This window comes from Nyctibius grandis, chromosome 9, assembly GCF_013368605.1.
Source record: "Nyctibius grandis isolate bNycGra1 chromosome 9, bNycGra1.pri, whole genome shotgun sequence".
NCBI lineage: Eukaryota > Metazoa > Chordata > Aves > Nyctibiiformes > Nyctibiidae > Nyctibius > Nyctibius grandis.
In genome coordinates this window covers 43284929-43415362 of record NC_090666.1, presented here as the reverse complement: position 1 = coordinate 43415362, position 130434 = coordinate 43284929, and the positions used below count along the sequence as shown (strand labels likewise).

General features: G+C 49.6%; 4 protein-coding genes across 4 annotated transcripts in view; all 4 read left to right on the top strand.

Moving 5' to 3' along the window:
- Positions 1 to 11695: 11695 nt before the first annotated feature.
- ACVR1 (activin A receptor type 1) lies at positions 11696 to 69083 on the top strand. Its single transcript, XM_068407419.1, has 10 exons — positions 11696 to 11757; positions 41268 to 41341; positions 48072 to 48338; positions 48549 to 48766; positions 53638 to 53737; positions 55559 to 55705; positions 58213 to 58488; positions 61863 to 62060; positions 66671 to 66801; positions 67833 to 69083. The coding sequence occupies exons 1-10, from the start codon at positions 11750 to 11752 to the stop codon at positions 67965 to 67967; spliced, it is 1554 nt and encodes a 517-aa protein (XP_068263520.1). The 5' UTR covers positions 11696 to 11749; the 3' UTR covers positions 67968 to 69083.
- Positions 69084 to 73418: 4335 nt separating this feature from the next.
- On the top strand, positions 73419 to 102504 carry ACVR1C (activin A receptor type 1C). The gene is made up of 12 exons (XM_068408292.1): positions 73419 to 73791; positions 74101 to 74223; positions 74581 to 74701; positions 78510 to 78568; positions 89831 to 90061; positions 97357 to 97596; positions 99047 to 99277; positions 99903 to 100070; positions 100237 to 100393; positions 100868 to 100992; positions 101662 to 101792; positions 101922 to 102504. Coding segments are annotated over exons 3-12 (1470 nt in total). The 5' UTR covers positions 73419 to 73791; positions 74101 to 74223; positions 74581 to 74699; the 3' UTR covers positions 102048 to 102504.
- A 9334-nt stretch (positions 102505 to 111838) lies between these two features.
- On the top strand, positions 111839 to 120049 carry CYTIP (cytohesin 1 interacting protein). Its single transcript, XM_068408291.1, has 8 exons — positions 111839 to 111970; positions 114351 to 114400; positions 114609 to 114663; positions 117175 to 117277; positions 117400 to 117493; positions 117793 to 117862; positions 118880 to 118946; positions 119441 to 120049. The coding sequence occupies exons 1-8, from the start codon at positions 111839 to 111841 to the stop codon at positions 119917 to 119919; spliced, it is 1050 nt and encodes a 349-aa protein (XP_068264392.1). The 3' UTR covers positions 119920 to 120049.
- Positions 120050 to 127565: 7516 nt separating this feature from the next.
- ERMN (ermin) overlaps positions 127566 to 130434 on the top strand; it is a 2904-nt gene continuing 35 nt past the window's right edge. The window contains exons 1-3 of the mRNA XM_068408234.1: positions 127566 to 127812; positions 128136 to 128222; positions 130021 to 130434. The exon at positions 130021 to 130434 is cut by the window's right edge and continues 35 nt beyond it. Coding sequence (XP_068264335.1) covers positions 127566 to 127812; positions 128136 to 128222; positions 130021 to 130434 — 748 coding nt within the window. The remainder of the gene's footprint in view (positions 127813 to 128135; positions 128223 to 130020) is intronic.

Here is a 130434-nt window from a genome sequence, read left to right as displayed (position 1 = left end):
CCGCTCCCCGCTGCCCCAGCAGGTGCCGGGGTCCCGGGGCGGTTCCCCCCAGGTTGGCTGTTTTGGCAGGTCTGTCCCTCAACCTCGACTCACCTTCCACCGCCGCCCAGGGCCAGGGCCACCGACCCGCTCGCCCCGTGGCCGGGGCTTCGTGCCAAGGGCTTGTCGGAGGGGGCTCCGCGGCGATCCTGCCCCGGGCTGTGCGTCCCTGGGGATGGAAGCGGCGTCCCGCCCCCCACACCGGCTTCAGGCCGTGCCTTTCTCTGGCCCCGCTCGGTGCCGGTCTGGAACCACCCTGTGCTCGTTCCCGGCGCACAGGAGGAGTTGAGGCCGTAGCGGAGCTCCCCGGCGCAGCAGCCCGGCAGCGACGAGGTTCTGTTTCGCTAACGGGGCGGGGGGGTAATTGCTGTGACTGAGGCAGCCTTTTGCTGGGCAAATACGCGGCCAAACCCTTGAAATTGCAGAACAGGGTATAGAAGCAAATAAGTGTTACAAGCCAGTGGTACAGAAAGGCGTCAGCTGGATATCCTGCGAGCCGTGGGCTGGGTGGCGTTTGCCCCTGCTGTGTTCGAGGTAAAAGGAACAGGAGGGCTCGTTTTAATAAACACGATGGCACTGAGGGAAACAGTTGGCTTGTGCTTGTGGCTTCCCAGAGCTGATGTTGAAGGGAAGGGACGGTGGCCACTGCAGCCGCGCAGGTTTCAGCACCTGCCTCCGCGCAGGTCAGCTCGCTGCCTGGCCCCTACAGAAAGTCCCTCGCGTTTGGCTTCCTCCTTTGGGGTTATTTTTCCTGTGGTTGTTCTCTAGGGTGGCCTTGAATATATCCTGCACCCAAGCGTGGCTGTTCTGCTCTCACCCACCGACTGTGGGGCGACTCGTGTGTTGCAGGTACGGTTTGCCCTCCTGCTTGCCATGGCAGAGGCTGCAGGAAAAGAAAAGAAAAGAAAAAAGATTTCCAGTTGAAAGGGAGCGACAATGCTCACCTCGTCCCACTGCCTCCCTGTTTCCTTCCTTTGCGAGGCAGGGCCGGGCGGTGAGGATGGTGAGAAGCAGAGATCATCGCCCCGAGCGAGTGTGTGTTTGTGAGTGATTCAGAGCTAAATTCAGCCTTGCTGAGCGGCAGGCAGCAGAGCTGGGAGCATATGTGCTGAGGGATGACAAATAAAGCACGACGAAGTGTGTGGCAGAGCAACATATGGTAACCTAGACAGGCTCTGGGCGAGAGGAGAGCTCGGGAGAGCCAGCGCCCCTGCACCCATCCAGCACCTCCAGCCCTGTTAAATGCTATTTTAAAACCAGACAAACGCCGTCAGCCTTTGCAGGGCAGAGACACAAGTGCCTCGGTGTCACTGGTACCTCGGCGGCTCTGGGCTGGGAGCAGAGCGCTCCCGCACGTTCACAGTCTGAGCGATGTCTGGCGTGTTCCTCTAGTGCCGATTCCTGGCAACGGGCGTGAAGGAGCAGGAAAAGCACCGGGGAGAGATTTCACCTGACAGAAACAAGGCTACGTGCCAACCCTCTGCCCTTCCCCAGCCCCTGCCCCTGCCCTTCCCCGTGCTGCGGAGCCAGAGCAGCAGACAGGGAGGGAAAATGTCGGTGTTTATCAACTGCTTGCTCTGGTTCTTGTTTTGCTTTGTTTGTTGTTGGCATTAATCTCTTCCTGGCTTTGGGAGGAGCCAGTAAAGCACTCTCTGAAGAAACCAGCCACCACAAGTCCTCGGGGCTCGCGAGTAACTACAGCTTGTCAGGACATGTTTTCCCCTGAGGTGAAGCATTGTCATAAACCCATTTATTTCAGACAGAAATCAGCTGCCTGATGTCTGTAGCTATTCTGAACCGCAGTTCTTGCTGTCTTGCAGCGAGGTCCCTGTTGCTGTGCCGGAGGGGCTGAGCACTGAGCACACTCATTGCAGGAATGTTTCGTGGAGTCGTGGACAAGGTGGAGTCGCTTTTCCCTGCGTACCCACGCTGCAGCCTTGAACAGACGAGGGATTTCTGGGCTGAGGGCATCTCTGGTGCTGTGGGAGGGGTGGGGTGGAGGGCGAGTGGCTTTAGTCATTCAAGAAGAGCGATAACCCAGCCCGTGTCACCCGGTCCCGCTGGCTGGCGTGCGGAGTGGCCGTGGCACAGCGTGCGGGGTCCCTGGGTGCAGGATGACATGCTGCCACAGCCGTGGCTGTAATGACAGGAATGAGAGGCCTTTGCAGAGCGCTGCCGGGAGCAGCACAGGGCAGGGGGATCCCCCGGCCGGGAGACCCCTCGTGAGCCCATCGGCTGGCGGCTGCGGAGGAGAAGAGGTTTGTATCCCCACCTCCGAGGAGGGCAGGGGAGGTTGTCGCAGTGATTTCACTGGCGGGGCTGTGGGAGGGTGCTGGGGATGAATTTGTCATCAGAGGACCTGGGCGCTGGAGCACCTCGGTGGGGCAGCTCCTGGAGAGCGCTGAGCTGTCGGATGGCCGGGCTGGAGGGGACCGAGGAGGTCACCCAGGCCAGCCCCCGTCCGAGTCAGGGCTATCGTGGGAGGTCAGACCTCAGCTGCAGCCTTGGACAAACCAACCCGTGTGTGTGTCTGTATTCCAATATCTCAGCAATTCACTCTCGTGCCACCAGCCCAGCTGTGCAGAACACACACGTTAGTTAAACACGCATAAGCCACCCCAGGAACTCGGTATCGGCTGCCGTGTGCTGGGAAAAAAGACAGTTTTAGCTGCAGAAAGAGCACTCTCTTGTGAATTTCTTCATCCTGTGTCCAAATCCATTTGCAGCGCAAGAATTCTGCTTCCTGCAACTCAGGAACGTGAAAATTCCCTTCACAGCAGCAGCAGCATTTGGTAAGTATTGGTGAGATTTTTGTGATGATTTTGAAAGAGACATTTAGCTACATTTCACGAGGCAGGAATTTAGATAAATTACTTCTCAGACCCAGAACCAGCCCTCACTTACATGGGTTTAAATCTGAACCGATTCAGCTGAAGGAAGTGCGATTCCCAAGCAGCAACACCCTGCCAGTGTTCATGAGATCCAAAATTCACCTTGCACTGCTTTGTGTGCTGAAATGGTGAGTCAGAAATAACGCCGTCTGTCCTGGCTTCAGTGGGATGAAATGATAGAATCACTTTTCTGTCACATTGTGCTTTAGCTGGTGGCACGGTGATTGAGGGCACCAGCAGTTCAGAGTCAGCCAGGTGCTGACGCTCTGAGGAGACAGATCCAGGGCAGCTGCCCCGGCTGCCCCACAGGTGTGTTCACACCCAAACGGCACCTCCCCTATAAATGGGAGTTTGCTGGGGAGGGGCTGGGCTGGTTCCTCTGGGCTCCCCTCCTCCCTCCCCTCAATGGTCACCATCCCTGGAGAGCTTCACCACTGCTGTGTGGGCTAAGTATAACTTTGTGTGTTTTGTGTTAACATTACTATTGATGTCGGTTCTCTTTATTTTATTAACTCTGTTTAAATTTCAGCCCACGAGTCTCCCTCCTTTTCCCAGTTCCCTTTCTCAGCTGGGGAGGGGTCTTGGGTGCCAGAACAACTGGTTATTGTTTAGCCCTGGGTGGGGACTGAATGGAGACGCTGTCCCTGAAAGCTGGGGGGTGCGAGCAGGGGAGCGCGGGGCGCTTGCAGCGGCGCTGCCGTCTGCCCCAGCCTGAGCCTGGTCCTGTCTGCGGGCCCTGAACGCGCAGGAGCCAACCCTGGGCCACAGACCAGGCACGGGACAACCGCGCTGAACCGAGCCAGTGCCCTGGGCCGGGACGTGCCCGTCTGGCAGCACGACAGACACCAGGTTTCTGGCTGCAGTGCATCAGGGCAGCGTGCAGCAGACATCACTCTGAGTTAAGGGGTGACTTCCAAAGCGATCGGTGCTGATACCCGCGCGGTGCCGAGGGGTTGGGGGCTGGCCCGGGGCCGAGGGACTCGCGCTGGCCCGGGGCGAGGAGCAGCGGGTGTGTGCCAGGGGGAAGAAGGGCCTCGGCAGCACCCTTTGGCCAGGGCTGTCGGCAATTTTTGCACAGGCCGTTTTCCCCTTGTAAAAGGCCAATTCATCAAAAGCAAGTACATTTTGGTGAAGACAGTCCATTTTGATGAATTTCCACGTCAGCAAACCAGCCAAACAAAGAATGATTCATTAACGTCGTCCCAAGCTGACACTTGCAGAACCTGATGTCTAGATTGCCAGGTACGAGCTTCCTTACTTTGAAATATGTTTCTTTTTGTGTTAGAAAGGGCCGTTTTCGGAAAGTTGAAATGGAAGCACAGTGCTTTGATACACTAAAAAGGCTGCCCCTGCCCCAGCCCAGCTCTGATCTCAGGAGAAATCCTGAAACTTCAACTTCCACTGAGTACCAGGACAGGCAATCACTGGCGCTGCTGGCAAGGACGGTGTTTGTGCTCTGTCATTCCTTTATAACTCTGCTGCTCTCTGAAGTCTGCTCACCTAGACAGAGCCTGCAGGGAGTTAACTCCCTGCGTTCGCCAGCCATGGGGTTTGCCAGCACCAGGACAGCTCTGGGCTGGAGCGGGGACGAGCGTGGGCACATCGGGCTGCCGGACTTGGGCCATCCCGCTGGCGCAGGCGGTGGGCACCTCACCTGGCACAGCCCGGGCACCTCAGCCAGGCCACAGCGGTGTTACTGTCGCTCTACTTGACGCAAGAGGCTATTTCTAGCTATGCTGTGTTTGTAATATGTCACAATATTTTGCGTTTTCTTTGTGTGGAAAGGTCAGGACCAAAAGCAGCAGCCCCCAGGGGAGGGCAGGCCTCTGCAGCACCCTGCATTGGAGTGCAAGAGCACGTCATATGCCAGCAGAGCTATACCTGGCCAGCACCATGCATGGAAAAATATTCTAAAATACCTTAATTGTGGTTTAAAATTAAAGGCACAAAACATGAAGCTCCATCAGATAAAGTGCAGGGCAGATCTGGGAGGACATGAGCCTCTTTGCCCACGTGCAGCAGGACACGAAGTGCCCAACGCGGGGCCGGGGGTGTCCCAGGCCGGCGGGGGCAGCGGGGGTGGCTGGGCAGGGCAGGGCCCCCCGTGGGCTCCCAAGCTGGGTGCTCAGGAGCCAACTGGGCTTGTGCCGGCTCACTGGCCCTGCCTGCTGCTTGCTGCTGGACACCAGCGCTGACCGCGGCAAGATCTGCTTCTGTTCCTGATCGTTAGTGCCTGGGGAAGAGAAGATGGCTAATGAGTGAGTTAATGACGGATTATGCATCCTGTTTGCTAGGAGTTAATTCTCAGAGTGTTTTCGGGTGCCTTTTAGCTTCTCCGGAGCGAGGCCGAAGGGAAGGAGACAGGTGCCACCTTGTGTGGAAGCGGCTCGGCAGGCGCTGGCGCGGAGGCGATCCTGCCTGGCCTGGGTTTGTCGTGTCGCTTTGAGCTCGTCCAGGAGAGAAGGACCTAAGTCAGGCCGTAGCCTCATCCCTGCCAGTCACAGAAGGGCTGAAGAAATCTGGGACCTTCCAAAGGGCTTTATTTAAAATATAACAGCGCCTCACAGCACACGCTGCCCTCAGCCGCGCTAGGCTGGCTGCCCTCTGATGTGCTGCCGGGTTATTTCTGCCACCTCCAATAGTAACATTCTCCCTCTTTCCCTTTCCAGCTGGTCAGAAGCATCACAGCGAGCAGACTTCAGTTCCTCATCCCGAGTCAGACGATGAATTACACGTCTTCCCTTCACCAGCTACTTAATCAGCTGTTGGAGAGGAAAATAAAAACGATGCCCGGCTTTATGAGACTTGATTTATGAGGACTGTCTTCGCACTGAGGCTGCCACCCCTTTCAGCCCACACTTCAGAGGAGCTGCTGAGGACCATCTTGTGCTGCTCTGAGCTCCCCTGTGCTTTGGAGGCATTTGAATCGCGGCCTCTGCTTGGCAGGTGTTGTAAAAGGGAGGGCCAAGCCCTCACATCCAATACCTCCTCTCACTCCTAGGTCCAGATTTGGTGACTACAGTCCACTGCTCTTCCCTGTGTCTGCTCCTCGAACAGAAGAACTTGGGTCAAGAGCTGCTCCGAAAGACTCGGCGTGGTTTTCCAGCACAGAGCCTGGCCACGACCTCCAAGCAGAAGGCTGAAGAAATCCGTCCCAGAGTGGATCTTTTAGGGGTGGTGCAGGCGACGAGACGACTCAGCGCACGGTGAGGTGGGAAGCCCAGGCTGGCCGCCTGCTTTGGGGCGAGGGCTCCCTCGATTTGACCCCGGAGCTTCGGACCGCAAGGAGACAGATCTGGAGACTGGCTCAAAAACCTGGCGGCTTAAAAATCTTTTTTTTTTTTTTTTTCTGTATTGTCTGACTGAGCCTTTGGAGTTTCCATGTCAAGCTCCTTGGTGTGACCGTAAGGATCAGAAGCCTCTTTTATTCCTCATAACCCCCAGGGTGTCCAGGGTGTCCAGGACCTGTGACTTTGGGATGACCCAAAGCGTAACACAGGAGCAGGAAGAATAGACTCTCTGGTGACTTTTGACGTTGCTTCAGGCTTTTCCAACCGCCAGGAACATCGTCATCGCCACCACCCCCCGCCCAGCCAGGGGCACCGTCCGTTTGCTGGCACGGACCTGGAGCAAGCGCAGAGGAGGCTTTGGGGAGCCTTCAGCTGGGCTTGGCAACAGGACGTTAATAACATCTGCCACAAGCCCTGGAACTTAAATATTTTGCTGCTATAAATGTTAGCAACGAGAGATCTCGTTACATTTAAATGCCAGATGACAGAAGCAGAGGCCAAAAAAAGCACTCTGCAAAGCCAAGCGGGCGGAGAAGGGGGCGACTGTGCCCGTGGGGACGTTGGGGCACAGGGCTGGCACCGGGCACGCTGGGGACGCCCACAGCAGGCAGGAGCGGGCAGGGGGCATGGCCTGGCCATGGTGCCTCGGCTGTGGGGACGAAGGGGCTGGTGCATCGCTCAGGAGAACCCCGCCGAGTGTGGCACCGAGCGTGGCACCGAGCGTGGCACCGCTGTCGGCCGCAGGGGAGAGCTCGCAGGTTACGGTCTTGGTGTTTGACATGGGAAAGCGCTTGCTGGCTTCTCCACCCCGACGTGCCACGCTCAGCCACGTGCCCCGTGACCCCCCTGCAAGAGTTCTCATGGGCTGAAAGTTGGCACACCAGGTCTCCACCTGGCTGGGGAGCGATTTTAATTGCTTATTTCTTGACATAGTTTCAATAAATTCCTGTCGGATGTTCCTAAACACCCAGAGCAGAGAGAAGCGGCGCAGCCGTGTGAAGTGCATCGTTGCAATTGGAGAACCCGAACACTTTTTGGTGGGTGGTTTGGTAAAAACAAAACGTTGCATGTGATGGGTTTGGAAGGCAAAGGGGACTAATTACCGGCGCTCTTTTAAAAACTGGAACGAAAATGAGTTGCGCTGCTACTGCTCAGATGCAAGGACTGGTTTGCTTAATTTAATAATGCTGCGTAATTTGTGTAAAACTGAATTAGTAGCAATTATATGTTATTGTTAATTACTTGGAGTTGGGTTCTCCTCTCCGTGCTCATCGCACCCGCCGCCCTGATGCCACCAAAGTCCGTGGGGTTTAGATGTGAAGGTGTGTGTGATGTGAGAACTTGAACAAGGAGGATCAAGGAAGGTGCTGGGGGTCAGGCCCTTTGCGGAGCAGCTGGGGCAGCACACGTCCTCCGTCCCGTCCTCACACTAATTAAATCTCAGAGGAGTTAATGGGAGTTGTGCACGCACTGGAGCTGTCGGGACAGGCCTCGCCGGCTGTCTCCAGCAGCCCGAGCGCGGCTCCTTGTGTGACTCGCGCCTGACTCACAGAGGCCTGATGAAATACGTGGACGCTCAGCCAGATTTGTCACCGCTGAATATTAAAACAAGCTCTTTAATTTCAAACCCAAGCGCTTCCCGGGGTTTTCTCAGCAGCTGTGCTCAGAACGGCGCTGTGCTGTGCGCTTGGGAAGGGGCAGTGATGTCACCGTCCCTACGTTACAACTGGAAGATTTGCTTATTTGCATGTATATATGTATATATATATTTAGAAATTGCCCCAAGGCAAAATAAAATAATTAATGACAAGCAGCAGCTTGGAAGGTCACCTGGATTATTATTTCTGTACCACAGCTCACCTCTGACACATAAGCAAAGTCTTTATGTACTGATTTGAATAATGCTAAAAGAGTTTAACACCTTGGCAATACTCCAGGTCATTATTTTCATGTACAGCCTCATTTCACGTACTTTAACAAAAATATCTTTCACTGTGTATTTCAGAAGGAAAAATAGTGGTTTGTGGGGTTTTTTGCTGAACAGGCCCCCTGGTTGGGCTCGGTACGGACCCTGAGCCATCCCCCCGTGCCCCTCGGGGCAGCCCGGCCGGGGCAGGTCCCCCCAGCCCTGCCCCACGAAGCCTCCCGTGCCTCGACCGAGGGGCCACGCGGAGCTGCGCCGGCGCGGGGAACTTCCCACAAACTTTCCTGAAGCAGAAACGCCCGGGGAGGGCCGAGCAGTGTCTGGCTGCGGCGTGTGCCAAGTCGGGGCCGTGTCGTGGGAATGGCAGATCTCCCGTTCAGCTGAAAAGACAGATGAGTCCAAAGGGAGATCATTTTACTGAGGGAGGTGACTGGCCCGGGGTCCAACAACTCCTCAGGGCTCCAGAAATTTCCTCTATGTCATCGTGGAACTGTGCGAGCTGTTCCTATGCTCGCAGAGCACTGTGGAGTGCTCGCTTGAGCTCTCCCCTGCTCCAGAGGCAGGAGTCATGAAGCACAGCGCAGGTTGCCATGGCAATCACTGCAAACCCAAGCCTGCTTTTGCTGCGCTCGCTGTCTGGGTGGGAGAGTTTTCTCCGTGGAAGGACGACGGGGTGAACCTGCTCCACAGCACAAGGCGTGCTCTGCTTGCAGGTGTTTTCTGGGGCCCACATACTTCTAAAGAACGTGGTATTTGCATTAACATTAATGGGTCTATTCTAATGTCTGTGTGGACAGGCCATTATTACACCTTGAGTCACACAAACATCACCCAGGAAAAAGTTACAGACCGTACACTGGCATGGGAAGAGTAGCTACAAGAGGTACTCTGCCGTGAGCTGGAAGACCCCAAATGTAACCATGCTCTGCTCCTTGTACACCTGTGCAGTCAGCTGGGCTGGGATTACTTCACTACCCTAATTCTTCCCTCATCTCCACTATTAATTAAAAATCAGCTGCATGTAAACTGTACGTGATCCAGTCACGTGAGGCTGTGGGCAGGAGCTGCTGAGTCCCAACACCAGTTTCTCGCGCTGGTTCCTTCTGTGGCTTTGAAGGAGCACGGAGCAGCAGCTGTCCCTTCGCAAGCCCTGGGTGGGTTACTCAGAAAACGACAGTTTCCAAAGCTCATGTTGTTCTCCAGTAGAAACTTTTTCATGCAAAGTGTTTCTAGCCCGTGCAGTTTGTCATGTCGCCTGGAAATCCTGCACCCTGTCATTAGCTGGAGATGGCTTTTAATCCAACAATGTCACCCTTTGTTATGAGCTCTGTTAACCACATGGGCTTCTATTTTCAAAAGTGCTTTAGGCTGCAAAGAAGCAGCTACATTTTCAGAAGTGTTGGCTGTCAGCACCACCTGTGGAGCCTCAAGGGAAGCTTGGCATTGCTGGAAATCTAGCTGTTTGCTTAGATTCTGTGAAGTTGTACGCAGATACCCAACCTTTAGTCTTCTCTTCTGGAAAATGGCCCTTGTTAGAGCTGTATTTTCTCCTGAGGAACACCTACACATGAGCTACTTGAATGTCACATTCAGTTATTTGGCAGTACACTGTGGAAAATTACTGGTCTTGTACTGTTGAGCCAAATGTAGACCTATCTGTATTTTTAAGGGAATTAGTATTATTTTCTGTTTAAAACATTCCTATTACTCATAATGAGTCAAATCCTGGCCCCATTTGGAGAGTGGCTGTACGCACAAAGCAGCTTCTGAGGGAGCATGTCCCAAACCCTCTGTGCACCTGCCGTTTCCCCAGGGAACCAGCACTCGCTTCCCACCCCGACACCACCGCCGTGCTTACTGCCCACATTGACCCAGCCTGACTCATGCCACGTCTCCATGTCTTCTGTTCTCATGCCTCTTAGGCCCTCACTGCCTGTCTCACTGATGCTCATGTCACTGCTTGGGAAGTGCAGTGTTGAGAGAAAGAACAAAGTATGTCCTTCGTCATGTAGGAGAACTGACACAGGGCGCAGCGTGCCTCTCCTCTGGCCTGAACCCCTTCCCTGCTGCCTCCACAGCTGCAGTCCCGTTCAGGCAGCCTCGGGGGTCTCGTTGCCGTCACAAGAACATGGTTTGCCATTGTCCTTGCGCAGACCTTTGGGGTCTGCCTCCCCTGGACTGGGAAGGAAAGCTCTGCGGTTCGCCCGGGGTGTGTGCTGTGGGCTGTTGAAGGCCACTGGGCTGCCGTCTGTCAGCAGCAGAGCTGTGCATGGCGGCGTTGCCTGTGAAAACAAACACGGTCTGGCTGAGCTGTAAGCACAGAACGATGCTCCTGGGCGGGAGCGTGCCTGGGGTGATGATGGCAGCCCTGTGCTGATCGCAGAGGGACACCTAACAGCTCAGAAAGCCCCAAGTCTTTGGGAACAAAGTTAATGTTTCAGACAGGGTTTGACAAACGAGACCTGACAGAACGGTTTCACACCGGCTGAGCTGCTGGTGCCGTGGGACTCGCCTTCCCCGCTGCCTGCCGAGCGCTCTGCCGTCGGGTCACTGCCGGAGGGAACACGGCGCGGCGCAGGGACGGCCTGTGTCAGGGGACTGAAGCCAGGCAGGTGTGCGGAGCACCAGGCCAATGTTATTTGTGAGTTTCTGGTGTAGTCAGTCTGCTCAGAATCGTTCAGCCTTGTTTAATATGTAGGTTTGCATGTCCTTAATCCATCATACGATAATTTAAGTGTTCCATTGACAGTAATTAGAGGCAACTCTTCTGGAAATCTGCTTCATTATCCCCCTTAGACAGCCAGCCGTGCCTTTCCAGGAACTTCCAGTGACGTTTACTTGGTGCAACTGGCACAGTGACCACGGGTCAACCCGAAACAATCAAAATAAGGGTGTTTATATCACGGTAGCCTTAATGCACCCTGAAGTGGAGCCCAGTCCTTGCTGTCCGTGCTTTCCTCTTCCCTCAGGTTTCACGTCCCTGTGCCTCCCCCACCTCAGGCCCTGCCGCCCCTGGGGTGCAGACACGCTCCCCTTGCCCCGACAGCGGCACGTCTGTCCCCCAGCACCGGGGACGTCCCTCCTGACAGCGGGGGCCTCCCGGGTGGGCCCCGGGCGGCTGCGGGCGCCCTTCCCCGAGGCCTGGCACGAGGTGCGGAGGTCCCGTCCCCCAGGGCCGGCTCGGGGTGATCTGTCACTTCGGGAGGAACCCGCTGAATCCCCGCTCCAAGTGAACGCTGTGGGGTGCTCCCCGTTCGGGGGCTGGGTCACACGGTAACGGCGCCGAAACGGCACCGGGCACGACCCCCGGCCCCGCCGCCCCCGCACACGCTCATGCCGGCGCCGCACGGTCACGCCGCCAGGGGGCGCAGCGCCGCGCGGCGGGCGGAAGTGACGCGCCGGGCCGGGAGTGACGGCGGCCATTGGCGGGGCGGGGCTCCGCCGCCCCCACCGCCCCGCCCGCCGCGCCGTCCCCTTTGTCAGCGCCGCCGCCGCGGGCATGCGGGCGGGCCGCGGGCAGGGCGAGCGCCGGGCCTAGAGCGCGGCGGCCGCGCCGCCCCCGCCGCCCATGGCCGGCCCGCCGCGGCCCTAGCGCGACCGCCGCCATGAGGAGGTGAGTGCAGCCGGCGGGGGCTGGGGGCTGCGGGAGGAGCCGCCTTGGGCCGCCGCCGGTGCCCGGCCGCGGGGAGCCGCAGCGCGGGAGCGGCCGGCGGAGCCGGGTGCCCGCGGCGCGGCGGGAGGGGCCCTACCCGCCCCCTCCCCGCGGCAGGCCCGGCCCGGGCTCCGGCGGCTGCCGGCCCCGCCGTCCCTGCCCGGCGCGGAGGAGGGAGCGTCGTAAAACCCCGGGGGGAGCATTCCTGCGGGCGGCCTCGGCCCGGCGCTGGAGGGACTCGCCTCGCCGGCGGCCGCGGTGGCGGCGGGGGGTGCCGCTCCGCTCCGCGCCCGGGCTCTGGCCTCACCGCGCCCGGGGAGCTGGCTCTGCGCTGCGGGAGCAGACACAAAGGGCTGCGGTTCCCTGCGGCCGCCGCAGAATACGCGCACGGTGGCTCACGTCTGGCTCCGTTCTCCGGTAGCCCGAGCTGCCGCGCCCGCGGAGAGCCACTGCCATTTGGGTATTTCTTTTTTTTTTCTTTTTAACTGCATAAACTTACCCAAATTGGAGGTGCGGAGCTGTGCTGCATCAGGACGCGTGTCTGCAGGCGCTGCGGTGTCGGTGTGCTGGTGGCCAGCGGTTTGGTAGGAGAAAGTTAGAGGCCGGAGTCCCCTGAGCGTGTTGATCTGCTAAAGGCCCTTCTCCCCCTGCCCATCCACTGAGCTTGGCACGGTGATCAGGAGGGCTCTGAGCCGGCCTGCTTGTTTACAGCCACACAGCTTTGAGTTTCGGGGGGAGACAAAGGGGACGGCAGGACTGTTGCCTGACCTCCTGTCAAGACAGTCGCTGGAAGCAGGCAGTCGTTCTTTAGCCCGCTCGGGCCTGCATGTTAACCTCGAGGCTTTTGAAACCTCATGCTGGTCTGTGAAATCTGGGGCATGAGTAGGGGAAGCTGCCTGGGCAGTCGTTCCAACTCTTAGTCTATGAAAATGTGTTGGAATAACTTGTTTCCAGCAGTACTTTTGCACTAAACTGGGGCTGAACCACTCTTCTTTCCCAAAATTGAGAGAGAAACTCCTCATCATCAGGTTTTGAAGGAGTAGGCATTTGTGTGGGCGTGCTGAAGGGACTAAATCATCGAGACAGTGGTGTCAATGGTGGCATCATGAAGTGGAAGCTTTAAAATTCTGGACTGAGCTGCAGAACTGGCACTTTTGTATAAAAACACGGTTTAGAAATGGCGCATTGAGCTTTCAGAAGGGAACAGGTTCTTTTCCCCAATCTCTCTCACGTGTTTTCATGCTATGCCTTGAAGCTCATCTGTCACGGATCTCAGCCTTTCATTTAAGAGAAATCCTGTGGCTGTAGCAGTTTGCTGTGGGCAATGACGAGTCTATTTTTAAATCTTCAGTTTTCTTTTGTTTCCTGTAATAGGATCTTTACTATGATCCTTATACTTCATCTTCAGAGAAACGGTAGTGACCTGGAATGCAGCAGACACTTTAAAAGCTCTCCGAGTTCTGTCTGTGAAGGTCTGGTGCTCTTTGAAGAGTACTGGGTTGCCTTGAGATTGAAATGGGCGAAAGCTGAAATCCTGGATGTGGAAAGCTCTCAAGTGCACGTCTGGTTCCTTTGATGAGCGTAACTCTTTTTTGGAGGAGGTGTTACGGATCTATTTTAGGGGAACAAAAAGTTCCTGTATGCACTGAGCTCTCCCTGGGAGGTGTTAAGTGTGTGCAACGTTTTGAGAGGTTTGCCTTCCCTCTCGGTATTTTGTTTGCTGGGATAAGGGCTGCATTCCTCTGCTTGGGAGGCGGGGGTGCTGCTCCTTGCCCAGTGGCACAGGACTTGGAGCAGTTACTGATTGTAAATCTCTGCTTTGTCTTCTTACCCTCTAATGACAGGGGTGTTCCAGTTTGTCTGCTCCTGTCTCCATTTCAGGACAAACTTTAAGCTCTGTTGCTGTGACTTGGATCATCCCTCAACCATTTCAGTTTGTAAATAATCAGCTTTTACAGGCCTAAATTGTGGTTAGGCCAAAACTATAGAAGGTGAAGCTGTTATTTAAACGAGAGTCTGAGGGATGAAAACTGTGTTATATATTTTTAGTTTTAAGTCTTAAAACATGTTTCAAAGTTACAGGCTGAGAGAGGGAAATCCTCCTGACCTGGTGCTGATGTTTCCAGAGACATCATTGACCGCCTCTGCCCAAGTTCCACTGCACAGTAACTGTTGCTAACTCACTTTCTCATGACTTATTTTTATATGCACATTAGGAAACTGGAAATATTTTGGTTGTGTAGCTGTTGAGGTTGTTACTTAATGTTTATACTCTCTGTAGAGAATACTGTGGCTGCATTAGTTACTCACAAAAGTATTTGTGAAGACCTGGATGGTGCATGCAGAACTTCAGCCTCACCCTCCATGGACTTAACTCTTAAAGTAACTTTGGCCATATTGTGTTCTTGGAGCTAACAACTTAACACACTTTGAGACATGAGAATTTTTTTTTTATGCCTTAGTAGCTGGGTATTTGATATTCTGATGGTTATTTACACTCTCCTGTATTAACGTGTGTTAAGTTGGTTGCATTTTTTTCTTCTGAGGTGACCTCTGACACCATTTAGAAAGATTCTTCAGTGGGAGAGTGCAAATGTGTTGAGGAGCTGAGGTGAAAGGGGAGGGCTAAATATAGCCATTTCCTGCAGAGCTTATCTATCCTTGGGGCTAGCTCTCCAGATGAAATGTTCTGTCTCTCCAAGCCTAGGGAGGGGGTTTCTTCTTTACTCTTAACGGATCACGCCGTAGTTGTCAGCAGCCTGACCGCGGTCTGTAGGTCCCAGTGCAGGTGTAAGGGAAGACAAAGGGACTGGTGGCCAGGGCTGGGGGAGGTGGGAAGGCGTGGGGCAAGGTAACTTGACATGGTGTCATCCTCCTGTCTGTGTCCAGCAGGGAAGGGACAGAGGCTTGAGTCACACCAAAGCTGCCGGACGCAGCAACGGTGGAGGCATCAAATAGCGTGTTTGGGGGGGATGCACAGGAGTCTGGAGAGGGGTAAAAACCGTTTAAAACACCTTCTCCCAACCCCTGCTCTGTCCTTGCTTTGCTCTTTCAGAAGCTGCGTGCTTCTTGGGAAGGGAGAAGGCAGTGGGCTCTTCAGCAGAGAAGAAGCTCTTGGGGTGGGAAGAGAACATAGGCGGGGGAAAACAACACCAGTGGGGTGTTGTGGGTGGGTTGTGTTTTTTGTTGATTTTTGGGTGTTTTTTTGGCCAGCTGGTACTCTGAAGTCATGCTTAAATTTAATGAAAGCCTGATGCTAAAATAGGATCTAGGGACAGCTGTTGTAAAATAATTAGGCACCCTTTTAGACCCCTTGTCCCTGCCAAAAAAATAAAAGCTGTTTGAATTCACTTGCGTTCTTATGTATTTGAACTTTTAAATGGGCATCTTGATGTCTGCTCTTGTATCTCTTTTCTACTGTGTATAAACGGGTTACAAACTTAGCCCACTCACCTGTGCAGCTCCACAGAGCTACAGAAGATGACAGTGGTGGTGTTGAATGTGGTGGATTTCTGAGTGGTAATTGCTCTCTTCCAGCCTCTCTGTGTATGAGAGTCCATGGAGACCCACTGGGGTGGGTTGCAGGTTGGCCTTGGTGAGGGTGTGCACGTGCATTGGGGGATAGTCTATTTGGTTTGAGACCTGAAGGTGGTCAAGACTGAGACAGATTAAGAGCATGTTAATTACAAAGGTATCCAACACTGTCTAAAAATGCACCTTTTAAATCCTGCTGTAGGCAAGTTCAGTGACTACACGTTAAGGACATAAGTTCATTTACATCTTTTACATATCTCTGTGTATCTGTAAAATAAGGGATGATAGTATTTCTTAGTAGCGTTGGAAAGGTGAATTCACATGAGTTTACAAAGTGTTTTGGGATCATGAATTTAGAAGATGCTGTTGGCTATGAAGTTGATGGAATTCCATGGAAATGCTTTCAGGAAATTCCTTTTTTCTTCCCCATGTTTGCAGCCAGAACACAGTTTTAGACTAATGCTTTCAAGAGCATAAAAGTGTAGGTAAATAGCAATGAGTACTTGTAACGAAACAGGCTTTTGTTACATTGGACCAAGAGTATGTGTGTGACCCAGTTTCAGCTGGTGGGTAATCCCTTCCCCAAAATGTGGTCTTGTGCAATTACATGTATATGGTTCAGTGTTCGCAGGTTCCTATTGCAAAGTGATTTGCATTTTGAAGTCTTACTGGTATTCAGTACGTGCTCTCAAAATTTCACTCTCCCAACAAGATCTACAGCGAACTATGATGATAAGGTAGCACTGAATCTAGCCTTGGAGGAGAGTTCCCTGGGATGCTAGCCGTTTTCTAGGGGGAACATCAAGAGTGTACCGATATTCCTAGTGAAATAAGGACATTGCCACTTCTTTATGTGAAAGAAAGCAGTAACGTGTTTCAGGAATGATGGTGTTCTTTGCTTGCAGTTCAGGTGGTTGCTTTCCTCTGGAAGGCCAGAACTGACCTTATGATTCATCTGCCGGTGCATAGTGAACGTCAGGTGCTGCATCACGGTCTTCGCCGGTTATTATATGATCCCATCTTTGACCGGGGTTCTTTTGATCTGCTCTTTCATTTCATCCTGGCTGTCGGGGCTCCACCTTGTTTGCTGAACCAGTCCTGGCCGTGAGCGTTGCTCTGTGGCGTGGTGGCTGTGCCTGGCAGGGCAGGCAGCGTGCTGGGTCCCGCGCCTGTCGGACGGAGGGTTCTGCCCAGCTCTGCTTAGAACACGTTTTGTGTTGTTTGTGCCTGCAAATTAGCGTGCCACTAGCTCTTAAACACCTCTAAACCCCCCGAGATCAACGTCCCTCATCTCAAGTGGTCGTGCTCTGTTCTTTTTGAGTACAAAGGCAGCATAAGCCTCTAAGCAACTAGGATAACTCATTGTCCTTCAGATCGGCAGCTTGTCTGTGCTTGGGACCTGTTTTAGTTTTACATGAGGTTGGCTCAGTCTTGTTCTGCAAAGCTTTGTGAGACGGTGTGGGTACAGCGTGTCTAAATTAACTGACTCTTGCTGAGAAGTGTTTGAAAGGACATATAGAAGTCTTAAAGTCACGATTGAAATTCCAGTAAATGGGAAGTGATGGTTTTACATGATTTCTTATGATGTAAGAAATGGGGAATACCGTGTGTAGTCAGTAGTCAGCAGGTTTAAAATTAAAAAAATGTAGGTTTTGCGTGGTGCCTGTTGAAGCTATAGAGTGATTGCAGTGGGACATCCAAGAGAGATTTATCTATTTTTTTTTAAAGAGAGGAATTGGATATGTTTGTAGGTCTGTGGGTGGACCATTAAACACAGCTGTCCAGATGTAGTTTTGGGCTTGGGAATGTACCTCTGAATGGGCAGCATGGAGTTGAGGGGCAGAGGAGGGTGGAAGAATGACCTTTGCGTCAAGTCTGTTTTAGGAAAGGGAAGACTACAGCTTGATCAGGAAAAGCTTGTCAAAACAGAAGACCTCCAGTGTGATGATGGTCCAAGGCAGGCTTTAGACCCTTCATTTGCCTTGTCTGAAATGAACAAAGATGGAGGTGGTGGAGGGGGACGCCAACAGCTGTTATCTAGGCCTTTTTATGGAGGAGGAGATGGTGCTGCAACTCTTAACCTTCTGTCCTAAGCACCTGGAACATTTCTTCTCAGCATGCTGAAGCCACAGATTGTCCTCAGTTGAATAGAAACTGGTAGGAGAACCTGTTCCTCGTCTTACAGAGCAGTTGTGACTAGTTGGGCTCACTGGAGGTCAGGCATTTCTTGTTCTGACTGCAAACCTTACCTCTCTGCTAATAAGCTGCAGAAGAGAGGCCAACACACACCTCTTCTAATTGCAGGTCTGCTGTTTGTCTGGCAGGTATCCTGTAACAATAGGAGCAGGTTGGCAGCTTTTCGGCAGCCGCTTTGGCTGGGCGGATAGCTTGGAGGCTAGAAGTGGCTTCCTTTTGAAGTCCTGCAAGCTGCTGATCTCTGCTTTCATGAGCTGGTGTGCCTCGGCAGGCCCTCCAGCCTCCTCGGAACGGCCTGGGGTTCCTGGCTGAGCAGTGCTGTGGTTGCGCAAGCCTTTTCCCTGGCTACTAATGCCAGGGAGGTGAGTGGTGGCGCTTGTCCCTTGCCATGTGCTGTTCTTTCTCCTGGTCTGGCATCTCTGCAGCCATGTGTTGGACTGGGTAAGGCATCAATTTGGGTAAAACTTAGAACTAAGCGGGCAAGACAGACTAACCCAGGTTAATTCCAGGTTGGTTTGTTTTTGCTGCTGCTGCTGAGGAGGGATCTCTGAGGGCGTGAGTGGCTGGGCAGATGGGAGGGCTGTGTGTGCTCCCTCTGGGTTTGTGAGAACTGTTGCCTTGCTGGAGCGCGTCGTGGGTGCGTTGGGTTTGGCTGTGAGCGGGGCTGTCTGCAGCGTGCCTTCGCCCGGTTTGTCGGTGCCAGAGTGGACCTGGTGTGGAAGAGCTCCTGCAGGTTTCTTTCCCTGCTTGCTCTTGGCCCAGGTTGTTACACCGGGGCGTGCTCAGACACATGTTGGGAGTTCTGCGTGCCACGGCTCTACCGCCTGCCCGTCCTGCCTTCTTGTGAGGACGGTGGCTAGCACTGGCCTCCGTGAGCTGGCCGATCTGCCTGCGTTACTCATCCCTTTGGGGCGGATCATTCCCTGCGATGTCAGTAGTGAGTTGGAGGCAGAAGAGATGGGATCTAAATCTCCCTAGGAACAAATGTAAAATTAAACAAAATGCGTGTTTGTATTAGTCAGCCTAAAACAGGCTGCGCTATTTAGGGCTCTCCGCTGCAGTGAAGTTGTCTCTGTGTTTGTGTGGGTGGACTGCAACAATTAAGTCATTTTAAGGCTGAATCTTAAGAGAAAATAAAATGAAAAGATAATGGCTTCGTTTAAGAGAATAAATTAATTGTATTGTGCTACGTTAGAGGAAAGATAGATGGTACCTTGCAGTTGTTCGTTATTGGTAAAAATCATGTCCCTGTCGCACGTTGAAACTGTTCCTGACTTCATAAGGAGTAATATTTTTTGTTTGTTTTTTTTTTTTAATCCGTTAAATCACTCTCTTCGCTGGTGCCCGAGTGTAACTGCCTGTTGAGGCTGCAGCTCTGTGGAGCAGCCTGCTAAAACACTGATTTTGATTGCATGGGCTGGACAAATCCCAGGCTGTAGGATGGTTTGGCAATGGATTTTATGTGGCAGTCAGTCTTGTAGTAGTATGATGTGTGCGACTCCTTATTTTCAGTTGTCAGAATGAAAAGATATGCGGCTTGTAGTGCACTAGTCTGGGTGTTAGATCAGCTAATTCATAGCTTAGGAGTAGAATTAAAATAAGTTATGTATTTTTTTAAAAAAGCTGTTTTCAATGTGACTTAAATACTGGCTCAAGTTAAATGATAATAAAAAGTATTTTTGATCTATTCTTGGCTAGTGAAAAAAGTGCTGACGCTCGTGACAAAAAAAAACCCAAACGGGTGGGAGTGTGCTTTTGGTGACTGTGATTACGTTGGAAAAATAACGTCAATATTTGGAAAACTTAAGCTGAAATTCTTTTTCTGGACATTCATTCTTACTGATTGGGCATTGATCTCAGTAATTGTTATTCCACTTGACCTGTACTTTTGGACTGAGCTGTAAAACCTGTGTGCATCCTGAGCCTAAATGAAGGGCTGATGGTACAAAGAATGTTTGCATGGCAATTTTCATTCTGCCCGCGTTTCATCTGGAGGGTAACTAGGCGTGAATGTGGTGTGGAACCACCTCGCTGAAGAGGTGGCGAAGGGTCTGCCTTTGATGTAGCTCTCCTGTCTCTCGGGCAGAATCCTTTGGTGCAGCTCAGGAGCCCGTTCTGTCCAGACTGGCTAACCAAAGAGCGAGTCTATGTAAGAGCGGAGGTGCGCCTGCACTCTGCGGTTATGCTGAGGGTTAAATCATTGCAGTATTGGCTAGCCTCCAACATCTCTGCATAGTTTGAACCCTTCTCTGTCCAGAAAGAAACATGCAAGTTATTTCAAGTCGCTGGGATAGAAGAAAGAGCTCCACCTACAAGGTTCTGAAGAAACCTGGGATGTGTTGCCCCTACCTGCCGGTTCCCGCATCGTGCACGTGCGGCACCGGTCCGGGCGCCCCTCGGGGTACGGCTGGGGGCTGCCTGGTTTTCCAGTGTGTCACAGATCGCTCTTTCCTCCATGTCTGTTCTCATGGGTCCTGCCCCTTGGCTTTTGTTGCTGGGACTGTGCACTTAAAAATCCCTAAACAGCTCCTTGGCTTTGCTTTCGCTCCCTCTCTTAACCTCTCATTAGTTGGTTGTCAATTCGGCTTTTACGAATGTTCCAGAAATGCCACGTAGACACTTCTCCGTGTGTTTGTGGACCCAGCACGTTTGCATCAGCCTTTAGCAGAGAATAATCTAAATGAGTAACGTGTTCCAGCTTGCCTGAACAATAGGGTGTTTTCTGTCTTCGTGTGGGCATTTTACACGTTTGTAAGACTCATGTCCATACCTCTGAAGCAAACTTGGGTATGATTGTTCTGCAAAACCTGTTCTAAAATCAAGCTATTTAGACCCTTCCCTCCGTACACGTTCCTTTCGACACAAATAATACTTTGAAGAATGAGGGCAACAATATGACTGTTCCTAAATTATGGAAATAAAGACCTAAGCACCATTAAAATACAGTTTGACAGAAATACAGTATTTCCATGCCGTTTGCAAAAGTGGCATTTTTTTTAACGAGTGGAAAAGTCTTTGACTTCATCTTTTTAGTTGGGATTTGATCCTGAATGTTGGTTAGACATTCAAATAAAACATTTATTGGACTCTAACGTATAACAACGTCCAGGATTTTGAGGGATCTTCATCTTGTTTCTCCATTAGGGAGGCCAAAATGGCATGCAGTTGGGAGCCAGAAGACCAGACTCACCTTTAGAAGCTGTCAGTTTTCTTCTGCAGGTGTTGGAACCTCTGGTGAGAAATGGGTGTTTGAGTCTGCAGTGCAGTTTTATGCCTTCCCCGACAAAGGGTCGGCGAGGAGCAGAACTTGCTTTATTCCCAGTCTGGGGATCTGTAGGACTTTGACTTGTAGAGCAATTATAATTATGTTGGTTTAGTTCCCAAAGTGAATGCTCTTTCTTCTACAAGAGGCCCTGCTGCATGCAAACAGGAGTGTGGAAGGCCCTGAAACGTTAGCATTTGAATGGCTTGGCTTAGCTTTAGAGTGAATATCTACTGGATGGGGAGCTCTGGGGAGGGGGCTAAAGCCAATGGAAAAGGTGGATTAACTGGAAGCTGTTCTGCAAGGCTGGGTTAATGGAGCCACAGCCCATCAACACGGTGGCAGATGAAGACAAAAGAAAGGGATTTTGAGAGCTTGTTTATATTTTGAGGCTATTCAGAAGTGCAGTAGATGCAATTCAGAGGCTACTGTTCCCCTGCACAGGGTCCTCTTGCCGTCATTCTTGCTCTGCAGCATCAGCCCTTGTATGGCCTAAGCGAGGTTCCTGCGAGCGCCTGCGCTGTTCCCGCAAGGAATAGTGAGAAACATCCCTGGCTGTTGTCTGGTGTAGGGAAGCCTTTAACTTGCAGCTTTTGGAAGGCTGTGGTGTTTGTCTCATGGTACTTGATGGTTCTTTTGAGACCTGGTTGAAGAAATCAACAGCTTCCCTCTTTGAAGAGGGAGACTTAGTCAGGAAAGACTGTGATGGAAAATCTGGAGAGAGAAGCAAGTGCGCTTCCTCAGGCACGTGTGCGCCACAAGGTGACTGAAAGCAAGACAAATTGGCAAACCCCCCTTTTTCTGGGGAGGGAAGAGGCCTAACTTGTAGCTTCTGACTGCCTTCTGGTAGGAATGCTGGGGTTGGATAGTTCAGGGTGAGTGGAGAAGGCTCTTTTTTTCTTGATGGTGCCTAGTTGAGAGTAGCACATGGTCCTCTCGCTAAGGAGTACTTTCTGTGTTCTTTTTTGCTGCTGAAAGAATCATAACAGGATGGACTTCTTTGTAAGGTTATGTGATTGTGGGCCTTCACAGCGGTTGGGGGAATTGGAGGACTTTGTGGAGAATCTGAGAAAGCAAAGGAGCCTTTTTCAACAAGCTTTGGAGGAGACCTGAGGGAGTATTAGGCAAAGAGGGCCGCAGAACGTGGCTGTAGGTCACTGCCTGTAGGACTGAGACTGGAACCTGCCTGGAACTTGGAGAACCAACACGAACTGATTTGTGGAGGGTCTTCAGCTTGGAATTCAAACGCCTGTGAACTGGAAGTGGCCCTGGCACTGGGGTCACGAGGTTTACAGGGTGAAGAACCCGTGTGCTGGGAGTGAAGGTTGGCTCTTCTGTCAGGCCTCTTAAAGCAGAGTTCTGGAGAACTGAGATAGACTTTGGCTCTCTTTACAGATACAAGTAATCGCTGGGGTAGAGGTGGAAGAGGGACACTCAGGCAGGCTTCGTGGGACTCTGATGTGTCACCGTGAGAGGGGTCAATGGCAAAAGGCCAGGCGTGTGGCTGAGTGTCCATAACAAAATAAGTTATTGCTTATCAGCTGTTAATTGGCGCTGTTCAGCTCTGTGTGTACACTGAGCGTTTCGTGAATGTGGGTGAAAGAGTTGAAAGAGAAGTTTACCCAAATTGTTCTTAGGATCGCAGCCGATACGCAGTCATCTTTGGTTCTAATGACTGAAAAAAAAGTGTGCTTAGTGTGTTATCTCCTTTTTGGGTAATAATTATTGGTCAAGGAGGCTACAGTAGCTACTGGGTCAAGAAGCAAGCCAACACCAGAGGAAAGAAATTGGGCTTGTATGGCTAACGGAGCTATAGCTTAGTGTTAAAGGGGGTTTTCTCACACAGCAATGAAAAAGTAGAGTGGGTTTTCTGACGTAGTATTTGATCAGTTTCTTGAGACACTGAGGAAGTATCCAAATGTAAAAGGAGGTTCTGTTGGTTCTCTGATCTTGAAAGGCCACTTTTACAAAATAAACAAACCACCCCTGCAAAAACATGTCCTCTCAGTTGCAAGTAATTTAAAACGTTTACATAAAACAAACAAACATAGTAAAGATTTTCCATGTAAAACATGCAAAAAAAAAAAAAGCATTTGATTTTACTCTGAATTGAATTAAAAACTAGAAAGCTAAAACTTAGACATCTGTGGAAGGATTTGAGGGAATAATGAGATTTTAATCCCCAAGCTGACCGGCCCTGAAGCAGTACTGGGGCTGAGGTCCTGCAGAAATAGACCTCACCTTTGCTGTTGTGCGTTTAAAGTATAAAAGTTAAAATTAACCTAAATGGTTGAACTGTTTTGGGTTTAATTTAATTTGTATTTTTGTTTGCTTTTTGTTTTTTTCATAAAAGAACACAGTAAATGCTAAATGGACTTTATTAAATGCTCGCCCCAGCTGCGTAATGAAGGTGATTTAAAGGTGATTAAACACTCCCTCCCAGCCTGAGACATTTCAGAGATTCCTAAAAAGTCCTTCACATATTTCTCTTCGGGATGGTGCGGGCTGGTGGGTGCTTGGTGCTGGAGGGGATCGGGGTGGGCACCCACCGCCGGGTATGGGGCAGGTGGCTGTGGGTGCTGGTCCTGCCGTGACTTACACTGCCCTTCGTGTGAGCTGCCCCTGTGCCCCCCTCCTGCCCGTGCTTCCCTCCCACCCTGCTCGCTCTGGTTCTCTCTCTCGCTGTTACTCCACACACTTGTTGCATCTCTTGTGCCTGAACTCTGGGTTGGGGTAAGCAAAGATTGCAGCAGTAGCTTTGGGGGCTGTCCCTCCCGTTACGGCAAGCCAGCGCAGCGTGCTCTCAGTAACAGTCCAAAGCCATCTTCTTCCCTTCCATCCCCCGCTATTCTTAACAAGACCGCCTTTGTCCCTGGGAAATGGTCTTCAGAGTCCATATTTAGTTAGTCTTACAATTTGTTCATTCGTGTTGCACAGTAATTAACCTTTCTTTAGAAAAGAACAAAAAAAATAATTGCAAAATCAGACGTAAAATTGGTTGTTTAAATGGTGACTCTACTTGGTAATTTAAACCACCTTGATCAACTTGGAACTACTTAAATACATACTGAAACCTGAAATGAATGTGCCACCTGTGCAGACGTGAAATGCTGTTTTGAAAATTTCAGAAAACCAGGTAAAATTCCAAATGGTGTGGGGTTTTTTTCGTTAACCTGGAATTTTGCTTAGCTTGTCTTTGAATCACTATGCTCCCACGATTGCTCAGTAGGGTTTATTTTGCATTTCTGTAGCTATTTTTTTTCCTGGTAGTAGTCCAAAGAAACTCCCGTCCCGTGCATCCACCCTGAGTACAGAATTCCCTGTTAGGTGGCTGCAGCAAAAGGGGAGCGTGGCTGTACTCAGGGGTGTGGGGTGTTCATTCTGTGAGCTGGGGAGGGCTGGGAGTGTGAAGTGCTTTGAAAAAATGTCACTGTCTTTTTATGCCTTTCTAAGAATAAGATTTTGAATTTGAGGGAGGAGACGGAAGGAAGGGGATGAAGATGGAGTGAAGTCTTAAAGCGGTGTGGAATGTCCTAAGAAACCTTTACCCTTCTGTAAGAAAACTTCTCTAGTGCCAGCGTGGCATAACACAGCCCCTGGAGCTGTGGTGCAGAGAGCTGGCACAGTCTAGGAAGGATGGAAATACGCTGTATGGTGCTAAAATCATTCTGTGCAGGGTTGCTTGCCTGGAGCAGCCTGTGCTGGATTTTCAGGTGGCCAGGGATCGTTTTCTCCTGGGGAGTAGTGCAGACCTGCAAAGATCCCTGGCTCGCACAGCCCTCCCCAGAACTGCTAGTTTGGCAGCTCTGCCCCTAGGAAGTCTACCACAAAATTATTTGAAGCTGTTTGATTTCTTTGCAGTCCTGCTTGTGGGAACCTCAGTGTTGCTGGGCTTTGTCCCACGGCTCAGCCTGCCTGCCCCGAGCTGGCGCGCTGCTGCTGGTGCCTGTGTCGTGGTGCCATGGCAGCACGGGCGATGGCAGAGCTGCTCAGACGTCTCTTACCCTCTCCTCCCCGGCTGGTGACAGGTTAGCTAAGGCTGCGTTCGTGTGGTCAAACACAGACCACGGAGGAGAGCCTTTGCTTGGAATTCATGTTCCCAGCAGTTTGCAGACAAGAGCTGCCTTACGCTCTCTGGCTTGCGTGTGGTGCTACCACGAGATTGTCTGCCTCTGGCCATACAGAGGTGTAACAGTTGCAGAGCTTTAAAGAAAGAAAGTAGACTGAGCGCAGCAGTGAGATGTATAGTTTAGTCGCTGCTGGAGGAGAACTGGAAGGTAATGTGCAGTTGCAGGTCCAGAAATACATGGCGCTCTGACCAGCTGCAGGTAAGAAGTCATCCCTTACAAGGGCTGGTATTTAAAGATCTGTTGTTAGTAGTGGTGTTTCTTGCAGCAGTGTTTTTGTATCTGTGGATCGGTGTTAACTTGTGTCTAGCAACACTTGTCTTCACCAAAACCCAGATGCTGTGGTGTTGAATGTTTGGTGTCACTGCTACAGGTCACAGCTGACCGTGCCCATCAGAACCTGGTAGGAAAAGAGGGAACAAAAAAGGTGTTGATCCCAGCTAGAAAAAAATAGTTGGAGAGCATGCTCTGCATTCAGTTATAAAAGCTACTTTTTAAAAAAATAAATGTGAGGGTGGAAGAGGCAGTTGGTCGCTTCTGTCTTCTTAGCCTTCTGCTGCTGAGGTGCCCTCCATGAGATCCACCCCAGGCTCCCCATTCCTGTCAGCCCCACGGCTGAAGGAGGAAATATTTGGGGTGCTGTTCATTATTGCCTCCCTTAACGTCTGTCTTTGGCATTAGCACAAGTTCAGCCTAATCCTTTTGTAAGCAGGGTGACAATGTTTGAAAACCATCTGCTATGTAGTACACCTGAAGTTGTTAAGTGCAGAAGCTAGCTGGAAGAGAAGGTGGCCAAAAGGAGAGCGCGTGGACTGGAAGGCAGAGGGGAAGGTGGAGGGTAGGGGAGGCTCCAGAAAGTGGAGTGAAAATGACTGCTTGGAGTGAATGAGGTTGATCATGGTGTTGGTAAGGGAGCAGTGAAAGAGAAATCAAAGGGCTTTTCTTAATCAGATGATGTATGCCCTGTAACTTCTGTTGGTAGCCAAACTTCAGTTTAATGTGTTCTCATGAACTAGGTATTAAGAAAATGCTGCATTGCTCTTCTGACTCAGGGAAATTCTAGGCAGGGAGAAGATTTTGTTTGTATAAATGGCACTTCATGAAAAACAAACCTGACCAACAAACAGCTTCATGCAGTAGCGGTTCACTGGCTTGTTCCTTTCAAACTCTGCTAGCCCTGGTTTGGTTATCTTTGCTCTGGGAATCCGTGGGGAATATTAGGTGATCTTTTTATGAGAACTGCGAGCAGGACAAGCAGAAAGTCCCTCCCATCAGACCACAGTAAGACAGCTCAAGCCCAGAGCTCTAGTGCAAGCGAATGCATGTCCATGGTGGATGTTACACAAACAACAGGCACAAATCGGTAGGGATGACACTTATTTTTATTAGCTCAAATTGTCAGGTAAGTTCATATTATTCAGTCAATTCTGGGAGTTTTGGAGATGTTTTAGTAATTTCTGTGTTTATTCAGCCAACTGACATAGAAAAATAATGTATTAAAAGCATTGATAAAGAATTCATTTATTCAGTTCTTATCTGGTTGTTGGCTCGCCGGCGCTCAGCCTCGCTTGCCATGCCAGGCTGCCTGTGGGTGGATGGGGACCTGCCGTGGCAGGGGCTCTGGGCGATGGCACGGTCCTCTGTGAGCAGAGCGCGGTGTGTGGGGAAGCTGGTGCCATGTCAGTGCTGCTGAGTACTGTTGCTTTTAGTTAAATCTCCTTGCTGGAAAGGAAACGGCTAGTAAGTGAGATGCCCTGGGAACAGGCACCAGCTGGGTGCAGAGCAAAACTCTGCTCAAACAGTAGTAATTTCTGAATGTCGCATCGAGGGTTTTTGTATGTGTTCAGTAGCAAATTGCCATTTAAGTGTGTGCTGTTGTTGCTGCCCTGAAGTTGGCATGAGGCGTCTATCTGAAGCAGACGTCATTGCTGTGAGACTTAGTTAAGAGTTGTGCAGTGCAGGGGTTGGCACTCTGTCCTTCCCCTCGCACACAATGGGCTCTGTCCAACAGGAGCTGTTTTAATTGGCTTCCCCTCTGTGTTATGTTAAACGCTGCTGCTAGATGTAGAAACCTGTGACACGTTTTGTTTGTTCCTGAAAACATACACTTTATTCTGCTTGGGTCATTCAGATTTGTTTTACGTGATTGTCAGCTGAAAAAGTTCTGCCTTTGGCAGCCCTTCAGCAGCAAGGCAGCTCCTGCGGCCCGGACTGTGAGCTGTGTAGCTCGTCCAGGGGGGCTGTGTGCTACAGAAATTAAAATTCCTTCTCTGACGGCATCCGTTGCTCAGCACGGAGCATCAGGGCTGTCGGGAGCTGCTGGCACCGTCGGGAGGGCCGGGGGGCAGCCCGGGCTCCACGCACCCACGCTGCTGGGACCGAGGATGGGTTTCGCAGCCGGTGCCCAGCGGCGGGCAGCACCGTGCTCCCGGAGCCCCGGCACCGGGTGGAAAACATCTCTGCCAGGATCGCCTGGCTCCGCTCTCCCAGGGCACCCCATCGTGCCACGTGTGGGGCTGGAGCCAGGGCTGGGTGCCCCGTCTGTCGGGGAGAGGGCAGGCAGCGCGGGGGGAGCTGCTTTGGTGGTTAGCCTTAAGGTCCTGATCCTCTTCAGTGGGATAGCTGGTTAGAAAATAACCAGTCGTCATGGCTTCTGTTAATTAACTACCAAAGTTAAATACGTGTTGTTGGAAAAACTAGGCTGTGTTTATTTGGCATGTCTTGCTCCAGGAGAGGCTGGTGCTCGTTGGTACATGCTCGATTTCTGTGCGTGTCTACAGCGTGGTTTGTGTGTTTTTTCTCTGTATTGATTTTCATGATTCACTGCACATGATCTAAGCCAAAAGCGTACTTAAATGACACTGGAGACAGCTGTCTGTTAAAGTGGGGCATCTACGTGTGCTGCAATGGCGCCAGGTCACTCTATCGAGTAACACACACCAGGACTATGTCTTTGTTTAATTTCCTTTTCTAGGTCACTGGTGTGTCACCTTTCTTTTGTTTGAGCTATGGTAAATTCTTACTATAAACTTTGGTATCAGTTTTGTTCCTGTTATTTTTCAGATAATCCTTTTTGAGGTTGTTTTGAAGTGGAAAGGGCTTTACGTTGTGTTTGGGAGGCTGAGGGACTTGTCTTTTCTCCCAGTAGAGCTGTTTTGGAAGGTGCCTGTGGGAAACTTGGATAAAAGCAGAAGCGTATAAAGCTCTGGAAGCCGACGTGTAGCTTTTTCCAGTTTTAATCTGTCTCTCTTCTTTGTATGGCAAGCTGAAGTTCCAGATGTTGCTTTGGCTTGGAGATAGTGAATAGGGGAAAAATAAGCATTCTTAATGTTAAGAGAGTCAGGCTGGCTGGGTCTGCACTGACAGGAAAATGCAGAGATAAAACCTCCGTTAATGGTGCACGCGCTGCCTCGGTAGCCAGTACAACAATGCTGTCTTCACTGGAAATAAGCCCCAGATTGGCAATGATCGGTGCCAACTGCGAGAGGAGACAGCTGCGGAGTTGGGAAGTAGTAAAGTACAACTAAACATTAACTTACTTGGGTAGCAGCGGGGTTGTGTTCGGGTGTGCAAATCCCTCCCCCGGCTTTTTTCAGTTAAAAGTTAATTCTTAGCCCCATTTCTCCCCAACATGCACCTTGGAGCCCCTCTTGCTTACCTTCTGTTGGGTGGGGGTGCAGGCTGGGTGACGGGCTGGCAGTGACACGTGCGTTCAGGGGCAGGTGGCTTTATGGCTCTGCACTACGTCAGAGTCTGGCCTTGGAGCACCAGCGTGGTTTCTGAAGCTCGTCCCCCCGATGAGCTCTCTTTTATGGCGAGTTGTGGAGCGGTTTGGGCATGCATGGGCTGGATTCCTCTGGAGAGACTGAGCTGCAGGCTCTTTCTGCTGTGTCCCAAAACGTGGGCGTAAAGGTCTCAGCCTCTTCTGGGCAGCTTGGAGCCACGTGTGGTAGCAGCCACTTGCAGTAAAGGGACCAGGCTAAATCCACTCTGAAGTAAACCTGCTGAAATGCTCGTTAGGAGCATGGTGGCCAGGAATGTAATTTCCTGTGCTAGCCTATAGGTTATATGTATTATAGTCTATTTTCCATGTTATTTTATATTAAATATGAAAATATGCTGTGTCCCGTGTCTCTTCCTGACCTGTTTCTCCTGTTGTGCATATTTCTAAAATGTATAAGCAGTTTATTTTTAGATGAGTGCTACAGTTCTGTTTATTTCCTCTTTAAATATAACTTTTTTTGCCATTGTTGAGGCTAGGAAATAGCAGTGTCTGCTCAGCAGCCTGCTTCCCCCATCGCCTGTCCCTTCCCTGTGAGCATTGCCCGATGCCCCAGAAACACCATCCTTAGAGATCCTACAGGACTGGGCTGTAGGAGAAGCTTCAGAATAAACGGGCTGTTGCACATGTGTGCTGGAGGAAGACACAGAAAGAAGATCTGGGTGTAGGAGACTCCCGCTGCCTACCTTTGTGCTGCTCGGCATTCCTTCGCTCGGCTGCCCGGAGGCAGCAGTGGGGTGTCTTGCTCATGTGGTTCATGATTCAAGCCAAGCCCAGATGTTTTCATGCCTGGTCTGGCCTATTTTCTGAGTATAGTTTTGGATGCCTCAGTCCATTTTATTGTGGTTTCCTTAGCAGCTAGTCCAGCTGAAGTTAAGATGATTCCTGGCCTAATTGAATGCTCACAGGCAGACATGGCAGCTACTGCTTTATCTCTGCAACCGTGTTCCTGCTAACTTCAGGGCACTCAGGATGAGGTCCACGCTGGTGAGAACCTGAGGCTGGTTTTTGTTGCTGTTTGTCTTTGAGTGGAAAGTTCTGAGTTTCATGCTGCAAAAGAGTCTGTCTTGTGGCCAGGAGGTAGGTGAAACTCGACAGATTCCTGCGGAGGGAGATCCGGCCTTGCTGACTGATCTGGCTTTCCATTCCTGCTGAGCAGCAATAAGGACATGGAAGCCTGTTCATACTGAAGGCTGGACCTCTTCTGCAGTATTATCGTCTGCACTGACATGCTGGTGACAATAACTATCCAGGGCATCCAAAATTTAGTAGATCATGGCTGGATCCTCTCTGTGGACATGCTGAACCTCAGGAATCGCCAGTGGCTGTGTGTCAGAAGCTCACTTTAATCAAGGCTTAGTTTCCATGTGGTCAGAGATGAGCTGCTCTTAGGCAGGCCTTCGTTCAGAGACCCAAAGCTAGACTTGTCCATAAAGAGAATTTTAGCTTGCGTTTTACTTCAGATTTGCAGTTTGCAGCTAGGAGTATGTGTGAGGTCAGCGATGGTAATTTAGCTGTTAAATAGTAATTTGATTGCTTTGGGTATGTGTAGCAGCAATTAAAACAAAAGTCTGGGTAAATGTATGGAGTGGTTGTCTGAAGGTACACAAGTACGGTCAGGTTGGGCCATGTGAGACATGTGAATTTGAAAGCTTACAGGTAAGTAGGTGGAAAGGGAACACTTGTAACAGCTCTGGAAAGAAGTGCCAGAATTGTATATATCTGGAGTGAATTTGACATAGGGAGAGGTGAAGATGCCCAGTTTTTAGTCTGGGGGTTGTGTGGTGTGGCAATGATGAAGGCCAGTTGTGACTATGACAGGGTGGTTCCATTTCCAGGAGGGACACAGATGTTTGCCTGTGAGATCAAGGTAAACACAGTAAAACAGCAACTGAGGAATGTCAGGACGGAGTGATTTGGAAAGAAAGATCTGGAGGTGAAGCTCTTTTAGAGTACAGGTTTGAATGTTAGCTGGTGAGGCTGCCACGGGTGAGACGTGAGAGGAGCAGAGACCTGTGGTGGAGGTTGCAGAGCCTTATGAAGCCTCAGGTGGGAAAGGAGGACGGGTTGGAGGGCACATTGAGGGAGTGGGAGCAGAGCAGGGCGAGAGGAGCAAGCAAGAGCGTCATGGTGGAAGGTGAGAGCAGAGGGTAAGGCTGTGGTGGGAACAGCAGCACGAGTAACTTTGAGGTTAATGTCGCTGGTGTGGGAGGGACAGAAATCTCATCGGAGAGCTCTGGGATGGAGAAGAACCCCAACTGTTCTTTACCTTGCTGGCTCCTTCAGCTCAGCTTTCACTTACATTCACCTTGAAGCGATGACTGACCTTCCAGCGTTGTGTTTCTAGATTTAACGAGGGTCTGTACGCCTATGCGCAGCAGTGTCCAATTTGCATAACGTCAGCAGAGGAAGGGCTGCAGACCACTGTGCCTGAAACCTAACTTGGTTTTGTCTATACTCTGTATTTAAGAACAGAATAATAAGGCTCTGGCCTGTCCAAACAGGCAACGACCAGACTGTAGAACAATATTGCTAAAATTTGGTGGTGGTGTAATATAATCTCTGAAGAATTTTACTTTCTCGTGCAGCAGGGTGTCCCCTTCTTTTCTGGATTGCTAATTGCGTTCAGCTTTTTGGACTCCAAAGTAATAGTTAACAAAAGAATCTGATGAGATGAAAGGCTGTTCAGCGACACGTGCCTGTGGGGTGTTAGAAACTCCTGTTCTCAGTCTGATTTGTTCTAAAAATATTTTGTTAATTCGTATTTGGCTCCCTTGGGCGCGCTGGCGTGGGGGAGCAGTTAACTTTAAGGGGCGCGCGAAATGAACACCTGACTTTGTCGTGTCCCTTAACCTTTCCTACTTCGTAGCAGCCCATCACTCCTGAGGAACGCGGCGCTAATCCCTGCGTAACCCGTGAGCCCGGCTCTCGCAGGGCCCCCCTCTCCTCCGTGCCCCCGTGGTGTGGGGTGCCCCCGCGCCCCGCTGCTCTCCTGGCCCCGCAGCTGCTGCGCCTGGTCCCTCTGCGCGTCTCGCTCTCCTGTCCTGCTCTGTTTTATAGATTTGGTGGCTTTATTTTAACAGCTGTGCGTTTGCTGTGTCATGCTGCAGTTCTATTGTCCTGCTAATGCAATGAAATGGATTAAAAGCATTTTTTTAGCTTAATTTTTATCAAAGTAGCACGAGTTGCATTCTGGTTAGGGTACTTGGGCTAAGGGATGTGAGTATTCCTGTGGTAATGACCCTGTGAAAGTAACTGTAGAGGTTCAGAGGTACCCAGGGAGGCAAAATCCCGCTGGGATTATTGATGTGGAAATGAGGGTCCTGGTGGTGGTGAGATACGGGGAAGGGGTGGTGAGATAAGGGGTGGCCCTCCCGGAGCGTCCTGGGGCAGGGAGGGAGCTGCCAGCAGCTCCTCCAGCTCACTTGCCCAGTTTGGCTTGGAATGATCTGGCCTGATAACATCAGCGGCTGAAAATAAAAAGCATTTGCACCTCTTAAGGGCCCCACATATGTGAAAACACAGAAGGAGGCTGTAGTGAGACACGGCTTAATACATTTGTAGGGACTAGACTTCATTTTTACCTTTGAGCAGGGCTTGCCAGAGTGAGAGATGGCCTTTAAATGCTGTTCACATCATATAGTCAGACCGTAGCTTCTCTACTAAAAGAAAAAAACCCAAAACCCACAAAAACAACCCAAGGCAAAGAAATGAGTATTAAAAATTTTGTGTAAAGAAAAGAGGGGAAAACCAGAAAAAATTGAACAACTTGTTTGAGGAAAAATTAGGGCTTCTTGACAAGACTGAAGCTAGAGCTTGGTTTTCAGAAATTTTTGGTTTGTGTTGGCTGAAGTGTTCCGTGAGAAACTTTTAAAGGCAATCTGTGTAATATTTAAATAGTTAATAAAAAGCATTTAAAAAATCCTGATCTTAGATTAATAGTCGTTGATCTCATTTAGAGCATAACTTTGACCATATTGGTTTTTTGTGGCGATCATAACGCCGTTCTCTGGCAGAGTTAAACTGTAGGATGGGGCCGTGTGGGGACATTCGGTGTCTCGGTAGCGTGCACAAACGGTGACACAACCTTGGACTCTGCAGGGCTCGACGCGGGCGCAGCGGTTCTGGCAGCTGGCCTCGGTCCAAGGGATGGGGCAACCTCTGTGACCGTCTGGTGAGGCTGCGGCGCGGGGAGATCTCTGCCAGCCTGTCCTGCAGGCCGCCTTTGAAACGTGCCCGGGGCTGAGCGGGGTGCTCAGGTTTTCAAGAGCAAGATATTACGTGGGGACATACTAGCCCTGTCTCTTAAGTGGTCTCGGGAAATGGCAAGGACCAGCGTGGCAGGAGGGCGCCCCGCTGAGCCCAGCCTGTATTGGGAGGGGGGGCTGGCAAGCGCTTCACAAAGGGAGAGTGAAAGTGAGGAATAAAAATGGGAGCTTTGTTTTAGACCAAAAACAAACCAAAAAACGTAGAGGAATGTTCTGATGAAAATATTTCTTCACTTGGCAACTTGTTAGGATCCCTCCCTCCCAGGGAGGTGGTGGAGTCACCATCTCTGGAGGGGTTGAAGAAAAGCCTGGACATGGCACTTAGTGCCCTGGTCTAGTTGCCATGGTGGTGTCAGGGCAATGGTTGGACTCGATGATCCCAGAGGGCTCTTCCAACCTGGTTGATTCTGGGATTTTGCTTTGAAAAGTATGTTTTATTTGGACAGCTGGGGGGGCGATTGTTAAGACCCTGCTGTCATTCTAATTCTCTTGCAGGGACCGAGGGTGTGTTTTCACTGTGATTGGTTGGTTTGTTTGGGGTTTTGTGTTGTGTTTGATTATTTTTTTTTTTTTCCAAACAACCTAAGATTTTGCTGCTGCTGAAGGGATGCCCGTCTCTGAGGTCAGCTGGGTTCCCACCACCTCTCCTGTGCTGGCGCTGGCAACGCTGCACCGCTGGGCTGAGCCCTGCGTGTTTGGTCACAGCGAAGGCTCAGCGGTGGTGGTCTGATCAGTGACCCGACCCGGCGTACCCCGGGGGCTGGCGATCACTGAGGACAGGGCTGGACAGCCGGTTTGGGCACTGCTGTGTCTTAGATTGTTCCAAACTGGTTGTGAAACTATACCCTAATAAAACTTGACTCTGATCCTGCGTCGGACTGTGCCCTTTCTGTGCAGATATGACTTAAGCTCGGTGTTTCTGCCCATACTTCTTGTTTCCTTCACCTGTCAAGACAGACGTGCCTGGGGTGTGATCTAAGCAGTGTTTGATAGGCAGGTTTGAAACGCCTGCAAGCTGCGAAAGCGTGTTCCTCCCTGAACTCCTTCGTCACGTACTGCACAGATAAAATCTTTAATAAATAAAGTATTGCTGGCTGGATGAAAGCAGGCCAGGTCTCAAAGAGGTAAGCTCTGAGTAAGTTAAAAATAAGTAGCTGTTACTGCGTGCATGTTGGGTTTGCTTTTACAGACAATTTCTCATAATTTGTCAGTTGACAATAATTGTGTTTGGGTCTTATTCACAGCTGGCAGATAAATCCAGGTTTTCTGTTTAGATTAGAGGGAGTTTATGTCTTCATTGGCAGTTCTGTGCTGAGATCTGACAGCAGATACCGGCTTCTGAGAGAGAGCAATTCAAGGGGAAAAAGCACCGTGTCTTGCAGCAGGGTTTGAAAGGGTGTTTTGCTTGCCTCTCACGCCCAGGGCCCCAGCACAAATTAAGTTGCCAGATGTTAATGGAAATCGTCTCCACTTTGGTGGGCACTTGGAATGGCCTTAGCAAAGCGAGAGGTACCCAAGGTTGTCTACAACTCGCAATTGTTTCTAGTAGGGAAAATGTCCAAGAAACTTTCTGTTGCAGCTGTGCCATGGAGCCTTTTTCATGGCAATCACAGAATGCAGCGTTCCCCTCTGGTAGGAACTGTCTGTGCGCCGTGTAATAATAACTGCTGAGCAATAAAATGTACGTAGTATAATAAAATAACATCTTTGTTTATATGTGAAATATGTGAGAAGCCACAATAATCCATGTGTATCCAAGTGTCTCAAACTGATAGCTACTTGATGCCTCAGGCACAGATATTGGAAGATGAAGCTGTGCTTGGCTGTTTGCTTGACTGTCTCGTGAAACTGCTTGCAAGTTCATATCTATTAATTTGCCCCTATGAATGAAACCATGTGTAGTTGGTTCTGTGCACATGTGGAATTGCATACCTAGCTTTCAAGATGCTCCCAGGGATGACGTGATCAGTGAACCATATGCAGTGACTTAGTGAGTGAGCGTTTTTAAGGGACGTTGCTGTGTGCAGGCTCTGCAGAGGAAGGCTGTGCCGTGGTGCGATGTTAATCCCTGAGAGCTGCCTCCTGGTGAACGTATTTACCCTGCAAGGCAATAAATGGTATGGGAAGATACGCATGTGGCTTCAAAGGCACTAGGAAGTTGCAATATATATTGGGGTTTTCAGATCAATTTAAAAATGTCTGTGCTTGCTTCATCATTTGAGGAAGCCATCCACTGTGGGGTTGCCCAGGACACCCGTGTTGATGCAACACCTGCACACAACCCGAACTTTCACACTTGGGCTTTCTAACAGCAAGCTGCTTCTCTCTCCTTCAGCCACACAGAAGTTCTGCTGCGTGCGTACAAGCTCATGAGTCCCCCTGCTCACCAGCTGGCCTGCGTGGGGAAGCAGGCATTTTCTGCCTCATATAGGAGGTTGTGTGGTCCATCCGTGTCGTCAGGTGTCTGTCCCCCCACCCCGACACTGTGAATGTCACTTTGTTGTTGTCCCTTGCTGGGCCATTTCTGCAGCCGGTGTCAGCCGGAGCCTTCGGGTGACAGCGTGGGCAATAAATGGGTGCCTGCTTGCATGTGCCAGGAGGGAGACCCAGCAGGATTTTTCTATAAGAGACGCTCACATTTTGTTACCTCTTCCTTTAAGAACCTGGAGAGTGGCTCTCTGAGCATATTCAGAGCTATTAACCTCATAAGGAGTAACCCTGACATTGTACAGGTTGTTTTCCTCCTGGTGGTTTTATTCTTACTCAGCAGTGTCGTGATTTTGCTTTGTATACGAGGAGTACAGGAGAACCAGTGTCCTGCACACTTCACTCTCTCTGTGGTCATTTGAATCGCAGACGTTCAGCCTGTCAAGGTGGCAATCTCTTGCAGATTTTCACGCGCTGGAGTGTATTGATGTGCCTTGTGCGCTTGTGGGTGCCAAGTGGAGCCTGTGGCTGGCTTCCATCGCGCTGAATTCTGCCCACAATTTGGCCTTTAAGAAAGGAATACCCGAGGCTGCCGCTCTCTGACGTCAGGAGTGCCTTTGTGTGTGCTCTTCTGAGGTTGGTAGTTCGTTTCTGTGAGTTTCAATTAAAAAAAAAAAAGGCAAGCTGTGAATTATTGCTTTTAAATGCACATCTTTCCTTCTGAAGGCACAGCTGTTGGTGAATTTAGCTTGTGTGTTGCTACTGTGGATGGTAGAGTTACAATCCAGCATTATGGATGTTTTCTTTTGATACAGATCAGGTGAGGTACATGCAAAATATGTGCAGCCCTTGGGCTCTTGGCGGGCTGCCACCAGGGCTGTCAGGGATAGCGTGGGTGCTTCTGAGCTCATCAAAAGTCTGAACTCCTCTAATGGTTCGTGTTCCCATGTCTGTGTCATACCGAGATGAAATGTCATCTTAAATTTCTTCACTAATTGGACTTGCTCTTTTGTCTGGCGTGGTCTTTGCTCGGTATCAAGGCGGTGGCATTAGGGACTAAACGCAGTTTCCCAACAGCTTGTGCTGGTGTCTGTGGTGGTTCGTGTCGTCCCAGCTCCTGGGTCCCCTCTCCCCTGTGGCTTGTTGCAGCGGCGACCTCGACAGTCCCAGCTACGGATCCGAGATCACCCTCACCCCTGTGTCACTGTCAGGCCATTAAGGAATGATTTGGCAGGAGACAATTTTCTTAGGAAGAGAAGAGAAAGCAATTTATATTTACTGTGAAAGTGGAAAAGGTGGTGGGGTTTTCAGGACAGATCTTCAAAGTGTTGGGACTTCATGAATACAAACCCTAAGAATTCTGTCAGTTCTTTTATCTAAAACAATTAATTGTGCATCTGCGTGCTAAGGTGGGTATCCCAACCAGGTATTGCATCTGCCATACGATGTGCTTATTATTGTTCATTTGGGCTTCTGAAAACAGTTTAATTGATCCCTCCTTTGGAATCCCAAGCTGGCTTCAGAGCGGGTACTGGCCTGCTCTGGCGCTGGGGTCACTTTGTCATGTCACAGCAGAGTTGTCTGGGAATCGTTAGCTGCGCCTTTAAAAGAGACTTTTCCATCGTGACCCATAGCAAGCTTCAGGTTTTCTAATGATACACTGTTGTAGGAAAAAGTTAAACCCAAACGCTCCTCTCTTCCCTGTACGTGGATGGAGTTCATGGACAGCATGTCCTGTCTCCAGCACGGGTGTGCATGAGGCAGGGCGGTGGGTCCCGGGTGTCCGTGCCCTCCGGCGGGGCTGGGGCTGCCCTGGCCTCTCCAGGCCACGCTCAAGGGTTGCACCCAAATTATGGTAAAGATGGATTTGTCTAGAAAGGAAAATAAACTCAGTGTGGTGTTTGCTGGCTGCTTTCTAGTTCCTCTCTCTTTATCTGGATTAAATCCCAGTCCTTCCCTTTGGAAAAAGTTCTTGTGAATTCAGTCACCAGATGGTAACTGGATTAGCTGATGGATCTCTAGATCCATAGCGACTTGCTGGGGAGTTTTATTAAAGAATGTTGTTTTTCTTTACATTGAAACTTATTTTCTTTCTCTCTAAACAAGCAGTAAGTGGAAGAGTTGTGCTTGCTGGTGTCACTAGAACCAGATTTTTGTTCTTACACATGTGTATTAATTACTTTAAAAAAAAATTATTATTATTTTTTTTTTTAGCAATGGAAAAAGGACTTTTAAACTCTTCCCCTGCTGCGTCTGCAGTTTGCAGCTGGGATAACCTGAAAGGGGAATAGAGCAAAAGCCTGGCTGCAGCGTTGCGTGTGGTTTTGTGCCTTCACTTACAAGGACACTGTGGGAATGCAGGTGACTGTAAAAGCCAGAGCACCTTTTGGAGCTGCAGGACACCACGGCTCCATCCCTGCCCCAGTGGGGGGCCGGTGGCTCTGAGTGGGGCCGGTGGCTGGTGGCACCCCTGGAGAGGGGCTTCCCAGCCCCACGTCCCTCAGCTGCCTTGCGAGCGCCGTGCTCTCCAGGCTTATTTTTAGCTGCTGATGTAAGAGGCACACGGCAGATACGCCGTACCCCGAGCAAAATGGCAACTGCCAAGGGATCGTGACAGCTCTGCTGGGCCCTGGCAGGATTCCAGCTGTCTGGTGATGGGTAGCGGCGTGGGCTGGGAGCACACCTCGCTGATCCCACCTGAAACGTTCGCTTGTCTTGGAGCAGGGATGAAGGACTTGACATGGTTTTAATATAGTGAAGAGTTTTATTTGTCATTTTTAATTTTTAGAGTGGATGCACTTGCTCTCAGGTAATTTTTGAAGGAAAATCAGTGTTTTGCAGAGGTCAGAGGCTCCCTCCCAGCTCCTTCCCCAGTCTCCCAGCCCCAGCAGGCCCAGCTGAGGTGGTGTAACTGGGCTGTGCTGTGCAGAGGGCTGTGCCGGCAGCTCGCCAAAAGCCCAAGAGCTGTACTGAGTCTGCACATACACGGCGCAGGATTTTAACTGGTGATAAGTACAGGCAGGGTGGGTGTTTTTATAGGCTGTTGTAGGTGTGCACAGCCCTTCTCAGCGAATGCAGACAAAATACTCTTTGAGGCTTTTGGGAAAATGTCTGCAGGAGCAAACTCTCATAGAAGCAGGGCTTAAATTCTTAGTATTTGGCTTCCCTGTTTGAGAGGACCATGCATGCTGTGAAATAGTGAAGTCTGTTAATAGTCTGATTTTGTTATTGTTTGCATTTATAATAGGAAAAGTCTATTCATAAACATAACCCTACCAAAGAGGCCTGTGCAGACAGCTGCTTGCCAGCGCAGGGCTGGATGGGGACGTTCAGCAGCCCCTTCTGTGGGCACTGGGCAGGCTGGCCGTGTCCTGCGGGACCGGGAGCCAGGCTGGAGCAGCCACTGACCTGGCGCTCGCCCCTGGGGCCACTGTGGGCGGCTTCACTTGGGTGCTCCTGCCTCTCCTGCAGCTGTGCAGCAGGGCGAGGGTGCCAGCCTTTCTTGTGTTAGGCACTTAAATGCATTTAACAAAAAAATCTGGTGTAATTTCAGGTGTGTTACTCAATGAATCATCCTTGGGCTTTGCTGAAGAGGAGCTCTGAGCAGTTTTGGATGGGGGCTCAAGAATGACTGTGGTTGTGGTTCCGTGGCTTTTTTCCTTATTTGATCCCTTTGGTGGACTGGTAAAAATGCTCATACTTGTTGATGAACTGCTCTCTGTCTCAACCCGTGCTGGCTTGGACCTGAAGCGCAGACGTGGGCTGGGGACGTGGGGGCATGTGGGATTGGAGGGCAGGGAGCTGATTTTAGCACCCTGAGTGTGTTATAATTCCCCTTCTTGAGATGGGAAATAGTCACTGCGGACCAGCTCCCGTGGGGGGTTGTTTGCCTCTTCAGGGGGCTGCACTTTGGGTTTCCTTCCTCCTCCTCCCCCTGACAAATACAGGGCAGGGGCTTATGTGTGTGTATTTATTTCCCCTCTGCCCGCAGCCTCCAGGGCAGCTGCCTTGCCCAGCTCCGCCACGGCTGCGGGCCGGCATCATTAAAATCAAAGTTTTCTGCCTCTGCTCTTTGAACCATTGCTGTGTTGAAAGAAAGAGGGCACGTCTCATGAGCCATTGCTGTCTAGACTTGCAGAGAGTCATCCGGGTGTGATGCCGAGGAAAACGCTGGTGTCAGCGGTTCGGCCGAGGCAGCGCGGGGTGCTGAGGAGGACGGTGTGGCTCTCGTGTCCCCTCCGTGGGAGCAGCGGACCCCCGGGAGCTGACCCAGAGCACTAAGCACTGAGCGTTCCCTGGGGTAGCTTGCTGCTGCTTTAAACCTGTGTTGGATTGCTCAGGGATCATGCTGTGTATAGCTCCGTCGTGTTTCCAGCGTAACTGTTGAAGGTTAAGTGTTGGCACGTGTTAAGAATGCGTTGATGCGTCTGAAGAACGAGGAGGGCTGAGTTACTTGGTGAATGGATGTTTGAAAGGGAGGGTTTTGTCCTGGAGGTTGTGGTGAGCGCTGCCTGATCCTTCCTGTAAGGACGAAAACTCTGAATGCTTGGGGTCAGAAACTTATGATCATTTTAGCTGATGATGAAGCACTTACTGAAATGTTTCTCATTCTGCAAAACAAATCCATGTCAGGAAATAAATACAGAGGTAAATGGCTTGGCCTTCATCACCAAGCACTTACGCAGCCAGCTAATGATTGGAAAAGGCACCAACAGAAGATATCTGAAAGAAAAACGGCAATATCGGATTTGTTTTCAAGTTTCATCAGCTTCACTAGAATGAAATCTGAAAAATGAAGACAAATACTGACACGTAAGAAGAGTGGTAATGACTCAGTGCCTTGGTCAAGGAGAGGGACTTGTTTTGCACGCACCGCTTGCCGCTGCTTTTGAGTGAAACTTTATGGCATGTGATCAGGCCAGAGAGTTTCTGTAGGAACCAGGTAGCGCAGGACAGACGAGCCCTTCCGAGCCATCCAGCCCTGCTTGTTGGGTGAAATCCCAGGGAAGATTGGTTGGAGTTAATTCCTTGGTAATAGTGGTCATTTAAATGCAGAGTTTAAGGAATCCAGAAAAGTTTCTTTTCAGAAGCCTGTTAAATAATTCTTATTTCACAGTGAAAAGTGGAGCTTTTATTTTCTCTGGGAGAAGACTTGGAATACACAAGAGAACTCACTCCTTTATTTACTGTTCTAGAAGGGAGCGTGTGCCTCTGCTGATCCCCTGGAAACAGCCCGAGTTTTCACACAAGATGTACCTACCTGTCTTCAAGAGCAGGGAAGTGAAGCTGGGCTGTGGAAAGCAAAACCCTTGGAAAAGCAGCTTAAACTGGGAAATTACTCTTCTGGGAGTGGTGTCTCCCTTAAATACATCTTGCTCTTCTTCTTGCTGTCTAGCAGTGGTTCCTGCTGGTTAAAGAAAGTGATTCAGAGTTTTCTGACCGAGATCTTTTCTGTTTCCCCTCAAAGCCCAAATAATAGAGTTTTACAGACCTTCCTTTCAGTTCACAGTAATTTAACTTCTTAATACCTGGTTTAAAGGACATATCTTCTGTTTTGTATTCCTGCTTGGTACTGAAAGGGTTCATGGTTTCCTATCAGCATGCTTCTATATATGCACTGTAGTTGCGCGTGATGTTTCTATGACTAAAAAAAAAATCAAATTTAAGACATTGCAGTAAATTATGAATGTTATAAATGAAGGAAATGACTCTAGGAAACAAGACACAGTAAATAGGAGACCAGTCAGCCCTAATTGTTCAGTATTTTGTATAAGGAATTGATGAAAGACACTGCTGAACACTGATTTTTGGGGTGGCTACACTTTAAGGCGACAGTGCAAGTGTAAACAGCTCCCATGTCTCTTCTCTTTCTGCAGCTCTGCAATGGTGGATGGAGTTATGATTCTTCCTGTGCTGATCATGATGGCACTTCCCTCCCCGAGCTGGCAAGGTGAGTGCCGTGCGTGGGGGTGCAGGGTAGTGACTTCTGCATAACTTGTTTACATGGTTGTGCATAAAGACTTTATGACACGCAGTGCCTTTAAGATTTGCCTCTGCAAAAGGGGAGAAGGGTATTTCCCCTGCTGGGGAGAGGCAGGAGTGGTTTGTTTGAAGGTCTCTGGATGTTTTAGGAGATGACCTCCTGAAAGATGCACACTTGCTACTTCACAAAGAGCCTTTTAAAAATACTGAATAAAGGTGTCCTGCGAATAACTTGGATTTCTCAATTTTAATTTTTAAGTGACTTGAGAGATGTATCTAGCGCTTGTTATGGCATCTCTGTGCTCTTTTCTTTTTACCTTGTGAAATCTCTCTCTGTACTACTCTGCTGAAATGCATTTATTGTTCAAATGTTGATGCAAATAAAAGGCAGAGTGTATGAAGTGGGATGTTAGAATGGATGGTGAAAGGTAAAGATTAAAAATGCACGGAGGTGTAGTGGTTGACTTTAGTCATGCCTATGAATAGGAAATTGAGACAAAAAAAGGGAGGAACGTTGGATGAGTGTTTGGAAATGAATTAAACTGCTGATGTTGTTGATACAGTATTATCTTGAAATAAGGTTTGGTAGCAGTTATCACACTACCTTCCTGCCACTCATGAAGTGCAGCTATCTGCTTCTAGAAAACTTCTTTTTTCAGCTTTCAGAGCTGCTTATATTAAAAATCTTAAACCACCTGCCTTTCACATCCTTGGCATGAAGAGCAGCAGATGGAGAAGATAAACACGTGGGAAAGGTGCGTGTTGAGGTCTGAAGTTCTGGTTCATTTGTCTCGTACAATGTGTGAATTGGACACTTGCGCTGCGTGCGTAGGGCAACGTCCCGGGCAGCGTTACCGACCCTCCCTGCCCTTCCAGGGGTGCCTGTGGGTGTTCAGATCTCCGTTATTTGACCTGACTTTGCTTAAAGAAAGGAAAGTAAACTCTGTCTGGGCCTGCATTTCTCTGCCGTGGTGATAGAGCTCCTGTGGAAGACTCTGTAGAAGAGACGTGACAATCTTGCTTTGCTTCTCTTGCTTTATTCATTCCCTCTCTTCCCCTTGTACTTCCTGTGGTGAGTTGTCTTCTTCTGTGAGCAACTACTTGTTTAACACATGTAAACAATATGCTCTTCCCCTCGTTCGTGTTTGCTAGCAGTGATGCTCTTCTGTTTCCTTTGGAAAGAATTTCCTGCTTCCAAGCTGGCTGTAGAGGAGTCTTTGGGGAGGCAGAAATACCTAGCAGACCCCTCAGCAAACTTTCATTTATGTCTCTTGGTCCAGGTGTTGGCTTCCTCGCCCACCAGACACGCAGTGGCGATGGGAGAACTCACCCCTTTGTTTCCTGAGTGCCTAAGTCTTGCGAGCCAGCAGCCTGTGCTAGGGCTGAGCGGTGAGCCCAGCAGCACAGACCTGTTGGGAGTGTTTTTCAGGGGGGAGTGTGCCTTTGGAGATCCTTTGAGGGAATGGAAGCTGGTCCTCTGCTGCTGGGCCACGGAGGTGGGGCAGGTGCACCCTGACCAGCATGCTTTCCCGTGAGAATTTTAAAATTTTTAAAAAATTTTTTAAAAAGTTGATGTTTTGGGGGAGAACACTTATTTTGTGTTCCCTTTGCACAAAATAACAACAACAAAAAAGCGCAAAGCCTTCAGGTTTTTTTCCCCTGTGTATTTTATCACAGATCAATTTCCTTTCTCTGGGATTTGGACCAGGTTTGGTTTGGTTTTTTGCATTTTTGAGTGAGAAATGTCTGGGCTTATCTTTGGGTGGCGTTCAGGGGCAGACTGACGATTTCTGCGTTGCCACTATGCTTCAGGAGATGAAATTAAACATGATTTAAACAAAAAAGCAACCCCACAACCCAACCCCAAAAATGAAAGTCTAGAATTCCAAGTACAGAAATGTCTCTTCCCTGCTTGAGTGTCCAGAAAATCCTTTAGAATAAAAGGTTTATTGCAGCGCTTACTCCTGTGTTACGTCTTTATTAGCCCTGTTTTAATGAACTATAACAATGAAAAAGTATAATAATAATAATAATAATGGTTTTGTAATGTGAAGAACAATGATAAGGCTAAACAGCTGTTTCTTAATGCTGGAAAATTCAAAGGCTTTTGTTAAATTAATAAATACTGTGTAAAATAAATTATTATAGGCTGCCCAGGGCAGTGGTGGAGTCACCACCCCTGGAGGTATTTAAAAGCCGTGTAGATGTGGTGCTGAGGGACATGGGTTAGTGGTGGCCTTGGCAGTGCTGGGTTAACGGTTGGAATCGATGGTGTTAAGGGTCTTTTCCAACCTGAATGATTCTGTGGTTATTATTGTGGCTGTTGTATAACGCACGTTACTGTATGCACGGAGAAAGAAGAAATAAAACTCTGACTGCAGTAGGCATCTCTGCTGTTTCCCCGAAGTGGCTGAGAATCATGAAGGGAAGCCAACCACCAAACAAGAGCTGTCTAACGTACAATAAATGGGCTCTGCTGTCCTTCATCTTCAGTTCATTATGGTATGAAGCCCTAGCAGGTCCCACCTCCTCCCCCAATCCCACCCATTTAGAAAGAATAATATTGCTGCTGTTAAATACCTTGGCCTTCGAGCGTGAAGTCCCTTTCCTCCTACCAGAGATTGCAGCAGCTCCCCGAAATCAGCTTCGCCTGTCACTTGTAACCTTTCTGGTGTGGTTTCGAGGTGTTCCCTTTGCCCAGGGTGGTCCCAGCCCAGCAGCCAGCCTGCGCAGGGCTGACCGCTGCAGCCCGGGGTGCGTGGGGCCGATGACCGCAGTGTCTGTGCACGTCGAGCATGCGGCCGGCGCCTGGCTGCCGCGCAGCTGCGGGCTGGGCTGGGGCAGAGCTCGGGGGGCCCCTCTGCCCGCTCCTGGGGCTGCAGGCGTTCGGGAGGGAGGGATTGCTTCTGTGGAGCTGCTCCTCTATAAACCCGTGCCGTTGACGTCCCGTCCTGGTGAGCGAAGGAGCGGGTTGTTTAAGGCTGTGTACCTCTGTCCGTCCCTGGCTTTCTTTAACAGCCACGTGCTGAGAGGTGGCCTGGTGTCGTGTAGGTTATCCCTCTGCGTGCGCTAAATGTCCCTCACATCTGTGTAGGAAGGTGTGCTAGTCTTTATCTGCGAGGTGAGATTTAGTCCTGCAGGGAGCTGGACTTGATGATCATTCCAACTCGAGATATTCTACAACATTTTGAAAGGGAGGGCATGCAGTGGTGGTGCGTTGCTGGAAGGAAATGATTTGATCTTGTTAAAGCCCTTCTTTAAAAGGTACATCTAATATAACTAGAGACTGTATTTAGAAAGAAAATTGACACTTATGGTCTATATTTTTACTTTTTTATGCTTTTTAAAATTACTTCAGTATTTGCTGACCGCATCACACAGCTGACAGGCGTTTTTTCAAGTCAAAGGTAGCTGAAGAAACTGTGTTGCTGTAGTGCCAACAAGAAGAGGTGGCCAAGTGCCTGTTGGCTGGTTCGATAGAGAATGAATCTCTATTCTAAATGTGGAGAGTTCACCTCAAAATGAAGATGTGCTACCAGAAACACCTGTAGTGTATTTCTCCTTGGAGAGAGGTAGTTTGGTATTTTCCTAAACAGTTAACAGTGTCTACAGTCTAGGAACTGGATATAAAATATGAAATAAAACTGTCTGTAACTGGTTGTGTGAAATAAACGTCACATACAAGTAAATACCTTGTCTGTTTCCTGCCATCTGTGTGTTTCCTTCGCTAACCCGTGCTCTGAGCCTGGTGTGCGGTGGGTTTGGGGTGCTGGGGCTGTGTGCCTGTCTCCTGCCACCGAGAGGGCTCAACGCTGCACCTTCCAGTGTGCTGACTGAAATGTGGAGTGTCTTGGTTCTAGTTCTGTTGAAATACCCAGGTAATTAGAGTCAGCACTCTTAATTGTTGACTTTCACAAAGTGAATAAGCAAACAAAGTAAAGGAGCTTCAATTTTAACACTGACATAATAATGAACTAATGAACTACTTAATGAGAAGTTAATGCAAATCTCTATTTTTGTGTGGCAAGTCAGATTTTTGTGTGTGTGTGCACAATATATACGGGCCAGAAGCGCAGCAGAGAGTCTGTATTACGAAACAAATATATGTGCAGTGAGCGTGTTTAGGTCGTGGAAGTATTTTTAAGCTTGGCTTCTTGCCTGCCTGCTCCGTACGTAGCTGGGCTGACAGCCTCCACGCCGGGGGCTGTTGTTGCCTCTGGGCATGTGTGTCTGGGGAGCTGATCTGCTTCAGCCGTCACCTCTCGATGGCAGCTGGCCCGTGGCGTTTGCTGGTTGCATCTGTCCCCTCCACATGAGGGCTGTGGAGAAGCGTCACCCAGTCCGGCTCTGTCTGCTGTGGGGTCACCGTAAGCCAACAAAACTGCTTTGCAAGTGCAGCTGGTTTCACCGGGGGGAAATGCAGTGGGAATATCCCCCTCTGCCGCAGCTGGTCCCTGCAGAGGCAGGAGCGGGGCACGCGGTCAGCGCGTTGGCTGGTCCCCAGGCGGAACAAGCCCTCCCCTTTGGGTAAAGCTCAGCTCATTTTTAAACTGATTGCGGCACTGCAGGAGCGTTAACGAGGGAAGGGCTGGCTGGTACGTGAGGAAGGGGCAGTGGGTGTAAGGAATAGTGACAGTCATGAAGGGGAGTGTTTTCGTTTCCAACCCAGGAGTTCTTCACCAGAAGCATTTTATTTTTACTTCAGGTAACTGGTCTGTATTGGCCCGTGGACACGTGGGGGTCTGCAGCAGTTCATGTGCATGGAGGCAGCGTTACTCTGTCAAATGGCTCCCCAGCCCGCGTGGCGCGTTGGATCGCTCGCCCTGCCTTCAGACTAGAGCAGTCTTGTCAAAAGACAGCGTGTTAGGAGCTGCAGTGCCGCAGTTCATTGCTCGTAGGGGATGTTGGGTTTGCTCTGCACGGGCTGATGAGCTGCCCTGTGCCTGCGCAGTCTCCTCCTGACCCGTTCTGGGATTGCCGGGCTCCTCCGGAGGTGGCACACGAGGGGAGGTGGCTTTCTGCCAGCACCGCTCCTCTGCTTGCGGGAGGTCTGCTCGCTCTTGAAGGGTCCTTGGGTCAAGAGAGGAGGGAAGCGTGAGGCTGGAGCAGGCTGTGGGCCAGATGGGTTCTCCTTGTATGGCCCTCAGATGGTAGGTTAGTTGTCCTGCTCCGTACAGCAGCTCCTTCTGCAGTTGCTTAATAGCAAGTTGCTTAAAGGCTGCACTAACAGCCACAAAGGAATGAACTTTGATTAGAGGAATGTTTGGCATAATTGTTTTTTCTTTTTTAAAAGAAGTTCCACAAAATTAGCAAAGTTATGACTTGGTCCCTGTATGACTGGGATTGTGGATACCAGTACTGGAAATCAGTGTGACAGACACTGTCTGATTGCAGGATTCTTTCCCTAGTTTAGTTTTTGTTAGTGGTTCAAAAATGGAAAATTGTATTTGTGTATTTGTTCATTTGGGGAGGAGAGGAGGGAAACAAAGTGGAAAACAAACCGAGTTGTATTCCCGGTGGGCAGGCCCTAATGGTAGGCTTGAGAAAGTCCAACACAGGGTATGCTCAGCTGCTATTTTAGGAGCATCTGCTGTATTTGTGGCTGGAAGTTATTCCTGTGTGTTAGAACTGAAAAAGAGAATGTAAATATGAGTTGAGTTGCCATCAGTGTGTATGCGTGTGTGTACGCACGGGATGTGCTAACAGAGCAGTGACTTGCTCTGTCCTGCACGGCTGTGCCTCCTCTCTCAGCCCTCTGTGGGTGCATGTGGCTGTTCACCGCCACGGGCACCTGTATTTTCCAGGGAACTGAAGAGTTTCCAGTGTCCTCCATTAGCTAGTTGGGAGTGGTGTGGAGACCAGCCCGACCCCATGCTGTGTGTTTGAGGCCACGTGCCGTTCCTGAGCGCAGCAGCGTGTGCAGGTCTGCGCAGAGGGAGCGGGGGTTCCCCACCTGGGCATCTCCAACGCTTGGCTGAGGATGCTCAGAAGTTCAGTTTCCTCCTCTATATGTTCTCTTAAAAGCTCTGCCTTCTACTCAGCCGAAGCATCTGGAGTTGGAAGGAAGGTGTTGTACCTGCTGACGGTGTGTGCTGCTTCTCGCTTTACGTTCTCTCTCTGGTTACTCAGTCTCACAAGGTACTCCTCAAAGGCTTGTCTTCCTGGGAAAGATGGTCCAGGTTTATTTTTCGAGCAAGCCAGTTAAACCTGCTAAATCCCATGTAGCTGTGTCCGCTGCGAACTTAAATGGCCTTAATTTGATTTAAAGTCATTTCCGGAATGCTTGAGAATATATTTCTATATGGAAGTCAGTTAATGTGGTTTAGCAAATCTGTTTTAAATTTACACTGTTGATTAGTTTTTTTTCCCCTGCCGAGTGTCCCTGTGTGGATGACCCTCCCATGCTGCGTACCCACAGTCGTATGTGTGCGAGAGGTGATGGAAAATGTCACTGAACTCTCCAAAGTCGAGTACTTGGAGCGGGCAGATATGACTGGTATTTCTTTGATGGTGCAAGCTCGTATCTTTGGCTAAATTAGTATCGTTAGCTCCTCCTTGGTGGTTCTTCAGCACTAGCTTCGAGTAGTATTTCTTCCCTTAAACAGAAGGTTTTATTGCCTGATGATTTCATTATCTCGGTCTAACTGAAACTATTGAGAATGTGATGGCGTTTTTTCCTCAACTCTCCCCGTTTACAGATGATGAACTGAAGCTAAATATGGTCCACTATGAATGTGTGTGTGAAGGCATGTCCTGTGGGAACGGAGACCGATGCCAAGGCCAGCAGTGTTTTGCTTCCCTGAGCATCAATGACGGTGCTAAGGTTTACCAGAAGGGCTGCTTCCAAGTCTACGAACAAGGGAAAATGACGTGCAAAACACCTCCGTCTCCTGACCAAGCTGTTGAGTGCTGCCAAGGGTACCTGTGCAACATGAACATCACTGCGCAGTTGCCTTCTTCTAAAGGTGAGAGGTTAATTAATAAATGGTGAATTTTGAGAAAGGAAAAAAGGTACAGCTTCCATCTGATGTGGTGGGAGTGAGGTGGCTTCAGTGCTAGCGAGGTAAATGTTGGTGTTGGTGCTACTGGCTTTAAAGACCTTCTCTGGGAATTGCAAATTTATTTTTCTCTCTCTCTCTTTTTTTCCCCCTCTTCCTCCCCTCTCCTTTTCCAAGGGCAAACCTTTCAAGGAGAAGCAGCAGGTTACAGCATGGAAACACTAATCATTGTTATCCTGGCTCCTGTGGTAGTGCTGATAGTTTTTTCTGCAGTAGCTGTGCTCGTCATCCGGAGAATACAGAAAAACCACATGGAGAGGCTCAACTCTAGAGATGCAGAATACGGCACGATCGAGGGGCTCATCGCATCGAATGTTGGAGACAGCACGTTGGCAGTGAGTAACCTGTGTGCACGGTGAAGATCTGCGTGAGCTTTCTTCTCCTCTGAACTCCCCTCTCATACCCCCAGACATGGCCACATCAGTAACAGGACCTGCTGCTGCCGGGGGATGCCACTTAGTGTCAGGACTTCTGGGGTGACATTCCTGTGCTCGCAAAGCCGTCGTTTAAATAAGATTTAACCAAAAGAGAGCTTTTGCAAGGGTAGCTCCTGTGACCTGGAGAACTGCTGTAACCTGTAGTCAGGCTGTTTATGTTCCTAGAAGCAGTGTCTAAACAGCAAAACGGAGTGTGCCTGATTGTTGGGTAGCCTGAGGTGATCTGAAAGGTGTAACAAAGTACACAACACAGGCGGAAGGGTTGGAAGAGATGTGATGCTAGGGGAAGAAGAAAATACAGGAATTTTTACCTTTTAAAAACTTCAAACCTGACTCCCTTGATCTTAGCAGGAGGGCTCTTGGATGACTAGGAAATTAGTGAGGTTTTGTTGGCAGAGGAGCAGTAGGAATGTTAAGAAATGAGAACTGCTTACTCAAAGTTCAGTTTTAAAAATACGTTCTTGTTCACGCAGTCTCTGGAAAATAAAATAAAATGGGGAAGTGTTTCCTTAATGTATCTCACACTTTCACTTGAGGTCAGGAAAGAAGTGTTCCCAGCAGCTCTATCGAAACTGAGCAAGTAAGGCTTCAGAGGCAGCTCGAGTGTTTGTTTCTGAAAGCAATGCAAAGAGAAGTTTTCTCCTCCTCGCATTTCTAAGATAAAATCTCCTCAAGATTAAGAGGTTGGAAAATATTTTCCATTTTGGTGCTTTCCGCCATAATGTGCCTTCACTGCAGGGTTGAAAAGTGGCTAAAGAAAAATGGTACAAAACACAAATATTTTTAATAATATGCTACTAAATACATTGACTGGGGTATTTTCTTTCTGTGTTTTGGACTGTGTTTCTCTCTGTAGGAGAGAGAAACTGAAATGGGTGTTTAAGCGAGGAATAACCTTTGATATCTTCCTTAGAAAGTGTTGGTTACCACCAACTAGGGAAGCAGTTTTGACTGTGTCCAAAAAAAATACCCCAGAAAATGGTTGCACCTCCTCACCTGAAAGCTGACAGCTATTTGCAGGCCTAGCTATGGGAATTTATGAAAAGAAGGATCTGTGGGACTGCTCAAAAATGGAACTATTTTGGGGAGCTGGAAACTATTTCTTGCATCTCTCTATTTTGAGGCAGAGATGTTTCTGTAAAATACTGCTGTGAGTAAGTGCTGGAAGAGTCACATGGAAAACCCTTTCATTCACAAGACAGTATGTCCTGACAAGTAAGTTTTCAGGGTCTGAGATGGCCAGTAAGGGGTACCCTTGGAGCAAGGAAGATTCTTCTTTAAGGAAGAATAGGTTAAAACTGAGTAATTGGGCTCCTGGTCATCTGGATGCCCAAATATGCAGTTTTGAAGCAGCCTGTGTGGGGAACAAGTAAGTAAAGCAGTGCTTCAGCCAGAAGAGTCTGGTTCTCTTAAGGGGGTGGGGGGTATGGTGGAGACACACAACATGGCAGGGGTTAAGGAGAGGATGGAGAGGAATTAGGTGTTCGCCTTCTGCAGGACAATAACAGGGGGAGGCACCAAAATTAGCAAGTATGAGCCAGGATAAAAATAAAGGTGTTTCTTAACACAGTGGTAATTGAAGCAGTGGAACTCCTTGCCCGCTGTTTTTCTAGATGCTACAGGTTTGTACACATTCAAAGAGCAATGGGATGAGAAGGCTGTATGTTGTTGAGCACTTTAAATACTTCCATGTGTCTAATACTCCTGTATGTCTGCTGCCCCAATTCACTCCACTTGTAGTACCCTAATGAAGGGCATCGCTTTTGGGTACGGTCAGAGACAACATACCGATCTAGAGGGACCTTAGGTGGCCACTCTGGGACCAGAGTTTTGGCTGTTAAATGCCAGCTTCCTGGGTAAGATGGAGCGCTGGAAATTGCCTCCCTCTCAGACCTGGAAATGTCTGGGCACTTCGTGTCACTGCAGGACCAAGCGTGGTGCAAACTGCAGCAGCTCGCTGCCGCTGCCCTGCTGTTTTGCTTCAGCTTGGCCCTATATAAGCTATACTTGGTAATCTTTTTTTTTTTTAAAATGCCTTTGGCTCTCTAATTAGCCCACAAGGCTTGATTCTGTGTTACTGTTTTAAACCAGCCAGTTTTGATACGTTCGCCATGAACTAGGCGTGTGTGCAACTGGTTACCTGTCCTTAAGTACTGACTTCCAGCTTTTACCAGCTCTTACCCCTTATCAGTGCAAGACCATTTCCATTCCATTTGCAAACCTTTTGCACTTCAAGTTGTTTAATGTTACTTGGAAACGGTGATAAAACCTGAGAAGAATAAATCAAAATTCTGTTGAGAAGAAATTGGGGAAGTTACGAGCTGTAAAGGCTTGGTCTGGTGGAGCTGTTTTGTTCTGAGCTGCCAGACCCTCTCAGCTTTGATTGCAGTGCCTCTGGTGGGCCTCTGGAGTGTGGGTGATATCAAAGAATTGTTAGTTCCTTGTTCCTAAATGTTCATCTAAACAGTAAGTCTTCCTTAAAATTCCAGATTTTTCTTCTCCATTGTGTGTTTTAAATCGCTGGGTTTGTTACACATTAGATTAGCTTACATTTAGGATTAGTCTCTGTAGTGCAGCAAATGCTTAAAGCTCTGAGCTCCAAATGGGGAATGGAAAGAGCTGTAGCCTCTTCAAATCTTGTTTTTACAGTCGCTGCAGATAAGTGTGGGGGTTTTTTGCCTCTGATACAAGCAGGAAGGTAAATGAGCTCTCAGTTTGTATTGAAAAGCAAAGTAGCAGTTTCCTGTCATTCTTAGACTGTCTTTTTCTTTAGCAGTCATTAAAAAATTGTTAGGAGCAATGAGATTTCATCGGATCTGGTTAAAGCCCAGTAGTGCAGTTTGCTGGAATTATTAGAAAGTCGATTAAGCTTATGCTTTTTTTATCCTATTTTCCCTTGTAAAGGAAAAAAGTCCAGTAATACAGTTGTTAATGCTGTGAACTAGTACGGAAGTCCTAGCCCTAGAAGTAGCTGGGTATTAGCATTTTAAAAGGCTAATAGGATCTTAACATTCAATTAGAATCTCACTCATGTTTTTTTATAAGCTTACAGATTAAAGTCTGGTTTCCATGCACTAAAAATACCAGAAACTGATAAAAACTTTTAAGAAACACTTGTTATGGAAAATTTTCTGGAGTATTGATGACCTATCTAGTGTAGGTGATACAGGTAATACTCCTCTCACCTTGTTTGTTTTAAAACTGTTTTCAGGTATAAATAACTGTACCAAACTTGAACAGTTCGAGCCAAAACTTCCCCTGACTGTTATCTACCACATGGTAACTTTTTTTTCTTTGAGGGAGTGTTCATCTAGCATGTTTCAGCCGTGTTAGGGAAGGAGACTTACAGTGAGTTACTTGGGTGTTGTCTTTTAAAGAAGTTCTGATTTGGGGCAGGGACTTGAAACATATCTGCCCAACTCAGTTTTCTGTGTAATGCACGTGAAATAAACTCTGGGTGCGGTGAGCCAGCAGTTCGCCAGTGGTGCCCACGGTGTCAAAAGCAGAGTGGGGCATACAGGAGCAAGGCAGTGGAGACTGGGGTGCCTCTCTGGTCCGGGTGGCCCCGGGCATCCCTGGCTGTGAGGTGTGGGCTGTAGCCTCGCCACCTGGCTCACATGGACCCAAAAGACACCCATTTTGTGAGGAAAAATGACACCCATGCCCATGTTACTTCAGACAGAATGGTTAGCTGAGCACACGTGGTGTGCAGGCCACTGATCAAAAAGGTGTTGAAAAAGCAGGTTGTATCACAGGAATGTGTTGGTTTTATCTGTCTTATTTCAATTAGAAACTCTCAGCTGTAGCTGTTTCTAGAGCCTGCTTATATTAATAAAAAAAGGTTCAAAGTTCTGAACGTCTCTTTCTAATGCACGTTCATTCATAGGGGATTCATAGATTTTGAGTACCTGATACCACAGATCGGTGGGGCTGGGACATGACCTTAGCTTAATTACTGAAAACACATCTGTGTTGCTGTGCCCTTCTAGACATCTTTACTAGCAAGAAACTACAGGTAGCTGGAAAAATGGGAAAAGTCTGTGTGAACGTTCAAAAGTAAATGCTGTTTTTGCCAACTGTGTAGGGATGAAGGCCTTGGGTATAAGAGAAATCAGAGAAAGTAAGTTTATTTCTTATTGAGGTGGCTAAAATTATTGCAAGACAGATTTTTTTTTTTGGGGAAAAAAGTTGATATTAACCTTTTTCAAGTAGGTGACATAGAGAATTGAGAGAGCATAAGCTAAGTAAGAGAACAACAAAGTGCTGGAAAAGGGTGGAATGTCTTTACAGAGTGCAGCTCGTAGGATACAAGTGAGCTTCCAGGCAGTACACTCATTGTCACTTATGTATTACAAAAAGTGATTTATGTATTAAACAAAATTATACTGTATTGCCAAATAAAAGATAGAGACAGAATAAGAAATATGAGAATGAAATGGTGCTTGATCTGTTTGGCTGTTGTTGCGTTGTGTGTAAAATTTCCAACAGAAAGTGACTACACGTAAGTTGTGTCTCCCCTGCCAGGCTCTTCTGTGCGTGGGATGTTCTTTGCAGTGGTGAAATCTTGTGAAGAGCCTCCTCTGTCCATCTGTACCGTGATGGCAACAGTGTGTCTTGGTCCCAAGTGATCAAATGGCATCACCAGAGCCACTGAGATATCAATGAGCTTTAACTTAACCTATCCCGTGGGGTGTACCTTTGTGTATTTAAATGGGGAAAGAAATGTAGTTTCTCATAAGTTATAATCATTTGCTTTTGCTTTTGAACAGGATTTATTGGATCATTCCTGCACATCTGGAAGTGGTTCTGGACTTCCTTTCTTGGTGCAAAGAACGGTGGCTCGCCAGATCACGCTTGTAGAGTGTGTAGGTTAGTATAAACCTTGTTCACATCTAGTGCCAAGTCTTGGTAACAAATGCAGAGAGAAGGCTTTACCTCCCATCCTAATTACCTGTTTATTCTCAGTGACTTATATAGTATATGAAACTTTTCAGGCTTCAGCTTACAGAACACATTTGGCTTTGGAAAGCAAGGTGAAAAATTCTTTTCAGATCTACGCAGAAGAAAGGGGCAAATATCTGTGCTTTGCGATTGAAAAAAAGTTAAGCTGTGTTCAGTAAGACGATGTTAGAAAATACAAACTAGGCTTGTTTGGGTACTTTGTAAGCGAAATAAACTGTGTTTTTAGAAGAGCAAGTGCTATTTGAAGTTTGAAACTGTCAAACTATGAAACAAACTTTTGTTCTTTAAATGGTGTTATAGAATCACAGAACGGTTTGGGTTGGCAGGGACCTTAAAGCCCATCCAGTTCCAACCCTCTGCCACAGGCAGGGACACCTTCCACCAGACCAGGTTGCTCCCAGCCCCATCCAACCTGGCCTTGAACACTGCCAGGGAGGGGGCAGCCACAGCTTCTCTGGGCAACCTGGGCCAGGGTCTCACCACCCTCACAGTAAAAAATTTCTTCCTGAGATCTCATCTAAACCTCCCCTCTTTCAGTTTAAAACAATTCCCTCTTGTCCTGTCACTACTTGCCCTTGTAAAAAGCCCCTCTCCCGCTTTCCTGTAGCCCCTTCAGGCACTGGAAGGTGCTAGAAGGTCTCCCCGGAGCCTTCTCTTCTCCAGGCTGAACAGCCCCAGCTCTCCCAGCCTGTCTCCATAGGAGAAGTGTTCAATTAGAAATCTTCAGAATTAGAGAAGGATCATCTGGATTTGAGATCTGGAGTTGAAGCATCAAGCAAAGTGGCTAAAGGGGCATTTAGGAAAAAAAAAAGTGATTCTGTGCCATCAGCATGGTAACATGACTGTTCTGTAGTTTACTTGCTCTGCACTGTTGCTTTGGGGCCGTGCAGGCAATGATGTGCTGTTACTGCTCTTTTTCCCCCTGAAAGAGAGAATCTCTCTAGTAATTCTTCCCTAAAATGCCTCTGGGTCTTTAGTTTTTTTTCAAGACTTCAGTGTTAATTTTAAGGATCCATTAAATTTTTCTTCAGCGTACATCTATTATTAATTGAATAATATTAAATATGAATTCAGTAATTTTAGGAAGCATTTGGGTCAAAGTTAATCTGAGGCAGAGACATTGAGCCAAGATGGAATGCTGGCACTAAAGAGGTGAGGAAGGCATGATAATGATTGATTCTCTTAGTAAGAGACTGTTTTAAATATGGTTTATGCTGCCTCTTCAGTGATTTGAACTCAGAACGGGTTAACACCTTCCTGTAAGTTACTGGAATTTTTAACGCATCAGCGTTGGGTATCTCTCTTCATTTGGATGTACCTGCTGCTGATTCACACGTGCCTCTAACTTCAGAATTCATAGACTGGTTTGTGTTGTGTACACTGACCTGGCAGTATGTTGCCTAAGTTGCTTGAGCTGCCAAAGCGCTTTCGTTGCCAGTGGTTGAATAATTACACCTGCCCAGCACAAACACTCTGTTCTGTACCGACGTGCAAGGAGGAGAGATCCATACTCTGAGCTTGCAGTTGAAACAAACAGGAACAATTAAGGGATAGCGGAGCACAGCGTGACTGCAGGAGTGGTAAAAAGTGTTTGCAGGTGTGGTCAGACTGCATCAGTGTGATATTTGGGCCATAACTGTTGAGTTTCCATCCTGTTAGCTGATCCTGTCCTTCTGCCCTGTGGAGATGGTTAGTTGACAGCTTTTACTGTGTGTGTTCCCCCACCAGGAAAGGGCCGTTACGGAGAAGTTTGGAGGGGTCAGTGGCAAGGAGAAAACGTTGCTGTGAAGATCTTCTCTTCTAGGGATGAAAAATCCTGGTTCAGGGAAACGGAATTGTACAACACTGTATTGCTGCGGCATGAAAATATTTTAGGTAAGTAGAGAAACTATACTCATGTTTCCTAGTGTAGCTGGCATAAAGGTGAGTTACCTGGACAGTTCACTTGCAAAGCACTGCAGATCTGCTGGTATCTTGCAGTCTGAGATTAGGCTCTTGTGTTTGTGATAAATAGTCGAAGGGAAATTTTGAGGGGGAGACTTGCAGGAGGGTGCTGAACTCTGAGTCTCGACTGGACAAAGTGTCGTAGCAACCATGAATCATTGTCCTCCTGCAGAAATATTCTAGCAAGAAGCAGTCGACCACATTAATCAGTTGTTGGCAGCACAGTGTGTGCAGCAGAATGGAGGTACCACAGACCCGCGTGCTAAGAACTCAGCCTTGCAGCTCACCTTGCAGCGCGTTAGGTGGAGAAGTTCTAGTGGGTCTAGGGTTTTTTATAACTTCAGTTTACCTGGGAGAAATAAAGGGAGAAAAAGGGGGGAGGAGTTGATAATGAGATTTGAATATTTGAATACTTTTCCTTGTGCCTGAATAAACTGCGGTATGAATCCATTCTTTTCTTCTGTTTAACTGTTCTGCTCAGGGTCAAACTAAGCTCCTTTGGTGTTTAAACTTCAACTATAGCTGCCCCTTGATGACATATCTCATTTCCCTGTAAATATGAAAGTAGGATGATTTTGAGTCTTCTGCATCCCTTGTACCTTGTATGCTCAGTTCTGAGAGCTTAGAAAATGCCTTTTCTGTGGCTGAAGTTTAAGCAGCCCTTTTGATTCCAAGGAGACATGACCTTCTTTCACTGGTGTGCCACCTTCCCAAATAAAAGCAGCAGCATGTTTTCTGTGTGCTGACTTTACCTCACCCACAATCTGTCTGTCTTCAGTTTTACTTGGGCTCCTTATTCTTGTTTCCTGTCAGAGAATATTCCTTGGCTCTATAGTTCACCCTGCTAGACATTTGTCTAATGTTTCCTGAAGCAGTTCCTTTGTTACTACAAAAAAGAGTTTGGTGGCCTCCTGAAATGTGAATTATTGAACTTTCCTTCCCAAGAGAGCAAGTAACTTGGCTGAAATTACATTACACATTTCCCATATTCCTCTGTCTGGGTTTAGTCTTTCTTGATAACTGTCAAATTTGTTGGCTATTTTATAGAATTTTGTTTAGATGTGGTATTAAACAATATCACAGATTACAAAAATGTCACATTGTGCAGAAATCTGACTTTGGGAGAGAAAGTCGTGGGTGTTCTTTCTGGCAAATGTCATATGTGGGCTTTTAGTAAACATAATTTGTTCCTCTAACTTGGGAATAAAACTTTTAGCTGCTTCCCAGCTAAAGCTGTTGAGGTCAACAGTGTGCTGATAAACAGTAAACTCAGCGGTAACAGGAAGGGAGCTGCTCCTGAATTTTTTTAAGACACCACATTTTTGAAACCAGTTCTTGAGGTTCATGAGTTCCAAAGAGAAATTTTTCTCTGTTCTTTTGTAGAAAATCATTGCAAAATACAGCTGTGATGCATAAAGGTGCTCTGCCTTACTTCACCGTGGAAGTAAGTTGCACACCAGTTGAACTGTCTAGTATTTAAAGTAGAATTACTGTCCTTAGGTTTTTGGTATGCTGATCTTCTGGTGCTGCCACACTCTCCTTAGCCAGCTGCCACTTGTGATATCCCGTGGCTCCGTTGCGAGCTGGTGTACAGCAAGGTCAGGCATTGGAGCCTGCAGCAGTTCAGAGCAGTCCCGTAGGTGTGATGGTTTATCAGGCTGCAGCAATCCCTGTGCAGCCTTTTAAACAACAGGAGATCACTGGAGAGCAAGTTGGTGCTGTAGTGAGATGTGCTTTTTTTTCAACCTGTATTTAGTCAGAAGGGTGTGATGTTTCTTGTGGGGACAGCAAGCTTTTGGTACGTCAGGGTTAATTGTTGAAGTGCTCCAAGTAGACTTACCTTGGGTGTAAATGTGAAGCTGGCACAACATAGTGTCCGTTATCGGGATGTGATATGTATGTGAAACCCATTTAACGCTTCTCAGCAGCCTGCACTGGCTGCTTGTTGTCCTTAAAAATGGAAATGGTCACTCATGACTTGCCCCTTTGAGGTATTGCTGCTCTCCAGTGTAATCCTGGTGAGTGGACAGCGGCAGGTATGCTGCAACCTGCTGGTTGTACCTTGTTTAACTACACAACAACCTGTTAACCGGAAACTTCCCCACCCCAAGTCCTTCAAAAAGAAGGAAAAAACCCTAAAATAACTTGTTTTTTAAAGTTTGTGGCCCTAACAAGTAGTTGTATGTGGTGTGACCGACAAAATACATAAATATATTCTTGTGTGTAGACTTGAGTTAGAGTTCCACGTGTGTCAGCTCTTTTTTCATCACGGTAGTACCTGCAGTCTGTTTTTAGTGCAGTACAATCGTGGAAAAGTTTTAATTACGCAGTTTTAAATTGCAAGAGGGGCCTAGCAGTACTGATTCTTTGCTTTGGGGAGCCTTGAAGGAGCTCTGTCATTTTATTTTGTTCTCCTTTTTTTTCCTCCCTCTTTCTAGGTTTTATTGCCTCTGACATGACTTCCAGAAACTCCAGCACGCAGCTGTGGCTGATCACGCACTACCACGAGATGGGCTCCCTGTACGACTACCTGCAGCTCACCACGCTGGACACCGTCAGCTGCCTGCGCATCGTGCTCTCGGTGGCCAGCGGCCTGGCGCACCTGCACATCGAGATCTTCGGCACGCAGGGCAAGCCGGCCATTTCCCACCGGGACTTGAAGAGCAAGAACATCCTCGTGAAGAAGAACGGGCAGTGCTGCATCGCGGATTTAGGTGAGCTCGGCCCGCACGCCCGGTGCGTGCCCGCGGGGCTCGAACCCGCGCCGCGGAGGCCGAGGGTCCTGCACGGCGCGGCGGGGGCCGCTAGGGGGCGCTCGGGGCCGCCAGCGCCGCCCGCCTGCGGGGGGAGCGCGGGCCCGGCCATCGCGGCCCGGGCCGCGGGGGGGGAGCAGGCCCCGCCATCGCCGCCCGGCTGCGGGGGGAGCGCGGGCCCGGCCGCGGGGGGCCTCGTCGCCGCCCCGCCGGGAGCGGACCGGCCTTCGGGGCTGTGTGGCGGGTTCCGGTGCCGCAGCCCGCCCGTGCCCCCGTCGTTAGGCTTCAGTTCACTTGGGCGCTCGGCTGTGCCCTCCGCTCGCTGTGCCGGGCTGCGTAGGCCCGTCCGGGGAGCCCAGAGCAGGGCCCTCCATGCTCAGCTGGTTGTAGCCTTTACACCCGCAGGGTGCTGAGGAGCAGCTGCAGCAGTGTGGGAGAAAATCGTGGTAGAATAGTGTTGGGGAGACGTTGGCTGGGCAAAAAGTGTGCTGGGAGATGGGATTTTCAATGATAATTCCACTGCACAGTTCCTATCGCTTTCACCTGAGGGATGCGAGATACACACAGGGAAAACATGAAAGCCACACGTCGAGGCCTGTCTAAATTTGCAGAGGGAATAGTGAGTAAAAAATGGAGCAGTAAGTTGAAAATACAAAACTTTAGAGACTAGCTTTTAAATAAATTTGTAGTTCGCCCTGAGGAGGGGGCAGCACATACTAGCATTGATTGACATCGCACTAATAAAGTGAAATTACTACGTTATTTACCTACAGGCTTCAGATGTTTGAGAGATTTTCTGAGAGCACAGCAATAAACATTTCCCAGTTAGTTTTTTAAACATAAAGTCCTCAGGTGTGAATCTCACGTGTGCTTTGTTTGTTCCTTATCCATAAAGGAGAGTTACCAAAGAGTTGGTTGCTCCTGCCATATATTCATGCCCTTTTTCCTGTATAGCTTTGTCTCTCTTTCCTCCTCTGGTCTCCTCTGTTTACACACATACACCATACAAGAAAAATAGCACTTAGAGACTGGTGAGTATGAGCAGATGGAAAGATTCACTACAGCTGCCCACGGCTAAGCCGGGCTTGGGTTCTGTCGGTCCCACCAGGTTCTGGACTTGCACTGGACCTGTTAAGAATAGGTGTCAGCCCTAAAAACAAAGAGGAATAAAATTGCTTTTGTGCATATCTAGTACCTGTCTGTTTTGCCCACAGCCTGGGTGCCACACGCCCCAACTGCAGTGCAGGCTGGCGTGTGTCACCATGCAGTCCTGGTCATCCTGGCTGGCATGAGTGCAAGAGCTTTGTGAATTGGCTGCTTGTCCTTCCGCAGGCGTGCTGGAGACTAGTATTTGGGGCAGCAACCCCAGCATCCAGAGCTGCGGTTACAAAACGGGCTGTTTCCAGGATGTTCTAGCTAAGCAGAAACTGTGTGATAAAGTCCAAGGATGGATGTCAGCCTCCCTTCAGTCTGTCAGCATTGTGGAGAAGTTCTGCCCTTCTACTTCTAAAGCAATTCACGTGCATGGTGATAGGTCTCAGTTGAGCAACTTTATAGAAGAGCAGAAAAAGAAGAAAAAGCCCAACCCTCCTCTGACTCCCTCCTTCCCCTTGCCTGTCCATACAGAGTACTGAATGTATGTTGGAAACAAACCCTGGTGTTTGTAAGGAAGATGCAAACAAAACATACTTGCTCAATTTTTGTTTCTAGCAGATACTCCAGTATACTAAAGGGGATTTTTGGTGTCTTGAAAACCACTGTGTTTCATCAATTTGTAGTCCAGTCAAGCTGTTTTTTTTTTTTAAAAAAGAATTAGTATCTTACAGGAAGAGCTTCTCTGACAAGCACGTGAGTTAAATGTGCCTTGAGATCTGCTGAGGTGAAAAGAAACTGAAGCAGTGCAATATGTGCTTCCTAACTCATAAACAGCGCAGATGCCACCGTGATGAGAGCCTGATTGCAACAGGGCTGTCCCCTGACCTTGTTGCAACACTTCCTCAGTGTGTAGTGTGTGGGATGCTGACTTGCATCCCTCAGCCTTAAACCTTTGACCTGTCAATCTATTGAATCTGTTTTGCCCAGTTTGGGTGGAATATTATGATTTCTATCAAAGCATTCTGCAAAGTCTTGACATCTTCAGAGTTTGCCAGGAAATTTGTTTTCTAACCTTTGTTTTCAGTGTTCAAGTGTGGGTTTTTTTAATGTTATAATCCATAAATACTGTATAATTTAATATACATTTATGTATTTGTTTATAAGTGTGTGTGTAAATACATGTCATCTGTGTGTGTATATATATATGACAGAGAATATTTTTATCTGGAGAGCAGGCTTTGCAAATTACCTTCTCAGCAGTCACGGGGTTAGTAGATGGTATCTTTCTAGAGGTGCAATAAGCATTTTCTTAGCAGCCTGAAATTATTTGAAGTGCATTTAAATTGCAGGAAAACGTTTTCCAAGTTTTTGCAATGAAGTACAGACTGTTTTTTTGGAAAGAAAAAAAAATTGTGGTCTGGTGGTAGGTCAGTTTTTTGTGGGACTGAGTAAGTTTCATCTAAAATAAACTCATGTTAAATGTAAATAGTATATGTTATTTTTACAAGAGTTGTTGAGGAAATTAGGGAGAGTTTGTGTCGTCTTTTCTATTGCTTAGTTATGTCATGCACCTGTTGCTGTTCAATTTGCGGTGCTCTCTGTTTACCATGGCAAAAGGAGTACTCTGTGTGTTTCCAAATTTACAATAATTTAGTCCCTCACATAATGTTCTTTGCTTAAATGTTTAGTAATTAGTAGAAACCAGGTGGAGTGGTTTTGACTGACTCATTTTAGATCAGTTTATTTTTCAAGCTACGGCAAACACGGTGTTTTTTATTTTCCAGCTTTATTTTCTGACTTGCTTGTATCCATCCTGCAGTGTTTTTCTTCTCTCTTCCCCGCAGTTCGGATATATCCACCTACCCAAAAGTTCTATAAATACATTTGAATGCTGCGTAGAATTGTTTTCTTCTAAGTAACAGATGCTTGGCCTTCTGTGTACGTGCCTGGAGCGCTGCTGACATCCAGTGGCTGCAAAACACTTAATGACGACGTTTTGCAACAGTGCAATAACACGCATAATGCTAATCCCTGAGGAGATAATTGCTCTAAGGCTACGGACACAGTGGCTGTTTTTCAGAGCTCATTTGGAGCTGACCCAGTTGGTCTTTGGACAGTTGGACTCAGCCCCTTCTCCTTAAGGAACTGTCTGATGGGTGTCACTGCTCACGTGTGATTTTCAGTATATGCTGCTACATTTTTAAAGGGGACTTAACAGTGATTTTTTTTTCTGTCCTCAGGCCTTGCAGTAATGCACTCCCAAAGCACGAATCAGTTGGATGTGGGGAACAATCCCCGCGTGGGTACCAAACGCTACATGGCTCCAGAAGTCTTGGACGAAACTATCCAGGCAGACTGCTTCGATTCGTACAAACGGGTCGACATCTGGGCTTTTGGGCTGGTCCTCTGGGAGGTAGCTAGGCGCATGGTTAGCAACGGTAAGTGGTTGGGGCTCCTGTGCTCGTCTTTAGAAGGGGTTAAGCAGATGATACTCACAGCAAAGCACCTGCCACCAAAATGCAAAATACTGGACCTCCCAAGTACTTTGATTCCTGACACTTTGCTGCCTGTGTTGAAGTTGCTGGTATGTTGGGTACAGTGGCTGAGTATTGTTGTCATTTCTGTTAAAGGTAGAGAAGGAAGAGGGTCCCCTGCTGCATCCTAAATTGTGATGAGAAATAATTCATGCGAAATAGTTAAAATTTTAGATCATAAAGTCTCTAAAACTTTTTCCATGTGTCATTACATCATAGTCAATACTTCCAGGCGGCTGTTTCTTGTGACAAAACCTAAGGAACAGAGGGAAAATACGTAGGAAGTGAAGAAGTGGTAGCTAGCAGAGAGTAACAAAGCCTGGCTCAGATTCTAGTGGAAGTTAAGGTGCTTGCCTTGGATTGTTTCTTATGCCTTATCTCCTCTCTGTTGCCTGACCCCAGTGGAAATCCTGTCCAACTGGTGTTACACTGGACCATGGGGAGTGGGGGGAGAGGATGGGTGAGTGTGCAGCAGCGCTAGAACCAGACAAATATTCTGTTAAAGTACAGGACCGCTTCTAAATATGAACCTTTTAACTCATCTGTTTGGGGGCCAAAATAATTTAACTGAGGGGGGGGAAACAAAAGGTCTTGCTCCCTTGTTCAGGGTCATTCTCGGCACAGCAGCCACAGGCAGCTAGTTGTCTCCAGAAACACTGCTGTGAGGCTTGTCATGAGAAGGCTGCTGGAAGGTGGCACTTCTGAGAAGACTTGCAGACCTTCCAAGCTTGCTCTGGGACTCCCTGGGGCCTGAAGCACTGCCCAAAGCCCCTGCCTTCTCAAGGATACTTACGGGGTGCTTAAACAAAGCTGACTTGGAGGTAGCAAAATGCATCAGGTAGGCTCAGGTTGCTAACTTGAGTCTCCTTGTAAGCCCGAGAGCTTGGTTTGATAGCTCTGAAGAGAACCAGAATAGGCATTTCAGAAGGAAACTTCCATAGGCTTTCTGTGGGGTGGCCAGAGCTGAGCTCATGACCTCACCTTCCTTCTCCCTTCACTGTCGGAGGAGTTACTTGAAGGGGTGTGCAGCAAAAGGAACGGGTATTGTTCTGATAGAAGAACATGTGCCAGCTGAATCACGAAGCGTGAGGATGATCTCATGTGAAGGTGTGTGTGGTTAATTTGAGAAAGGAGGGAAGTCTCGTGAATGCACAGTGTTCTGTTACGATGTACTCTGTTTATTGGCAAATGTATGTCGTAGGCAGTTGTGAAGGCTTGCTCACTGCATTTCCCAATAGCTGGAGACCTCTGGGTTGCAGTTCACGTCAGTGTGAGTGCCTTGAGAATTTAAGCTGTAACTTCGTTGTTCTCAGTGCAGTTTTATGTTCTGCACTTTGTCGGTCTCAGCAGTCTGTGAGCACTGTAGTTCACCCCATATATGATGGGCTTGCTGGGCAGGGGTTGGTTAATTCACTGTGCAATAGGTGACGCTCGCTGCGGTGGGAAGGGAAGCCAGCACCTAGGAGGAGGCAGTAGGTAGGGAGGCGGTGGAGTCACCATCTCTGGATGTAACACATATACATATACACATGTGCTGAAGTTTTGGACATATGTATTGCTGCAGTAACTGCAGTTCACAGGCAACTTACCTGGGCTACTTGTAAACTAGTGAGCCTAGACTGTGCTGGCAGCGTCACCAAGGTGGGATGAAACTCAGCACGGGCTGCAGACCTGCCGAAGACGATGGGTAAATGCTTCAGTCACTTGGTTCAGGTTGAGCTCAGTGCCACCGTGGAAGCACTTCTAACAGTAACACATACACATCATGACACTGGTTTAAGACGACGGTGATACTAATTCCACAGTAACACAGATACATCATGACATTGATCATGTCAATAAAGTCTTAAGTTTAAGATGATGGTGATACTATTTCCACAGTACTTATTTCCAGTTGCTCAGTGTTTCTGGCTGTTGCCATAAGTAATTACATTTCCTTCCACTGGTTTGAAAGGAGTAAACGTTTTCTCTGAAATCCAAGTGTTTGGCTGTGTGGAAATCATTACTTGGTCAGGTGGTCACTCAGATAACCCTGTTTGGTTTGTGGTAAGACTGGCACTGGGACTGAGCGTGCTGAGGTCAAGGTAGCATGCTGGTGGGAGCTGGGTGGTGGTGCATCTTAGCTGGGCTAGAGGCACTTGTCAGGTATACGTGCTAGAAATTTTTGCTGCTATCCCATGGTGATGGAGACGTGTCATCTCATTTACTGGGTGGAAACGCAGAGCCTGTTCCAGAGAGTCAGCCTGGTTTAGTACTTCAGTTCGTGGAGCCTCTGAAGTGGTTGTAATCTGACTAATAAGTCTGATCTTTTAAAAAAATGTTATTTTTAAATTTTTAATGTGTATTTTTACATTTTTAATTTTTTTTAACTTATCTAATGGTCCTCAAGATGACACAGTGATTCTCAGTACTCTTCTGTTGTGGCTTAGTGGAGGAACATGGGGTAGGAAACTCCTTCGCCACAACCAAGAGTACTTGTGTATCATCTTTGTGCTGTAGCAGGAGCCACTCAGCACTTCTCTCTGTAGTTTAAAAACACAATTTAAGCTCCCAAATCAGTATTTCACTCTCTTTAAATAGACCAGTGCTTGTTCCTTGCAGAGTGGTTGCTCACAGCTTTTGAATGTGCTCCCTTCCTAGAGTACAGTGCCTTGCATCTTTCCTTGCCTGGTACCTGGCACTCGCAGTGCTGCTCCGTGCGAATCTTCCCTGTCATTCCCAGCACTGTGATCTTGTTTAATTTTAATAGTAGCACCAGAGGGTGAAAGATGGCTACTGCTCAGAGCCACCCGTGGGGTGCGATCATCGTGTCCGTGGGGCTGTGCCCGTTGCTTAGGTGTTTGTGTAGCTCTTGCGTTGCTCCAACAGTTGGCTTCGTGCACGTGTAGGACAAGCCGACAAAGTAACGAGGAATAAAGGTGAAGAAAATGCTACTGTGCGTGTGAGTTGTAGTTGATTTGAGTAGCAAAAAGCCAGCAACCCCAACGGGAAAAAAATACAATATGTTGTAAATTACAGAAGTCACCTTAAATCTGTCCGGAAAGCAGCGAGCTGTGGGTCGCGCCGAGCGGCTCTCGGGTCTCCCCGCTGTCCCGGGACAGGGCCAAGGGAAGCGTGTCACGGGTCAGGGGCAGCGTTGCGAGCAGAGCAGGCTGGGCTAGAGGTTGCAGTGGCTCGCTGGCTGCCATGGGTCGGAATCACTCTGTTGGAGTAAAGGCTGCACCCGGGTCCTCTCATGGTTGTTTCTGTATGTCTTGTTTGAAATGGCCAGTTATATACCCTGGGCTTTGGAAAGACCCTGTGGAAATAGCAGACCCTAGGGCTAAACCCTGCGCCTGCTGGGCACTGTGTGGTGACTGCATTGGGCAGCCGCACCTCTGAACTGTCCTGCTGTTCTCTAAGGGAGCTGTAGTTCCCTGAAGACCATTTCTCTCTTCAGCTGGCCCTCACAGACAGGGATTTACAGATTTTTACACAGGATCTATGGGATTTTGGTCTTCGTCTCCAATAGAACAAGAAAACTAAATCCCAACTGCTGCAGCAAAGTTTGAGAACCTCTTTTCAGCTTCAGTATAGCCAAAGCAACAGAAGTTCTCCTGGATTTCACGTACATCTGACTGTGGAACAGCTGCCAGTCTGCCAAAAAGCAGTTTTCAGGTTGGCCTGCCCGTGTTTCTGCTGTACAGAGAGCGCCTCACTTGCTCGGTATTCTTTCCAAGCTGCTGACCCAAATGCCTGTCTCTGAACAACAGTTTTTAAATTGGCTTCCTAAGAAAGCTGAGCTCCCTGTGGATCATTTGTGAGCGTAATCCACTGATGAAACAGAGTGCTGCATGCGTGCCTTGGAGAGTAGGCAAAAGGCTTTTCAGCCTGCCAGTTTGATGTGAGCTGGGTGACGAGTTGTGAGAGCACACACAACCTCACTTTTCAGTGGAGAATCCTAGAAAATGTACTCACACACTGGGTGCCCCAGGCTCCTGGGTGTTTGGCTCTGTGGTGGCACGTGGTGCCAGTTACCCTGGGTACTTTACCGTTTTAATAACAAGAAATACAATTATTTGAAGCACCAGCGTGAGGGTCTGCAGATGCTGACAGGCTTATTGGGCTCTTTCAGGGATCATGAAACCATGCAAAGTGTGTGGTAAGCCTATTAAAAACCACAGTGCAGACCTTAAATTTTCTACATTTGCTGGTAGAAATCCCAGTTCTGTGGCAGTCAGTAAACCTCCATGCACTGTAGAAGGTGGCCTTTTGGCAGGTGAATTTATTTCTTGTCATTTCAGCTCAAGCACCTGCAGAGTGGGATATAGTTCTTACTTTGTGGAATTGTAATATCAGCCAATTAATTAACATTTTGGGTAGAAAAAGCTGTTCCTATGGTAGTAAGGGAACGGCTTGACACTGGTGCTGACTTCTAAAAGATTTTTGTGCTCCTGGCTCGTCTGTTCTGTGCAGAAATGCTGTTCCACTGGCACGGTCATTAAATAACGTCTCCCTTGTTTGTGTCTCGCCAGGTATCGTGGAGGACTATAAACCACCCTTTTATGACTTGGTTCCAAACGATCCCAGCTTTGAAGACATGCGAAAAGTGGTCTGTGTAGATCAGCAAAGGCCGAACATTCCCAACAGATGGTTCTCAGACCCCGTGAGTGGGTGGGCCTTGGGGGTGGTTTGCAGAAGATACGAGCTGACCTTTCTTTTGAAATAGTCATAGGAGTTATTTTCAGTTATCACTTGAAATGATCTCAGTGCTACTTGTCGGGAGTGTTACCTGCACAGATTTCAGAAGCATGCTGGTGTGGACCTTCATCTTGGAGCAGGAGGAGAACACAATGAGCAAACGTGTGATGGTTAAGTCTGAGCTGCTCACAGATTAGCCTTTTAGCAGCGTGGTTAACAACAACTGTTCTAAAGCTGCTCTTCCCATGTTGTTATTCTCTCCCCAAGGGGAAGTTTCTTTAAGGGCAGGGTAGCCTGTGCAGGCCTTTCTGTGGCTTATAAGCGTGCAGATTGAGAACAGAATTTTGGTCTCTCTCCTGCCTACAGGATGAGGGGCTGTTGTTCTTTTTGAAAGGCTGGTGCTGGAGCTTATTTTTCTTCATCAGGATCAGTCTGGACTCTCCAGGTTGACCTTCCTGTTTTGTTCCTTATTACTGAAGCTACAGAGGTCAGTTTGAATCTGTGCAGCTGGCCAGGGCCAGCGAGGACGAGGGGTCCCATCCCTCAGGTTTGGGTTGTGGAGCAGGCAGTGGTGAATCCCAGCCACTTAAAACTGTGCTGGGCACGGTGAAATCACAGACAGCAACATCTGCACCTTCTCTGGCTTCCTGCATTGCAAGAAGTCAGTTTCATTGAAAAGAGGTTCTGTAAAGTGTTCTCTTAATTAGGAAAAACCCCCAAACTCCATTTTTTTTTTTAATTACACTGGCTTGTCACTCCAGTCACCCCATTATCTAGTTATTCTCTTGGTTTAACCAGCTTATCCAACTTGGGGGTTTTTCCAACACGTGAAAGCTGTCTGTTTGATAGACAGCAGTAAACTCTCTGTAGACTCTGAGAACTGAGTATTAATAAGGCAATAAAACCTTATTGTGTTAGTGCTTAACCCAATCTAGCGCTTTCTTGGCTTGGGATTTGTGTACTTACGTGCGTGTTTTGTGTTTTATTCTTTCCCAGACGTTAACATCTCTTGCCAAGCTGATGAAAGAGTGCTGGTATCAGAACCCGTCAGCGAGACTAACAGCCCTGCGAATCAAAAAGACTTTGACCAAAATTGATAATTCCTTAGATAAACTGAAAGCTGACTGTTGACCTTCTCCCCGTGGTGCTCTCCTGACAGGAAGGCATTTGTCTGGCTCAGAAGCAGTCTGGCCGGGCGGTTTGTACGGTTGGTCCCCACGTGGCTACTTGTGGAGGCAGAAGCTCTTACCAAGCCGTCTGTTGGGGACAGCGGAGCCGTGCGGGCTTTGCTCAGTGACTACGACGGGCATTTCACACATGGTCAAGCTGTAAGGACTCACGCTGGATGTACTGTTGCAAAGGTAGTGGCCTGAAGGAAGACAGAGAAATCCTAAGACAAGATCAGGGCATTAAATAATGGCTTTGAACAGCTTTTTCTTTTTTTTTTCTTTTTTTTTTTTTTAATTTTCCTAATCACTCCCAGGGTGAACACGTGGAAGTGGTAAATTTTAATCAGCAATATTGCCTGTGCTTCTCTTCTTTATTGCACTAGGAATTCTTTGCATTCCTTACTTGCACTGTCACTGTTAATTTTAATGACATGACTTGCCAAAAATATGATTGGCTGTACACTACATTGATCTATGCCTGAGTAATAGGAAATGAATTTGGTAAACTGAAAATGTAACTGTCAGATTTTAGCTGCATTTTACATGTGTACTGATGTTTACAATAATGCTGAACATTAGGAATTTCTCGTTTATACAAAACTTGCAAATTATTTATTACTAGTGCACTTGCCAGTTTTTTAAAACTGTAAAATAAGTGCATAAAGTTAAAGCTTATTTTTATGTGGCCTCTTTCATGATTTCTTACACAGATGTTTTTGTAACACAATATAACCTGAAACATGAATTGTTTTCTGTATTACCATATTACAACTCGATAGTCACCTTTTAAGTGCTTCACATTTGTAGGTGTGTGGTCTGTAACATATTTTCAGTTCAAATATGGAGCATACATATAGCCATTACCCACACGACGTTGTGTCTAGTATCTTACTGATCTAGAAGAGGAACGCAGTGGAGGGATTAACTAGAAATTTAGGTCACGAATGCTGTGGGGAAAATGCATTTTATTTCTTCTAAGCTATATAATATGCATTTAAACTCTGCCAGAAAAATAACTATTTTGTTTTAATCTACTTTTTCTATTTAGTAGTTATTTGTATAAATTAAATAGAATGTTTTCAAGTCAAACAAAAGAGTGTTTTAGTTCTCTTCCTGCCCGTTAGTAACGGAGGAGTACTAACGCGGCAGCGGGTACCTCCAGGCACGTGCTCGCAGGTGAGCGGAGCCCGGCCGGGTCGATACTGGGTGGAACACTGAGGTGCTGAGGCTGTTAAGTTGTTTGTCTGGGCGTGATTTTCCTGTCCTGAGCTGGATCCCAGAATAGTGCAGCAGGAACTGGTGTGCTGTCTTTGGCCGTGACATCAGCTGCGTCCTAGAGCGTGCCTTGCCGGAGGTGTGTTATCCCCCAGCCCCGTGGGGAACTGTTTTCTCTGTCTGTACCTCTTGATACTCTCATCTTTCTCGTTACGCCAAGTGGAAGCGTGACTAGGAAGTGACAGTGCCCTTCATCCTTGGGAAGGAACTCCTTTACCCATGGGCTTAAAATCCTCCAGGTAGTCTCAGGACCTGGATAGTCATTAGCCCCTCGGACATGTTTCCTCTCTGGGTTAAAAAATCTCTCTGAGGTTCCCCTCTCTGCTTTGAGTCCTCCAGATTCTGCTGTCCTGTTTCTCTGTAGTTTTTCCTTCTCAGGCCCAGTCTCCCGTGCCCTCCTCCAGCCGAGTGGCTGCCTTTCTTTTGCTCTGTTTCTAGCACAGAAATACCAGCCGTGTTCGTGGGGTAGGTGCTGCGTGGGGCTGAAGCACAGCGTGGTGCAGCAGCTCTGCAGAGCAGGCCGAGCTGATGCCAGTTGCTCGGTCTCTTAACTCTACCTGCTGAGAACCTGAGCAGAGCCAGTGCTGCAAAAACACGGGAAAAGCAGGGTCTGATTAGGGTTTATTGTTAGTTTGTGATAGGAAGTCAAAGGCTCCGCTGCCTGAGTGCGTTCCGGTTTGCTTTGAACTGGTTTGTGTGTGTGGTGCGTGCTGGGCTGACTGTGGAAGAGCTGCAGCCCCGCGGGGACAGGATCTCTGCGGTGACTCGGTCTGCTGGGCTGGAGATGCTGCACGAAGGGACGTGAGTAGTGACAGGTACAACTGCAGAATGAGTCCCTGTGTCAGCGATCACTTGCTGATGGAGTGTTGCTGAAGCTCTCTAGTTCTGGCTGCCTGGTGCACACACACACACGTTTCTCTCACGTGTAGTTACGTGATGGAGCAGGCACGGGTGTTTGAAGCAAAGGGGAGGTGAGGCGGCTGCTTGGGGGGTCCCAGGCTGCTGCAGTGCTCAGAGGTGCAGACAGCCAGGGATGGCTGGAGGGCGAGAGGGGAGGTGGCTCTGCGGAGGGACAGAGGTGAAGGCTCAGTGTGCCATGTCCGCTCAAAGTGGACGGTTGGGTTTTTTAATTTGAGCTTTCACTTCTCCAGCACTTCCAGTGCAGGTGTTGGAGGAGAGAGCCGGTCTGTTGTGCTGATGATTAACAACAGCTCTGGCCATTGGCTGAATTTATGGTGCCTTTCTCCAATGCTGACACGCTGAGTCACAGCACCTTAGTAGATACTAGGGGAGCTGGTCGTGTTAAATACTTGATCCATCTCTGTGCTGTAGCATCTTCTGGAAAGCACTGTCTGTGCAGAACGACATGAGCTCTGTTGGAAGCAGCTCTGTATGCTCGGTAGTGGTTTGCTCTGCTGGCTCTGAGGATGTGGGTTGTCTCGGGGCAGCGCTGGGTACCAGCCCGCCGGCTGTGCTAGGACTAGTTGGGCCAGCGGGATGCGGGGCCAGCGGAAGGGAGCGCGTGGTTCTCCAGGGCTGGGCTCTGGGAGCCACTGGCCTCTTCCCAGTTTGGATACAGGCTTGAGTGAGGAACTTCAGCATGAATTAAAACTGGAGTCCTGGCTCTCCCTGTGTGTAAAGCAGGGTAACCAACTAAAAGATAAAAGCACAAACCATAAAAACACGCCAGTGATATCCCGTTTATCCCGTGTTAGGTAAAGAAGATTACCCAAGCGAGCTGCTGGCGGGGTAAGAAAGCCTGTCCCGTGCTAGGGCTCCTGGGCGCTCATCGACGTGCTGGGCAAGGTCATTTGCTTTGGTGCTGCTGCTCGTAGCTTCCTCTTGCGTATCGAAACATTCAGGGATTATTTTATAATAAATTCACATCCATGCCCTGCTAACTGAAGTATTTTGGGTCCAGACTTTGACTGAACTGTTTGAAATGTTAACTAATTTTTTTTTTTAATCAGGTGACTATTTGGCAAACTTGAATCCAAAAAACTGAGTAGAAAATAATCATAAGTAGTAGTTTCTCAGCAATTTCTTATCCCTTGGTTTAGGGATAAGTCACTCAGCACTGTGCTTTCCTAATGTATAGTCACTGCTGAGGATAGCCAGGGTCGGTGCTCTCAAACCCCTGCAGAGATAGCGACGTTCTGAACAGTCCTGGGGGAACTAGAGGGTGCTGAACCTGGGAGCAGAGAAGGAGGAACTCGGTGACAGCCAGTGCGGGATTATCAGTGGTGTCTGTGGTGTTTAACCGCATTTTCAAGTGTCTGGACAGTCACAGGAGAAAACCTGTTGCTGCTTTTCCCCTCCAGGTGCCAAGGCTTGGGCTGCAGGGGAGAGTTTCCAAGCGATGTGCGTGAAGATCACACCCCCACCTCCCACGCTGTTTTTTCAGCATCTTTATTAATCGATGTTCCCCTGGTACCCCCATAAAATCTAATCTTCTAAAGAGATTTGGAATGCTTATATATAATCTGCCGCATTAAGGACGTTGTTGCATTTATCACTACGCAGATGGCACCAGCAGTGCCATAGCTGCAGCTGAATTATTCATGTGTCTGGCGGATTTGCGCTGTACATGGCAGTGTGGATCTGGGGTGCTGTCGTCCAAATGTGCCTGGCCGTGCCTGAGCCCTGCGTGTAAAATAGAAATACAATGGCACGAGTAGCACCGTCTGGTTTGGCTGTGCTGTGGGTAGGTGTGACCGCCCGCCAGCTCCGGGAGGAAGGCTGGGCAGCAAACGGAGGTGCTGCAGGTTTGGAGCGGGGAGGTTGTTGCTTTCGTTTGGCTTTCTGGTGAGGGATCTGTTGCACTGTGGCTGGTGTCCTGGGGACTGCTGCCTGAAGCAGCCCGTGCCCAGCGACTCGTGTTGGTGGTGCTGGAGTGAAGTCACTGAAGGCTTCCTCCCACTTCTCTGTAACTTTCTCTGTGATGGAATTTTCCATGAAAAATCCATATCAAGCCTTCCAGAATTTTTTTATTTACCTGGATTAAACTGTTTTGATAGGAAGGGACGAGGAGGAATTCTCTTCCCTGCAGGGCGGAACGTCTGCTGTGCAAAAAGATGAGCCTTGGCGTAGTGGTTGGCACTGGAAGGGGAACAAGGATGTTACAGGTGCTGCTCCGTTTATGTAGAGAGAAGTTGAACTTTTTCAAGCAGAGAATACGTTTTTACATTTTAAAGCTAAGGTTTGTGTGGGAAATGTAGGCATTTTATCAGATGTAGAGTTAATGATGTGCTGTGACAGAGGCTGTCACCGTGGAAGAGGCTGTAAGAGGGACCTCTGGTACCCGTGGAGGAGAAGCTGGGACCTTCTCTGTGGAAAGTGCAGTTTCTCACTGGTCACGGGCTCGCCTCGCTCCCTCCAGGTCCCGCGTGGAGGAGAGCTGTGTACAGTCTGCAGGAGGGATCTCCGAGGGCTTTGGGACATCTCGCTGGGTCAGCCTGTTCTGTACCAGCCGGGCTGCTGGGAGGCCCAGGAGCGTGGCGTGGTCCTCTTGGGGACGGTGGCCTGTGACACCATACACCAAAGTGCCTGCCAGCCGTCAGACTTGGGACACTTTCTTGTTTGTTTTGTTTTTGTTTTTGTTTTTTAAAAAAGCGTCCCCCTTTCCAGCCCAGTCGTTGCTGTGTGCTGCTCTGTGCGTACTGGTGTGTGTAAACCTGGAGGTGTAGCCCTGGCAGAGCAGCACCAGAGCTGGTGTACCCGTCCCCTCCTCCAGTCTGGTGTAGCTCCTCAGGACTCGCTTTATACCTACAGATCTAATAAATATCTCTGCTTGTTCTTGACCAAAACGTTCCTACTGTACATCCACCCCTGCCGGGCAGGTGCCTGTGGTGGGATGTGAGGGTGTGCTGAGGCTCTGGCCCTCTCCTTTACTCCTCCCCTTTGTTCCTCTGGCCATTTCCAGCAGCTACCAGTTCAGTTTTCCTTTTGCTGTTCCTGGCGAATCTCTCATCTCGCTCCCCCAGGAGATGGTTCCACAACGGGCCACCAGGAACTCTCCATGGGAAATACACCAAGTAAGCCATGATGCCCGATACACCCCGACCTGATCCAAGGCCCAGGGTTATTGTTATGGAGGGATGGGAAGATGGAAGGTCTTGTCTTCTGTGACTGGTGAGGACACCGGTTCGGGAACATCTCTACCAATTGTCTTCCTCGGAGCAGGGGTCTCTGCTGGTCCTTCTCACTGGTGATTAATGGATGGAAGGTCAAGTCCGTGCTGCGTTGGGTCGGGCACGAAGCAGAGCACACGCTGAAGAGCTGGCCTGGGCTTAGCTTGTGCTTCACACTTCACGCTGGAGAAGGAACAGAGGGGAGCCAGGACCAAGCACCTGAGTCGGCACCTTCGTCCTGCTCGGGCTCTGCCGCCATCTCCCCTGCAGCAACTGGGAGGAAGGAGGGAGGAGGAAGGCAAGAGCGGGTGAGGAGGAGGTGGCACCACCAGCATTGGGATGGCGAGAGAGGAGAACCCGGCCAGTCACCCAAGAACAGAGGTGAGGAGCGGAGGGGAGCTTTTTAATTACACTAATGCTCACTCCTTGGACACGTCTTATGTCTGAGTGATGCTGAGATGTTCCGAGAAGTTCCATCATCACCCTCTGCACCAAAGGCACCCGCTCAGGTTAATATGAACTTTTCAATGGATTTATGGGCTACTGTTTAATGGATTTCAGAGCTGTAGAAAGCAGCGTTTGGGGGGGGTGGTGGTGACTAAAGAACTGTAAAATGGTCCTTGGAACAGTTTGGGAATTTTTTTTACTCTTTTCCTAATTGCCACTGTCAACAGTATAATGTCTTTGCAGGAGTGTGTCATTCTGATGGCAATTTTGGGAAGGTTTCGTAGCATTTCTGGATGAACAGAGCAGGAGGCAGGCTGCAGGACGGCGCTGCAGTTAGGACACTGGCATGGGATGCAGAGGACCAAGGTAAGTGGTAACCACTGACCTGCTGTCCCTTCTGGGTTGTCTATGGATTTTGGTTTGTTTTGCTTGCACAAAATTTCAGTAGGTCTTAGTTATGTCCTGGTGTGGAGCAAAACAAATTACAAAACAAAATTCTTGTTTTCCAGCCAACCCTAGAAGTCCTTCCAGTTGGCAAACGTTTTTGTGGTGTTACCCATTTCCAAAGACTCTTAAATCCCCAGGATACGCTATTTCTGTCCCACTATGAACCATGCCATGCAAACATCCAACTTGGGAGCACGTTTGCCTCACAATAGCCTCAAAGTGTGGTGGGTTTGTTTTTTCCTCCGTCCCTTGTTTTGTTGTTCTTTTGTTTTTCAGTGGCGTTTGGTGTGTCAAAGGCCTGAGGAAGATGAGAGACAAAGGGTGAAAGATCAGGGATCACGGAGGACTGGGGACCCAAACCTGCGAATCACCGAATGCTCTAGAGGCACAGTAAGATGTGAGTGACTGGTTCTCCTCCCCCTGTGCCCTTAGGTGTGATTTTAGTAGTTCCTGAAGTGCTGTTTCAGCCGGTGGCCCATTCATAGAGACTTCTGCCTCCACTCAGTGTTTTGCTTCTGCCTGCACGAGCGAGGCTCTGGGAAGTGGCAGGAGGAGGGAGGGCACTCGCTCCTTCTCATTCTTCTACAGGAATAAAAACACATGTAGAGGATCCTACTTTTAAATCACAGAAGTTCAATTTAAATTCAGGTTGTCCTTTTTCCTACTCTTATCGCATCCCAGCCAGTTCACCAGACTCGTGGCTGCAGAGTTAAGCAACACTGCTGATCTTTGGAAAACAAAAAAAGGCCAATGTTCAGAGCACGAGCTCTGTGCAAGGGCCTTTAGGAGTCCGTGCTGCTGCTTCAGCAATGGGCTTTGCTGCGTGTGGTGGTGACCTGGGGTGCTTCCTAAGCAGGGGCTGAGGGCTGGAGGCAAACACCTACAGAGAAGGGAGTGGAGAGAAGGGCTGAGAGAACAAGAATGGGTTCATAATGCCATTTATTTACGTGAAACCTGCTGAAGGAGGTTAAAACCCAACAATTTGAAATGTGTTGTTCCAGATTTCGCAGACATCGCATAATACAGACTGTAATAGCAGATGAAGTGCCCAGACAATTAGTTTTTAATGGCATAGATGGAAACAAAAGGTCTCCAGTGTGTTTTGAAGACACACAGCGTTACCAGTATTAAATCATGCGAGGGGTTTTACCTTGTTTACCATAGGTAACGTTGGCAGCATTGCCATGGGATGTGTGAAGAAGCTGGGCAGAGCCTTTCACCCGATAGGTGTGATGGAGCAGTGTGATCAGCATTCTGACATACTGCTTTTCTTTCATAAACACCAATATAAACGAGGGGGGGAATGGAAAAACTTGTCAGATATTTAAATATACTGCCAATATCCATGTTCTAAGCAATACGGATTGATTTGTGGATTGGCCTTAAAATTTCTTATTTAAGGCCAATCTTAAGGACTGGCCTTAAAATTTCTATTAGATCTGTACTGAGATCCCAGATAAAATACCAGCTTTGGCATGCAAGTGTCTGCAACATTGCTTTTCATAAACAAGCCTTCACATACATGTATATATATGGCTTGTGTCTCCAAACTGGTCATTAGTTGATGTTTAAACTTGTCTTTTATTGGTGAAACATTTGTTCCAAACAGTAGAACAAACATCGTCCAGAAGAGCGGGGTAGGCATCTTTAGAGGGGACTGTCCCACCCCTCTGTCCTCCTCGATGTCCTATTTCAAACTGTATATATATTAAAAAATTGTGTAAAGAAACACGTAAAATATATAGTATATAGTATATAGTATATAGTATATAGTATATAGTATATAGTATATAGTATATAGTATATAGTATATAGTATATAGTATATAATATATAATATATAATATAATATATAATATAATATAATCTCATCTCTTGGGGGGGGTTGGATAGATGCAACCTCTATTCCTACTTGTTCAAACGGGTGGATGCTACATTCTGATGGATAAATTCTCTTCAATTTGGGTGGAGTTTTTGCTGTCCACTTCAGTGGAACTAGATTGTAAGTATATCTTTCACTGAAACTGTCTTGCCTTAATGCATCATCAGTATTCTCTCATAACTCCCAGTAAAAGAAGAAAGATGGATTGGTTTGACCCCCTCCCCATCTATCTGTTGTTTCCATAAGTCTTTGTCAGCAGTGCATTAAAAGTCATTTACCACCTCTTGTACTTGTGTGATCGAAGCGAGGGTTAACGATGCGAGCTCTGGCAGCAGTGTGCCCGCTACGAGCCTGTAATTCCTTGTAGGTGGCACACACACCACAAGTGTGTTTAGCTGTTTATAACCTGAGCTCCCCCTGGCCTCACCGCGAGGTCAGGCACTTGGCCTTCCTGAAAATCAAACTAAAAAACATGAACATTCACAGATTTCACCTAATAAAAACCACGGTGCACTGAGGATGGGCTAATTGGGACGCACGGAGTCTGGTTGTGGCACTGCTGGTGGGCACGTGGAGCGTGGCTCTTCCATCGTGTGCTGTGCTAAAGCCCTTTTATTTATGTAGTGAGATAAAAAGCGCATTTGGAGGTCATAGAATCACAGAATCGTTTTGGTTGGAAAGGACCTTTAAGACCATCGAGTCCAACCATTACCCCAGCACTGCCAAGGCCACCACTAACCCATGTCCCTCAGCACCACAGCTACACGGCTCTTAAATCCCCCCAGGGACGGGGACTCCACCACTGCCCTGGGCAGCCTGTGCCAGTGCTTGACAACCCTTTCAGGGAAGAGATGCTACTCAAATAAATAGCTCACCATTTTTTAATCAGAAATGTTTATTTAAAACCAGAATGACATTTTATTAAGATTTTTTGCAAGTATGTGTGCTGCAAACTTCTATGAGCTTTCATTCTTGTTCTTGACAAGCACAGGAGATAGTTTCCTTTGTCTCTTCTGTAAAATGTGAGGAAATGTGTTCTATAGATTTTTTTTTTTTAAAAACTGAAGTATAACCTTTAATTACATAATTCATAATTGTATGTCTTCAAACAAGAAGACAGAAGTAATAATTACATGCTGTGAAACAGATGAGTCTGAATGAGATCTATTTACACTTTCTAGTAGCATTGAGCAAATAAATTATTTGTATGTCTTCAAAAGGAACGAAAGAAAACATGGATTTGCCAAGAACAGCGTTATGTTTGTCTGATTGTCAGGCAGATCAGCAGTAGGTAGGTGTTGGTGAGGATTCTGACATTCCTTCGTGGCATTCCCACGAGCCAGCGAGGAGCTACGGGAAAGTAACGTGTGGCTTAACAGCTCTTTGCCGAGCCGTAGTCAGAGAGCAGTTACTAACTCGATGCTTTCAGGAGGGAAGTGGTTGCAAAGTTTTCCTCTATTATTCTATTGCTTTGACACCCAAACCTGCATTTTTTTTTTTTTAATTAGATCTTGGCATGTATTTTCTAATCACTCTCCATTATTTATAAAGCAGTAAGGTATATAATATGCTGCTGTGTTATAGTTGAGTGTAATATTACATAGACCTGTAGTGTTTGCTGTGAAGTAGTCAACATGTTGGACTTAATTGTAATAAATGCAATGGGAATTATGACGTCTTAACTGATGATGGGGTGACATGGAAGTCCTGAATGCCTTCCCTGGATATATTTGGGTGGCCAGGTGTCCATCACTGATTTTATTTCTGCACAGCTGGGCACTCCTCTGGGATATTCTGACAGCATTGAGTTAGATCTGCTTAATTTTCCAAAAGCAGGTTCTGAGGGAGGATCCAAGGCTCTGGGTCCCACGTGGGCAGGGCTGCCTCACCATGGTGCCTAAGCTCGGGGGTTGGAGTGGGAGCATCAGCACGTCCACGTGCTTGGCATTTACTGCGGGCAGGCTTTCATCCAGGTTACTCGGGTCTCCATTCCACAGCATGACTCTTAATTGAACCGAAGCCTAAATTAATTTCCTAATGTTAGCAGCAAAGCACTGGCATGCGTTGAGTTCCCGAATCCCAGGACCTTGCTGGAGCTCCCTAAGTGTAATTAATTGCCTCACAAAAGGCATTTGGAACAACCCTGGCTGAAACACGCGTGGCAGCAGCCCAGGGAGCAGGTCTGGGGGAGACACGGCTGGGTGAGGAGCTAGGGCAGACCCTGTGATTATGGCTGGTGCTGTGACCTGCAATCAATACTTAAGGGAAAGTACATCAATAAGATCAACAGAGGGTGATGATTTCTTTTTTTTTTTTCCCCCCAGGGTTTTAATACAATTATGGAACCTCTGCCAGCACATTTGGAAATACCACGTAGAACAAGGTAGGCTGCAAAAAGCTGATTTGACAAATGTCACTAAGTTTGGTGTTCAAAAAACTGGAAAAAGATCACTGCTAGGAGCTACTGTCTGGGGAAGTCTGAAAGGCTTGACAGAGATGTCAGAACAATAAAGTGTTACATGACAGTAATAAAAACCTAGAGGAGCATCTAACTGTGTGGGGAATGGGGCTCTTGCTGGTGTTTTCACTTTAAAACAAACACAGAGACATGGAGCATGTGCAACACCTGCCCAAAGACAGCTGAGACTGCACAGGCTGCTCCTCTGCCACCTCGGGAATAGGCTTGATTGTATCTTGATTAAAATTGAGTTGATTTTTGTGATGATACCCATAAGTACTACTGAGGCTTCTGTGTTAGAGAGGCATGATGGCTTAGCAGATGTCATTGTGGTTTGTAGTGTGTAAGAGAGCTTCGGGGCTGCTTGTGCTATCCGGGCTGTAAGGAGATGGTGGGGTTTTGGGGGGTCTCTATAGGGAAGAGATAACAAGATACTGATTTCTTCAGTATCAGTGCAGAATGAAAACAGTTTTCAGAATGAAAACAGTTCAGAATTTTGCTGTGTGTGAAAAATTGGTCAGAGCCTGGTGAAGCAGCGAAGGAAAAAAGCCGAAACCCACTACTGGGTATTTGATAAAAATTTAAAAAGTGAGGAGGAGGAGAAGTCCCTGGGGGGGTAGTTCTGTGTCTGTCGGCACTCAGCCCTCCCCGCAGCCTCGGCGGAGCCGGGAGCTGGGGGTGCCCCCGGGACCCTCGGGACCCGCCGGTCTCGGGTGCCCGGGGGCGAGCAGAGCCCCGGTCCGTGCGGAGGGGCCGCGCAGGAGCCGCGGTGCGGGGGGGTCCGGGCGGGGCAGGTGAGTGCGGGCGGGCGGGGCCGGCGGGGCCCCTCCCCGCACCGCTATAGCTGCCGGCGCGGCGCGGCGGGGGCGGCTGCCGGCGGCGGGGACCGGCAGCAGCAGGACGCGGCCCCGGGCCCGGCCCCGCCGCCGGAGCGCGGGCATGCGGCGGGCGGGGAGCCCCGCGCTGCGGGCGGCTCTGCCGCTGCTGGGCGCCGCCGTCTCGCTGTGCGCAGGTAGGGCGGGCACCGGGAGCGGGACCGGAGCGGGGACCGGGGACCGGGAGCGCCCTGCGCGCCGCCGCCCGCGTCGGGGATGCGCGATCGCCGCGGGGCGGGGGGGGGACACCGCGACCCCCGGGACCCCCCGCCCGCATCCCCCCGGCTGTGCCCCCGCCCGGCGCGGGTCAGCGCTGTTCCTCGGAGGTTAAGGAGCTTAATGCGTTTAATTATGATCAAGAAGGAGGTCAGCGGGGATTTACGCGGACGGAGCGGCCCGCGCCCTCGGGGTGCCGCTCTCCCGGGGGTCCCCGTCCGCTGGGTTTAACGAGCGGTACCGGGCAGGGCTCGCCCCGAGGGTGCTCCAGCGCGCACCCAACGCTCTGTGCCGCGTTCCCTTGGCAGCTTCTCCGGCTCAGCGCTGCCGGTCGTGGCGAGGAGCCCCCGCGCCTGCCCGTGCTGGGTGTCCCGTCCCGTCCTGTCCCGTCCCACCGCAGAGGGGATGAGGCTCATGCCCCGCGGGAGGGCTTTGGGCAGGGGTGCAGAACACACGGTGTCTGGGTTCTTCCGATACAGGTTCTTAGCTCACGCAGAGAATGGTGTGAAATGTTCATTCCCCTCAATCTTTCCTTTGAAAACCAAACCTACGCTCTCTGTAGACCAGCAGTTACCTTCAAGGGAAAGTAAGGCAGTGTAGAATAGAACGTGTTAATTTCTTTCTGTTAGGTTTACTCCAGTTTACTTTTCTCTCAATGTTTTCACCACAGGAGTTTCTTGGTGTGATGCTCATGACACTCTTGCAGAGAGGGGTGGCCACAGCCCCAGGCTGAAAGGAAGGACTGTGCCCCCTCTCACATCAAAGTACTCCTGGAATCCCTTCTCCTGGGAAGGGAGGAGTAGCAAAGCTCTGCTGGTGATGGTTGAAGTACTTCTGTATAGCACTGTACACCTAGTAAATCCTTGTTACCTTCAAGGGGTGTAAAACCTGATCTGTGTGAGCTCTTTGGTCTAGTTTTTTACTCTTCGAGTTTGGAAGTGAACCACAGAAATAGGCAACCCCGTGCTGCTCTTGTTTTTCCCTGATGTTCTTGACATGAATCGCCAACGCTGTGGCCATTACCACTTCCCTCTGGAGAGCGTTCGCTAACAGATCTCGTTGGCTTTGGTTGTCATTGATGTAAAACAGTCTTGCATTGCTTTGCTCTCTGAAGTTGCAATACCATCCTCTGTTCTTACTGCGTTAATTACCTTTTCAGAGTCTGAACCAGGTATGGTACGTGTGCGCGTGGTCCGGGACAGACAGGCGTCCTCTTTAGAGGGGGGCACCAAGGGGAGTTACACGCACCTAGGAAGAGTCTTCAGGTCTCGAGCAGAGGTTGCTGTTGAGTGTCAAGTGTTTGTTTAGCTGTGCATCTGCTTGATCTGCATCTGCTCCTACTCCAGATCTGCTCTACATCTGCTCGTGCTCCACCACAAACTTGTCTGATCAAGACAGATAACTAAGCATGCTCTGGTAAACTTTTCCTCCATATTTTCTCTCACGCAAGTTTGAAGATGCTGTGCTGGGCACATCAGCTTTCGTTGTGCCCCACTATTGGGGAATATTTATAGGATTAAGAGGAAGAATGTTTTGCTGCTGCTGTGGTGAGCGGTCCTACCGTTTCCTCCCTGCTTATCCTCCCCCTGGCTCCTACCACCTTTGTTCTACATCGCCTCCATCTGTGTTGTACTAAATGCTTTGCGTACTCTTCCCTGCTCTTCACAGCATTATTTCGGGGAAGTGGAGAGTACTCAGCGTGCAGGAGCTGCGGGTGTGGATCGCAGTAAGGAAAGGTGTGATGTATGTGATGGTGATGTGTAAGCCTCCCGTAGTGCTGGCCGTGAATTGTGTTTTGTATTTCTTAGGATATGTCTAAAGGCTTCCTTAAGTTTGTTTCCCACTTAAATGGATTTTAATCCTCCCAAAAGCAAACCACAAGGCCCATAAGCTGCCCCGATGCGTGGCAAAGATGCCTGTATGTACAGTAAAGCAGGTGGGTGTGAGATGGCCAGTGTGGATCTTCTCCGTAACTGCGGGAGTGCCTGTGGTCTGTGTGGCTGAAAGCAGAGCGGAGGGCACACACGGGAGCAGCTGCTACCTACAGCCACGTGTGATAGGAACTTTCTGTTTAAAAATGAGAAGCAAAATAGATTGCTATTGGGAACTGCTACATAAGGATAAATGCGTCAAGACAGCATAGAGTTGGGCTCTTGCTACGCGAGCAGTACCGTATTCAAACAACTTTGTCTTCTGATCTCCCATACGATGTAATATCCTTGTGTTGAGTTATAAATGGTTGCTGAAAGTGCCCTGTGAATCTTAAGTCTGAATTTTAGCTCGCTCTGTTTATTCCAGTGTTTCCTATAGAATGGAAACTGAATAAAAGTCTGAGGTACGTAACACACACGGCGATGGCTGTTGCCCGCACACGAAGCTGTGGACCAGCCACTGCACATCCGTGTAAGTGTGGGTCGCTGGCGGGTCCAGAGAGCCGCATTCGGCAAAAAGCATCTTTGTTCCAGCTTAATGATTTGGTTTGCTTAGTAAACCAATTAGCTGGTAATATTGGAAAGCTTCCGTGTTGTCAAGCACCAAAAATAGCGTCTGTGGAAAGACGTACTGCCATCGCAAGGCAGTGGTACTTCGCTGAACAATTTAACTCCCTGCTCTGTAACGAGTTATTGGTGTGATGCTGTTTTCTCGTGTCTGTGGGTCACTGAAGCGCTGCTTTCCTGGCTTTTAGTAAGAAGCTTTAGTAGTAAAAACGCTTTAATGAAACAACGTGGATGAGAGGTTGAGAACTATAAGCACTTAGTGGCCTGACTCGTGAGCTGCCAATAACGCAGACAGATAAAAGGCTGTATGTGAGGTGAGGGGGTGTAATTCGGTTCTGCTCTTCTGCAGTAGGCTCTGCGTCCTTGCCTGTTCCTTGCAAATGATTGTTCTAGGCTACAATCAGCCAGGACACCTCGTTGGTGCTGCAGAGCAGCGCAGTCCCTCGCCACGCGCAGCGGCCGTCCCTGTGTCGGGACGGGAGCGGCTGTCGGACGTGCCTGTCCTTCGGCCGAGTTGGGGTTGGAGCGTGTGTCGTGAGCTCTGCGTTACGGCGTGGGGATGTCAGAGCTGTCGGCAAAAATCCCTGGGAAAAGGGGTCCCGGCCCCCACGCTGCAGCCCCTCGGAGCCGCAGTCTGTTACTGCGTTGTTCTCCGTATCGGGTGCTGCGGGGAGAGGCTCAGGGCTGTTCTTCCGTGCTTATTCTGTAGGCCAGACGTTCAGCTTCTGCCCGGCCGTGACGGATCTGATAACCTGGTAATTAACGGAGCCGCCACACGTAGGTGTTGAGCAGCGAGCAGGTGATGGGGAAGAGATGCTTCGCTAACGGCTCCATCCCAGTTCAAAGGTGCCATTTCCCCCCTTCGCCTCGAGTGCTGTCGGGCTCTGAATGAGCCTGGCAGTGTGCGGGCGGCGCTTTATCTTCCTGTTCTCGGTTCGTCTCGAGTTCAATGGTGGCAAAAATAAATAATGCACATTAAGAAGTCGGTGTTTTCTTGATCCCATCTCCGTCAGGAGGCTGACTCTCGGTGACGAGAGCAGTGCTCGCAGCACTCATCCCCTCGCTCCTCCAGCAGCGCACGTTCTCAGTCTGACACAACGGGGCAAAACCAGCGGCAGTTAAGTGAAGGGGACGTTTTTGGTTTCCAGGTGGTGTTTGGAAATACTTGCTCTTCTTAATACAGTAATTCTAAACCATTCAAATTTCCATCTTCAAAGCCGAGTCTCATCCTTCAGCAGTACCTGCTGCTTGTGAAAAAGGCTGTGCTTAGCTGGAGGGGAGCTGTGTGGCAATGGACAAGAGTCGGGGGGATTTCCTGCGTGTGAAGTACCTCAGCAGACTGTTTTCAGGTGTTGACTATATTCAGGGATTCTTTTTTCCACAAGCCATTTCCGACTCGGGATCAGTAAACGCTGTCCCCACCATGTCATCGCAGCCGCCTCCCCGGGGGTTTGTGCCCTCAGCCCCACGCTGGATGCTCTATCAGCACGTCACAGACCGAGACCAGCAGGTTCCCCCTCAGCTTCGGGTACGTGCTGCGCCCCACACAGCTCTCTCACACAGAGCGTTGTGCCTCACAGCTGACGTTTCAGGAGGCACAGCTTTTCAGAGGATACCTCGCCTGTTTGAAGCTAATGAGAAGTTAGCAAATGTCCTTTGACACTTATGCCAGCAAAAATACTTCCCCTGGGTTTTGGTGCCCTTTCCCTGCTCAGTTAATGTTCATTTAATGCCTGGCCTCAGTTTCTGTCTACTGTTTTTTTGTCGCAGTCGCCAAGCTTCTCTAGAACAGGGATTTTGAGTATCCACTATCCTGCCTTCAAAATTAAGATGCTTGCACACATCAATAAAATCACTTCCCATATGTATTTTTAAGAAACAAAAACATTGGAACTATTTAATGTCTCTCATTCAAAGACATTTTCTTTAGCTCTGGAATAATCACTTTTCCTCTCTTCTCTACAGCTTTCTAGTGTTCACCTGGTATGGGATCAGCCCTTTTTGTAGCATGTCTAAGAGTGAGCTTTTCATCTACTATTACTCCTACTATTTTTTTCCAGAGCCCTCTGCGCAGAGGGTACTTCTCCACATTTGGATAGCTGATCCCATTGCTCTTCTGAATATGATCTATGGTTTTTTTATAAAACTTTCATATCTCCCCAAAATTGCCTTTGACGTGAAAGAGCCCAGTCCCTTAATCCATGTCCCGTCCCCCCTGCCCTCTGTCCTGTGACTCTTTCTGCTTCTCCAGTGCCCTTGTGGAGCGGGTGATGGGAGCCAGCCCCGCATGGCAGCACGGGGTGCTGGACCCCCTGGTGCCTCTGGTTGTGCCCCCTCCGTGAGCTGGGCTGATGTTCTCCAGAGCTCCCAGAGAGGCACGGCCGCCGTGTCCCGAGTGGGGATGGCTGATGCTGGGCTGCTCCCTGCACTTACACAGCTCAGACTGGTTTTCCTCCTGTATGATTTTGCTCTCCTCTGGCTGTCGGTCCCTCAGCACGGTGAGATCCTTCACCATGCTCTGAGGTCGGTTCTGCTTTTTCTGCCCTCAGCAAACCCTACTGCTTTGTTATCGATTCCCCTCCCAGGTCGCTGGAGCACACAACACACGTTCCCGTGTGACTCCGCAGGTCTCTCACTGTGAAAGCTGACGCTTTCCCCCGCCTTTTCTCTCAGCTGCTGCCCTGGTTAAGGCTGGAATGGCTCTGCCTCGCGGCAGCGAAGTGGCTGTGCCCACGGTCCGTCCCCTCAATAACTCCTCTAAACTCCTATTCTTCCATCTGTTGGTCACTCCTAAATAAACCTCTTGGGAAGCGTATCTAGGAGTGCACAATGCAGAATGACCGTGTGGAGTGAGGGAGGATGGAAACGTTCTGGGTATTCAGCCCTCCTTCCCATCATGGTTGAAGACAATTAATTGCTGTAAGGCCACTTAGATACTTGCTTTCCAATTTAATTTTGAAATGCCCCACTGCCCTGTAGTCACAAGAAGAAACTGCTATTGCAGGTAGCGCTGGATTGTGACCTAACAGCAGATTAATGCCTTGTTCATCTGTGTAGTAAAAAGTCTGTGTTGAAATGTAGAACCCTGTGTGGTTCACGAGGGATAGCAAGTCCAGGCTTTGTTTTCCAAGAGGTTTTAGTTTATTCTTTTAGTCCTACAGTGTTAGTCAGCTTATGCAAATTACACGCTCAGTTTTCCCCTTTAACTTTTGAGGTTGCACTGTGTCTATCTCCTCGTTTTAATTGTTAGCTGCTTTCATTAAGCTGGTGTCTAAACTATTCTTCCATCTGTTGGTCACATGTAGTATCATTCCTGTTCCTTAGTTATAACTAATAAGTCTAATATCTTATTAATGTGTTTGAAGCTGACACTTGGAGAAGGGGTGGAAGCATGCAACAGGAATCTTCTGCTGTGCATCTCTGTGCTGATTGTTGTGATTTGGATGCTGGTTCAGTTCTTCCTGCTACGTCCATTAATGGCACAGGGTGTTTGCCTGTGCTCTGCGGTTTCTTTCAGTTGCATTGAAAACTAAAAGGAAAAAAGTTGCTTTTTACATAAGCCATGCAGGTTATTTTCTTTGGGGAGATTCGGGAGCCGTTCGTTAGTGGCTGCTGGACAATTGCATGCTCGGAGAGCCGGTAACCCTTGGTAACCGAGGCTGGGTGCCTCGCATAGCTCTCCGAGGCCGTGGCATATCCCAGTTGTTCACTTTCTCCTAATTTCTCAACCCAAGAACGCAACGGTTTAAGGGAAATGTTGTGCTTGAGTAAGTACAAGGAGTCGTGTTCGTTACTGGATTAAAGAGTGCCTTATTTTGAAACTCTGGGAGCACATTTTCCTCCTGCCTCTCTGATCCTTTTCCCTCTAACTCCTTCACAATCACCTTATTCCACTTCTCCACGGCGGTGGGAGTCCCGACTTTCCCCCCCATGACAGTGCATCACCAGTAACGTTGCCAGGACCGTCCCTGGGAGCGGAGGTGGAGCAGTGCGGTGTGCCTGCCCCAGGGAGGGAGCGAGCGTTTCTTCCTGACTCGCAGAATTTCAGTCAATATTTGCAAATTCTTCCTCTTCCTCCGTGCCATGGCATGGCCGCGTGGGAGGGGAAGCGTGGTTCCAAGGTGGTGTTGGCTTGAGCATCATGAGAGACGTCTGTCATCGTGCTGTAAAGGGGGAGGAACATCTTGCCAGCTTCTCTGGGACAGCAGTGGGGTCAACGTAGAGCAGAAACCGTGCAGATGTGTGATGGGAAAGCTTAAACTACAGCGCCAGGTTGTAGAACTGACCATGGACAATTTTTTTCCATAAAAAGGAAAGGATAACAGAGGAAGCTGTCACAAATAACCTGGAGCAGCACAGATAAACTGCAAATTCTGGCGAGTCCGTGTCCCCAAGGAGCTCCTCCTTCCGATCCCACCGAGGAGGGGCACCTGAAATAGCACGGGTGCAGGCAAATCGTGCTGCTATGGTTATGTTTGAAGGTTTCTTGATGTATATAAATGCTCTCGGAAACAAGGTCAGGTATTTGTATCTGTTTGAATTTTCTGTCCTTTTTTCTGAATGAGAAATTAGCCGGTAGCACAGGCAGGTATCTGGGGAACCTTGGGCTTCTGTTTTTAAAAGTGGTCTGTGTAAATCTTCTGGGGAGAGAGAGTCTCGTTTTGCCCACAGCTGAACTCTGATCTTGTCTCTTAATAGATTTGGCCACGCTGCTTTTCTATTTGTTTCTTTTGTTTGTTTGTTTTTTTCTTTTCCCCCTGAGTAAGGGCTTGAAATGTGGCAGCACTTAACCTTGGGTGGGCGATGGCAGCAGACACAGCGCTAGGAAAATCTGAAATACGAGGCTGAAGGTAGAAGGGAGTGCAGATTTCACCTCTTGGTAGGACCCCTCTGGGTCTTGTTAGCAGCAGAGAGGTGTGAAGTCTTCATTCTTGGTGACCAGTGCGTTACTACCAGATTAAAAAAGGCAACGGTTCCAGTGTGGTAGGACAAGCAAACATTAAAATGGTTTTTAGGATGTAATGTTTTTGAGTGTGGACCAGCTTTTGCATCTTCCACCCCACTGAACGTAGTGTGCCCACCAGAAGCTCGTGTGCCTGTCTCACGTGGCTTCTGTGAGCTCAGTGTTTCTGAAGGTGAAGAGCGAATGCTTGGAGCCATCAGGGTCTCCAGGACTTCCTACTCTCCAGCGGGCATGGAAGTTCTCTGGGAGTTCAGGGTGCTCCTGTCCCTGCTCCTCCCAGCCTGTCGTCAGGCCGAGCGCGTTCACGTTCAGAAGCAGGAATAGTGGGGTTGGGTGGGATGGAGAATTTTGACCAAAACTATTTCTTTTTGTTCTTTGTTGTGTAATGGCTCCTCGCAGACACACCTCTGCGGGGAACAGGGCTGACTTCCACGGCTCTGTGAACTTTGGGTTGTGGGCAGTAGATTGGACGGGTCGGTTTTGAGCAGAACACTCAGAATTAAAAGGAAAAGTGGGGTTAGAATCTTTCTGTCGGTGATGCAGAAAGAGAGGACATCCAGCAAACGCTCCCTGAACACAACACGTGCAGTGACAGCTTTGATCAGCTCCTCTCTCAAGCAACCTGCAAAACACCAGAATATGGATAAAACTGTCAGTTATCTACCGTGGGTGACGTAAAGACCATTTCCAGCTTTATTTTTAGGCCATGAAAAGGAGGAGGAAAACAGCCCAGTGACGTGTCTGACACAGTGAAGACACTTGTGACAGTCTTGGATTCATTTCTTCAAGTAGTGCTTTTATTTTGCAGCATTGGTGATGATGTGCCTGTTTTCCTTCTGCTAGATCTTATTTGTTTGGATCTGATGAGTCTTGCTCCTGGCATCTCTGCTAGGACGAGGGTGATGGCTTTAAAGAGGAGCTTCGCCTGCGGTGTTGCTGGGTGGTCGATTCGCTCGCTCCATGTACCCAGAGGAAGCCGAAGCAGCTGGAGATGCAGTTCCCAGCGTAGCCTGCACCCGGGATAAACACGGGCACACGGTGCCAGGGGGGTTTGCTGGGGCCTGAGCTGAAGGTGAACACGGCAAGCGGTTATTTCAGAGGGGTAGCGCAGCGTGAGGGCTGTTGTAAGGGAAACACCGTGTCACAGGAACAGGAATCAGATGGGCGCATCAGGGAGAGAACGGCGGCAGCTCTTGGGGTGCGCTGGCTGGTCGGGGCTGGCAGGTGGGCTGCTCTGTTCTGGTGGCATCTCGTGATTTCACTGTGTAGGTGTCTATTAAGTAAAAGAAACAGCTCCGCCGCTCCCCTTCCCTAAGAAACAGAATGGATTTATGGATAAAATTACTCTTTTTGTGCACCTTAGCTCCCGTAAGCAGAGCAGTGCTCCGTCTTGCAGAGTTATAACTGGCCTGGAAGGTGTGCAGAACACACCTTGGGGACCCTGTGGTGGGATAAGAACTGTTTAAGTCAAAAGCTGAAGAGATCAAGTCTCTGTACTCTAAAATGAGGTTGTTTTTTTTTTAACAGAAGCAATCATATAAAGTGCAGTTAAGGAAGTGTTTCCTGTAGAAATTGCTTTCAGCCCAAGGCGAAGATGTCTTGGTTATTGTATCACTGCTAATATGGGCTCCTAACCTTGGCATGAAGCAAGCAAAAATGGTTTGTTACGAAGCAGGTGAAGAAAATAAGGAAGGTGAAAAAATTTGTTGTTGGCAGCTGGTGTTTCACTGAGATGATGTGGCTTTGGTTTCCTCCTGCTCTTCCAAGGAAGAGTCAATAAAGCCTGAAAAATGTAGGAGTTATTAAATGTGTTTCTGTTTGATTTTTGGTAAAACATGAAGGTATGGTTAAAAACATGCAAAGCTTAGAAGTCATCAGGCCACCGTGGCTGGTGGCGTTATTTAACGTTCAGCACGTAACAAACGTGGCTGTACCCAAATACACACCTGGAAACGGGGCACGTGCCCGTGCGTTTGTCCTGAGCGTTGTCTGGGGGGTTGTCTTGAGTCCGTGGGAGCTGAGAACGTGAACCTGGAGACGTGAGCCTCCGTCTCCCCACCCCGGCAAAAGGCAGCTTTCACGGGAACTTCCCAGGGCGGTCAGCCTTCTCTGCCATGTGAGATGGAAATCAGGTTGGACGTTAGGAAGCATTTCTTCTCAGCAAGGGTCATTAGCCATTGGAAGGGGCTGCCCAGGGAGGTGGTGGAGTCACCATCTCTGGAGGGGTTTGAGAAAAGACTGGACATGGCACTTAGTGCCATGGTCTAGTTGCCATGGTGACATCAGGGCAATGGTTGGACTCGATGATCCCAGAGGGCTCTTCCAACCTCATTGATTCTGTGAGATCGGTGCTGTACACTTCCCTGTGACCAAGGACCACCTGGTTTGAAAGCTTGTTGTCTGTGGGTGCTGGGACCTGTGCTGTTGGGGCCTCCCAGGACTGGCTGCCTCCCGCAGCCCAGGAGCCCGTTCACGGGCACAGGCGATGGCCCCAGCACGGGACCACGCTGGAGCTCCCGTGGGCGCCCGTGGTGAGCTGCCCAACCTTGGCCGTCTGGCAGGACAAGCTGGCATGGTTGCCGTGGGGTCTGCCTGCCCAGGGTCTTCTCACGAAAGCTGGAAACCTCTTTTCCAGGTCTCAAGTGCGTGTGCCAGCTGTGTGAGCACACCAACTTCACGTGCCAGACGGAGGGGGCCTGCTGGGCGTCCGTCATGCTCACCAACGGGCGCGAGGAGGTGGTCAAGTCCTGCGTGTCCCTCCCGGAGCTGAACGCGCAGGTCTTCTGCCACAGTTCCAAGAACATCACAAAGACCGAGTGCTGCTACACCGACTTCTGCAACAACATCACCCTCCGCCTGCCCGTCGGTAAGTACCGTCCCGGTGCAAGACGCTGTTCAGGGGCTTGTGTGACAGCTTGAGGGTGTGGAGATGCTGTGCAGAGGATGCGACCGTGCGAGCCAGCTGATGGGGATTTTAGAGGCTGGCTGTAAAGCAGCAGCTATTTTTTTCCCCACTCGTTTCAGCCAGGAGAAGCTGACCTGCAGCTCTGTTTGGGGAAAAGTGGATTTCCCGCGTCTCCTAAAGATATTCCTTGATATCCCACAAGGCATTAACCATGAAGGTCTGAAGTGCCTGAAGGAAACAGACGTGAAACCTCACTGATTTTATTGGCTGGAATATCTTTGGGGAGTTTGTGATTTGGATTGGCATTAGTCTAGGTGTTAGGAAGATGATATCTGATGTACCGGGGACTTTCCATGGGGCATAAATCGGCAACGTAGAGGAGCTGTGAGGAGCTGAGAGCTGTTAACTGGCGCTTCACAAGGAAATATTGAAGACCTTGCACTGGCCAAAGTTGTACAGTCTTAAACTTCTCTGCACACAGTTTAAAGGACCTGCTTTAGGTGGCTCGGGTAAGAATTCAGATGTGTAAAGGCGACGGTCAGTTGTAGGCGCTCGCTGTGGTTTGTGTGTGGGAAATGCAGCCCGTGTGTGGGGACAAAGTGTCTGGGCTGGTGGTGAGGGCTGACCCGTGGTGGGGCAGTCCCCGGCGCGGGGGGAGCCGCTCTCCTCGGTGTCCTCGGCCGGTCCGTGTCACCGAGTGCCACGTCTGTGATCCAGGTTGCCGAGCAGTGCCTGTGGCTGGCGTGGGAGCGAGGGGTGTCCTCTCCACCGGTACGGGTCGTGCGGCACACTGGGTCTGCTGGGGCCAGGGGGGTAGAGGACACCCAGCCCGTGCTGGGGGACGCCTTTGGCCGATGCCGTTTCAGCAACCTCGTTAGCCTGTTGCAGGCTTTGGGGTCCTGTGGTTCGTTCAGCAGCTCCTGAGGCAGCTTTTCCCCGGTGTTAGATGGGTATCATCGATTCCTGCCCAGCAGGGACGAGAAAGTGTGAGATTCCTGGTCCCAATTAGAGGGAGGAGAAAGATTGGCACTGCCAGGAGCTCTGTGTATTACGCAGCTGGTGCAGTGCTTGAGTCTGCCAGGCTGGAAGTTGTGTAATGAAGTTGATGCAGTGCTTTTTAACAATAAATATTTATGCTATTTTTAAGTTTAATTTTGACTCTTCTTTCCAAGATCTGTGTTTAATCCGTGCTTTTTTGAAAAGGCTGTAAAATACACTATCAGGTGACACCTTTGTATGTACTTATACTGGTGAGAGACGTTACAGGTGAGGAAGATGCAAACTAATACATAATTTACAGTTATAACTTGCACTTAGGCTGCTCTCATGTGGTGCTTAACTGAATTTAAAAGGCTGTTACTGGGAGCCTTGCTGTATCGTACAGGATACAGGAGAGAGCTGCTGCGGTGGCCTTGGGGACCGACACCTCCTGGAGGGGACAGGCAGGGTCAGTTCCCACCAGCCTCCCGAGGAGCCAGCCCTGTCAGCAGCGAGGTCTGTGCCCCACGACCTAACCTCGCCTGTTGCTTGTGGCAGGAATAAGGATTATTTAAATATTTTCCTTTCAGCAGACAGCAGAAGGGAGATATTAATAGTGCTCGTGCTATAGAAATGTAGAAATAAAATGCCACGCTGGGATGCTGGAACCTTGGGAGAAAACTGCTATTTATAGAAGAGCGGTGAAGGGGTGTCTGTTGTCCCAGCACTTGAGCTGGTAGTTGCAAAACCTCTGATTTCATATTTCAGTACCAGAGAAAAGTACTTAATTTTTAGCCTGAGCCCTTTGCTCTAAACATTTGGGGGTATTCATGTTAGTTGCATATTTCACAGTGCCAGCGTTGTTTGTTTGCTGGTCTTTTCTGACAGCCCTTGTTTGCATAATTTGTGTTGTAGGAAAGCTTCATTAAAAATGAACCTTCCAAGGGGCATTGCTGAGCCGGGAGAGGTTCAGGTTGGACATGAGGAAGCATTTCTTCTCAGCAAGGGTCATTAGCCATTGGAAGGGGCTGCCCAGGGAGGTGGTGGAGTCACCATCTCTGGAGGGGTTTAAGAAAAGCCTGGACATGGCACTTAGTGCCCTGGTCTAGTTGCCATGGTGGTGTCAGGGCAACGGTTGGACTCGATGATCCCAGAGGGCTCTTCCAACCCGATTGATTCTGGGATTCCGAAATGCAGGTTCTAGTTTAAAAGCAGAGTGTGTGGATGTGAACAGCTTGGCTTTGGGCAGGAGGGAGTCTCGCAGAGGGGGAGAAGCCTTGGGAAGGTCCAGCGCAGTGCACATCCCTGCCCGGTGAGGCAGGAGCTCCGGGGACACTGGGCAGACACCCCCCGACACGGGGACACGGCAGAGCCCCACAGCCCTTGGTCATGCTGACCTGCTCCGGCTCAGCTCCGTGTTAGTCACCCTGACTTTATTTCCAGGTTTCTGCTGTTGTAACTGGGATACTTTCTGCCCCAGCGGGTGACTTGAGGTGACCTTCCCCTGCCAGTGGGACGTCGGAGCAGGGCTGCAGCAAGCGACCTGCCTGCCCTTTCCTCGAGGGACCTTTCTGGGAATCTCTCTCTGTATGAGAAATTGCCTCTGTGCACCTCAGCGTGTCGCAGACTGTTTTGAGGAGCTGCTAATAAGATCTAGAAGCCTTCCTCCAGCTGTAGGCTTGTGTCTCGGGGGCTTGTCAGGCCATATTGCAGATCTGGGAGAGGGTGCTTGCGATCTCTGCCCCCAGCCCACTCGTGAGCAGGATTTACCCCACTCACAAGCCTGTTTGTAGATGACAGACCTTCACCTGCAGCCCTGGAGTAGATGACTGGAGCTTCTTGTGGCCTGGTGCTTACACTTGGTTACAGTGGAGGGTGGTGTTTGGCCCCAGGGAGAGTAAGTACAGGCTGGGGGACTTGTTTCCCATCCCCTCTCCAAAGCAGCAAAGTTGATGTTGGCATCAGTTGCCTCCTTAGGAGGAGGCAGGGGCTCAGCAGCTGGTGAAGTGGAGCCCGAAGGCTCCGAGGCTTGACGTTGGTTAGCAGATAGAGGGCACAGGACTTCCTCGAGCTCTGGCATCTGTGTCTGCTCTGACAGTCCTTCTGTAGAGCCACGGGGAAGAGTGCGTGCTGCTGCTCGCTCTGCCGTCTTGATCTCGAAACACCTTGAGGTGCTGGATGTTAATTCTCCATCGTTAGAGACACTGAAAATTGAGGCTGGGTTGGTGCAGGTGGGTTTGCAGATTTGTCACAGGATTCTGGGCTTCCTGCTTTCTGTGGCTGGCTCCAGAAGGTACCAGCCTCTCTGAGAAAAAAGAGGGGAGGTGTTTGGTGTGCACAGCCACACACCCGAGAGTTGGTGGGAAACTTCAGCACAGCAAAGAATTCGCTGTGAAAGTTTTAATTCTCAAGGTTCTGGGGTTTTCCAGGGTGCCTCTGTGATTCCAGCAAAAGGCAGCGCACAGCAAGAGCGGTCTCCTCTCTGCTCTGCTTTGGGTGACCTGGCACAGCAGCATCTCTGGAACTTGAGGTGAAAAGCGTGCGAGTTCTGTATCTGCATAATGGAAAATGAGTCAGAGGAGAGAGGAGGCTTTATGGAACCGGATTAAGCTAATAGTGGGATTAACAAACTGTATAATAAGTAATTTCCAGCTCTATTCCTATTGCCCAAACTGTACAAAGGCACAGAAGGCACCTACAGCGACACACACTGGGATGAAAGAAAGGGGAAGGTAATAGAATTCCTAAGACAAAAATCCCCTGAGTGTGTTCCTATTGCCAAGAGAGATGAATGGTACCAATTAGACTAATTGTTGGGCAAGATTCTTGTATTTTGTTGGGTTTTTTTTAATATCATCTGTAGGTTTTGCATGAACAAATAATTACTCTTCATTTACCTGTTTGAAAAATGCCTAAAGACGTACGGAAGCCCCTTCAGGAGAATGGTGTACAGGGACGTGTTAATGTTAGAGGAGTCAGACACTGCTGTACCGATGATTCTGTAAGGTACATATTAATGCAGAAAATGAGAAAAATCAGCCTTCAACCAATGACTTTCTGAGTAAACCTCATGATTGAAGAGAAATTGTAAGGGAAATCTCTTGAGTCGCTGATGGACCTTGAGAGCCCCGGGTCCCGAGGGGCAGGGATGCGCAGGCTGTGCTGCGGCGTACGGGGTGAAAAGGTCTTGCTTTGGTTTCCCAGCATGGCCTTGGTCCGAGAGTGGAGTTAGAAGGAAGGTCTGGACAATGGGTGAAGGGACAAAACACAATTCTTCTCACGAACTCTCCTAAAGGAGAGGGGCAGGGGACGGGGAATGGCCATCCCAATAACGCGCCCGTTTGTCTCATAGCTGTGTCCCTGATGGGTTTGCTTGAGCTTCTGCGTCCTCCAGCAGACCTTTTCCAGCTGCCTTCTGAATATCCTGAAAGGGGCGATGGGGTCTGTGGTCACGGTGGAAGCTGGAGAAACTTAATTTTAGCCTCTAGTCCAAATTGTACTTGTGTAGTTGTTTACAAGTATTCCGTATGTCTGACTAGAGCCCCCCATGAGATGCAATATATTTTCTTGCTGTATTGGAAAGAACACATAACTTTTTTCCCTGAGTAGTTTAGGACCTTAAACATGCATAGTTTAGGGCTTTTAGAAGTCTTAAGGTGCCTGTTGTATGTCATGAGCAAGGCAAACCTGGTGTGTGAGAATGTCTTTTCCATTGGAGGGGAAAAAAAACCCTTCCTTTTTTTTTTTTGTTGCCTAAAAGTGCTCTTGTTTACACCACTTGGAATATGACTGTACCATATTGTGAAATTGCTAAATATTGCCAGATGTGCTATTTTTGTTCCATACATGGCAACATGTCTTCAGCTTCTCTTCTTGATCAGTAAGTCATTGAATAGTACATTTGAAATCAGATTGCAAAACGTTGTGATTAACGGTGTTGATTTGATGGTTTTAGGTAGTCACGAGGGGTTTTCTTATTTCCCAAAGAGTTTAACATTGCACAACTGCTGTAAACGTGACCACGCTTCCGTGGTGGTGTCACCTTTGGTCACTGTTGGTGCCTTGGTGCCGTGTATTTTGCACTTGTGCTGTTTGTCCCTCCTCCTGTGTGGTCTGTGCTGGGGGAGCCCCAGGGACCCCCGAGGGGTGATGGCGTGGGCACGGCGGCGGGGCTGGCTGCAGGACGCCGTGCTGCGAGGGGTCAGGACTGAAGATGGCCTAGGACCAGCTGCAGAGCAGAAGTCACGGCGCTGGTGCCTCTCAAGTCTCCTGCGTGTGCTCTGGGCGGGAGGAGATGGCCGCTCTGGGCGGGAGGAGATGGCCGCTCTGGGCGGGAGGAGATGGCCGCTCTGGGCGGGAGGAGATGGCCGCTCTGGGCGGGAGGAGATGGCCGCTCTGGGCGGGAGGAGATGGCCGCTCTGGGCAGGAGATGGCCACTCTGGGCAGCGAGGGACAGAGCTGAGGTGCCCTGCTGTGAGGACACCCTGCTGAGCCTCACTTCCCACCGCCTCGGGTGTTGCTGTTCAAAGCTGCCTGGGTATTCTCCTGGTGACACTGTTTGCGCTGGCCAGAGGACAATAAACTTTTATATTTTGTTCATTTCGTGTTATGTTGTTTTTCAGCGGTTGGTGGCAAGAACGGACATTTTATGGTGTCGTTAACAGCAGCTACTGAGCTCTGTGGGTGAGGGCGTTGACTTGGGTGATGCGCTGCAGGTGCTGTGTTTGGGACACCCAGGCCGCAGCTCCGCACCCCTACTGCGCCTCATACCTGCTTCAGGGGAAACCTCTGCCTTGTGGAACCGCAATTAAAAACAGCTCAGGAAATCACGGCGTGTCGTTAACAAGCAGCAGTTGCAAGGAGGAATCCTGCCTGCAAATCCTCTTACCAGATCACCCTTGAGTGTCCTGGTGAAGCCTGTTAAAGGAAAAGCCCGTGGGCAAGACATAATAACTTGAATCCTGTGTCCAGTTCTGGGCCCCGCACTTCAAGAAAGATGTTGAGGTGTTGGAGCGAGTCCAGTCTGGGTTCCAGTGTCCTCATGGCTTAGCACTCGCCGAAGGGGAGCGAGGGGCTTTTTGTTCCCTAGAACGGCTCCGGGGTGACTTTGCAGGGTGTGGAGTTCGTCATTCTTAAATCTTCTGTAGCCTTTAGATCTGCTGTCTGGTGCTTGTGGTTCTGAGCTTTGAGGGTTGGTTTGGGCCGTGTTTCTGTTCTGTTTTATGTTTTGGGGGGATTGTGTTGGTTAATTGTTTTGGTTTTGTTTGTTTTTTTCTTTTTTTTGTAAGCTTATTTACAATTTTGGGGGCATTAAGGGATTTGTGTGCATGTGCATGTGCAAGTAAATACCTTAATAATGTATTCCTAAAGCTTCTACCCCTATAGTTTTAAAATGGGAAATGATAGGCTGGATCTTAGGAAGAATTTCTTCACTGAAAGAGTCATTAGGCATTGGAACGGGCTGCCCAGGGAGGTGGTGGAGTCACCATCCCTGGAGGCGTTCAAAAAATGTCTAGATGTGGTGCTTCAGGTCATGGTTTAGCAGGCGTGGTGGCATTGGGTCGATGGTTGGACTTGATGATCTTTCAAGTCTTTTCCAACCTTAGCAATTCTATGGTTCTATGATTGAGGACAGTCCCATTTCCTGACCCTTGTGAAATACAGCTGGATGAGCACAAGTTCTGAAAGTGTTCTGACTTAGAAATCCTATTAATACCTCATTTACTAGAACTTTGTATTCCCGTCTGCATTGGTAGGAAATAGTTTTTTCCAAGGATTTATTTTCAGGGTCACCTTAGGGGCGGGTGTCAAGGGGATGGGGCCAGACTCTTCTCAGTGGTGCCCAGCAACAGGACAAGGGGCAACGGGCACAAAGCGAAACATGGGAAGTTCCATCTGAATATGAGGAGGAACTTCTTTGCTGTGAGGGTGGCAGAGCCCTGGCACAGGCTGCCCAGGGAGGGGGGGAGTCTCCTTCTCTGGAGATATTCAAACCCACCTGGACACGACCCTGTGCAATGTGCTCTGGGGGAACCTGCTTGGGCAGGGGTTGGACTGGATGATCCCCAGAGGCCCCTTCCAACCCCAACCAGGCTGGGATGCTGTGAAGCGTGGTCTGTCTCGCTGCTGCCAGGGCTGGGGAATCATTAAATCTTAACCCGAATATGGGGAATCATTAAATCTTAACCCGAATATGGGGAATCATTAAATCTTAACCCGTTGTCTGCTCTGCAGCCCCCTCACTTACCATCTCTTTCCCTCCCTCGTGTCTCCGGCAGCGTCGGAGCCCCCGGGCAGAGCCCTGGCAGGACCCGTGGTGCTGGCGGTGACGGTGGCCGTGCCGCTCTGCGCCCTGTCCCTGGCGGCGGTGCTGGCGGCGTGTGCCTGCCGTGCCCGGCGCTGCGCCGGCGCCAAGCCGCCCAACGTGGAGGAGCCCCTCTCCGAGTGCACCCTGGTGAGCTCCGGGAAGACGCTGAGGGACCTCATCTACGACATGACCACCTCCGGCTCCGGCTCTGGTAGGTCCCCCCGTGCTGCGCTGCCAGCTCTCGGAGCAAATCCCCTCGATGCTTAAACCACCGCCTTGCTCGTAGGGTGATGGAGAGCGGTGCCAGGCAGGGGGTGTGGGTGGGTGGGTCTTGCCTCAGAGGCTCTTCCACCCGCGACAAGCTTGATGTCAAGGCAGGTTTTGTGCCGAGGCGCTTGGCCGCACCTCCAGTGGCCACAGGGCTTTGTTTGCTCTTTTTCTGTCAAATTACAAAAATTCGGTTCTTTGTGTGGATGGAAGAGTTCCAAAAGTCGCTTCAGATGTTGGTTTCAAGGGTAATCAAGGCCCTGCTGGCTGATGGGGCGTAGCTGGTGATAAAACACACTGAACTGAACCAAACGGGCCAGGATGCCACTGCTGAGATTTTTATAGTGGCACCAAAACAACGTTACTCCGAATTCTTGTTTTGAGCAGAACACCGACCTTTTTCATATTTGTCCCATTTCTGGTGTCCTGTCTGCTGTGATGCCTCCGTTGCTATTGAGAACTTGTTGAATCAAAGAAATTTAAAATTTAAAATGCAAAAATGAGGTGGGGGTTCAAAAATTCCAGCTCCTCAGGCTGGTCTGGTATGCACAGCCCAGCTTCCTGCAGTCTGTGCAATTCTGTAGGTATTTTATTTACGTGAAAAATACGTAAATCATACTTTTATTTCTAAGTGAACACTTTATAAATGGTGCTTAATTTAATTTACTTTATTTTCCATGAACGACATACCTTTCAGGATTATTTTATTGTACTTCCCTAACGTTTCCTCGCAGATACAGCGAGTAGACTTTGGCTTTCTTCACCCTGAAGTTTTAGCTGTCCGTAGACACCCCTGAGCTGATGGCAGGGCTCTGTTTGTGGGGACGCAGGCAAAGGCAGGCAGAGCCTCGTGAGTTTGCTCCTGCGTGCCTGGAGGTGGCTCCAGGGCTGTCTGCAGGCAGCTGGAGCTGCAGGGAAAATTTGAATAAATTAGAATAAGCTGACCTTCAAACTGTGATTTTTTCCTGCCGATTATTTTGCTCTGTTAAAAGGAAGGTTGTCTTAATTTAAAAAAAAAAATTCCTTAAGTCTTATGGCTAGCAAAACAAAATGAAACTACTGTGATAGTTTATTCTTCTTTTGGAAAATTTCAGCTAGAAAAGATCAACGGATTGACTGGAAACAAACCTGCAGTCCATATCAAACCAAATTAAGTAGTTCAGGCCTGCTTTTTTATTTTTATTGGGTTTTATGGGGTTTTTTTGATTAGAAAGGTAGAGTTTGGGGGCAGAAAGGCACTCTTGGCATACAGATCTCCTGGCTTTGCTGGAAAAATACCCCTGTGTGTGGTGGTTTACTCAGCAGAGTGGGAGCTTGTGCCCGAGTTGCTTCAGGATGGAGATTGTCTGTTGGTGAGCTATTTCACAAACACCCGTCTGTTCTCTCTGAACCAGGTTTGCCTCTGCTCGTGCAGCGAACGATCGCAAGGACGATTGTCCTGCAGGAGATCGTAGGAAAAGGCCGGTTTGGCGAAGTCTGGCGTGGAAGGTGGTGCGGGGAGGACGTCGCTGTGAAAATCTTCTCCTCCAGAGACGAGCGGTCCTGGTTTCGGGAGGCAGAAATTTATCAGACGGTTATGCTGAGGCACGAGAACATCCTGGGCTTTATCGCTGCCGACAACAAGGGTATGCTTCCACCAGCCCAGGTTGCTCCAAGCCCCATCCAACCTGGCCTTGAACACTGCCAGGGAGGGGGCAGCCACAGCTGCTCTGGGCAACCTGGGCCAGGCTCTCACCACCCTCACACCAAAGAATTTCTTCCTCACATCTCATCTCAATCTCCCCTCTTTCAGTTTAAAACCATTCCCCCTCGTCCTGTCACTCCATGCCCTTGTAAAAAGCCCCTCTCCAGCTTTCCTGTAGCCCCTTCAGGCACTGGAAGGTGCTAGAAGGTCTCCCTGGAGCCTTCTCTTCTCCAGGCTGAACAGCCCCAGCTCTCTCAGCCTGTCTCCAGAGCAGAGGGGCTCCAGCCCTCTGAGCATCTCCGTGGCCTCCTCTGGACTCGCTCCAACAGCTCCGTGTCCTTCTGTTGGGGGCCCCAGAGCTGGACGCAGCACTGCAGGGGGGTCTCCCGAGAGCGGAGCAGAGGGGCAGAATCCCCTCCCTCGCCCTGCTGGCCATGCTGCTGGGGATGTAGCCCAGGATATGGCTGGCTTTGGGCTGCCAGCGCACGTTGCCAGCTCAGAACGGGGAAGGCTTTTCCTGGCTGATTCTTTTCACAAATGTGAATAACGTTGCTTCCTCCGGGCAGATAACGGGACGTGGACTCAGCTCTGGCTCGTCTCCGAGTACCACGAGCAGGGCTCCCTGTTCGACTACCTGAACAGAGGGACGGTGACGGCGGAGGGCATGGTGCGGCTGGCGCTGTCGGTGGCCAGCGGCCTGGCCCACCTCCACATGGAGATCGTCGGCACGCAAGGCAAGCGCTCCCCCGAATTTGACGGCAGTTAGCAGAGCTTTGCTTAGTACAAAATAGGCTTCAGTGGATTTTTGCAGGGTGCAGTGACAAAGCTGAATAAACTCGTCCCATTAAAAGCCATACTGCTGTCACCAAAGCTGACGGCGCGCTCTCTTCCTGCGAGCAGGCAAGCCAGCCATCGCGCACCGAGACCTGAAATCTAAAAACATCCTGGTGAAGAGGAACGACAGCTGCGCCATCGCCGACCTGGGCCTGGCCGTGAAGCACGACTCGGTGCTGAACACTATCGACATCCCCCAGAACCCCCGCGTGGGCACCAGGAGGTGGGTGAGGGCGGGGGGCTGCCGGCCGCGGGGACGGCGTAGTTGACGTCCTCCTCTGCTTTTGGCAGTTCCAAGCCCTCGGTCCCTGCTGGGCAGGTGTGGAAGGCGGTTGTAAAGCACTTCAGCTTTACAGATGCTTTAGCACACGCTGAAGTGCTTTACAAATGCTTTTAGGGTTTGTTTTTTTTGTGGGGTGGGCGTCGCGTGTCGGTCGCCCCGTGTGCTTCTGGCCATGGTCAGGGCATCACCCCCGGCACCGTGAGGAGCCACGGCCATGGGGTGGATGTAGGCGGCCGTAGCGTTAAGCATCCTTCAGACCAGCTCTCCTGCTTTCACTCTGAGTCGCTGTCGAGGAGTTTCCCTTTCCCCGTTTCCCCAGTCGGACCAGCTGCCCCCGGCCCTGGCACACAGCAGCACGGCTGGGGTCTTTTGTACCGACCCCCTCTAGCAAAAGGACCTTTGTGTGCTTCAAAGGTACATGGCTCCCGAGATACTTGATGATGTGATGAACACGAACATCTTCGAGTCCTTCAAGCGTGCAGACATATACTCTCTTGGGCTCGTATACTGGGAGATAGCCCGACGGTGCTCCGTTGGAGGTGAGGTTTCTGGCCTTTCTGTTTTGCAATCCAGCCCGCCCTTACCCTAAATAAAACACCACCAATGAAAGGATCCACGTTCCTGCCCCTGCACTCTCCATTACCTTGGCAGTATGTGGCAGTAGAATCACAGAATCAATCAGGTTGGCAGAGCCCTCTGGGAGCATCAAGTCCAACCATTGCCCTGACACCACCATGGCAACTAGACCATGGCACTAAGTGCCATGTCCAGGCTTTTCTTAAACCCCTCCAGAGATGGTGACTCCACCACCTCCCTGGGCAGCCCCTTCCAATGGCTAATGACCCTTGCTGAGAAGAAATGCTTCCTAATGTCCAACCTGAACCTCCCCTGGCCAAGCTTGAGGCTGTGTCCTCTTGTCCTGTCGCTGGTTGCCTGGGAGAAGAGGCCGACTCCCACTGCGCTACAACCTCCCTTCAGGTAGGTGTAGACTGCACTAAGGTCACCTCTGAGCCTCCTCTTCTCCAGGCTAAACAACCCCAGCTCCTTCAGCCGTTCCTCGTAGGTCAGACCCTCCACTCTGTTGTGGAGTGGTTGTTCAAGGTGGCCCCAAGTGTTTCTCTGTTCCCCCTCACTGCCTGTGAAAACAGAGTTGGTTCTGGAGCAGCTACTTTGGGTTTTGTGTTACCTATGCCATCAATCTCTCCTAGGAGTCACTGAGGAGTACCAGTTGCCTTACTACGACGTGGTGCCTTCTGATCCTTCGATAGAAGATATGAGAAGGGTAGTTTGTGAGCAGAAGCTCAGACCAAATATTCCAAACCAGTGGCAAAGCTGTGAGGTAAAAGCAGTTTTCCGATTTATTACAAAGCGTGTTTAAATTAAGATGGAATTTTTTGGTAGGACAAAGGGAGCAGCCAGGGGGTGAGGGTTGTGTTGCTGACCTGTTTGCTCCCTGTCCGCTCCGCAGGCGCTGCGCGTGATGGGCCGGGTGATGCGGGAGTGCTGGCACGGCAGCGGCGCGGCGCGGCTCACCGCCCTGCGCGTCAAGAAGACCATTTCACAGCTCTGCGTGCAGGAGGACTCCAAAGCCTGATGGAGAGAGACAGAGAGGGGAATGAATTCTTCTGTTCGTCTTTTAACGTGTGATTTACTTTTGTTTTTTGGTCTACCTCACGTACCGTGGTTCAGTATTTAAGTGCCCAGACCAGAGCACTGACCTACAGCTTCATATCTGGCCACTGGCAGGGGCAGCTTTTGGCTCGTTGTTCATGTTCTCTAAAGTAAATTAGACACTAGGCTAATTGCAGGGAGGAGCTTAGAGCACCACGACAGCGTAACAATACCTTTTGCTCTTGTGCTTTTTATCCCAGTCAGCCCCCAGGCGTATTGGAAGTAGCTGGTATTGATTAAAGTCTGTTTGCAAGAGAAACCACATGTTTTAGACATTGGTCATTAGACATTGGAAGGGGCTGCCCAGGGAGGTGGTGGAGTCACCATCTCTGGAGGGATTTAAAAGCCGTGCAGATGTGGTGCTGAGGGACATGGGTTAGTGGTGGCCTTGACAGTGCTGGGTTAATGGTTGGACTTGATGGTCTTAAAGGTCTTTTCCAACCAAAAGCATCCTTTCCAAGCATTTCTTCTCAGCAAGGGTCATTAGACACTGGAAGGGGCTGCCCAGGGAGGTGGTGGAGTCACCATCTCTGGAGGGGTTTAAGAAAAGCCTGGACATGGCACTTAGTGCCATGGTCTAGTTGCCATGGTGGTGTCAGGGCAATGGTTGGACTCGATGAGCCCAGAGGGCTCTTCCAACCTGACTGATTCTGTGATTCTGTTTTATCCTCAGCCCAAGTAAAAGTCCAAATTTTATCCAGATTTTTACATATTTTTACACAGGAATCTGAACAAAGGGGCTGTCAGTAAAATGCATTTTTCAATACTATATTTATCATTACCTGAGCAAATAAAGAAGATGGAAATTCCACTAAGCGTGTACATTGTGAACAAAAGCAGCTGGTCAGTTTTTTAGCAACTTTTATTTTTATTGTCTTGATTTCGTATGCAATATTGTAGTTAGGATTTGGAGTTATTTTATTCTGTTCATTTGTTCATTGAAGGTATCAATCAAGGGACAATTTTTCTTTTTAACAGTTAGTAGAAAAAATAATAGAGGCAATACTTTTCTGATGGATACGTAGGGATGGAGTGGGAGAAATTCTACCTAAACTGGGCAAGTATATATTTTTAAACTACATCTTGCCAATCTGGTAACATTTTTTTTAGTGCCTTTTGATGTTTTAGGGGGAAGCTTGAACAAAGGTAGTTCTTGGCCAACAGCTGAAGCCTGGCAGAAAGGTCCGTGGCACCTGAGGTCTCCGATGTACCTGCGCCCTGGACTGGGTCACTGCTTGCTGTTGTCTGTCACGGCCTGGGGACCTGCTAAAATGTAAATTCAAAGTGCTGATGTCCTTGCGTGAAGCCATGGAGCCTGTTCAGAGGTTTCATACGCGTTTCTGTAACAGCACCAGGTTGGTGAAAAGCATCAAAATCTCTAACCATATTTCCATAATACTGCAGGCTGTAAAACTGGGGTGTTTCTCCAAAATTCACCAGTGTTCTGGCATTTTGTGAATTCTGCACCACTCCATGTGTTGAATATAGTATTCTAATATTTTTAATAGCCAAAATTATGCACTTCATAATAATATGGTTCTTTAAATGTTTCTGAATCCAGGCAGTCCATGGAAATTAAGCCCAGAAATGTCTCCAGAGTGGCAAAGCTTTGGGCAAGTTCCACGTAGCACACGCAGCTCTGTGGAAGGAAGGTATTAGCTAATTACCATATTTAAGATCAATCTTTGGCTTGAAACCTCTTGAACTGGGGCGCTTACGTGGAAGAACGGGTTAAACTTTTACAGAGGGGGACGGCCAGCAGTGTCAGTGCTCATCCTGACACGCACACACACACACACACGGGATGGGACGTTATGGGCTCTGTATGGATGTTAATTGCCCCTAAACAGGCTCTGATGCAATTTGCACAACTGCTGGTCACTCCTGCTTGTGCTGAATACGGTGGAGAATATTTCTGCTAGATTGCCAGCAGGTTTTTCTCCAATATGCTTTCTGAGATATCATCAAAGTCATCTCACAGAGTTAATTTTTATGGGCTTCAACTGCATAAACTACACCAGGGAGCTCCATGGATGTGTGTTTTCTAAGCTGTTGGGGGGGTCATTGTTGCACCTGTATGATCCAAAGTGTGAAGCTTGCTTGAGTATCAAAAGGTTTGCAAATGTAAGGTCCAGCATTTGTTCTTGTAGAACGTAACTTGAAAAAAATCCTTGTGTTAAAAAGGAACAATCAAAGATTATTTTTTTTTTTTAAGTAGGAAATGTTTTATCCGTTGAAATCAGCTCTCAGTGCATTTGCAGAATAAGGTGTCTGAAATCAATGGTAGTGGAGTAGAAGTAGTTTCAAATAGGATGCTGGCAAAGTACATGATGTTTGCAGCAGTCTTGGTGTGTTAGACTAGTGAAAACTTGCTCAGTTGCCGTACAAAATGCAAGATGACCAAGGGGCACCATTAGCTTCCCTTATACCACTTTTAAAACATCTTAATTTTTTCTTTGCCTAAAATGGAGGCATTCTTCACAGGGAGAGTGATCAGGACGTGCTCTAGGATTTTTCTTCCATTTTAAATTCAGTCCTGTGCACTTTTCATCTATGTTATCCTTTGAAGGTATCTATGCCCTTGAAGTGTGTCTGATAGCTGTGCCTGGGGCTTCTTTCCCTGAGAACTGGGTTGCAGGTGGAGGAATCTGGTGTCTGCAGAAGTTCCTCTGGGTCAGGGACCGTGCTAGACTTGCTTCAGACACCAGCATAACCTTCCCCAGCCTCAGCAATACTTTAAATCCTTTCCTGCGTGTGTCTCGTGGCGTGAGATGTTACAAGCTGTTAGCCCTGGCTTTTCACTTAGCTCAGTATTTTTGCACTGGTTTTCTTTTTTATTTCGTTGTTGGGAGGTAAATGTACGTTTGGCAAACTAGAGTTAAACACAACTGAGCCAGGGGCTGATGTTGTACTGGCTTTAGGATGTTTGTAAACTGTACCCTCCTTTTAAAAAAGCCCCAAACCCCCTTGTTTTAGTGGCCTTTTCCCTCGATGTGATTTGTCCTGTTCAAAGGTAAGAACAGAGGTTATGCTGAGACACTTCCTTGCGGCTTTAGGGGGGCTTAGGTTCCTTGAGAGGGTACTAATGTTCCTGCTAATCATTTAAAACCCAAGTTCTTAAGCTCATAAAAATTTTCAAGCTCAAGGATGCTCAAGACCGATCACCACATTTGTCCTCTCCTAATTGAGGCTTCTAGTTTGGGGGAGTTACTAACTTTTTAAATCAGCTTCTAATAACAACCTAAAACTGAACTGAAAGGGAAAGTTAATTAACTTTTTCTCTAGCACCTAATTATTTTTTGTTTCCTTAACTGCTCCCCCCAATACCCCCTGAGAAATTCAATCTGTAATCTCTTGTGCACTTTGACAGTCGTTTGCACTTAAACGAGATCATTCCCTCCTGCAATTCTTTAATGAATCGTAATATTTTAGTCGTTGTTATGTCACTTCTTTTTTTTTGGTCATAGATTCAGGAATTATGAATGAATTTGTTTAGAAATACGTCTAGTCCCTACGGCGGGTCCTGACATCGGACGGAGCGAGGTCTTCTCGCGGTCCCTGCCTGGGGGACCTGCCACCCTTGGTGGCTCCGGGGTGTCCCCAGCACGTCCCCGCTAACGGGAGGAGGTGTGTGTTGGGGGTCACCCCACGTGCTGCCGTACCCCGGGGAGCTTTTGGGGAAAGACATCCCTGTCCTGTGTTAGCAGGCAGCACAAGTCACGACTGCACGGGAAAACGAGCATTAAGAGGTACGATATGTTTCCACAGGGTGTGAGCAGTGTGCAATAAGCCGTAACCAAAGGCGCTGAATGTATTTTTGGCATAAATCGAATATATTTTGAATGTAGCTATTACGTTTGTGTCTAAATCTGCCGTGGTTTTCAGTCCCCAAAGAGAAACGTGTAGTGTTTTGTCAATCTACAAACCAGTTCCCGAGTTGTCTGTTTTTTTTTAAAGAAGCATTAATATTTTATCTGGGAGTACTGTAATATTTTAGTACTTAATATAGGTTAAATCCAACCTTCGTGTTGTGAGATACCTAATCTCGTGTACGCTGCAGCAAGTTATTTTCAAAACTATTGCTAAAGTTATTGTGTGATGTCGCAGCCGCCCTGGATGTACATAATTTGTTTAAATGTTGTATTTTGTATGCGTATTTTACATACTGGTATACTTTCAGAAAGACGTGGCGATTTTAATAAATTAAGCACACTCTGCCGTTGTGTTCCTGTGAAGTGTAAAAAATATTTATTTTTGATGTTGATTTTGTGAGGGGAAGAGGGTCGAGGGCTGTTTCAGGTGACTTGTCGACGCTGGAGGTGTCATCGCCGGTGGGTGCAGGCGTGTGGGCACGGGGATGCTGCTGTGGGCATGGGGCTCTCCCACCTCTGCAGACCCTGGGAAGGTTCCTGCCGACCACGTTCCTCAGCACGTTGTTCTGGCCGAGCTCCCTTCCATACAGAGCTCCCACTCTTCCAGCTCTGGAGGTTTCAGTGGTGTGGATCTGAGCGCGACCCGCTCACGTACAGGGCTTCGACTCTGAATTCTGCGCTCGCTTGAAAATCCCCCTGACAACCACAGCCGAGGGATTTGTGTCAGGCTTTGTTCAAACTTAAGGCATGTCAAAATGAAACGTACCACGCTGCTGCCAAACAATACCCAGACCTGCGTGGCTTTTGAAAGGATACTGTGGGCTTTTAGTTCTTTCTTGAAAAGACCCCTGTATTACAGGCGATTACTCGTGAGCTTGGTCCTCCTGCGACAGGCACCGGGATCACTTTTTGGTAACAGGGCATTCCAAGACAGCTTTAGCTGCCAGGTCTGGTGCTGGCTGTGACATGCGGGTTGTGACTGCTGGAAGGCAAGCGGTGGCCCTGCGACCTCAGATGTAAAGCCCTGCCGAGACACGAGCCGCTGCTCTACTATTCATGAGGACGCGGCTCCTCGCCGAGCGCCGCAGCTGCTGTTCCCTTCTCTGCACAGAGCTGAATTCGTAGCTCAGCTCCTCACAGTTTGAGGACTGGCCTTTCTTGGGAGACTGGAAGCCAGGGACTGTATTTTAAGGTTCTGTCGCTTTAATATTAGAGAATTTACTGTAGACATTGCTACCCCTAATACCAGCGTGAGTGTGGGATCTGCCATATGACTAGAACCTGGGCTCAGAGTAAATGTAAGGCTCAGAAAGTTATATATTGCCAGTGAAACGGGACAAATTGCAGCGGGGTAACAGCCAGTGCTGGAGGGATTCGGGCTGACTGGTGTCTCGGTGCTGGCGAAGTTATGGGAAAGGTTAATACAAGATTGATACTCAGCTGAATTTTCATAGTGGGGAGGAATGTAATGCTAAAAATCTACTTTTTTTAAACCTTTTGAGATTATTTTGAAGAACAAATAAGATGGACACAGGTGAAAATTATCTTTTAATGGGACAAATACAAATGGGCTGCTACAGCACCGTGGTACTGCAGGTGTCTGAGGATCTTCCATCACGAACAAGCAGTTATATGTTGTTGTGTGCAGAGGCAGCTGAGTGCTCCTGGAGGGGGCAGAGCTGCTGAGCCGTGTGCCCCAGGGCTCCTCCAGGCATAAAAACCTAGAGGTGCATCTAACTGTGTGGGGAAGGGGGCTCTTGCTGGTGTTTTCACTTTAAAACAAACACAGAGAAATGGAGCATGTGCAACACCTGCCTAAAGACAGCTGAGACTGCACGGGCTGCTCCTCTGCCACCTCTGGAATAGGCTTGATTGTGTCTTGATTAAAATCATGTTGATTTTTGTGATGATACCCATAAGTACTACTGAGGCTTCTGGGTTCTAGCGGCACGATGGCTTTAACAGGTGTCACGGTGGTTTGTAGTGTGTAAAATGTACTATTCAGCCCTTGGCATGGTTTGTTTACAAACGAACTGTACAGATATTTGGTGTGTTTCTGGATTGCTGCTTGTGCTGCTGAAGCTGCGTTTGATTCATCGTAAAACACCTTTCTGATGTCACTGGTAAGTTAAATGAGAGGTGCTGTAAAAGAGTCACTGAGATTATTGCTTGGGGTCGTTATCTCTATTTTTTGTTTAAAATCATGGGAACTAAGGTTATGTAGAGGTTAGGGATCTAGGCTTTCAGGACAATTTCAACCCTCAGCAAGAGGCTTGGTCAAGACTTCTTCAACATCAGCCCTGTGCTTCGTGTCTTGGTGTTCTGAAAAAATGTGTGTTTTGATTCGGAAGGCAGAGAAGAGCACGGGGCGAGATCAGCAGCTCTGCTGAGAGACATGCGGGGTGACACTCATTTGGGTACCCAAGCCGTTATTCTGAGTCATTGCACGGCTTACCAGCTCCTTGTCACATGGAAAAGTTGGTAGTACACAGGGCTACTACCTACTTAAAATAGCCCGTGTGGGTTTTCTGGATGTTAAAGTGTGACAATATAAAACCTTATTTAAAAATATGGAGAGAGGCTGTTTGTTTGAAATCACGCAGCAGATTTCATCAGCCTTGAGCAGGGTTTCTGTGCTCTCGTGAAACGAGTCTGTACAGCAACACGTGAAGTTATTGAGGTTAGACCAGCTCACGGGAACATCCCCGTTTGCCTCTTCAGCCCGATCGTGCAACAACCCCGTTCTCTTTGCATTAAATGCATACAAACCCTTCGAAGTCTGTGATCGTCCGTCCAATTATTTTAATGCAAAATCAGTCCCTTAATGATCCAACGGTTTTGGTTTCCTTTCAAAACAGCCAGGCATCTCGTAGAGAGGTTTGAAGGGCACGATCAGCGTTACCTGGCAGAGCTGCCTGGCACCTGTGTGCCACTGCCTGCGCTTTGCCTGGGAGGTTAGCGCTGAGCTGGACTCGGCTAAAGAGCTGCAGAGGCTCTGCCTCGGTGGTGGCCGGTGCTGGGGAGCATGGCATCGCCCAGGGCCGGTGCCAGGGAGCATGGCATAGCCTGGTGCCGGTGCCAGGGAGCGTGGCATCGCCCGGGGCCGGGGCAGTGCCTGGGGATGGCGACACGGGTCTGCTGGGGCAGCACTGACCAGGTCCCGCTGTTTGCTCGGGTGGGAGATCCGATTTGTTTCTCCTCTTGTTTGGAGCTGAGTCACTGGTTTCAGAAGCGTCAGCGACGGCTGCCTGAGGAACTGAGCTGCGCTTTGTTTGTTTTCGAAGGCCCTTGGCGGGGTGATGGTGAGCAGGAAAAGGGGAAGCGGCTTTGAGTCACCGCGGTCCCCGCGTTACTCAGCGTGTGTTAGCGACTGAGCTGATGCCATCCCTGAGATACAGCTTGCTTTTCTCAGGAAAAGAACAGAGCTTTCCCCCTGCTCTACATTGCTTTTTAAACACTTTTTTTACTGAACAAGCACCATGGAGGAGAGGAGAGAGACACGAACTGTGAGCAGGGTCAGTGCCCCCCCTTAACGCGGAGGGGTTCCCCCTGGATCTGTCTCTCTCCCCTTCTCAGAGGCGAAGGATGGGTGTCTAAAATCATCCCCGTTGTGCTGCTGTGACACGCAACACACATCTGTCCCTGTGTGTCTGCCAGGAGGGGCACGGGGACCGCAGGGACTTGGCACGCATCAGCCACAAACCCTCCTCCGGGTGTGCGGGGCAGATGTTTTCTGACAGCGTGCCTCTGCTGCACGGTGCTGGGTTTGGAGGGGTGAAAGTTTGAGGTGGGAACGTGCCAACACTCCAGCAACCCAGGCGGGGCAGAGCAGCAGCGAAGAGGGAATGTTAACTGAAACGTGAACCTCTGTGGCACCAGCAGCACTCACGGACTGAAATAGCTGGAGCTTGGGCCAGAATAGATTGTATTTTTCATTGCAGATATCTGCCAAATATAAAAATGTTTCAGTGGCCCTATTTTAAACTGGTTGTACTAAATAATAGATACTGATGCTACCCCAGGCTTTGGCTGAAGAATGAAATGATGCTCCTCAGATCCCCGGGCAGACACAGGTGGGCACTGTCCTTCACATGAACACCCAGGCTCATTTGGGGGGGGTTTACAGGCCACTCATGGCAAGGCAGCGGCACTGCTGGGGAATAAGAATAAAACTAAAAGCCCTTTCACCGTTATACCCCAAAGCCAATACTTCTTCCAAAGTGGAAAACACTGTTTCCCTGCCTGCTGTGTCACCAACATCTCCTGCAAAGTCTGGGTTTATCTGGCGTCTGTCAAAGTGATGCAGCATTTTTCAACAGCACGTACTATCCTGTATTCTTATGGAATATTTCACTTTGCTCCTACAATTAGTGGGAATTTTGCTTGACGGCAAGATGAGGTGTCACAAGATTAAAAAAAAAAGTGAGGGAGATCTTTACCAAACGACCAGTCCGGGTGCATTGAAATGTGTGTGACACATGTTCTCCCAGTTGTCCTTCTGGGCACAGCAGAGCACCTGGAAGGACAGGGGATGGATGGATGGATGGACGGACGTGGTTCCTGGTGTTGCAGGTCACCTTGTGCCATCACCAGGCTCGTGCTCGCTGGCAGCACAGGGAGTGAGGGGGAAGGCAGCTCCTCCCTGGGGTGACGCAGAGAGGGGCTGGGCAAGGAGGAGGAGGAGGAAAAGAAACTTACTGTGTCAGAGAGATGATTAAAATCAGCCATGCAAAAAGAACCCCAACCGAACCCCTCCTGTGCTAGGAGTTAAAGTTGATTTATCTTTCAGCTGAATGGCTGGTCCCACCGTGCTCACCGTTTTACTCACCCTGAGTGAGTGACCTGTAGTGCTCTGCAGTCCCAAACCTGACTTGTTTCCAGCATAAGAGGAGACACAGGTTTCTTTTTTTTAAATGATGCTAATTTTAAAAACTCATTCTGCTTCTTTTGCAACCCCTTACTTAAAAGCTGTTGTGTTTTCTGTGCGTGGACACCGGACACCCATCCCTGCGCCTCCTCCTCCGCCGTTTAGAGGCAGAGCCGTTGCAAAAGGCGTGCAGATCAGCTCTGAGTAAAGCTGTTGTGACAGCACGTACCAGCCTGCGCTGAGCCTCCACAAGGTTGGCAGAGGCAAGACCCGACAGCCCTCGCCCTGCGGTGCTGCCTGTGCCCTGGGCTGCCTGCACCTCTGCCGGCTTTCCCCCGGAGCCGGCTGGCCGAGGCACGTGTAGCAATGCTTTGTAAAGGGGCAAAAGAAGTGTCTACTGAGAAAAATGAATGTAACTTGTCAATTTTTATTACAGGAGCTAGTAGTTTGCCCAGGGGTTATCAAAACCCAAAGGTTATTAAAAGCCACGCTGAACAGAACACCGGGTCAGAGCATAACTGGAGTAAAAAACCAAGCCAGCCCCAAATTCCCACAGTCATGGATCTGCCCAGATTTGTTTGCAGCTGGGACAAAATCCTCTGGAAGAGAGGAACCCCCTGCAAAACTTGATTTGAGAGAGACCGCTGGCCTCACGGGTCTGTCTGCACTCTGGCCGGTGCAGACCGGGGCGAGATCCTGGGTGGGAAATTATTGCAGAGAGAAGCAGCCGTTCAGTGAGAGTTGTTGTGTGCAGGAATGGAAAAGTTAAGCAGATTTAATTGCCAAGCCTAATTCTTAACTCTCCCGTGAGCACGGCACATACCGAGGGCCCCGGGGAGCTGCTGGAAGAGATTTATGTAACGTGCACCTCAACCACAGGTCACGTGGCTGGCTTTCCGGCCCGCGCTCCCAATCGCGGAGGGCGAGTGTGCTTCAGTTCCCCCAGCCGGGCTGGTCTGATGCCCCTCCACCGACATGGCTCTGAGGCGGCTCATCCAGCAGAACCACACCGCCAACCTCGCGGGCGCCGGCGGGGAGCCGGTGGACAGCCGGCGGATCCAGCACCTGGCCAGCACGGTGGGGACGCTGCCCCGCGGGCGCAGGCAGGTACGGGGTTGCTCCTGTGCCCGGGGGAGGCTGGCGGGTCCCCTCTGCCCTCAGAGCCCCTGGCTGCCCCGGGTGACCTGTGGCTCCTGGTCGTGGGTGCTGGGAGGGTTGCCACTGGGCGCCTTTAGCCCAGCTGGTTTTGGGATCGTGATGAAATCTTGGCAGCGCAGGAAGCTCCCAGGAAGAGCAAGCAAGAGGCACCCTGCCTGCGGGGGCTTGAGCGCATGAGGGGCTTTTGCAGCCGAGCTCCTGCCCCGGCTGCGTTTCTTCTCCATTTACAGCAAAAATAGGCTCTGGCTGTCCAGGTGTTCCCTTAAACTCGCATTTACTTCAGCACAGAGGCTTGGCTGCAGTGCCCTTTGCTCTGCAGTGCTGACAGAACGCACCCACCGTGAGCTATTTCCATCAGGATTTTGGAGTGTTTTGGTACCGCTGTTGGGGCTGGTTGGGCTGCCTCGCTCAGCTGGGCTTTCCCCCCACAACATCTGTGCACATTTCTGCTGTTTGCAGCTGGATTCCCACAAAACTCTCTCTTGCTGTTGCTGTAAATCGCCAGCTGAGCAGTTCCAGCTCTGGTCTATTTGTCTAGCACGAAGAAGCCTAAGCAGAAAATGTTCAAGACACGTAATAGTCTGAGAGTATTACCAGAAAACTGGTACATAATATCTGCGTGCTTAAGGCTTCGCTCTGTTCAGTAATGGAAGTGCCCTTAATCCTCTCCCTTGTACAAGAGCGGGGAGATAAAGGCAAGCCAGAGCCAGGCTCATCTTGGGAACGCTGCTGGTGGCACCCAGCTCCTGGGGGTGATGGGGCAGCCCTTGGTGTGGCAATCGCTGCTGGTGCAGGGGGAGGCTCATGCCAGGACAGGCAGCTACCATGAGAAACTGCTGCTATGACTGTTTGCAGTTGCCTTAATTTGTGTGTGCTTTCTGAGAGGTGTTAAGTTTATAAATGTCCACAGATTTTTTTAGGGGAAAAGTACAAAAGAAAGGTGCAGCCTTGGCATAACAGAGACGTGATTTGGGCACTGTCTAGACAATAGTTACAGCATTAATGGGAATGACAGAAATTCCTGGCCTTCGAAATCTGGGACCCTCACCCGTTTTAGCATTTTGAAGAGTCCTCACTGTTGGAGAGATGCCCCGGGGCTGTGTGCCCATCACACAAGCCATGAGCCCCCCCAGCCCCTTGCAGTGCACTGCAGCAAAGCAAGGCAATCTGCAAAGAAGGAATATTCCTTCTCTTATTTGAAAACACAGGGCTGCCATGTGGGGTTGTTTTTTTTGTTTTTTTTTTTAATTATGCAAAACAAGACAAGAGGGATGTGGACATTGGAAGGACCAGTGGGAGGTCTGTCTCTGATGCTCTATCAGATGCAGGGCTTTTCTTGAGTGGTCGTTCCTCCTGTCTTTCCCATTTCTGCTGTCCTCAGAAATTACACCTCCAGCCATTTTGGGGAAGAGTCCCCTGCTCCAAACACTTTTGCCATCAGAAAAATTTTCTTGGGATGCAACCTGAATTTTTCCACTTGGTCTCATCCTTTTTCTAGCACCCTAAAAAGCACCTTCCTGACGCAGGGTCTTCCAACTGGCAACTCACAGCCAAGTTACTTCTGGTTCCAGGCCTTTCTCTCCCTCTGAAGTAGGTGTTTGGGAGTTTCTGAAAGCTAACTGTGAAGATGTCAAATTATCACCCCTGCACAAAAAAAAAAAAGCCTTGCGTTGCTTCGTTTTATATTGGCTTGTGGCAGCTCAGCTCTCAATTTTAACTCATTGCAGGGAAGACTGGATAGCTAGTGAGTGGCCAATCTTTTCAAATAAAGTTGCTTTACTGTCTCCCAGCGAGGATGCCCAGATGTTTGCTGGAGGTGAACAACTCAAACAATATTATGATGTGCTAAGACCCATGTTTGTTTTTTTTTTTTGGAAATACTCAATTTTGTATTTAAAAGGTTTGGAAAAATGAAAGAGCTGACGTATAGCCAGTTTTCCAGGGCTTACTTTCCAACATAATACAAATAATCATGAATTTCTTTCAACAACCGCCTCTTGCAGCTCCACACCAGAATGTGTCACAGTTGATACTTCGTGTTGGAGCAATGCCAGTTCAACGTCCTCCATGGGCATTGGTATCGGACCTGTTACTGTGCCCAGTTCCTCTCTAACTCACTTGGAAAGGAACCATAGTGTGGAGGAAGACTTCTTGGGCAGGAGGGAGCACCTTTTCTGAGCTTTGCAGGTCATCGTGCCTGGAGGGCGTTGCTGCTGGTGGCATCCCACCACCAGCTGTTTCAGTTTTTCTCTAAACTGCTGATTTTAGCCACGTACCTCAAAGAACCATGAACCCACTGACCCTTTTCTGCTCCAATTTCTGGTTGCAGCTTGCCTTAACTAGATCCAGCTCCTTGGGCGACCCTTCCAGGCCACAAAGGTATGAAGATATTCTTCTGTACTCACTGCTATTTATTTATTTTTGCATGAAACGTGTCCTGGGAACCTTCCTGTTTAGGAAGGTGTGCTGACACCCTGCTAGCACAGGGAGGGGCAATGCTGAGGACACCGTGGTTTTGGTTAGAAATAGAGTGCACAGAGCGTGGCACCCCAGCACTCATGTGGAATTCTGCGTATTCTTCTTGCAGACACCTCGTTGCTATATTAAAAGAAGATAAAGAGACGTTTGGGTTTGAAATCCAGGTAAGAGCTGATTCATTTAAAAATGAAATAAGGTGCAAAGTCCTAAGTGTCACATCATCAGAATTAGGTTATGACAGCACAGAGCAGAGAAAGGTGTCTGTCACTTCTTCATGGAAGTCGAAGAACTTACAGTAATTTTACAGAAATATGATGCATTTCCAAGGATTTTTTTTATCATGAAGGTCACAGATGAGAATTTCTGGCCAAGTCAGAGCACTGAATGTAGGAGAAATCTCATCCAAATCCAGATATGAAGCAATGGCAATGCCTTCTTACCTCCATAAGTGACTATTTTTTGAGAGTTGTGTATGAGAATGTTTTCATATAAAAAGAGAGAGATCAAAAACTCTCTCTCAAAAAAAATACCTTATACTAGCATTTTACTACCTCCTTTAACATATATAGAGACATATGTATTTTTGAGGTAGATGTACAGTATTGGTATGTTTTTTAATAAATGTTAAGCATGACTTTGGGGGGGCTATATCATATAGGGAGAAATTCTGTTAGACGTGGAAGTCAGTAAATCCCCAAATAGGGAAACCAGAACCTTATCAGGAGTACTGCTAACAGGAGGTTTTTGTTCTGTCAGTCTTTGTGAGAAAGGTACCTCTCAGATCAGCAGGGCTGATGAAATCCTGGTAATAAATACAGAATAATCCCAGGGGCACACGGATGTTGTTCTGGGGGAAGTGGGACCCGCGGGCAGGAGCCTGCTTTGTGAGCGGTGCCCGTGAGAGCCTCCCACGTCACCCCTCTGTTTCATTACCAGGGTGGCTTCAAAGCTCTTCTGCACAAAGGGAAAATAGTGTTTTCAGTGAAATTAGTGTGTTAGGAAAAGCTAAACTTTTTCCTATTTGGTTCTGTGACTAACGAGTGGGTAAGTGTTCAGCTCGAGAACAGTGGAGAGCTTTCAGAAGGGAGGATAATTGAGCCAATTATTGGGCTTTTATATAAATTGTCAGGGCAGATTTTCATTATATGTGACATTGTGATTAAAAATAATTGTTCTTGGTGTATTTTCTTATTGAACACACACTCAGCACGAGCACTTCACTAGAAAGTCCAGGCTATGGCAAGGCAGCATCTGTCTGACAGGAAGGATAAGCCATCATTTAGAAGCTGTAATTTCATTACTACAAGTCAAATTTAGGCAAAGCAGAATAAGATGATGTGAAACTCTAGGTCTACCATCTGCAGGGAGCTCACGAGAACTGCAGTGATGGCCGAACGCCAGAGCCTCTCCCATGTTACCACTTCTTCTCCTACTTTCTGCTTGGGTGAGACGGGCACCGTGCAGCTCCCAATGTGCCGAGGTGTTTGCAGAGCAGGCGCTCTGGTAGCATGGCTCTCTCCTCCAAAACCACCTAAAAGCAGGTGTCCCCTCCAAAACCACAGCCCAGCCACCTTCAGCAGCCCGTGAGGAGGAGGTACACAAAAGGGAAGTCCACCCTCCCGGTTGGAGTGCTTCTCTTGGGGCCATCAGTCACACCCTGGAGACGTCTGCCTCTCCTGGTGGCTCTGGTGGGGACGTCGAGACACTTCTGTCCAGGTGGCTTCAGTTAGGTGGGATGAATCCCATCCTGCTCGTCCAGCTTGCATCGCTCAAGCTGGCCCAATCTTTCTGGTTGGTAGCTGAGACCTACCACTCTGGAATAGGGGAAAAAAAAAAAAAGCAAGCATGACCTGCAGTGGCATGTCCTCCACGACCCTCATGTTTCACTTGGTGCTCTTAGTTTACCCAAAAGTTTTACTATTGGGCTACTGTTGACTGAAATCACTGCTCTGGTGTGGTTGGGCCAGATAAGCTCTGAGCTCACCCCGTCTCCATCCCTAGCTGTTCCACGCTGACTGAGAAACTTGGGGATCTAACGTGACCTCCTATATCTGGGTTAGATGTGACTGTCACAGGTTTTCAGGAAGTTCAGCTTCAGTCTTAGATTTTGGTAGGAAGATGTGGCTAAATACTGATATTTGCATGTAACCGAGAAGATGTTTCCTGTCATCACAAGATCTGGCCAGGCTGCATCGCCTACTTTGGCATTTTTCTAAACACACATCAGCACTGATAATCACATGATGGGTTTATACTTAGAATTACTCGATGTATATTTAAATCTGAGTGTGAAGAATAAAAAGCACTTTTTAGGAGTCGCACCCTGCCGCAGCGTGGCTGGGAACATGAAATACCCTTCCAGCTGTAGGACAGCCCCGAGTGCAACCTGGAGCCATGCTAACAGATGTTCTCGGCTGAAGTTACTGAGGTTTTGATAACGAGTAACCAACTTGCTTTAAAACTCGTTTGTGCTGCAGGCAGGTGCCTGCTGTCCTCTGCCATCAGAACGCGATGCCTCGTTGTTAGGTTATAACATTTTGATGTTCTCACTTGGATGATAATATACCCTGCTCATCACAGCCGCCTCATTTAAAAAAATGTGTAAAAAAAACTATTAATTTTAAATTGTTTCCATGGCTTTTATGTCGGTAACACCATCACTTTGATATCTGCAGACTATTAGATTTCCACACCAAAATGGTTACTCCCTAGAGGTATGCACTTGCGTCTGCAAAATTGAAGAAGAAAGTCCTGCTCATCTTTCTGGCCTTCAAACTGGTAACTGTTCATGGTTTTTTCCTGCCGTGGGTGGCCTTATTTCATTTTTCCCTGGATTAGATTCATTGTAGAGCATGTGGAAGGGGTGTGTGTGCTGCAGATGCTCACTGTATCTCTCACAGGTGACATTCTCGCCGGTATCAATGGTGTGAACACGGATGGTTTTAGTCACAAGCAAATAGTCGACTTGATAAAGTCTTCAGGGAACTATTTAAGGTAGGCATCCCTCCTTCACGGGGTTTGTAGCTTAGCAGTCTCCCCGCTGGAAGCCAGGAAGGCATCCCGTGCCGTCCCAGAGGCAGGGACCCCCGTGGGGTCGGCTGTGCAGAGCCGCGCTCGTGCTGCAGTGAGGGCTCGGGAGGGAGAGAGGAGCTCGGGGAAAGGGCTCCGGTGCTGCCCCTCAGTCCTTTTCCTCTTGCCCCTGCCACGTGGTTGCCCCAGCCCCGCTGCTGCAGGCAGGACCCCCGCGCCGTGCCCCTCTCCGCTTCGGTGCCAGCATCGCCTGTTCTTTACAGGTTAGAGACTGTCAACGGGGCCATGTTTCTGCGGAAAATGGAGCTCGAGACCAAGCTGCAGCTGCTGAAGGTGATATAATTAATTAGTTAACCCGTTGTTGAATGCAGAGGGCTGCTGTCAGCGTTGCTAAGGGGGGTAGGTGGGTGTCCATGGGGCTGGGTGTCCCAGCAGTGGGGCAGACACCCGTGTGCATCGCCGCCAGCATCCCCAGCTGCGGTCCCTGTAATATTTTCTGTATATTTTTTTTGTAGTCTTTTTCCCCACAATAATTTCTGTAACTCCAAATATTTCCATTTCTGTCTGTGTCTCAGCTGTGCCCAGCTGGCGGGCAATCCTCCCCTGGGAAAGAGAGCAGCGCATTTTCGTGTGCTCTGCTCTCAGCAGAAAGGGAAGGCAGGCTTTCACAGACAGAGCTCGGGCTCGCTGGGGATGGCACGCCGATGGCACCTCCAACCTGTAAACCTTCTGTCCCCCCAGCCAAGCCTGAGGTGGCTGGGCTAGGAGCCGGTTTTTGGGTGCCAGTGCCCCGGCGTGCCTCTCCACTCGCCCCGCTGCAGCCACGTTGCCGCATGCAAGGGCCAGGGCTTTCCAACAGTGGGACTCCATTGACCTGAGCAAGGGGTTTTCCCTTATGCCAAAACCCTCCGCACGGGAGTATGGTACTTTAAACAGTGCATTAAAAATTAATCTGGCTAGAATAAACCTCGTGCCAAATGGGTTAGGCTTGCCAGAGCTGAGCCGCGGGGACAAGAGGACACAGCCTCAAGCTTGGCCAGGGGAGGGTCAGGTTGGCCATGAGGAAGCATTTCTTCTCAGCAAGGGTCATTAGCCATTGGAAGGGGCTGCCCAGGGAGGTGGTGGAGTCACCATCTCTGGAGGGGTTTAAGAGAAGACTGGAGATGGCACTTAGTGCCCTGGTCTAGTTGCCATGGTGCTGTCAGGGCAATGGTTGGACTCCATGATCCCAGAGGGCTCTTCCAACCTCATTGATTCTGTGATTCTGTACTTCCTGAACACACCGTTTGCTTTGCAAGTGTTTTATGCTCCTGCCCAGCGGGTGAGTGACGAGTCCTTTCTCCTCCACAGCAAACTCTGCAGCAGAAGTGTCTGGAGCTGCGCGCCCTGCTCGCACAGGAACAGCGCTTGCTGCACGGTACGTCCCCGGTTCCGGGTAGGAAACCGCAGCGCTGCCGGCTCCCTCGGGGGAAACGCTGCCTGAGCAGGAACATGCAATTCTTTAATCTGATTTTTGTTTGCTTTCTTTTTCCCCTGTTGATGAAGGCATGGGGCTGGCCCCTGGGAAAGCTTTTTTTTCTTGGGAGTAATGAATTTGGCTGTTGCTTGATTCACGCAGACCAAAGTCTCTTTCTCATGAGTTCTAGGAAAGGGGCTGATGTGGGTTACAAGGTTTTTTTCCCATTCTTATTTTGGACTTGCCAGGGGAGGGTTTGTTTGTTTGTTTCTCTCATGGGTTGCCCAGGGAGCAGGTTTGATCCTGCCAGGGGGGAAGGCAGGGGTAGGGAGCACCTTCTGATGAGGGAAAGGGGCTGCTCCCTGCGGTGATGTCCCCTGTGCCGCCGTGGCATGGACGTCCTGCTCTCCAGCCTCGAGCGGTGACTGACGCTGCTCTTGGGCTTCTGCTTCCAGGGCAGGTGGCTGACAGCACGCTGCTGGGCGAGCCCAGCTCGCCCGGGGGCTGTGGCACGCCAGGACCCCTCCTCGTGACGGCACCTCGCTTCTCCAGCGAGAGCAGCTCCCGCAGCCAGCTGAGCTCCGTGACCGCGGACAGCGAGGACAGCTGCTACCAGAGCGGAGCCTTCGAGGACTCGGCTGCCGAGAGCCTGAGCCGCCAGTCCAGCGTGGACGACGACTGCTTCCTCCCCCGGGACGGGGACGGCGGTGCCCGGCGGTCCTCGCTCCGGAGGAACCGCAGCATCAGCCTGGCCAGCAGCGGGTCCATGTCCCCGCTCTGGGAGGGGAGCGGCTTCTCCAGCAGTTTTGGGACCCTCCCGCGGAAGAGCAGGAGACCCAGTGTCCGAAAGCAGCTTTTGAAATTCATTCCAGGCCTTCACCGGGCAGTGGAAGAGGAAGAGAGTCGGGTGTCACGTTGCACGTGTCGCCCTTGATGCCCGGGGCTCTGCACGTGGCCGGGGACCGAGGCAGCAGCTCACCCAGCAGCACGCAGTGGGTGAAAGACGGTGGCACTGCACTTTTCCTCTCCTCACACAACCTTACAACAGGACCGATGATATTTAAAACGCTCTGGGTTTTTTAATTATTTTAATTTTTAATCAGCGCACGCTGTGGACCTCTTCATTAACGTGAAAAATGACTAACTCTGAAAGGCGAAGGACCTTCCAGAACTTCCTCAGCATACTTCAGCGTTAATAACAGTTTTTAATTGAATGCGAAGTTGATGATAGCTATTTATTTCCCGTTACCGAAGCCATAGTCTTCCACAGGTCTGTAATAAAGCAAGTGCCTCTGTTAAAAGCAGTGACAGAGTCCTGTTAGAAAGAGAACTCCTCAGGGTGCACCCTCGCCTGGGACCTGGTCCCTCTGTGGTCCTGGGGCTGCAGGAGATGCCCCTGGGGCTGGTGTCCCCACTGCTCATCGCAGGAAGATCATGAGCTGTTCACATTTCCTCAGGAGCAGGGACTCGGGCAGTGAGATCAACTGGACAGCTTATACGAGTGATTTAATAAATATGGGCATAGATGTGAAGAAAAAGGGAAATTTTATTTCCCTCTCAGGCAGCACAGAAATAGGCTGTTCCCTCCGCCCAGGCAACCTAATTGTGTTTTTCAAATACAATTGGAAGAATTTAAAATGTAATTTAAATAGCTTGTGTGACTCACTCGTCTTCTGACCGAGCAGCCCGCGGTTGTTTCCCATTCAGGTACTGATGGGGCAGGATTGCCTCATCCTTTCAGAACCCCCAGGCTTAACCCAACAGCTTCCCTCAGAGATGAACCCCAAATGAAAACAACCTGTTCCCAATACTTCCCTAATTAATGAGGGTTGCTAAGCAGCACAGTCTGTACTGGTGTCTGTAATTGCTCTTAAAAGGATTAAGTAGACGGTAATAGGGCAAGTCTGCAGGAGGGATGGAGGGTGATGGGGAGAGCAGCTCACGAGGTTTGTACGTATGGGACCGATGTTCAGCTGCAGCTCAGCCCCGAGCCCCTCTGCCTCGGAGAGCGTGGGCTGACCCATCTGCGGAGATGGACAAACCCGAGTCAGCCTGACCGGGGGCTGCTCCGCTTCCCCCTACAGCTCCTTGGAAACCAGCCCTCAATTAAAGTCTCCTTCTGCCTTCGCTGTGGCTGGTGTGCAGAGACCCAGTGGCCGAGGTGGGGCTGGTGTTTTATAGAGGATAAAAAGGTATTTAAAACACTGGATAAACTCTGCTCCCTGAGACTGTCTCTGTGGTGGTAATTAGTGCAGCTTTATCGTCCAAAGCAGTGATTTCTTTTGGTGTGGAAAGTTAATTATTTGATAACCCTTGGGAGATCCCTGCTTGCTTCTAGTGCGGAGAGGCTGAAGGAGCCTGGACGCCCAACAGGCTTAAGAAAGACCAAATAAACGATGCTCTACCAGCGGCGGTGAGAGCACGCTGTGGTGTACAAGGTGACAGCGTGACACGTTCCCAGCCCCGATCACAAACAGGATGTGGGCGACGGGCGGGCGCTGCGGGGCGGCTGCCGCGGGCGTCGGGGCCGGCGGAGCTGAGGGGAGGGGGGCCCACGGACAAACCAGACACCTCAGAGAGCAAAACAAACCAGAAGGAAAGGGCTTCCAAACTGGCGTTTCTCCTGCAGAGAGCACTCTGGAAGGGTCCCTGCTCTGCCCCTGGGGAGCGGGCAGGAGGAGGGTGGGCGTAGGGGCAGCGCTGGTGGTGATGCCGTGGTGGGTCCGAGCGATGTGTGTGGAAGGTGCCCTGGACCTTCAGCAGAGGAGGTGTCCTCACCGATCATGGGGTCCTGGAAGGGTTTCCTTGGTTTCCTAACTGCCAAGGAATTACCCTTTCTCATCCCCATGGATAAAGGGGGCAATGCCAGTTTACTGCAGAAAGATGTGTGGCTGCTCTGAAGAACACAGTTCCTTTTTACACTTAAAACTTTAATCAATTTGCTGAATGCCACTGAGCCCGACCTTGTAAGGGTTCTTAACCGGGTCTTGCCCAGTGCCCAGATCTGGGCAACCGCTCCCTGAACTCAAGCCCCTGCATCAAAGACGGGCAAGACACAGCCATGGCACTCAGCGCCTGGGGTAGCAGCAAACAGGCTGAAAACCCTCGGCTGCCCCCGGGGCGCAGGCACGGCGGTTCCCGTGGCTCCAGCACTGACCACAGGGCATCGCAGCGATGATTTCCAAGGGCCTAGAAGTGCCTCTTCTGTTGCCCCCCAGCCACCTCAGCCACGCTGGCTCACAGCTCTCTAGCCAGCCTTGTCCTTTTTTTCATGACTTTCACAAGCTCTCAGGCTTTTTTTTTGCTGGGCTCTCTTGGCCTGTTTATTTTTCCCCCCCACAAAAACCATGAAACAGGTTGTGGCTTCTGCTGGGAACATTTCAAATCCAGTGGGAAATCATTCTGGTTTCAACGCTGTGCTATCCTGCAGGAACTCTCCCCTCACAGACTAAAGCTCCAGCCCTGGGAGCTCCTGCGTTTCTGCACGCTCTTTGGGGACGGCTGCGGCTCTGCCTCCCCGCGCGCAGTTCTGCCCTGCTGAGCTCTGCTCTCCCACCCCACGGTTCCTTTCTCACGCGGCTGCTTTAGAAGTTTGCATGCGCAGCAGAGCTTTCGTAGCGTTGGAAAGAAGATCACGAGATGTCCTAGTTATCGTGGGGGATGGAGTCCGTCCTGCCTGCCACCACAAGGCACAAGCTGGCCAGGTCCTTGGTTGGGCTGCTGTCCTGCAGAGGAAAGGCTGGTGGGTCGGGGAGCTGCAGGGCTACTCTCCATACCAGAGGAACATTCAGCAACCTGAAGGATTTACACTCTGCTGCTGCTCATTTCCTAGCTATATCTGAACCCAATAAGACCTGCTAATTAACAACAGCCACTGCTGTGTAGTCACACATGAGATAAGGTTGCTCACACCAGTGGAGGGTCTTTGTCTTTTTAAATTACTTTTTAATTTGATTCCATGATTTCTTGTTGCTAATACAGAGTTCAAAGATGGTTTTCAGAGGAATACTTTGTCTATAGCATGTGTTTGGGATTCATGCTGGTGAGTCCACTGGTTCGGACTTCTGTCTAGGGCAGTGCTCTGAGCTGGTAGCCAGAAAGCTGGGAAACAGATTGCAACCAGTTAGAAAGGTTTGCCCAGAGCGGCTGTGGCTGCCCCTCCCTGGCAGTGCTCAAGGCCAGGTTGGATGGGGCTTGGAGCAACCTGGTCTGGTGGAAGGTGTCCCTGCCCGTGGCAGGGGGTTGGGACTGGATGATCTTTAAGGTCCCTTCCAACCCAAACCAGTCTGTGATTCTAAGCGAAGCACACCTTATACATGTATAAAGCCAAGGATTTATTGCCGTGCTCCCAGCACAGACCAGCTGCTTGTTACTGCTCTCTGCAGGAAACCATGGCTGTGCCACACACAGGTAAGCAAAAGCAAAGCAAACTCGCAGGGCTGTGCTGGCCACGCTCTGCTCGGGGCAGAGCCGCAGCCTGAACCGCTTCCGTAAAGCTTGGCTCACTCAGTACAGGCTTTTGCTTTTTTTAGCAGCTTAAAGAGGCAGAAATCAGACCACCCCAGGTCTGGGCAAATGCGATGTGTTCCTGCACTCGGGGGGTGGCTTTGCCCAGCTCTGTTCACAAATAGCTGCCCACGGTGGGAGGAACCCGCAGCTGCTTGGTCCATTTTCCGAGCCCAGCTCTGAACTCTGCCTGCTTAAAAGTCCCGCTGGGGATGAGCAGCTGCCAGGCTCTCAGTCACAGTGCCGACCCGAGGACGGGTGACGGGCGGCCCGTTGGCTCCTGGGGATGGTCTGGGGAGAGCAACCTCCTCGGGCACACACCTCCAAACCCTGGGGAGCTGCTCCCCCCTCGTCAGCCATCCCTGCGGGCTCCTCGCACAGGGTTTGCCAGGAGGAAAGGAGCAGCCGCCTATTTTTAACGCTGTCCAAACTTGAATTACTCTGCATGTGCCCACGGTTTGTCACCAGCGTGCCCTCGCTGCGTCCCTCTTGCGTGTACGCCTGTTTCTCAGAGGAACACGCTGCTCCTGCAGCTGCCCCTCTGGAGCCAAGCCCAGCAAGGAGCGTCGGGGCAGCAGCAGCATCCCAGCCCGAGGACACGCCAGGCTGGTCCCTGACGTAGCCCTGCCCGCGGGGACGCCCGTGTCTCCGCTTTTCCTTTCATTCCTCCGCTGGGTGAAAAGTTACAATTCTGAAATTCTCTACAGAAGAGGAATTCCAAGGTATGTTTTTTCATAAACGTAAGGTATTCATCTTGCTGGCAAAACGGGAATGCTTGATTGTGGTTTGTTGACATGATCCACGGGAGTTTTTCCCTGGGTGTTCAAGTGAAACGTAACCTCTCGTGGCTGCGTGCGGCGGTGGGAACGTTTGCCCCCGTGCCACCATGCCTATCATCCTGCCCTGGCTTTCGGATGGCATCTCCCATGGTGACCCCGGGTTACGTGACTGTGCGTGGTGTATGTGCCCCCTCCCTGGGCAGCCAGGCGTATGCACGAGCTGCTCCCACAAACCTGTGACTGGGGCAGGAACTGGGGAGCAGAGAGTTAATGAGAGAGGAGCCTACGGGGCTCTGCAAATACCCTGCAAACACCCTGCCACAGTGGCCTCTTCCCATTTCTGGAGTGAATCTGAATTGCTGCGGCTCTAACGATTTACCTCACTGACTTTCACATCCCTGTTGTGCCCCAACGTCTCTGAAATTCCAGGTGCTGGTTCTGAAGGGCAGCTCGAACGGAAACTTCCTGCGTTAAAGGTCACACGGAACATGGTTTATAATAGCTTCATGCAAATCGTGCTTCGACCATGGGAGCTCATTTGGGAAGACGTGAACTGTCGAGAATTGGTCGTGTAGCCAATAGATGGCACCAGGAAATCCCTAAAATTGTTTCAATACCTTTTTGCAATCAAGAAGCCAGGCAGGCAGATTCCTGGGAGATAGGGACAGGACCCGTCCCCATCCCCGTCCCTGTTCCTGTCCCTGTCCCCGTGGGAGCTGACACAGCTCCCAGGTCAGCAGGGCTCCCTGCTTGTCAAGCCTGGTGCTGTGTTTTCAGCTTTGGGTTATTTCAAACATGAACCCTGGCTGGGAGTTTGCCCCATGCTCGAGCCCTGGTGCAGGATTTGTGCCAGCTGCACCAAGCAGGAGGCAGTGCCCATCCTGGGGTGGCCGTGGTCCCTCTGCGATGGCTGCATCCCCGCTCTGCCCTCGTGCCCACCGCTGTCAGCCCACAGCGGGTACCCAGCCTCTCTGCATCAGCCCACACCAGGTACCCAGCCTCTGACCATCAGCCCACACTGGGTACCCAGCCTCTCTCCATCAGCCCACACCGGGTACCCAGCCTCTCCTCCTGAGGGCACCTACAGCTGCGTGTTGTCAACTCACTTTTAAACCTTGTCATCTGTTTTTCTTGGACAATTTTTTCCAGCAAAAGATTGATTTTATAAATCAATTACACCAAACTAATTTTCATAACAATGATGAAAAGTTGTTGCTTTAAAGATGCAAATTCACAGATGAACAAAACCAGTGGAAAGGCTTTTGGTCCATTTCTAATCAAGGTCTGAACTCGACAAGAGGATTTCCAAACCCAAAAGCCCAAAGATGTCAGAAATGCCGTATTGTACGAACACAAGCAGCCATTCACAGCAGGAGATTACACTCTTACGTAAACCTGGCTTTGGGCACCAGGACTGAGATGAGTTCAGCTGCGGTCAGAAGCTGCCATGGTGGTGCTCGGGTGATCCTCCAGCTTCCCTCTGTGAAGCATTCACCTCTCGCTCCTGCAGGCTTTAGGTCTGGCTGGTAATTCCTGGTGTCAGTGCTAATCTCACCCCTTGGCCCTTTTACATTCCTTTAGAGTTCCTACTGCTGGGGGCAGAAGGTGCTTTTGCAAAGGGGGGTTTGTGCTGTGGGTGAGGAGGGGGGACATGCTTGGGGGGGGTCCCGCTGGGGTGCCAGCAGGCAGCAAGCGTCCTGTCACCCGGCTCAGCCCTGGGACCCTGCCACCTCGGGTCACACCTCGTCACAAAACGCTGATGGGGCGTGTGCTTTTGGTTTTATTTTCTAGTTCTGCTCCCTGAGGGCTGGGCCCTTGGGGCGTGCTTCACTTAGCGGGTGGCTGCGGGTGCTCGGTGTCGGGCAGGATGTGGCCCTGCCTGTGAAACGCAGGGCTGGGCTAAGGCTGCGTGGCAGAGGAGTGTGGTGTTGTGCCATGTACGGGGCGTGTGGCCTTGTGCCATGTGTGGGGTGTGTGACGTTGGCCCATGTGACATTGTCCCATGTGGTGTTGGCCCGTGTGGCGTTGTCCCATGTGGTGTTGGCCCATGTGACATTGGCCCATGTGGTGTTGGCTCGTGTGGCGTTGGCCCATGTGGCATTGTCCCATGTGGTGTTGGCCCGTGTGGTGTTGGCCCGTGTGGTGTTGGCTCGTGTGGCGTTGGCCCATGTGGCGTTGTCCCGTGTGGTGTTGGCTCGTGTGGTGTTGGCCCATGTGGTGTTGGCTCGTGTGGTGTTGTCCCATGTGGTGTTGTCCCATGTGGTGTTGGCCAATGTGGTGTTGGCTCATGTGGTGTTGGCCCATGTGGCATTGTCCCGTGTGGCGATGGCCCATGTGGTGTTGGCCCGTGTGACGTTGGCCCATGTGGTGTTGGCCCGTGTGGCGTTGGCCCATGTGGCGTTGGCCCGTGTGACACTGGCCCATGTGGCGATGGCCCATGTGGTGTTGGCCCGTGTGGCGTTGGCCCATGTGGCGTTGGCCCGTGTGGCGTTGGCCCATGTGGCGTTGGCCCGTGTGACACTGGCCCATGTGGCGTTGGCCCGTGTGGTGTTGGCCCATGTGGTGTTGTCCTGTGTGGCGTTGGCCCATGTGGTGTTGGCCCATGTGACACTGGCCCATGTGGCGTTGGCCCATGTGGCGTTGGCCCGTGTGGTGTTGGCCCGTGCGGTGTTGGCCCGTGTGCCCTTGTGCCATGCACGGGCCTGTGCCCTCCCAACCGGCCGGTTTGCTCCCCACCAAGCACAAACCGCACCCGCTGTCGGCCCCACGTCACGGCGAGGTTTATCAGCCCGAACCCGCTGGGGAATGTTAAGCGGGTCAGGTGGTGGCAGCGCTGCGGAAGGTGGTCACCCCCCGGGGATTAGAGGTCAGAACAATCGTGGTCCCTGTGACCAGGCGGGGACACAAAGAGCCATTGTGCCCAGAGTACAAATCGCTGTTGATCACCCCGGGCTGACATGCTGAAAGGCCCGCGCTCCGTGCCAGCACAAAAGCCTCCTTGCTTCAGATTGTTTGTTCATGTAAATTAAAATGGTGCATTTAATTATGCAACGGGACAAGCCTCAGCAACAAGGGAGGTGCTGATTGGATCGCCCCGTGGCCAGAGCCCCTGGCACAGCTGACGGTGCCACCGCGGGCCCCGCTCTGCTGAAGGGGACGCGCGCGGTGACCGTTGAGCAGGGGAACGACATCCCCGGGGCAGAAGGGGTGAGGTGTGGTGCTCCCCACCCCGGGGCGCAGGAGCGGGGCCCCGGAGGCGCACGGCCCCGGTGGCGGGCACAGCACGGACCTAAGCATGACAGAAGAAGCCCCAGCGGCATCCGACATGCCCGAGTGCAACGGGAGCGTGCCCCCGGAGAAGGGCCTGCTCCAGGGCATCGGTGTCATCAACGAAACAGCTGAATCCACTGGGATGGTTCCTTACATGAATGCAGAAACAAGCCCTGACGCTCCACTTGAGGAAGAAAGTCAGGAGGAAAATAGGAATTCCTTGGCAGAGGACATAATCCGTGGGGATTTTGGTGGAGAGCAGCAAGGCGAAGGTAAAGTACAAGGCTGCCTTTCTTTAAGGGGTGGGAAAGCAAAGCTCTGTTTTATGTATAGCCTTGTGAATGATGGGATGTACTTGGTGTGCTAGTCAAAATTCCTACCTGTGGTGGTCATAACAATGGCTCAGAGTAATTCAGAGTTTAGGGACAAATTTGAACCAACAGTTACACGGGATGCGATGAAAAGTACGTGACTAAAGAAACAAGCAATTTTTTAATCTGCTTGGAAAACCTGCTGCTGATCTGCAATGTTAAAACCTAATTCTCGGCACTAGCTGCTCCATCAGTCCCTTTCTTGTGCTTTATATTTCCTAAAGAAAAGCGAGAGGAGAACGATGGGACGCTACAACAGGGGCCAGCTGATATCCAGGGCACGGGGACCGATGGCCAGGAACCAGAGGAAGGTAATGGAAAATGCTGTGTGATGTGAGGTTTTCCCGAAGCAATGCGTAGCCTTCAGAGACAATGACACACAGGTGGTCATTATTTTATTCAAATTCAGTCAGACCCTTATATTCTGGAGAGCAGTGACTTACTTCTCATCAGCACCAAGTTAAAATGTAGTGAATATATACATAGAGATGAACATATTTAACTATACTGTGCAAAATGCAGCCACTTGTCCAAAAAGGAGGAGTATTTTATTGAGTGTTATTAAGGGAGGAAAGCTACGGCTCTCCGCGGGTGGGCTTGCGGCGTTACTGCCCTGTCCCACGCCCACCCACGGGCTCTTGCCTGGCTCATGGGGTTTGGCTGCTGCAGGACGAGGGATGGCTGGGCCGTGGGCTGCTAACGATGTCCCCCCACACTGCTCCACTCCCTGGCACGCGGCCGTGGCAGTGCTGGATCCCGCCCGTCATTTACGCATCCACCTGGTCACAATAAGTTGGTATTTTCTATATGTCAGCTGCCACACAAATACAAAACCTCTCCTTGGAGAAGAGCAGATTAACAACCCCGAGTAGCTGTCGCAGTGCTGGCAAAGCTGGTGTCTCTGAGCGTAGCTCTCAAAGATGTATGGGCCGTGCCTCGTAAATAGAAACTTTACTTCGGTTACAAAAAGGAAAAAAATATATGACCATTTGTCATGGGCAAAATAGTATTTCATAGCAGCCGCAGAGGTTGTGAGGAGGTGACTCACGATGGAGGCTTTCCCACCCAGAGCTGACATCAATATTCCAGCTGTGCTGCTTTACAAGTGCACAATAAAGCCCATTAAATGATCTTGCACAGTCCCCCCTGCACTCCCCCCCCCCAGCCACAAGCACTTTATCTCTAAATTGCAGGCAGCTTTTTAGTACCTAACCAATTTAGTCTAATTAATACTCAGGACCCCACAGGCAAAATGTTGAATAGACCGTTTCTTGTGACACTAAAGCATCGTTTAATGCAGAAATGGCCAACAGGACAAATAGGAGAGAGCCATCTCAGCCTGGCTGGCCACCCCCAAAGGGGGGACGCGGCCCTGGGGGGCTGTGCCGGGGTCCTGCTGCATCACCTGCAGAATGGCTACCTCCTTCCCTTCCTTCCTTCCTTCCTTCCTTCCTTCCTTCCTTCCTTCCTTCCTTCCTTCCTTCCTTCCCTTCCCTTCCCTTCCCTTCTCTTCCCTTCCCTTCCCGTCCCGTCCCGTCCCGTCCCGTCCCGTCGCGTCCCGTGGGAAGACGGGACCCTCTGGAGGGGTCTGCCCCGTGGGGAGGGGGCAGCAGCTCCGGAACAGGGAGCTGGGCTAACTGAGCCCAGCACCTGGCCAGAGGGCTTTGGGGAAGCCACAGCAGCAGGGCCCTGCCGCAGGGTGTTTGCCAGCCGCGGGTCCGCGGGCAGGAGCAGAGCCGGTGCGTGCAGGGAGGCACAGAGCCTCTGGTCCTGGGGTGCAGGGGGATGCTCTGCGGCTCGCTCCTCGTCAGGGCTTGGCGTCTGCGTCCTCTCCTTTCATGGGAGGGTAGCAGGGAGGGCTCCGTGGGAAAGGTGGGCAGGTGGCATTAAGGAATGGTTTGCGAATGAACGAAGCCTTTCTAAAGCACGTGCGAGCATCCGTGGTGATGGGGGTTCAGCCTGGAGACGTGGGACACTCCTCACCCAGGCAGTCTCGGGAGCATGGGGGCTTTGGTGGCAGGAGCTGGCGAGTCCATGCTGCACCAGGAGCACGTACAATGGGGGTGTAAAGGCGGTGCTGACCCCTCTTCACCCTCTGTGTTGCTGCAGGGCCGGGCAGCGAGGGGACGCCTGCGGAGAGCGGGGACCGAGAGCTGGTGATGGCATCCAGCCCTGACGGGGAGGCAGTGGGTACCCTTGCAGCCTGCGCCGATGGGAACGGGAGTGCAGCCGAGGAGGAGGAAGAGGAGGCAGAGGAGGAGGAGGAGGAGGAGGAGGAGGACACTGAAGAGGATGAAGTTCAGGTGATCGAAATCAAGAAGGAGAACGGTGACGCGTCGCACCTAAAGCAGCAAGACAGCGGCAAGGAGGCGTCTCCCCCGACCAGCCCCGGCTGCAACTCCCAGGCTGAGAAACCGGGGGAGCTGCCCAGCCTGGGGAAAAAAAATGATATCTCCCGACACAGCTATGCCAGGTACAACACAATCTCCTACCGGAGGATCAGAAAAGGAAACACCAAACAGC

Bases quoted from the DNA above. Each gene is read 5' to 3' on its own strand.
- ACVR1 (XM_068407419.1), top strand. The intron at 48,339-48,548 runs GTGAGAGGTTAA...TCCTTTTCCAAG, and splicing joins GCAGTTGCCTTCTTCTAAAG to GGCAAACCTTTCAAGGAGAA. The intron at 55,706-58,212 runs GTAAGTAGAGAA...CCCTCTTTCTAG, and splicing joins GCGGCATGAAAATATTTTAG to GTTTTATTGCCTCTGACATG.
- ACVR1C (XM_068408292.1), top strand. The intron at 90,062-97,356 runs GTAAGTACCGTC...TGTCTCCGGCAG, and splicing joins CACCCTCCGCCTGCCCGTCG to CGTCGGAGCCCCCGGGCAGA. The intron at 101,793-101,921 runs GTAAAAGCAGTT...TCCGCTCCGCAG, and splicing joins ACCAGTGGCAAAGCTGTGAG to GCGCTGCGCGTGATGGGCCG.
- CYTIP (XM_068408291.1), top strand. From the start codon at position 111,839: ATGGCTCTGAGGCGGCTCATCCAGCAGAACCACACCGCCAACCTCGCG. The intron at 111,971-114,350 runs GTACGGGGTTGC...TTCTGGTTGCAG, and splicing joins TGCCCCGCGGGCGCAGGCAG to CTTGCCTTAACTAGATCCAG. The intron at 114,664-117,174 runs GTAAGAGCTGAT...TGATATCTGCAG, and splicing joins CGTTTGGGTTTGAAATCCAG to ACTATTAGATTTCCACACCA.